General features: G+C 40.7%; 3 protein-coding genes across 10 annotated transcripts; 1 reads left to right on the forward strand and 2 right to left on the reverse strand.

The window, feature by feature from the left end:
* Window positions 1-8,895: 8,895 nt before the first annotated feature.
* CUTC (cutC copper transporter) lies at window positions 8,896-31,679 on the reverse strand. Of its 4 annotated transcripts, none has more exons than XM_033186161.1 (9): window positions 31,477-31,646; window positions 27,009-27,080; window positions 25,831-25,890; window positions 22,151-22,360; window positions 21,447-21,482; window positions 17,840-17,973; window positions 14,543-14,570; window positions 10,378-10,483; window positions 8,896-9,405 (listed from the first exon to the last, which is right to left on the reverse strand). In XM_033186161.1, exons 1-9 carry the CDS (start codon window positions 31,535-31,537, stop codon window positions 9,291-9,293), a joined length of 822 nt encoding a protein of 273 aa, XP_033042052.1. In that variant the 5' UTR covers window positions 31,538-31,646; the 3' UTR covers window positions 8,896-9,290. The 4 variants fall into 4 exon arrangements, with proteins under 4 accessions (XP_033042052.1, XP_033042070.1, XP_033042061.1 ...); XM_033186179.1 differs by having other exon boundaries at window positions 31,324-31,490; XM_033186170.1 differs by having other exon boundaries at window positions 8,898-9,405; window positions 22,166-22,360; window positions 31,477-31,679.
* Window positions 31,680-31,713: 34 nt separating this feature from the next.
* On the forward strand, window positions 31,714-96,245 carry LOC117068653 (cytochrome c oxidase assembly protein COX15 homolog). 4 transcript variants are annotated; one of them, XM_033186129.1, is made up of 9 exons: window positions 31,714-31,926; window positions 34,529-34,710; window positions 36,686-36,808; window positions 37,091-37,277; window positions 40,395-40,562; window positions 43,464-43,545; window positions 46,055-46,209; window positions 48,099-48,212; window positions 96,201-96,245. In XM_033186129.1, the coding sequence occupies exons 1-9, from the start codon at window positions 31,837-31,839 to the stop codon at window positions 96,228-96,230; spliced, it is 1,131 nt and encodes a 376-aa protein (XP_033042020.1). In that variant the 5' UTR covers window positions 31,714-31,836; the 3' UTR covers window positions 96,231-96,245. The 4 variants fall into 4 exon arrangements, with proteins under 4 accessions (XP_033042020.1, XP_033042037.1, XP_033042029.1 ...); XM_033186146.1 differs by lacking the exon at window positions 96,201-96,245 and adding an exon at window positions 70,676-71,097; XM_033186138.1 differs by lacking the exon at window positions 96,201-96,245 and adding an exon at window positions 52,462-54,112.
* Window positions 59,598-113,612, reverse strand: ENTPD7 (ectonucleoside triphosphate diphosphohydrolase 7). Of its 2 annotated transcripts, XM_033186101.1 has the most exons (13): window positions 113,399-113,610; window positions 113,025-113,124; window positions 111,371-111,553; window positions 94,717-94,922; window positions 94,313-94,463; window positions 87,963-88,066; window positions 85,060-85,116; window positions 81,935-82,068; window positions 71,091-71,257; window positions 68,547-68,871; window positions 66,318-66,403; window positions 64,370-64,531; window positions 59,598-62,292 (listed from the first exon to the last, which is right to left on the reverse strand). In XM_033186101.1, exons 2-13 carry the CDS (start codon window positions 113,030-113,032, stop codon window positions 62,061-62,063), a joined length of 1,815 nt encoding a protein of 604 aa, XP_033041992.1. In that variant the 5' UTR covers window positions 113,033-113,124; window positions 113,399-113,610; the 3' UTR covers window positions 59,598-62,060. The 2 variants fall into 2 exon arrangements, with proteins under 2 accessions (XP_033041992.1, XP_033042001.1); XM_033186110.1 differs by lacking the exon at window positions 85,060-85,116 and having other exon boundaries at window positions 113,399-113,612.
* Window positions 113,613-125,538: the final 11,926 nt, after the last annotated feature.

Consider the following 125,538-nt stretch of genomic DNA (forward strand, 5'->3'; position numbering starts at 1 on the left):
TTCAAGTATGAAAAGGTCCAGGCTAATCTAATCTGAAACTTCTTTCTCACATCCATTTTCTAAACAGCTTTATTAAGATGAAATTACATACAATTCAACCACTTGAAGTGTTCAATTCAATGGTTTTTAGCATATTCACAGAGTTTTGCAACCACTGCCACAACCAATTTGGGAACATTTTTATCAAGCACCAAAAATATCAACAACAACAATAACAACATCCAACTTAAAGCTTTCCTCCTTTATTGGCTCAGGGACCAGTTATTTCTAGGGAACAAAGTGTCATTCCTTTTATCATTTTTCCTTGTTACTCAATTCCTCCTTCCCCAATTCCAGGATTTGAGCAGGGAGGTGAGAACCTGGAGAAGGGGTACAAAATAATTTTGCTGGCTCAGGGACCACTGATGAATTTTTCAGTATGTGAGACTTTGAATGCAAAAGCTGGAAAAGTTCCAAGCAAACGAGGATGGCTGGCCACTTACGAATTGGTGCTGTTTGTAATTCACTCTTGCTTGATCAAAGGCTAACCATAAAAGTTTTCAATGGGCTGGGCGCAGTGGCTCACACCTGTAATCCCAGCATTTTGGGAGGCTGAGGCAGGAGGATCACGAGGTAGGAGTTTGAGACCAGCCTGGTCAACATGGTGAAACCCTGTCTCTACTAAAATACAAAAATTAGGTGGGCATGGTGGTGTGCACCTGTAATCCCAGCTACTCCGGAGGCTGAGGCAGGAGAATCATTTAAACCTGGGAGGTGGAGGTTACAGTGAGCCGAGATTGTGCCACTGCACTCCAGTCTGGGCGACAGAGCAAGACTCCGTCTTGGAGGAAAAAAAAAAAAAAGTTTTCAGTGTTTCAGCTGCTTTCCAAGCGGTCCAACCTGAATTGTGTCCTTCAGCAGTATAATTTCCCACTACTAGTAATGTTAAGTTTGATTACTGGGTTAAGGTGAAAACAACCAGATAGTCAATTATGACATTTTCTACTTTTATGACTAGCAAGTAATCTATAGGGTGATATTTTGGCACTGTGGATATTCAGCTGCCATTCAACATTTTATCAAATGATTTTAGCATTGGTAATCTTTGACTGACTTATTTCACTTGGAGCTAATTACAAAATTGTTATTTTCTAATTCTAAGAGATAAAAAATGTTGCTGTGAACATTCATGTACCAACTTTTTGTGAGGACGTATGTTTTCAATTCTCTGGGAGTATATACCTAGGAATGGAATTGCTGGGTCATATGGCAACTCTGTGTTTAACATTTTGAGTAATTCCCAGACTGTTTTACCAAGGAGTGGCACCATTTTACATTCCCATCAGTGGCATATGAAGGTTACAGTTCCTTCATGTTCTATCCAACACTTGATATGGTCAGACTTTTGGATTACAGTAATCCTAGTGGGTATGAAGTGGTAACTCATTGTGGTTTTGATTTGCATTTTCCTAATGACTAATGATGTGCATTTTTTCATGTGCTTGTTGGTTAATTGTATACCTTCTTTGGAGAAATGGTTATCTTTTAATGTTGAATTGTAAGACTTCTTTATATATTCTAGACACAAGACCCCTACTGTATATATGATTCGCAGATTTTCTTCCATTCTGAGGGTTGTCTTTTCACTTTATTGATGCCACTTTGAAGCATAAGAGTTTCCAACTTTGATAAAATCCAATTTATCCAATTTTTTCTTTTGTCACTCATGCTTTTGATGTTATGTCTAAGATGGCTTTGCCTGACCCAAAGGTCACAAAGATTTACTCCTGTTTTCTTCTAAAAGGTTTTTTAGTTCTTAAATTTAGGTTATGATCCTTTGAGTTAATTTTTGCATTTGGTATAAGGTAAGGGTCCAACTTTATTCTTTGTATGTGGATATCCAGTTGTCCTAACACCATTTGTTAAAAAGACCATTCTTCCCCCCACTGAATTGTCTTGTAATCCTAGTCAAAAATCAATGGACTATAATGTAAGTGCTTATTTCTGGACTCTCAATTGTATTCTATTGAGCTATATAATTATCTTTATGCTAGTACCACATTGCCTTAATTACCGTAGCTTTGTGCTAAGTTTTGAAATCAGGAAGTATGTCATCCAATTTTGTTCTTTTTCAAAATTGTTTGGCTATCCTGGGGAATCTGCATTTCCAGATGGATTTTAGGATGAATTTGTCAACTTTTACACAAAAAGGCAGTTCTGCTAGACTCTGTAGATCAATTGAAGAGTGTTGGAATCTTAAAAGTAGTAAGTTTACCAATCTATGAACATGGGATGTCTTTCCATTTATTTCTTCATTGTTAAGTCTTTTAAAATTTCTTTCAACAATGCTTTGTAGTTTTCAGTATACTGTCTTATGTGTTTTTTGTTTTGTTTTGTTTTGTTTTGAGACTGAGCCTCGCTCTGTTGCCTGGGCTGCAATGCAGTGGTGCGATCTTGGTTCACTGCAAACTCTGCCTCCCAGGTTCAAGTGATTCTCCTGTCTTAGCCTCCCAAATAGCTGGGATTACAGGTGCCCACCACCACACCTGGCTACTTTTTCTATTTTTAATAGAGACAGGGTTTCACCATGTTGGCCAGCCTGGTCTGGAACTCCTGACCTCACATGATCCACTCGCCTCAGCCTCCCAAAATGCTCCAGTTACAGGTGTGAGCCACTGCGTCTGGCCTGTCTTAAACTTCTTTGATTAAATTTATTCCCAAGCATTTTATTCTTTTTGATGCTATTATAAACTGAATTTTTATTAACTGCATTTTAGGACTGTTTGTTGTCAGTGTAATGCATTACAATTGGTTTCATATACTGATCTGTGAGTAGGAAAACTCAAGTGTTTTTTCTGTTCTCACAACAATCAACACAGAGCACTTTTTTTTTTAATTTTTTTTTTTATTATACTTTAAGTTCTAGGGTACATGTGCATAATGTGCAGGTTTGTTACATATGTATACTTGTGCCATGTTGGTATGCTGCACCCATTAACTTGTCAGCACCCATTAATTCGTCATTTATATCAGGTATAACTCCCAATGCAATCCCTCCCCCCTACCCCCTCTCCATGATAGGCCCCGGTGTGTGATGTTCCCCTTCCTGAGTCCAAGTGATGTCATTGTTCAGTTCTCACCTATGAGTGAGAACATGTGGTGTTTGGTTTTCTGTTCTTGTGATAGTTTGCTAAGAATGATGGTTTCCAGCTGCATCCATGTCCCTACAAAGGACGCAAACTCATCCTTTTTTATGGCTGCATAATATTCCATGGTGTATATGAGCCAAATTTTCTTAATCCAGTCTGTCACAGATGGACATTTGGGTTGATTCCAAGTCTTTGCTATTGTGAATAGTGCCGCAATAAACATACGTGTGCATGTGTCTTTATAGCAGCATGATTTATAATCCTTTGGGTATATACCCAGTAGTGGGATGGCTGGGTCATATGGTACATCTAGTTCTAGATCCTTGAGGAATCGCCATACTGTTTTCCATAATGGTTGAACTAGTTTACAATCCCACCAACAGTGTAAAAGTGTTCCTATTTCTCCACATCCTCTCCAGCACCTGTTGTTGCCTGACTTTTTAATGATTGCCATTCTAACTGGTGTGAGATGGTATCTCATTGTGGTTTTGATTTGCATTTCTCTGATGGCCAGTGATGATGAGCATTTTTTCATGTGTCTGTTGGCTGTATGAATGTCTTCTTTTGAGAAATGTCTGTTCCTATCCTTTGCCCACTTTTTGATGGGGTTGTTTATTTTCTTCTTGTAAATTTGTTTGAGTTCTTTGTAGATTCTGGATATTAGCCCTTTGTCAGATGAGTAGATTGCAAAAATTTTCTCCCATTCTGTAGGTTGGTAGTTTCTTTTGCTGTGCAGAAGCTCTTTAGTTTAATTAGATCCCATTTGTCAATTTTGGCTTTTGTTGCCGTTGCTTTTGGTGTTTTAGACATGAAGTCCTTGCCCATGCCTATGTCCTGAATGGTATTACCTAGGTTTTCTTCTAGGGTTTTTATGGTATTAGGTCTAACATTTAAGTCTCTAATCCATCTTGAATTAATTTTCGTATAAGGAGTAAGGAAAGGATCCAGTTTCAGCTTTCTACTTATGGCTAGCCAATTTTCCCAGCACCATTTATTAAATAGGGAATCCTTTCCCCATTTCTTGTTTCTCTCAGGTTTGTCAAAGATCAAATGGCTGTAGATGTGTGGTATTATTTCTGAGGCCTCTGTTCTGTTCCATTGGTCTATATCTCTGTTTTGGTACCAGTACCATGCTGTTTTGGTTACTGTAGCCTTGTAGTATAGTTTGAAGTCAGGTAGTGTGATGCCTCCAGCTTTGTTCTTTTGACTTAGGATTGTCTTGGCAATGCGGGCTCTTTTTTGGTTCCACATGAACTTTAAAGCCGTTTTTTTTCCAATTCTGTGAAGAAACTCATTGGTAGCTTGATGGGGATGGCATTGAATCTATAAATTACCTTGGGCAGTATGGCCATTTTCACGATATTGATTCTTCCTATCCATGAGCATGGTATGTTTTTCCATTTGTTAGTGTCCTCTTTTATTTCATTGAGCAGTGGTTTGTAGTTCTCCTTGAAGAGGTCCTTTACATCCCTTGTAAGTTGGATTCCTAGGTATTTTATTCTCTTTGAAGCAATTGTGAATGGAAGTTCATTCATGATTTGTCTCTCTGTTTGTCTGTTACTGGTGTACAAGAATGCTTGTGATTTTTGCACATTAATTTTGTATCCTGAGACTTTGCTGAAGTTTCTTATCAGCTTAAGGAGATTTTGGGCTGAGACGATGGGGTTTTCTAAATATACAATCATGTCATCTGCAAACAGGGACAATTTGACTTCTTCTTTTCCTAACTGGATACCTTGATTTCTTTCTCTTGCCTGATTGCCCTAGCCAGAACTTCCAACACTATGTTGAATAGGAGTGGTGAGAGAGGGCATCCCTGTCTTGTACCAGTTTTCAAAGGGAATTTTTCCAGTTTTTGCCCATTCAGTATGATATTGGCTGTGGGTTTGTCATAAATAGCTCTTATTATTTTGAGGTTCGTTCCATCAATACCGAATTTATTGAGCGTTTTTAGCATGAAGGGCTGTTGAATTTTGTCAAAAGCCTTTTCTGCATCTATTGAGATAATCATGTGTTTCTTGTCTTTGGTTCTGTTTATATGCTGGATTACGTTTATTGATTTGCAAATGTTGAACCAGTCTTGCATCCCAGGGATGAAGCCCACTTGATCATGGTGGATAAGCTTTTTGATGTGCTGCTGAATCCGGTTTGCCAGTATTTTATTTTATTTTATTTTTTATTTTTATTTATTTATTTATTTATTTTGAGACGGAGTCTCGCTCTGTCACCCAGGCTGGAGTACAGTGGCTGGATCGCAGCTCACTGCAAGCTCCGCCTCCCGGGTTCATGCCATTCTCCTGCCTCAGCCTCCCGAGTAGCTGGGACTACAGGCGCCCGCCACCTCGCCCAGCTAGTTTTTTGTATTTTTTAGTAGAGACGGGGTTTCACCATGTTAGCCAGGATGGTCTCGATCTCCTGACCTTATGATCCGCCCATCTCGGCCTCCCAAAGTGCTGGGATTACAGGCTTGAGCCACCGCGCCCGGCCGCCAGTATTTTATTGAGGATTTTTGCATCGATGTTCATCAGGGATATTGGTCTAAAATTTTCTTTTTTTGTTGTATCTCTGCCAGGCTTTGGTATCAGGATGATGTTGGCCTCATAAAATGAGTTAGGGAGGATTCCCTCTTTTTCAATTGATTGGAATAGTTTCAGAAGGAATGGTACCAGCTCCTCCTTGTACCTCTGGTAGAATTCAGCTGTGAATCCATCTGGTCCTGGACTTTTTTTGGTTGGTAGGCTATTAATTATTGCCTCAATTTCAGAGCCTGCTATCAGTCTATTCAGGGATTCAACTTCTTCCTGGTTTAGTCTTGGAAGAGTGTAAGTGTCCAGGAAATTATCCATTTCTTCTAGATTTTCTAGTTGATTTGCGTAGAGGTGTTTATAGTATTCTCTGATGGTAGTTTGTATTTCTGTGGGGTCCGTGGTGATATCCCCTTTATCATTTTTTATTGCGTCTATTTGATTCTTCTCTCTTTTCTTCTTTATTAGTCTTGCTAGCGGTCTGTCAATTTTTTGATTTTTTCAAAAAACCAACTCCTGGATTCATTGATTTTTTTGGAGGGTTTTTTGTGTCTCTCTCTCCTTCAGTTCTGCTCTGATCTTAGTTATTTCTTGCCTTCTGCTAGCTTTTGATGTGTTTGCTCTTGCTTCTCCAGTTCTTTTAATTGTGATGTTAGAGTGTCAATTTTAGATCTTTCCAGCTTTCTCTTGTGGGCATTTAGTGCTATAAATTTCCCTCTACACACTGCTTTAAATGTGTCCCAGAGATTCTGGTATGTTGTATCTTTGTTCTCATTGGTTTCAAAGAACATCTTTATTTCTGCCTTCATTTCGTTATGTACCCAGTAGTCATTCAGGAGCAGGTTGTTCAGTTTCCATGTAGTTGAGCAGTTTTGATTGAGTTTCTTAGTCCTGAGTTCTAGTTTGATTGCACTGTGGTCTGAGAGACAGTTTGTTATAATTTCTGTTCTTTTACATTTGCTAAGGAGTGCTTTACTTCCAATTATGTGGTCAATTTTGGAATAAGTGCGATGTGGTGCTGAGAAGAATGTATATTCTGTTGATTTGGGGTGGAGAGTTCTATATAGATGTCTATTAGGTCCGCTTGGTGCAGAGATGAGTTCACTTCCTGGATATCTTTGTTAACTTTCTGTCTCGTTGATCTGTCTAATGTTGACAGTGGAGTGTTGAAGTCTCCCATTATTATTGTATGGGAGTCTAAGTCTCTTTGTAAGTCTCTAAGGACTTGCTTTATGAATTTGGGTGCTCCAACACAGAGCTCTTTTATAACCAAATGTGGGGAGTGAGGGGTCTCCCCGACACACACCAAGCAAGCAATCACTTCTGCAGCAGACACCAGCTCAGTGTACTCTAATTCAATCTCAACATTATCTTTAAGGATCCTTACACATGGTCCTCTATGAAAAGGATTGTCAACACTATGGAAGAGAACCCTGATAGAACATCATGAAAATCTGAAGGTATTACATTACTGACGATGTCACTATTGTTAACAGAAAAACCCATGAATGTCATCAAGCTCAAAACAAATTCCTGCTACAGAAAACTGTCCAGATGTTGTGCATGACTTCACAAGATTTAACTTAAGTTTTGGGGGAGTCAAAAGTTGTATATAAGTTTTAGACTGTATAAGGGGGTCAATACTCCTAATGCCGTCATTGTTTGGGGATTAGCTGTACTTGCCAGTGCTATGTTGTAATCTTAACTGGTATTTTTCCAAAGACAGAAGAATATATTTCCTCTCTAGGCTTCTTCCACATTTTCCTCTCTCCAGCCACTGTCCTCATTATACCAAAAAAGTCCAAAGATTAATATACATTTAATATAAATAATTATTTGTAAGGCAGGAAAAGATGTAAATACCATCCTATTTAAATATTTGGATTTCTTAAAACACCTGTATTATTTTTGTACTTCTGGATAATGTTCATATGATGTATTCCTTAATATGACACATTTTAAGCAATATAAGTTCACATTAAATCCATCTTATATCACATTTTTACTGCTTTCGCTTTAACTATGACTATGCCTTTAACCATGACTTTCTCTCCTGTCAGTACCTTATCCTAGTTCAATGTTTCTTGACCATTATGTCTAAGGAGATTTTTTGGTCACCCCTTTTCCCTAAACACTCCTCTCTCCTGAAATTTTAATACCATAGATACACTGTATATTTGTTATGGACTGTATGTACATCTGTGCTTTACACATAAAGAGGGGTTTGGATCACAATCCCCAAAGACACAATCCTGAATGCCATAATCCTTAATGTTGAAATCCTGCAAGATCAAAGTCCCTAAAATCTAGGCTGGGTGTGGTGGTTCAAGCCTGTAATCCCAGCACTTTGGGAGGCTGAGCCAGGTAGATCATGAGGCCAGGAATTCCAGACCAACCTGGTCAACATGGCGAAACCCCATCTCTACTAAAAATATAAAAAATTAGTAGCGAGTGGTGGCGCACACCTGTAATCCCAGCTACTCAGGAGGCTGAGGTAGGAGAATCACTTGAATCCGGGAGGCAGACGTTGCAGGGAGCCAAGATTGGGCCACTGCACTCCAACCTGGATGACAGAGTGAGACTCTGTCTCAAAAATAAATAAATAATAAATAAAGGCAAGACTCTTCATATAAACATTCATTAGTACACAATCTGTGCATGTTATTCAAAGGCTTCCTGACCAAGGGGAAGCTCTTTATGCTTCAGTTACACTCCTAAGATAGGAACAACAGTACTATTACCAGTGTGTTGTTCGTGTAAAACGACATTATAAATATGAAAGTGACAGATACAGGTACTGATGAACTTTACCATTTGGACCTGGTCATAGGAAAAATATTTCATCACTAGAATCTATCTCTCCCATCTGTGACTTCAGCAGAAGGAAACTGCTGCTTTGATAACTTTCCTAACCTCACTCTAGTTTTTACTATAGGTCTTTGAAAATTGTCAGTTGGATCTTAGAATTAAGCCATTTCTTTCTGTTTACAGAAGAAGTGACCTGTTGAATGTCAGGGTTCACGTCTGTCTTCGTAAGTCTAGGAACTTTGATATCCTGCTTCCCAAGTCTGGGAATTTTCACACTGCACCATTTTACTTTGTACCCTTAACATCTTGCCCAAAGCAGCATATCCAATCAGTACATAATAAAAAGAGAAAGTGAAGAAAAAAATGAGACAACATTTTTCCTTTCATACTTGTAGGCTACCAACTGTATTTAGTACAAGAATAAGAGACTACACTATAAGAGTGGACATTTTTATTTTACAAATGAAAAAGCAAAATACTGCTATGAATTGACTCTTAAGTCACACTCTGAATTCACACCATGCAGTTAAATTTTTCCAGTTCATCAATTAATTCCACTGAAAACAAGACTAAGCTTCTGTCTGTGGAAGAAGCATAGACCAGCTTTAACCACGATGACAATCGCCGGTAAGACTAAGCAAAGGAAGTGACTGTATCTCTGTTTCAAATTCTTTTTCTTCTTGGGCACGTTCTCCATGGCCATGTGAAACTTAAAACAAAGATTGCAACTGTCCTGGCCAGAGAAGGTGGTTAAAGCTGTGTCACAGAGAATTGCAGATTATACTTCTACCTTCATCCTGTGATATCCATGTCTCTCAGAGAGGTCTGGCTAAACTAGGATATTCTTTGCAATAGCATTCAAAGTCCTTACTTTGGTCACATCTGTTACCTTTAGGGAATATTCCGAGAAAGAAAGTGAGGCTCCCATGGCAACAGATGAATTTCTGTGACAGAAATAATAAAGGAACAGATAATTATATGTTATTACATGAGCCCTCCTACTGCCGCTTCATTTTATAGACTACTTCATGATACAAGGGTAAGTCAAGTATGCTGGACTACTATATTCCATAATTTTCATCAATTAATTACTTGAAATATCCAGCAGCTGAATCCACCAGACAGTATACTTGATTTTATATCAGGAATTGTTAAGTTCTAAGGCTCTTGTTTCTTCTTCTTCTTTTTTTTAATTACAGGTGCGTATCACCACGCTCAGCTAATTTTTTTGTATTTTTAGTAGAGATGGGGTTTCGCCATGCTGGCCAGGCTGGTCTCGAACTCCTGACCTCAAGTGATCCGCCTGCCTTGGCCTCCCAAAGTGCTGAGATCACAGGCCTAAGCCACTTTGCCCAGCCATCTTACTTCTTTTACATTGTGTTTTTCCCAATTTATAAACAGAAACATTCAACTACTATTAAATTGTAAGAGTCCTCTTAAGTATTTAAAAAAACCCACATAATAGTCACAATTTCTTAATGGTAATATAATTTCAAAATAACTGAAAACAGAGAACAAATGTGAGGGAAGACTAAGCACTAAAAGTAGGAGGGAGAAAAATGACTATGACTCTTCCATCCTTATACCATAGTTATTAACTTTGCTACAGGAAATCCTAGGCGAGTGGGCACATGTGCATATCTGACTCATTTGAAGCTCAACTGTGGAATTTGTTTACTATTAACTGGTCAAAGTTCAGCAAGGCAAGGTTCACCTATGTTCAAAGAGCCTGTTTATTTAAGACAGGACATGAACCATTTTAGAAATGTTCTTCAACTACAAAAACAACTATAATACTTATGTAGTAGTCACAACATTCCATTGATTAATCATGCCCCCATCTAAAGTTTTTTTGTTTAGGAGAAAGTAAAAATTAATCTCATCCTTCTTATTTGAATCGTAGAATACATTTTTACCGAAACTTCATTCCTGAGTCTCTAGTAGACCGAGCAGAACAGTGGAATTCTGTAGCACCTGAACCCTCAAGGATCCTTTGTAGATTTCTGTCTGTTATACCACCTCCTGTTGGAAAGAATAAGTAACACATTAAGTAAAATAGAATTTTGCATAAAATTTAAGGAATTAAATTTCTCATTGATGCAAAAATTAGTCTCTCCCTACCAAGCTAGAATGAGATTAGAAAAGTGATAAAAGATACATAGGCTACAGACTCTGGGGAAGTATCATTAAGGTTACAGAACGTGTATGATAGAATCTTATCTGTCCATTGGCTAATACAACAATGCTATCCCTGCTTGCCCCTCAATTAAAGCAAAATCAAATTAAAAAGAAAGGTAAGGATAGGTTTGAGGAAAAAAAATCTACAAAAGCACAACCTCAGAGATGTGCCTGAATGAGAACCTCTAAGGTTCTGTCTCTAGCCCTGGATGTAAAGACTACATTGACTTCATTGGAAACAGGAATAACGCAAAGTATTATACAGGTTATTAGTTACGATATCAGCTTTATACTTCATATCACAGAAGAATCTGATTCTACTTTATTAAAACTGTACCACCAAATGTTTTATGACACTTGTTTTGATGAACAATCTTTTAAATATTTATAAAGAATCACATTCTGAATTGATACCAGTATATCATAAATATGAAATTAGTTTATTCATCTTTATATCCTTATCTCCCTATAGGATGTACTCAATATTTTAAAACTATGTACTTTGTATCTCAAGCCATTAAAGATGTTGAAATAACCTATCTTTACACACTCTTTCAGACTCATTAACTTGTCTTTTTTTCCTTATTGGTACAGTAATATCACTGAGGCTTAAGAAACAGAAAAAAGGCTAGGTGTTGTGGCTCACACCTGTAATCCCAACACTTTGGGAGGCCGAGGCAGGAGGATCACTTGAGTTCAAGAGTTTGAGACTAGCCTGGGCAACATGGTGAAACCCCGTCTCTACAAAAACATACAAAAATTAGCTGGACGTGGTGGTGGGTGCCTGTAGACCCTGCTATTCAAGAGGCTGAGGTAGGAGGATAGCTTGAACCTGGGAGGCGGAGGCTGCAGTAAGCTGAGACTGCACCACTGCACCATAGCCTGGGAGACACAGTGAGACCCTGTCTCAGAAAAAAAAGAAAGAAATAGAAAAAATACAGGCTGAGTAGATTTAGACTGAAATCTTGGCTTTATCACTGTAGCTCTTCACAGCTACGTGATCTTAGACAAATTATTTAAATCCACTGACCTCAACTTTTTTGCCAATAAAAGAGGGATAATACTGCCTACCTCACAAGCTTATTGTAAGGATTAAGAGACAAATATATTATTTCCTTCTATTCCTTCTAACAAATAACAAAACATTTGGCTACTGAAACACATGTTGCTCAGTTATCAGCAACTTGAGTACATAAATAATACATCTTTCCAGACTCAAACTAACACAGCTCTATGGTTAAACAGGATCCCACAGAACTACTTTAATATTCTTCTTTACAGATGAAGAAACCAGGGTCTAAATATATTGTAGGCTTCATTATGAAAGTTCCTAGAGGGCAATTACTTCTTTATATTTCTCAGTGATTAATACTTATTAGGCATTCAGAACGACTTACCTAGGAGTTTTGACTTGCTGGTACTTATTCACATGAATTTGTAATACATTTGTTTATAAGTCTATTCTGTGAGCTCCTCAAGTAGGATTACTTTATTTCTGTTTCCATATCTATCACACAATTAGCATATAATATATATGACTGTCATATAATTAACATTTGCCTGATAAGGTTTGTTAAAGAAATTAATCACAAATATTTTTGTATTTAACATCTTTTGACCTGAGTCAGCTTCTTGAGAAAGTGGTTTCTTGTGTAGCTTTGCATCCCAAGTAATGCCTTGCACATAGCCTATAACAATTGCATATTAAACAAAGGTACTCTTAATGTAAACAACTGTCTAAGTATTAGTTGTCAAGACTATATATATTTAGTGCTAAATGGAAAAGCATCACACTCAGAAAATCTCTTTAACATTCCTTGATTAACCAAAAAGGACCACAAGTTGACAGATAATATTTACTTTCTCTTTGCTCATGTTTCAACGACTTGTTACAGGTCAAAAGCCTTCCTAAATATTTGACAATACTCCTTATATGGCCTTTTTTTTTTTTTTTGACACAGGGTCTCACTCTGTTGCCCAGGCTGGAGTGCAGTGGTGCGATCATAGCTCACTGCAGCCTTGACCTCAGGGCTCAAGAAATCCTCCCACTTCAGCCTCTAGACTAGCTGGGATTTCAGGAGCACGCCACCATGCCCAACTAATTTTTTTACAATTTGGTAAAGATGGTGTCTCACTATATTGCCCAGGTTCACAGCCTCTTTTTAAAAGTTACTCTTTATCTAGGTTAGTCTTGATATCACTATTAGTGAGATGACGAGAGACTGAATACCTTCTGATGTGATGTCATATGATGTAACACGCAGAATCACCCATAAAGTATTCTTACCAAAAATGTTTAAGCACTCTATTCAAGCCTTATGATTTAACTATTAGTTTACAGGATATACAAAGTCATGAGGAACAAGTTAAACAATATCAAGAGGAAATAATCTGATAAATCCAGAAAGCAGGACATTTTACAGGGTAAATGATCCTAACTTTTTACTGTATTTTGAGATGCAGTCTTGCTGTGTCACCCAGGCTGGAATGCAGCGGTGCAATCTCAGCTCACTGCAATCTCCGCCTCCTTGGTTCAAGTGATGCTCATGCCTCAGCCTCCCAAGTAGCTGGGATTACAGGCACATGCCACCATGCCTGGCTAATTTTTGTATTTTTAGTAGAGACAGGATTTCACCATGTTAGCCAGGCTGGTCTCAAACTCTTGACCTCAGGTGATCTGACTGCCTCAGACTCCCAAAGTGCTGAGATTATAGGCGTGAGCCACCGGGCCCAGCCCAAACTTTGTAAAGTTTTTAAAGCAAGAAAAGTAAAAGGAAAAACATCTATATTAAAGACATTTTAAAAGATAATAGAACTGGGAATGGCAGTGTGCAACTGTAGTTCCAGCTACTTGGGTGGCTGAGGCAGGAGGATCGCTTAAGGCTAAGAGTTCAAGTGCAGCCTGGCCAATATAGCAAGACCTCATCTCTAAAAACAAACAAACAAAAGATAACCAAAAATGTAATGCTTGTTCCTTGACTGGATCCTAGTTTGAACATATCAGCTATAAAAACCATTGCGGGGACAACTGGAGAAAGTTGAGTATTAAATGTTTATTGTGATAGGTGTGACAATGGAATTGTCATTATGGTAACATCCCACCCTTTTTAGAGATATGTAACGATAAAATGTCATGATGCTTTCAATTTAACTTTAATAAAATACCTCAGGATAGAAAAAAGATGAGACAAATTTGGCAAAATGTTAAATCTAGGGACTGAGCATATGAGTATTCATTATGCTATTTTCTACTTTTTTTATATGTTTGAGAAACTTAATAAAAAAATTAAGATTGTCTTTACATTGGTCTCACTCTTCTAGGTTGTACATCTAATTCTTTAAAAACTGCTTCAACTGTTCATTTCTAGTTAGCCATTATGAACTTAACTGATCTTATGGTTATCATCAGGATCATATGATTAAATTCTGGTTACAAGAAATAATTTGGCAATCAGAAATTTTCAGGAACTGAGAGAGTATTATATTTTACCTAAGGATGTTGCCTAAACCTTTGCTTAAACCCTGTTCACTAGGACATTTGTCCTAAACAAAATTTGATTAGCATCAAATTTGATGTGCCTCACCAGAGACGAACATCCAAATTCATAGAATTCTATATAATGAGGGAGCAAATATGGAGAAACCTCAATCTCTACCTACTTCCTTATTCGCTCCTCTTTGAGCTAATCCCTATTAGAATATTTTCCTTCTTATCTAAACTTTTAAATTCTAGCACAGATCTCCCAGTCTTAAGCATTTTAATCAAACTATATATTCTTCTCTTTGAAGATCATATACTAATATGCAATGTACTAATACTCTCTCTCACATTTTCCTGCCTCCTTTGCTCTTCCTTCACTACAGTTCAGTGTTATGCTAGTGAATTGATAGATAAATAAATACCTGGCATTACCACAATCCTGCCTTTTGCCTGAAAAAAGAAAAAAAAAAAAAACAAGTAAATTTTAATATCTTTCTCTTGAATGGGATAATAAGGCAGCGAGAATAGAAACATAAGTCAGAATATATTAAATTTTAAAAATTACTATTAATGTTTAATTTTTACTAGATCTTCTCTATTTCTTTGGGATCTTGGATAAGATGTCCAGCATAGTAAATTTGTCTCTAGAAAGTTATCTTTCCAAAAAGTCATTTTTCCCCCCAATAAGTGCCATTTTCTCCCTCCCCTTCACCTATTAAGATGGTATATAAGCCCCCAATTCTGAGTCATATTTCTTTGTGAACTTCTGTATGTACTTACATATATATGTACTTATGTATGTGATAAAATCTGTTTTTACTCCTGCTAATCTGTCTTTAGTCAGTTTAATTTGCAGGCCCCCAAATAACAAATCCTGAGGACAGAAGGAAAGTTTTTCCTCCCTGACATGGTGAGTAAGAGAAAGTTCCTGCTCTCATGGAGCTTACACACTCAAGGAAGACGAGACAATGCACAGGGATATTTATACAATAAAATTCCAGGTAACAATAAGTACAACAAAGAAAAAATAAAGCAAGGTAACAAAAAAGACTGAAAGAGGGGAGTGGCTATTTCATGTAATTTAAAAATTGTTACAGAAATAAATGGAACAAGAATGTTTCATATTCTCAAATGGCCTGAATAAAGCATCCATAAAACAAAACATTGATTATCTAAAAAGCTGAAATCACTTCAGAATGGAGGTCACAGTTGCCTGTTTCTTCCAAATCAAGGCTTTCCAAAACATAGAGAAGTAATATTTTTAAAGAAATGAATTCTAGGCCGGGCGCGGTGGCTCAAGCCTGTAATCCCAGCACTTTGGGAGGCCGAGACGGGCGGATCACGAGGTCAGGAGATCGAGACCATCCTGGCTAACACGGTGAAACCCCGTCTCTACTAAAAATACAAAAAAACTAGCCGGGCGAAGTGGCGGGCGCCTGTAGTCCCAGCTACTCCGGAGGCTGAGGCAGGAGAATGGCGTAAACCCGGGAGGCGGAACTTGCAGTGAGCTGAGATCCGGCCACTGCACTCCAGCCTGGGCGACAGAGCGAGACTCCGTCTCAAAAAAAAAAAAAAAAAAAAAAAAAAAAAAGAAATGAATTCTACCACTTCTTTTTGCCTTCCCCACAAGATTATTTAGAAGTATATGCTTATCTAAGGCTATCAAAGTGGTTTAATAATACAGAGCAATCACTAAGTGTCAGATTTAATCATATAGAACAATTACTAAGTGCTATAACCTGAAGAAATCCCTTACAACCATTCTAGGAGGTAGGTGCTATTATTATTCTAACTTTGCAGAAGAGCAAGCTGAGGTTTAGGATGACTAGGTAATGTATCCATGGTCACTATTAACAAGCATTGAAGCCAGGGTTTAAACACAGACCTGTCTAATCACAAAGCCTATGCTTTAACTAGTATGTTACACTACTAGGTAGTTACTTCAGTAAAGTTAATGTATGAGAATATTTGAGTAGCTCTTCCTACTAACCAATGATTAACATACAAATAACAGATACACACACACACACACATTTTGAAATGCAATACATTACTATGGCGATATCTTATTTTCTACTCCTTAGTGAGTAACCTTTTAAAACTCGAAACCCGATTCATCAACTCTTCTGTTTTAAAACACTTCAGGCCTCCCCGCTGTACCATAAAAATAAAAACTTTAATAAGGTTTTCAAGGCTCTGGATATCATTCTGTCCACATTCAATATTCTGGTCATTCCTCAGTGTTTTAAGTTATGCTTGCTTTTGTTTACAGCCCTTGCTTATACTATTTCTTTTGCATGGAACAATTCCGCCAACACTCCCTTCACCCTCACTCCCACTGCCCCCAACTTTTACACAGATAACTCCCAAACATCCTTCAAATGAGTAAAACACGGCAGTCTGGATGTCTTTTCTTCTGGGAAGCTTCCTCTAATTATTGCTAACCTTCATTTCCCCAAATTTGGGGTTAATTCCTCTCCAATGTACTCCTACAGTACCTTTTAAAAATAGAGCGCTATTAAAATTTCCTGCTCTATTAGAAGTGCCTGTTCTGCACTAAATTGTAAGGACAGTGACTACACACAGACACTTAGCTCTTGGTTACACCCACAGTACAAATGTCCTGCATCTAATATATATTTAATAAATGTTTGTCAAACCATTACATCCCAGAACAGCAAAGTCACATCAGATCTTTAGGAGAAATTTCTGAAAATTATTTTCATGGCTATAGAAAAGTGAAAATAACCAGATGTCTACACAGAAACATTAATATTATTAATAGCAGTACTAATAGAACCTAACATTATTAAGACCTACTGTATGCCAACCACTGTACTAAGCCTCTTACACATCTCATCTTTAGCAATCTTCTGAGAAACTCTAAAATTAGTATTAAACTCATCTCAGTTTCACACAGGGGGAAAGAGAGGCTTAAAGACTAGTAACCTACTCAACATCACATAGCAAGTATCAAACCTGAGTCTCAAATGCTCAACTCTCTCATCCCAAAGTCTGTACTCAGTAACTTATAAAGCCTCTGGACTGATGTCAGAAAAACACAGACACACTATAATTACAAAGTCACCTTCTGAGTGCTCTACAAATGATGCTAGCTCACCAGGATAACTCATAAAATAGAAACATATATTTCCTCCTATACTGGCAGATGAGAAGAAGTAAGATTATAATTTTAGTTTTGGAATTTACCTCCAGATAATAATTTTACATTATCCCCTGAATATACACAGGCTGACAATGAAAAGATGTGGCTTAAAACTGCAATGCTGGCTGGGCGCAGTGGCTCATGCCTGTAATCCCAGCACTCTGGGAGGGCAAGGAGGGCAGATGGCTTGAGCCCAAGAGTTCGAGACCAGCCTGGGCAACAAGCAAGACCTTGTATCTAAACTAAAAAATAAAAATAAAAAATAAAAAAAACTGCAATGCCAATGGCAAAGAAAAGGTAAAATTTGCTGTGTTTATCCAAGTTAGATCAGATCTTTAGACACTATCTATATATAATTTGATCTTGAAAGCCTTGGTTATCAAAAAGACTTGTGTGAAAGAAATAAAAATTATATACATTATTGCCTGCTTGCTCTTTCCTACAGAGTGACCACAAAGTCAGTAACATATAGTCTCACAAATTGGCTAAACAGCAGAATGTCAGGAGTAACCACAACAGAGTCTTAGGGGGAAAAAAGATAAAGTCCATGTACCTGCTCTATGAGTCGCTTTATTAGGGGTAGCCCTTCTAATGCTGAACTGTCACATCCACTGGTCAACACTCGTTCAAATCCCAAGGTTAAGAGGGTCTCCAGAGCTGCTATTGGATCATGAACCATGTCAAAGGCTGAAATAAATAAAATTGATGTGAATTTTGAACAGGTATCTCTAATGCAGCGTTTCCCAAAATGTAGTATACATGCAGTGGCGTGCTGGACCTAGCTTGTACTGGCTTACAAAGGTCAATTATTAAACACTCAAGAACTCTGCAAGTCAGATTGTTAATCCACTGGCAGCCTGAAATTAGTGAAGGTAGGGCCAGGTACAATGGCTCATGCTTATAATCTTGGCATTTTGAGAGGCGGAGGTGGGGAGATCACTTGAGCCCAGGAGTTTGAGACCAGCCTGGGCAATAGCGCAAGACCCCATATGTACAATACAAAAATTAGCTGGGCATGGTGGTGTCCACCTACAGTCCCAGCTACTCGAAAGGTTGAGATGGGAGGATCACCTGAGCCTAAGGGGTCGAGGTTGTAGTGAGCTGATTGCACCACTGTGCCCCAGCCTGGACGACAGAGCAAGACCTTGTCTCAAAAGAAAAATAAAAATTTAATTAATGATAATAAAAAAAATTAGTGAAGGTAGAGTATTTAAATCACAGAAATTTAAAAATGTTACAAATCAGCTCTTTTTTCTAAGAGCCAGTTCATCAGCACACCATAGTCTACATACCACCACTGTGCATAATCATTTTAATAATGGTACACATTTAAATAGTGTATTTACTTAAATGCAGATAAGAAATGAAATGTTTTCCATTTATAGTAGTTATAAGTTTCTATTTAAATTAAATTTACTTAAGTTTTTTTTTTTTAACTGTTTTTTAAGTTCAGGGGTACAAGTGCAGGTTCATTACACAGGTAAACCCATGTCTTAGGAGTTTGTTGTGCAGATGATTTCATCACCAAGGTATTAACCCTAGTACTCATTAGTTTTTTTTCCTAATCCTCTCCGTCCTCCCACCCCCCACCCTCCGAACGGTCCCAGCATGTGTTGTTCCCCTCTATGTGTCTATGTGTTCTCATCATTTAGCTCCCACTTCTAAGTGAGAACATGTGGTATTTGGTTTTCTGTTTTTGTATTAGTTTGCTAAGGATAATGGTCTCCAGCTCCATTCAAGGCTCTGCAAAGGACATGATCTTGTTCTTTTTTATGGGTACATACTTAAGATTTTATTTAAAGAAAATCATTAAATAAATGTGCACAGGTAGCACTCACATATGGTAAAATTTTAAATGTGATAGGCAGGTGAGTCAGATTTGGGAAACTGTTCTAAGGCATCAGAAAAATTGGACTAGGTAGAATGAAACACTATACTCACCAGTTCTAGAAAAGGCTTTGGCTCACATTCTCATTACTGAGTAATATTTTAGACTAATATATTAACCCCACATACTCAAGGTTCATAGCATAAGGATAGTTTTCAACAGACTATATGAAGTTTCACTTCCATCCTACTTTTTTTTTTAAGATGGAGTCTTGCTCTGTCGCCCAGGCTGGAGTGCAGTGGCGTGGTCTCAGTTCACTGCAACCTCCGACTCCCTGGGTTCAAGTGATTCTCCTGCCTCAGCCTCCCGAGTAGCTGGGATTACAGGCACGCACCACCACGCCCAGCTAATTTTTGTATTTTTAGTAGAGACGGGGTTTCACCATGTTGGCCGGGATGGTCTCAATCTCCTAACCTTGTGATCCGCCCGCCCCAGCCTCCCAAAGTGCTGGGATTATAGGGGTGAGCCACTGTGCCTGGCCCCATCCTACTTTCTAAGAAACTTCTCCCCTCCTCAGAGCCCTCAAAGAGTAAAGTGGTATCGGGAAACTGAAAACAGAAAACCTCCTTCTGCTTTGGTTCTCACACTGTTACATGATATTGAAGTTCTCCTGCAGTGGATAAGGTGGTAGTGGTCCTCTGGGACAGGCCCCTTCATTTCACCCTTTAGTGTATGTAGGCAACTAAATCTACCACAGAGGATTTCCTTGTTTTGGTGGCAGCACCTTCTCACCACTATAACAATATTATGCTATCTCATTAAATACATTAGTAGAAAAATGTGGAACCCCAAAACTCTACAAATTTTGAAAATATGAAAATATTTTTGTTAAACCTTTTGGAATAAATAAAAGAACAGAAATTTGAAGTAAAAAAATTGTTTATGACTGTAGACTTCTTTTCACGTGCAATGGTAGTGCTCTCTGAAGGCAAAACAGACACTTGTTCTTCCATTTTACCAAGGTGTAGCCAAAGAGTATAGAAATAACTACCTGATTTTTTGGCCAGGAGTGGTGGCTCACGCCTGTAACCCCAGCACTTTGGGAGGCCAAGGCGGGTGGATCACAAGGTCAGGAGTTCAAGAGTGGCCTGGCCAAGATGGTGAAACCCTGTCTCTACTAAAAATACAAAAATTATCTGGGCATGGTGGCAGATGTCTGTAATCCCAGCAACTTGGGAGGCTGAGGCAGACTGCATGAACTCAGGAGGCAGAGGTTGCAGTGAGCCGAGATCGGCCCACTGTACTCCAGCCTGGGCGACAGAGCGAGATTCCGTCTCAAAAAAAAGAAAACAAAAACTACCTGATTTTTTATAGGATTTTTTTTTTTTTTTTTGAGACGGAGTCTCGCTCTGTCGCCCAGGCTGGAGTGCAGGGGCCAGATCTCGGCTCACTGCAAGCTCCGCCTCCCGGGTTTATGCCATTCTCCTGCCTCAGCCTCCCGAGTAGCTGGGACTACAGGCGCCCGCCACCTTGCCCAGCGACTTTTTTGTATTTTTTAGTAGAGACGGAGTTTCACCGTGTTAGCCAGGATGGTCTCAATCTCCTGACCTTGTGATCCGCCTGCTTCGGCCTCCCAAAGTGCTGGGATTACAGGCTTGAGCCACCGCGCCCGGCTGGAAATATTTCTTTATAAGAAACCATCACATTAAAAAATCATTGTGGTACAGACAAGCTATAATGAAAAATAATTTTGTCCATTATAGTGGACATCTGTTCATTGACTAGATAGTCAACACTAGACAGCATCTGTTCTCCTTTCTCCCTTCCTAATAAGATCCAATTCTTCTCTAGATACTCAACTTTCTCTCCCCTTAGGAAGTCTGTATCTGTGAAACCTCACCTTACTGCTAGCCCCAGGGATGGTTTTGCCTGGCTTAAGATAGACAGTACCTTTCATTTCACCTGCCACAACGACTTATTCTTTTGGGGTTGCACATGACCTAATACAACCTTAGTTAAAATAAGTCTCAGGATTCTTGCTTGGAATGCTGTGTGATAGGTATACACACTTGAAGGCAATACTTACTGTCTCCTTCTCTCTGTTGTATCTCACCACACCAAAATCCACTTTTAACAACTTTTCATACCTAAGGCTTCAAATTTTCTAGAAATTGCACATCTCTACTTTTATAACTTTTAGTCCCAGGATCTAAAAAACCAATTGGTAACCTTGGAACATTACAGAATTGTGTTCCATAAAAAGGTTGTGGCAGTTGTTGAAATCAGAAAACTAACACTGTTCAACAGAACTTCTAAAATGAAAATGACTCACCTCGGTGGAAAGTGACTGGCAGAGGGCGGCAAATAGCTATAAAAAGAGAGTCATATAACAACATGAATGAAGATGTCATCACTGATTACTATATATAGAATTCTTCATGTTAGCTGAAACTTTTTAGTACTTTCTTCGCCTAACAAAACAGTAAACTAACATAATAAAATGGTAGCCTTACAAATTCAAAAGTCGTATCTTTCCACAATTCTCTGATTTTTATATAAAAAACGGTCATGCCTTAGCACCAAATGGAAATCATTTAATCTGACAACTATAAGAGCAGCATTACATCCATTACTTGCCTCTCTGAGGTCATTCGATAAATACTTTGGTCTAGTAATACAGCTAGTTTGCTTCTGTCCTCTTCACATCTTCCAACTTGGTGGTCCATCCTCACCAACTTTAATAGCTTTTGAAGTTCTTGGTGCAGTGATTAAAGGAACCATGGTAAATTTCCCTTAAATTTTTATTCTATGGGAACAGTAGCAGAACCTAATCTATAGCAATTGAGGAGAGTTAAGAAGGTTTTGCCACACATACACCCCACCCCAAACATCTAAGGAACTACTATTTGAAATACTTAGGTTAGTATAAGTGCCTGCAGCTATGACTGCAAAATTGGTTTTGTGGATTTTTTTTATATTGTGAGCAAAAATACAATTATCATTAGAGGCTTTTAGGTCTTAGATACAAATTCTTACCCATAAGGGACATACATAGTTCTTTGTCAATGTGTCCATCTTCAGTCAATGCCCCAAATACCAAACCATCAGCACCATAAAGCTTGGCAAGACGAATGTCAGCCTTCATCACCTCAATTTCACGATCTGAATACAAAAAATCACCTCCACGTGGCCGAATCATCACAAAAACTGGGATCTGAACACTCTGCTTCACTACTTGAAGGACACCTACAAGAAAAGAAAGCAGACTAAAATTTAAATGTGAGCTAAAAGCTCAAGGAAACCAATGATATATTACTGGTCATTTACATCTGCTCTTGTATATTACATCCAAAAGAAAAGGATGGAGTTTAAGGAAACCAGAGAAAGATGGCTCTAAAAGGAAGGAGGACACTGAGAACAAAAATGTATATGTGGTAGAAGGTAAGTAATAGCAACGGGTTAAACAGAACAATTTAGAAAACAGAAGATGCTACAATTTAAAAACACTTATCAGTTGACTCAACAAAAATCCTTATGACTCAGAATCCTTTTACTGGTATGTGACATTTGAAAGTGTAATAACTACCAGGCTCAATGTTCTGCCAGTACATAATTCCCCAAGATCCAATTTCTTCTTTCTAATTCATTACAGCTCTATTTAAAACCTACTAGGGAGATGGTTAAATAGCTTCAAAGTTCATATTCCTTTAATGGGCAAAGACATTTAGCAAAACTTTTTTTTTTTTTTTTAAACGAGATATGTGAAAGGGAGCAAAGTTCTACTTATTTGTGATTTTATGCAGAGATCTATGCATAAAAGTACCTAAATATGCCATAATATGTGGCTAGCTCATAAACCATCAATAGTATAAGGCTGTGACAGGCTCCATGAGTTGTTTACCCAGTATGAATTTCCTTCTTTTTTCTTGCTAAAAGAACCCCAATTTTGCATAGGATAGCAGTTGTCCAATACCAAGCAAGGAATCATAATTGGTGTTACAAAAACAGACTGTACTCAAATTTACAGACATGCTTTAGGGATTTTAGAATGGCCAGGAATGCCCTCTTTTAGTGTGAAGATTCCAAAGGGCTGTTGCATATACAAATCTTTTACACTAAATAATGCTATTATCAACCTCAGAGTAGCATAACTTAGGAGACCACAATTCATATAGGGACTTCTGCTTTTGGCCAAGACAGGGTAACAGTGACTGGATTTATCCTCCCACCTATAATAATAATAATAAAGAAAAAACTAGACAAAATATATGAAACAATGGTTTGCAAGACAATGGACATTAAACAGTGAAGGGCAATGATCCTTGAAAATGGTAAACAATGAAGTTAGTAAGTCAATTCTGATTGACCCAATTTACTGCCTTGAGAGTTTCTAGGCCAAAGCACAGGGATGGGGGACCCACACAGAGCCAAACAATTCCCTGAGTTAAGGAGACAAAGCTGAGAGTTCAGGAAGACTGAAGTAGCTAGAGTTTATAGGAGACAGTACCAGGAGGACAGAAAGATAACACTGGAGTAGCAAAGACTACCACAGTGATATAAAAAAAGGACTTTTAAAAAAAAAGATAGGCTCGGCATGGTGGCTCATGCCTGTAATCGCAGTGCTTTGGGAGGCTGAGACAGGAAGATTGCCTGAGGCAAGGAGTTCAAGACCAGTCTGGGTAAAATGGTGAGACCCCATCTCTACCAAACAAACAAACAAATTTAGCTGGACCTGGTAGCACATGCCTGTAATACTAGCTACTTGAGAGGCTGAGGCAGGATGATTGCTTGAGCCCAGGAGTTTGAGGCTGTAGGGAGTTATGGTCACCCCACTTCAGTCAAGCCTGGAGAACAGGTGAGACCCTGTCAAAAGAAAGAAAAAAAAGAAAGGAAGGAAAGAAAGAAAAGAGAAAGAGAGAAGGAAAGAAAAGAGAAAGAGAGAAGGAAAGAAAAGAAAGGAAGGAACGAAAGAAGAAAGGAAGGAAGACAGATAGATAACTCTGGAGGTCTGCAGAGAACCTCCTTTAATATTCAGCTGAGTACTGACTGGTGCATGCATGCAAAGAAACTACTCAAGGCCTGGGACAGAACCAATAAAAAGGATTAGAAATGATGTGACTGTCATTCATATCAAGCTGTGAATAATGCCTATTCCACCAGCCACAGGAAAATTTCAAAATTCATAGGCACTGGGTAGAATTCACAGAAGAATCCTGACTCGGTAGTAAGGAATAATTAGCTCTGTATTAACACTGCTCCAGACTTGCCCAGCAAATCTTAAAAGCAAGACCCAAAAGGACCAAACTGTTTTGGAACATTTGTACGAATTCAAAAATGGCTAGTAACCAATAAAGTAAAATTCACAATGTCTTGCATCCAATAAAAAATTACCAGGCAGGAAAATAAGATATATTATTAGATGACAAATCAAATGAAACAAACCCAGAACTGATACAGATGTTAGAATTGGCAGACAAGGTCATTATAACAGCTATTGTAACTTTATTCCATATGTTCAAAAAAGTTAAGAGACATCAGAGACATAAAAAGACTCAAATTTCTAGAGATGAAAACTACAACGTATGAGATGAAAACATACTAGGCAAGCCTAATAGCAGATTAGATAGTGCAGAAGAAAAGGTCAGTAAGCTCAAGGACAAAACAATAGGAACCATGCAAAATGAAACACAGAAAGACTTTTTAAAATAGAGAAGTTCATCAGTGACTTTTGGGACAATTTCAAGTAGTCTAATGTAAGCATAGCTGAAGTCTATGAAGGAGGCAGTGGAGAACAAGCTGAAAGCTGCAAGCTGAAAATTTTGCAAATGTAATGAAAAGCATAAATGCACAGGTTGAAGAAACATGAAAAAAACTATACTCAGGTACACCATAAGAAAATTGTTCAAAACCAGTAATAAAGAAAAAATCTGAAAAGTAGGTATAAAAAGAGACATATTACATAGAGAAAAATAAAGATATGGATGATAGATTTTTTGTCAGAAACAATACAAGCAAGACAACAATGGAAAAACATCTTCAAAGAAAAAAACTGTCAATCTAGAATTCTATACCCAGCAAAAATACCTTTCAAAAATAAAATAAAAAGCTATTTTAGACATATAAAAGTTGAAAGAATGCATCACTAGCATACTTTTTAACAAAAAAAGTTAAAGAAAGTACTTCAGGCAGAAAGAAAAAGAAACCAGATAGAAATACGGGATCTACATAAAGGAATGAAGAATACCAGAAATCGTAATTTCATATGGGTAAATATATGATTGTTTTCTTATTATTTACATCTCTTATTTAATAAAAGATAATTGACTCTTCAAACAAAACTAACAACATAGCATGGAGTTTTTGATATGTGTATGAGTAAAATGTATGACAACAATAGTACAAAGACCAGGAGGGGATTTCAATATACTGAGGATGCCAGCATGTAAAGATTTTATAAAAGTCTAATCCTTGATGTTACTGCAGAGCAGCTGAACCAGTATTAACAATTACTTACCTACCCTTCAACTTTCTGATGTGAGAAAGAAATATGTGTGATCAAATCTTTGATTTTGTTTTTTACCACCATAAACATTTCTGATACAACATCCATAGCATAGTTTACATGACATTAGTAGAGGACCCAACGAAACTACTTACCAGTTGCTTCCAGGTTCCATGAACTCCAACCAGAAAATCTGGGAAAAATGGACACTTACCCATGCTGGGTGTAGTCCCCCCCTCTGATAAACCAGAACATAATTCAATCCGATCAGCACCTGTAATATAAACGCATTGCTCAGCACATTTTAAAAAATAAGCTCTTATTAAACAGCAACCTGTTGATATGTATTTTTTTTCCAAATACAGAACAGTCTTAGAAATCATCTCAGAGAAATCAGACTACAAAACTAGAGTAAAACTCTGTTTTTAACTCAGCTATACTCTGCAGCCACATTGTGTTACTCATACTCAAATTGAAGAGTTAACTACAGTTAAGCTAGTTATCTTAAAATTTTGTATTATAGGGTTGCCTCTCTACATACAGGAAACTAACATAAAATAAAGATGTTTCTTAAAACTGACTACAGAGGAATACTGAGTCTTTGTTGATAAGAAAATAACATAATCTTTCCCAAAAGGGTCTTTATTATTGTACACTTTAAAAAACACAAAGCTACTTTTGAGTAGCCAAAACCAAGATAATTTCAAGAATAAGAAAATGCTGAAACCAAAAGAATTATTAGGCTACCAAGGTCACATCAAAAGATCTCAGGAACCAGCTTAAAGAAGCTCTCACTAGCCACAGATAGAACATTTTGTTCATCAATAAGCAGAATAACTACAATGGATTAAAACACATAAAACATATTTAAATCTAGATTCATAATGACAAAACAATTCAAGGGAAGATAGAGAACAAATTCATTATTCTAAGAATTATTATAATAAATAAGGGAAAAGAAGCAAGCATTTATTCTGCCTTTCTTATACAAACTATACTTCAGCATAACCAAACAGATGAGGGGAAAGTTCTTCACAGAAGTATTCTAGTTCATAAGTGAAAAATAATGTCACCATTTTGCAACCACTACTAAAATATGGGTTGCTAAATTTATTAGTGAAAAGCTGACAGAAAACCTTAAGGATAGATTAGGCTGGCAATACCTGAACTCCCTTTAATATCCCAAAAACAGAAAAAACCAACACGTTATGTCCTCCTGATGTGATGCAACTATTTTTTTATAGTCTTACCTTCCTCTCTCAACCTCAGATTACTTTGAAGCAAATCCCAGACATCATGTTATTTTATTTTAAATATTTCAGTGTGTGTCTCTAAAAAATAAGGACTCTTAAAAAGGTAGCCAACTGTCATTCATTCTCTAATTTCTCTTACCTCCTCTTTCTGCATTCACAGCTGACTCCACTGAATCAACACAGACTTCCATGAGAAATCCATTTGCTGCTCCTAAAATACATGGAGAACGGTAAGAGTTCATAAATGCTCTATCCATCCAGACCAATTTACCACAAAGGGTTTACATTTTGCTGCCAAAATGCAAATGTCCAATAATAGGCAAATAAGTAAGTACACTAGGGCCCATGAATGCAATAAAACATCACATTAATTATTGAATTGATGCCTGTAGACTGAAATAGGCTCACTGACAAATGTATAAAAACTTATACTGAGGAAAATGTATATTGAATACCAAATCAATCTTCCTAAAACATAGACCTCATCATCACATTCCAGCTAAGATTCTTACAATGTTTCTCAATGTCTGCAAAATATATTTAAACGTCTTTATAAGGAATATAGGTTTAAAAGCAGAACAGACTTCAAATCCACATCCCACCAACTATTTATTGTGAGATCCTAGATAAGTTACTTAAGTTTCCTATAAAACAACCTACCTCAGAGTAGTGAGGATTAAATGAGATAATTCATGTAAAGTATGTAGTCTCAAGAATCAAAAAGTAGGCCGAGCACGGTGGCTTACGCCTGTAATCCCAGCACTCTGGGAGGCCTAGGACGGTGGATCACGAGGTCGGAAGATCAAGACCATCCTGGCTAACGTGGTGAAACCCCGTCTCTACTGAAAATACAAAAAATTAGCCGGGCACGGTGGCAGGTGCCTGTAGTCCCAGATACTCCAGAGGCTGAGGCAGGAGAATGGCTGAACCCGGGAGGTGGAGCTTGCAAGTGAGCCGAGATTGCACCACTGCACTCCAACCTGGGCGACAGACCAAGACTCCATGTAGTCCCAGCACTTTGGGAGGCCGAGATGGGCGGATCACGAGGTCAGGAGATCGAGACCATCCTGGCTAACACGGTGAAACCCCGTCTCTACTAAAAAATACAAAAAACTAGCCGGGCGAGGTGGCGGGCGCCTGTAGTCCCAGCTACTCCGGAGGCTGAGGCAAGAGAATAGCGTGAACCCGGGAGGCGGAGCTTGCAGTGAGCTGAGATCCGGCCACTGCACTCCAGCCTGGGCGACAGAGCCAGACTCCGTCTCAAAAAAAAAAAAAAAAAAAAAAAAAAGGTCAAAAAGTATTACTTATCTGGCTGGGTGTGGTGGCTCATGCCTGTAATCCCAGCATTTTGGGAGGCCAAGGCGGGTGGATCACATGAGGTCAGGAATTGGAGACCAGCCTGGCCAACATGGTAAAACCCCATCTCTACTAAAAATAGAAAAATTAGCCAGGCATCGTGGCATCCGCCTGTAATCCCGGCTACTTGGGAGGCTGAAGCATGAGAATCGCTTGAATCCGGGAGGTGGAGGTTGCAGTGAGTCAAGATTGCACCACTGCACTCCAGCCTGGGTGACAGAGCGGTACTGTCTCATTCCTTCTTATGCTTCCAGACCTCTCCAGTCCCCACCGCTGGCTCCTCAATGCCTTCTCCGCAACCCAGAGTTCCTTCTGGCTCCATCTTTGAATAAAATTTTCCAAGGAACAGTTCCATGATTTTTTTCTCTGTCCCGAAGTAGAAAATTTTATGTCTCTCTTTTGAACTCATTTAACTCTTCATGAGTTATGAAACCCTAATTGTTCCTTCTTAAAATATGAATTACTTTCTACCTTTTATTATTTATGCAGATAAATATCTGATCACTTTTACTCGACTTAGAGTTCCTAACTTTTTTTTTTTTTTTATACAGAGTCTTGCTCTGTTGCCCAAGCTAGAGTGCAGTGGCGTGATCTCGGCTCACTGCAACTTCCACCTCTGGGCTCAAGCAATTCTTGTGCCTCAGCCTCCTCAGTAGCTAGGACTACAGGTATGTGCCACAACAATCGGTTAATTTTGTATTTTTTGTAGAGAGGGGGTTTTGCCATGTTGCCCATGCTGATCTCAACCTCCTACACTCAAGCGATCTGCCAGCCTCGGCCTCCCAAAGTGCTGGGATTACAGGCATGAGCCACCACGTCTGGGCTAAGTAAGGTCTTCATGTGAGAAATCTTTATCATCACCCACACCAAGCACAGTATCTACCATGGTACACGATAATCAAATATTTACTAAAAACTGAATAATTACAACAAAATTAATGTACTTATATTACAAAGTGTGATGTAAACAGAGTTTTGAGTTTTTTTCCAGGAGCACGTAATTTTAAAAAATGAACAAAACAATGCACACTTCATGCAATGACATTTAATAAATGTTCTTCACATACTGGTAATGGCCACTTCTGGTGGGGCGTGATTTGAAATTATTTTCATTTTCTTTTTACTTTTCTTGCTTTATTTTTTCTACCCAATATTGCTTTTATAATTTAAAAAAGCAATTTTTACTTTGAAAAAGAAATAACACAAAAATCTATCATCTGCTAACATCAGACTGCAACTGCCTTATGCCTTACTTAAGACTATCAGTCCCTGCCGGACGCGGGGGCTCACACCCATAATCCCAGTACTTTGGGAGGCTGAGGCAGGCGGATCACCTGAGGTCAGGATTTCGAGACCAGCCTGGACAACATGGCAAAACCCCATCTCTACTAAAAGTACACAAATTAGCCAGGCGTGGTGGCAGGCGCCTGTAATCCCAGCTACTCAGGAGACTGAGGCAGGAGAACTGCTTGAACCTGGGAGGCGGAGGTTGCAGTGAGCCGAGATCAGGCCACTGCACGCCGACCTGGGCGCCAAGAGCGACTCTGTCTCAAAAAACAAAACAAAACAAAAACAAAAAAGATGATCGGTCTCAAACTCAAAAAGGGTTAAGTGTCAATCTATGCTCTTAACCAACAGCTCTGCATTAACTCTGTGAGTTTCCTGATAGCTCCCAGACCAGGTGTCAGATCAGTGGCACTGGCCGATGCTGATGCTGCCGGGCGACTATTTGCCTCACATAAGAAAGGACCCTAGGCAGGAGAAGATGAAGAGATGTTTAAAAAAGGCTATGACAGAAGGCAGAGCAAGGCAGTTGTCTCAAGCAACAAAGTTATAGAGATCAAAGGAGAAGCAGCAGCAGTTCTCAAAGTGTAGTACTCCAGGTAGCTTTGGGGGCCTCTGAGACTTTTCAGCGTCTGTAGGGTGACAACCATTTTCATAATAATACTAAGACTTTATTCGCCTTTTTCACTTTAATTCTCTCACAAGTGAGAGGCATTTTCTTTTTTGAGACAGAGTCTTACTCTGTCACCGAAGATGGAGTGCATTGGCACAATCTCAGCTCACTGCAAGAGGCTACTTGACATGTTAGACTGAAGAAGCGGGTATGAGAATCCAGCTGTCTTCCATTAAGATATATTGAAGAAACTTGCAAAAATATAAAATATTCCCACTCTTTTTTGATTTTTTTGTTTAGGAACATTTCTTTTTTCATAAAATATGTTACGTCAACATGTAATGGGCTTACTGTGGTTATTTTTTAATCAATCAATCGATCAATATTTTAAATTTTTAATTATTTTTATTTTTATTTTTTGAGATGGAGTCTCGCTGTGTCGCCCAGGCTGGAGTGCAATGGTGCGATCTCGCTTCACTGCAACCTCCGCCTCCTGGGTTCAAGTGATTCTCCTGCCTCAGCCTCCCGAGTAGCTGGGATTACAGGCGCCTGCCACCACGCCCGGCTAATTTTTGTATTTTTAGTAGAGATGGGGTTTCGCCATGGTGGCCAGGCTGGTCTCGAATTCCTGACCTCAGGTGATCTGTCCGCCTTGGCCTCCCAAAGAAAAATTTGTTTTAATTTCTAATACAATCAAAATCGATAGATGTAATCCACATAAAGATCTTTGAGGATCTCAATAACTTTTAGGAAGGTAAAGGAGTCCTGAGGTCATCGTTTGGAGGAACCAAGAGTTCACGGAGGAAGAGGAAGAGGGACTTGCCAAATTCTCTGACACCTGCCATGCCATTCTACCCTGGCACTCAGGAAGAACTCGGGACTTGGAGCAGCCACAAGCTCGGCCACTTGGTAGCTGCGTGGCTTTGGGGACCAAGCCTCGTCCCCGCCGTGGCAGCTACAGGTAACTGCAGGTTAGGAACTGGGCTCCGCGCTCAACAATTAACTAACCCAGCGGAGTACTGGCTGCTGGTGCGGGGGGTACTAGCATCCTCGTTTGGCGACGGAAAAAACGTGAAGCTGAAGTTAACCAACTTGCACAGGGTCGCCCGGCCGTTATGTGGGGACCCCGGGACTCGAACCTTGGCTCCACAGCCGAGCCAATCTCGCTACCTGCCCCTCGTCACGCCCTCCGTTTCCACACCTTTAACGCTTCAAAAATAGAAGATGCCACCCAAGGGGCTGGAAGGAGCTGAGGAAACGACTCCAGAAGAAATCACCACTGACCACGACTCCCGCCGGCCCGCCCCGAGGAGCCGAGTCGGCCGACCGTCCCCTCCCCCGCCACCTTCCGCACCGGCCTTCCCGGACGGAATCCGCGCCCGTTTCCGCTCAGAGGAAGCCCCCTGCCTCTTCATGCTCCACGCGTTCTTCCCTCGTGCGCCTGCAGTTTCCACTTGGAGTTTGGGCTCCTGCGCGCACGAGCAAAGAAGCGCGTCAACAGCTGCGCGCGCCCCTGAGCGCGTCCCCGACGCCTACGCCCCAGCAGCCCCCGCGAAAGCGAAGTCGCAACGCAGGCGCACTTCTGTTCACTCCGGTCCCCAGAGAAGGCGGGGTTCCCGCTGCCCGACCCGGAAGTGCTTCTCTTTTCCGTCGCGGAGAAAGGAGACCACAGAGCTCTGGGTTGTGGAAGCGGTGGCCGTGCACTGTCATCAGTATGCAGCGATTGCTCTTTCCGCCCTTTAGGGCCTTGAAGGGGAGGCAGTGTCTGCAGCTCCTGGCTCCTAGGGCAGCGCCTAGAGCACAGGTATCGCACTGCAGCGGACTCCGAGTCGCGTGAGCAGGGATGGAGTGAAAGGGTCGGGATAAAGATGATGGAGAGCCCCACATCACGTTTCCGGAGCTCCTTACAGTTTACTCACAACGCATTTCCTTGTGTTCAGAGCCCCTAGGTTCAGATCTGGACCATTGACCTGCTGTGTGGTATTGGCCAAGTTAATTAAACTTTCTGTTCATCAATTTCCTTATCTGTAAAATGGGGATAACAATACCTACTTTAAGGTTTGCTATGAGGATTACTTTCTTTAATATACATCAGGCCGGCCGGGCGCGGTGGCTCAAGCCTGTAATCCCAGCACTTTGGGAGGCCGAGACGGGCGGATCACGAGGTCAGGAGATCGAGACCATCCTGGCTAACATGGTGAAACCCCGTCTCTACTAAAAATACAAAAAACTAGCCGGGCGACTTGGCGGGCGCCTGTAGTCCCAGCTACTCGGGAGGCTGAGGCAGGAGAATGGCGTGAACCCAGGAGGCGGAGCTTGCAGTGAGCTGAGATCCGGCCACTGCACTCCAGCCTGGGCGGCAGAGCGAGACTCCGTCTCAAAAAAAAAAAAAAAAAAAAAAAAAAAAAAAAATATATATATATATATATATAATATATATATATATATATATATATATATATACATACATCAGGCCTTTAGCACATGGTAAAAGCCTAGTAATTTTTACCCGTATAGTTTATTTTTGCTTAAAAAGTTCCAAGTAGTCAGGTGAGGAAGTATAACTGCATTCTACAGAGAAGGAAATTGAGGCTTAAAGTTACTTTTCTAAAGGTGACTCAGTTAATCTGAAGTAGGAAACCGAGCATGGATCTTTGGACTCATAGGGGTATAGTCAGAAGAGGGCATGCATTTGCTTAACTAGTAATTATTGAGTGGTTATTATATATTAGGAACTGGAAAAAGATAAATATTATAAGACTCCTACCCTGGAGGAAGTCAGTTTATTCGTTTGTGAAATCCTTATCATGGTCTCATTATATAAAGGAACAGTGTTAGAAACAAAGGTAGCAGAAGGGAGAGAGCAAGACTGACCAGACACTGCTACCCCAAAGCTCATAGTTTAGTGGGAGATACAAACAGATGAACCTGAAGGTAGAGCGATGTGCTGCATAACAACATTTTGGTCAACAGTAGGCCACAGATACAGTCATGGTTCTGTAAGATTATAACAGAGCTGCCTTTCCAAGTGTACCTTTAAAAAAAAAATCTTTTTCTCTAAATTTCTTTTTTAGAGACAGGGTTTTACTTTGTCACCCAGGCTGGAGTGCAGTAGCATGATTATAACTCACTGCAGCCTCCAACTTGGAAATCCTGGGCTCAAGCATTCTCTTGCTTCAGTCACTTAAGTAGCTAAGACTACAAGTGTGTGACACTGTGCCTAATTTTTTAAAAAAATAGAGATGGGGGGTCTTGCTATATTGCCCAGGCTGGTCTCGAACTACTGGCCCAAGTGATCCTCTCACCTTGGCCTCCCAAAGCCATGGGATTGTAGGCATGAGCCTTTGCACCTGGCCCCTTTTAAAAATATTTTATACCATATTTTTACTGTAATTGTTCTATATTTAGATAAACAAATACCATTGTGTTACAGTATTCGGTATGTAACCTGCCATACAGATTTATAGCCTAAGAGCAATAAGTCATACCATATACCTCAGGAGTGTAGTAGGCTGTACCATCTAGATTTCTCTAAGTACTTCTCTTTTTTTTTTTTTGAGAGGTGGAGTCTCGTGTCAACGCATAGGCCGGAGTGCAGTGGTGAGACCTTGGCTCACTGCAACCTCCGCCTCCCAGGTTCAAGTGATTCTGCCATTTCAGCCTCTCAAGTAGCTGGGATTACAAGCGTACACCACCATGCCCAGCTAATTTTTGTATTTTTGGTAGAGATGGGGTTTCACCATTTTGGCCAGGCTGGTCTTAAACTCCTGACCCAAGTGATCTCCCTGCCTTGGCCTCCCAAAGTGCTGGGATTACAGGTGTGAGTCACCACACCCAGCCTTTAGATTTGTGTAAGTACATTCTATGAGGTTCACACAATGATGAAATTGCTTAAGAATGCATTTGGCAGAACATATGCCCCTGTTGTTAAGTGATGCTTGACTATACATTACAGTGTATTAAGGGCTGTCCAGTGTGCTGTGGGAGTGACCTATTGCAGACCTTGAAGAGCATGGGAACAATCCCAGAGGAGGTGACATGTAAGCAGAGATCTGCAGTAGGTATTATTAATCAGGCAAAAGGAAGTGTACAAGCCAGAAAGAAATATTTAAAGACCTAGAGGTGAAAGAAAATATTCCATATCTGTAAGTAGAGTGAAGTCTGAGGGAAGTATTCAGAGATGAGAAAATTCATGTAGTTGGGGATAGATTTGAGTGAGGCTAGATTTGAAACCAATTGGAAAACCAGCTGGAAGGTTGATGCAGTAATCCAGATAAGAGATGATGACTTACCAAGACATAGCTGTGGGGATGCTATGGTACTTCACCCTAATCAGAATGGGGTTGAGTGTGGATAGCAGCCATTCCCTGTTTATCCAGTTCTAATTTGTCTATCTTGATCTTTAGTGTGATTGCATCAGGCGCCCTTTGAGGCCAGGGCAATACAGCACCATCTCTGAAGTAGCTTTGCAATCTGGAAGGGGTACAGTGTCTCTTCCCTCAAAGGCTGCCGAGCGGGTGGTGGGCCGATGGCTCCTGGTCTGCAGTGGAACAGTGGCTGGAGCAGTTATTCTTGGTGGAGTAACTAGGTGAGTAATTTGCTCATAGTGAGTCAGGTATTTTGATCATAAGTAGAAGCACAGGTTGACTGAGGAGAAAGGAATTTTTTTTTTTTTTTTTTTTTTGAGACAGAGTCTCGCTCTGTCGGCCAGGCTGGAGTGCAGTGGTGTGATCTCGGCTGACTGCAACTTCCGCCTCCTGAGTTCAAGCGATTCTCCTGCCTCAGCCTCCCAAGTAGCTGGGACTAGGCGCATGCCACTATATCCGGCTAATTTTTTGTATTTTTAGTAGTGACAGGGTTTTACCATGTTGGCCAGGCTGATCTCGAACTCCTGACCTCAGGTGATCTGCCCACCTTCGCCTCCCAAAGTGCCAGGATTACAGGCATGAGCCACCGCCCCCAGTTGGAGAAAGAAATTTTACAGAGCATCTAGTCTAGCTCCCTTATTGTACAGATGGAGAAACCGAGGCCTTAAAGAAGGAACATGTCTGATGGCTTGCCCTGCTATAGAACATTTAAGTGTTTTATTAGTAGGAGCCTTCTATAAAGACTGGTTTATGTCTTAACTGGTACCTGTGCATTGTTTATGTATCTTTTGTCTTTCAATCAGAGTCCAAGTTTGTCTCAAAACTTTTTTTACAGTTTGTTTGAATTAAACCCAAAGAAGTTCTGTGCATCACAATTGGTTCATGTTTCTTAGGTTTATTTAAATCTTTAAAGAGACTATAGATTTAGATATTCCTCCCTTTCCCCCTCTTTTAGTTGCTGAGGAAACTCGAGTCATTTGTCCTATGGTTATGCACAGTCTAGATTTTGCTGATTGCATAACCATGTGATATTTAACATGTTCCTTTATCCCCTCTATTTCCTGTGAATGAGTAGTTGTTTGATCATTCAAATTGGGGATGAGGGAGCAAAATACTTCAGTAGGTGAATAGAACATTCATGAATATCTGGTGTGTATTATAGATGTTAACAGCCATTAATTACCATCGCCTAGATCCATTGTTTCATTAGCATAGTAAAATTGTAACATTTTATTAGCTCAACTCTAAAAGGCTCTCCCTCATCATCTATCTGGATATCCCAAGGTATAATTTGTATAGGAAAGGCAGGATAAATACTTAATTCTTCTTTCCCTTTATTTACCAATTTTCAAAATAATAAATTGGTCCCCCAAATCCTCCAAAGGCAACAAATAAAGCGTTTGGATTTTTAAGGCTTATTATGAGATCATAGGTTCAAACACACTTGATAATGTTTCAGTTCGTTGTGATGATGGTGTTAGTGATTTGCTCAGATTGTCCCATCTTTAGTCAGTAGGCATCTCCTGAAATTGGCTCTAGTGACTTTTTGGCAGGGCCCTAATTACCTTTGATAGCTTCCTTCCTTTCTAGTATGACAAGATGTTCCAAGCTCATCTTGAACATTTCTTGCCTCGGGCCGAAAATCAGCCTTTTACTTTAGGAATCCTAACTCCTTTTGGTGAAAAAGTTTCTGGTTTTAATCAAATATGTCTTCCTCAGATTCTCTTCACATTCCATGTCCCTTATTTCAAAATACCTTAAGTGTTATATAGGTTGTTATGAGCAAGTGCAACAAATTTGAATTGTATTGTTTTTAAATTCACCCAAGAATCTAAACCGGTATACATGTAACAGATCTCTTTTCCCTGGATAAGGAATGTTGGTTATGCATTTAGAATAGATTGCTTTGGCTGTAGGGGTTGGGTTTGCCTGTCAAGGAATGCTAGTGAAAGAAAGAATTGGGAAAAAAAATAAAAAAGAAAGAAAAGGATTGAGAGAATATAAGGGTAAATAAATTTGTACCTGATGGCAGCTGTTTCTGACAAAATTCTAAGCAGTAAGAGGGAAATGTCTCAAAAGAGGAAACAATTGTGTTTGCCTTTAACGAGGTTAAGTCCAGATCCACTTGTTGCTATAAACCTTTTGTGAGTAATCCAGCCTTACACATACACCCCAACATTTCTTTCCTATCCTAAGGTTGACAGAGTCTGGCCTCTCGATGGTAGATTGGCATTTAATAAAGGAGATGAAGCCACCTACAAGCCAAGAGGAATGGGAAGCAGAATTCCAAAGATACCAGCAATTTCCAGAATTTAAAATGTAAGTATGAGAGAACATTAGGTAAACATCCCAGTAGGCCCATTTGATCTTTTGCACTTAAACCCTTCAGAATGGTTAGATTATTTCATGATCTTTGGTTCAGTTATGTTTAGTCAGCTTCTCTTCTAAGCCTCCAAATCCAAAGTTATCCTGAGGTCGTTGATGAGGAAGAGAGCAGACCTACCAAGTTGCAGGACTGAGAAAAAAGTTTTTGCGTTCCATAAGAAAATAAAAATCAGAAGGATGTTTCCTCCTTCTTTTTTGACTTTCCGTTTCACTCAGCTTGAATCATGACATGACACTGACAGAATTCAAGTTCATCTGGTACATGGAGTACTCACACCGAATGTGGGGTCGCCTTGTAGGCCTTGCGTACATCCTGCCTGCTGCCTACTTTTGGAGAAAGGGCTGGCTCAGCCGTGGCATGAAAGGACGTGTTCTTGCCCTCTGTGGCCTCGTCTGCTTCCAGGTAAGATTTATTCGAGGTTGAGAAACCAAACATGCTCCCAGGAACTTCCTAATTGGCATTTTTATTTTTATTTTTTTTGCGACAGAGTCTCGCTCTGTCGCCCAGGCTGAAGTGCAGCTCTGCCTCCCGGGTTCACGCCATTCTCCTGCCTCAGCCTCCCGGTAGCTGGGACTACAGGCACCCGCCACTACACCTCGCTAATTTTTTGTGTTTTCAGTAGAGACGGGGTTTCACCATGTTAGCCAGGATGGCCTCGATTTCCTGACCTCATGATCTGCCTGCCTTGGCCTCCCAAAGTGCTGAGATTACAGGCGTGAGCCACCACGCCTGGCCCCTAGTTGGCATTATTTTTAAGGAAATAATCTGAGTCACTTTAATAGAGTAGGTAAGAGCATGCGTTTTAGTGTCACAGGCCTAGCTTCAAGCCCCAGCTCTGACACTTAGTAAGGTAAATTACCTAGCCTCTGAAAGCTATGATTTCTTTACCTGTAAATGGGGATAATAACAGTGCCACCATGTACAGTTGTGTAAATTTTTTTTTTTTTTTGAGACACAGTCTCGCTCTGTCGCCCAGGCTGGAGTGCAGTGGCCGGATCTCAGCTCACTGCAAGCTCCGCCTCCTGGGTTTACACCATTCTCCTGCCTCAGCCTCCTGAGTAGCTGGGACTACAGGCGCCCGCCACCCCACCTGGCTAGTTTTTTGTATTTTTTTTTTTTAGTAGAGACGGGGTTTCACTGTGTTAGCCAGGATGGTCTTGAACTCCTGACCTCGTGATCCGCCCATCTTGGCCTCCAAAGTGCTGGGATTACAGGCTTGAGCCACTGCACTTGGCCCAGTTGTGTAAATATTAAATGGGATAATCCATATTTAAAGTACTTAGCTTTGTGCCTGGAATCAGTAAGCACTCAGTAGTATATTTTCATGTGCTGCAAGAAGTAGTTTGTTTCCCATCATGGGTGCCTCCCTAGGTTCTTGTCTCTTCCCTTTTTCTAACTTGTCTGCTGTAAGAAAGTGGGATCCCTGTGCTAGAATGCTACAGAAGCATACAGGAAAATTCCGAAAGAGAGAACCACTTTGTGGGATGAAAGATTATAGAATACCCATGTAGCTGAGAGAGATTCAGATATAAATGGCAATTAAAATCATGTAAGTTGAGCGCCTCTTAAGGAAAGATTCCCACAATTAGCAGGTTAGTACTGCTAGGATGATGAAAAAAAAAAAAAAGTTGGGTGAAACTGAGCCAGGAATTAAGAGAGAAGACACATAGGAGTATTTGGGTCAAGGTATAGAGATCCTAAAGGAGATTATCAGAGCATCAAAGAAACATCATCAAAATTTAATCAGGAGGAAGCTAATTGGTTAATTTAACTCAGAAATGGTAAGAAAGTGAGCCAATTAGAAGGGATTAAGGCCGGGTGCAGTGGCTTACATCTGTAATCCCAACATTTTGGGAAGCTGAGATGGCTAGATCACTTGAGGTCAGGAGTTCCAGACCAGCCTGGTCAACATATTGAAACCCTGTCTCTACCTAAAATACCAAAATTAGCTGGGCATGTTGGTGTGGGCCTGTAGTCCCAGCTACTTGGGAGGCTGAGGCAGGAGAATTGCTTGAACATGGGAGGCGGAGGTTGCACCACTGCACTCCAGCCTGGGCAACAGAGCAAGACTCTGTCTCAAAAAAAAAAGGGGGGGGGATTAAGGAGGGAGATGAGAGAGAAGAAATAGAGGCAGCAGAAACAGGTAATCGTTAAATGTTAATCAAAGTCTAATAGTAACAAGAGAAAGGCAGGTAGAACAAAATGAAAGTTAACATTTTAGAATTACAAAAACAAGCCAACACTGAAAACGGACTATTTGGGAGGCAGAAATTGAAGATGTCAGATGAGGTATGGGAGAAGAAAGTGGGCTAGTGAATCACACTGTGTATGTCTTCATCTTTCAATGTCTCATGCAGATGAAATCAAGGTAATTAGAATATCCAGGGTAATCTTGAAAGGGGAGAGAAATGCCCAAAAAGATTTCCAGAAGAGTATATATTTAGAAGTGGCAGAATCCACCTCTTTGACCTGATTCTACTGAGCTGGGCAAGTGGGGGTGAAAGGGCTGTCGTATCTCATATGATTGGAACTGACAGTTGTTTGGTTAATTGAAAAAGCCAGTTAAAGCAGAGAATCATAGAATATGATACATACCATAAACTTTTAAACTTAAATCTGTACGTTCATTACCAGCGTTTAAAAAATCAAGGCCTTTTCTTTGACTATGCGTCCCCAGATTGGCTTTCAACTGCAGGTTTCTTATATCCCCATAAACTGTGCTTTTGCTTAAAGAGGAGTGGGAACTTAGATATTTGCAAAGCAATCTGCATGCAAAACCTTATTGATTTTTATGATTTTCCCCTGAAACTTTTATAATTGTCTTATTCCAACCTAACTTGATAGTAGATGTTTTTAAGCATTTACCTTAAAGTTTCTCCAGAACATTCAATCTAGTTTTATGAGATATATCCATGGACTTTTTTTTTTTCTTAAAGCTTATCAGCTATTGTTAGTGTTAGTGTATTTATGCATGGCCCAAGACAATTCTTTTTCCAGTGTGGCCCAGGGAAGCCAAAAGATTGGACACTTCAGATCTAAATAGTAGTTAAGTATTAATGGTGATATGTGAAGAATTGTGGGTAAGTCATGAATCCTGGGACACTGCCTATTGGGGAGGGTATGGAAAGAGGAGGGGTGGGTTAGAGAGTACTCCTGATAGCTCACTTCTTCCGTAAAGTTGAACAGATTAGATTAGGCCGGGCGTGGTGGCTCACGCCTGTGAGCGTGGCGGATCACGAGGTCAAGAGATCGACACCATCTGGCCAACATGGTGAAACCCCATCTCTACTAAAAATACAAAAATTAGCTGGGCGTGGTGACAGGCACCTGTAATCCCAGCTACTCAGGAGGCTGAGGCAGGAGAATCCCTTGAACCCGGGAGGCGGAGGTTGCAGTGAGCCGAGATCACACCACTGCACTCCAGCCTGGTGACAGAGCGAGACTCTGTCTCAAAAAAAAAAAAAAGTTGAACAGATCATTTAACCTTGTTTTGTTTGCTCCATCTCTTGGGGGTTCTAGGGTCTCTTGGGATGGTATATGGTGAAAAGCGGACTAGAAGAAAAATCAGACTCCCATGACATCCCTCGGGTCAGTCAGTACCGCCTCGCTGCCCACCTGGGATCAGCCCTGGTTCTTTATTGTGCCAGCTTATGGACCTCGCTCTCACTGCTGCTCCCTCCGCACAAGGTAAGAGTTGTGTGCAAATATGTCTTCAAGACCCTGCTTTCAATTCTTTTGGATATATATCTAGAAGTAGAATTGCTGGATCATATAGGAGCTGAATATTTTGTCAACATTTTCTATTGGGAAAGGTGAAACCAATTGAAAAATAGATTGGGAGGGAGTACCAACAACAAGAAATATCCCAGTCACTTTACGTCTGACTCCCACAGGGGATGGTGGATGGCAAAGTGAGGAAGATCAGAACAGAGGTGTTTCTGAACTTCTGGTGTGGACAAGAGCCATGTTGTATTGTTTGTTAAATGGGGACCTGCCAGTTAAGTCTAATAATATAGTAAACCTTAGTGATTTTGTCTGAAGTATTTTTCTGTCTGCTGATTAAAGGAAAATACTAGCTTTTCATTTCATGCTTTGATTTCAAAGCAAAGTATGACATATTTTTGAGACCTTCATTAATAATAGAGGTCTCAAGACACCACACCCTTATAGGACATTTTTTTTCCCTAGAATTTTTTTTTAAATGAGTCTTGGCCAGGGGCAGTGGCTCCCGCCTGTAATCGCAGCACTTTGGGAGGCAGAAGCAGGCATATCACCTGAGGTCAGGAGTTCGAGACTAGCCTGACCAACATGGAGAAACCCATCTCTACTAAAAATACAAAATTAGCCAGGTGTGGTGGCGCATGCCTGTAATTCCAGCTACTTGAGAGGCTGAGGTAGGAGAATTGCTTGAATCCGGAAGATAGAGGTTGCAGTGAGCCAAGATGGCACCATTGCACTCCAGCCTGGGCAGCAAGAGCGAAACTCCATCTCAAAAAAAAAAAAAAAAGAGTCTTATATTAGGTATTGAAATCATGGGTTGACCTGAGTAAGCTGTTCCTGGAGAAAAGTTTGAGATGACAGCAGGACTCTTGAGTTGAATCATCCGTTAGGTACTTGGAGCCAGTAGCTAGATTCCGGTAAGGACTGGACATGTTGTCTTGGCAGTCATTCCCACAGAGAAGCCAAATTGGGTTGAAATATTGATATAGTAGACAACCACTGAGTAATTCCACATCTGAAAAATAAGGAATTATTTGAAAGTCTCCTGACTTTCAAAGCCAAACTTCTTTTTTTTATTTGTTTCTTTCTTTCTTTATTTGAGATGGAGTCTTGCTGTGTTGCCCAGGCTGGAGTACAGTGGTGTGACCTCAGCTCCTGCAACCTCCACCTCCCGGGTTCAAGCAATTCTCCTGCCTCAGCCTCCTGAGTAACTGGGACTACAGGTGCACACCACCATGCCTGGCTAATTTTTTTGTATTTTTAGTAGAGACGGGGTTTTGCCATGTTGACTGGGCTGCTCTTGAACTCCTGACCTCAGGTGATCCACCCGCCTTAGCTCCCCAAAGTGCTAGCATTACAGGTGTGAGCCACCGTGCCCGTCAAAGCCAAACTTCTAAAATGAATTCATTTTAATTCAAACTTCTAAAATGAATTCATTTTAATGGATTCATTTTGCCTGCATCTATAGCTGTTGCTTCCTGACAATCTATTCCTTCTTTTCAATCCCTGTAATTATCTTCCTCACCCAACCCAATACATACACACTCTCACATTTACCCACACTTACACATAAACCCACACACTCTTGCTGCTGAAATTGTACTCTTAAAGATTACTGATGACTTTATCAATTAATTGTTTTTCTGTTTGTTTAGATTCACCTAATTACAAAAAGGATTTGAGATGCTAGCCAATGAGCCATATAGTGCTATGCTGTCCAACACAGTAGCTACTAACTACATATGGCTATTTAAATTTTAATTAATTAAGGCTGGGCACGGTGGCTCACGCCTGTAATCCCAGCACTTTGGGAGGCTGAGATGGGTGGATCATTTGAGGTCAGGAGTTCGAGACCAGCCTGGCCAACATGGTGAAACCCCGTCTCTACTAAAAGTTAAAAAATTAGCTAGGCAACAGTGGCACGTGCCTGTAATCCGAGTTACTTGGGAGGCTGAGGCAGGCGAATCACTTGAGCCTGGGAGGTGGAAGTTGCAGTGAGCCAAGATTGCACCACTGCACTCCAGTCTGAGTGACAAAGTGAGAAAAAAAAATTTTTAATTAAATAAAATTAACTTTATTTACATAAGCTTTTTGTTTACTTAAACTTTATATTTAAATAAAATTAATTTTTAATTTAATTTTCAGTCATACTAGCCATGTTTCAAGCTCTTCTTAGGTAGATGATAGAACTTTTCCATCATCACAGAAAGTTCTATTGGACAGTGTTGATAATATGTTAGTATGATACCTCTTTTCATATAGTAGAGTGTAAGCCATTTGAGGGTAGCATTCTGACGTAACTTCTTTGTATCTTTATAGTAACCCGTTTATAAAGTTCTTATATTTGATGATTCACTGATTAGTATTAGAAGTTGGTGGTAATAAGAATAAAAACATTTTATCAAAAACACTAAATGCAGGAATCTCTAAGCATTTTATGCAATTCTGATTCTGACTATATTTGCTAAGCACTAATATCACACACATGAAAATCCAGTCCTGATCTTAAGCTACATCCTTTCAACCATGATGAAGCATTGCTTCCTGAATAATGTAAATCATTCAGTTTTTGAACAGATACGTAACGAGTACCTATGTGCCAATCACTAGACTAAGATTGCTGTAGTAACAAAGATGGCAGTTCCTGCCTTCACAGAACTTGTGGGGTAGAAGGGAAAACAGATGGTAATGTGTAATTATAATAAAATACAGTGCATGTTGAAACAGAATATCTGCCAGGAGTACTTAACTTAGTCTAGGGGTCAGAGAAGATCTGATCTTGTCACTTGGGTTTGGCCTTGGAGATCTTTGCTGCCTCTCATTGTTCCTGAAACACAGTTTAACTGAATGATGTTTTTTCTTGTTTAGTTGCCTGAAACCCGTCCACTCCTACAGTTGAGACGATTTGCTCATGGAACAGCAGGTCTGGTGTTCCTTACGGCTCTCTCAGGTAGGACTCTGCTCATCAAAGATGACCTGTTTGCATCGCGCTCTTAAGCTGGGACCTCTTGCCTAATGCTTTGCCTCATCCTCCTGCATCTTTATATTTCCTTTTCACATCTGTTTCTCTCATTCCCACTATCTTCACCCTCTGTTTCCTGTTCTTTTCTCTCTTCCAAAAATTCTACTTTACTGTCAATTGAACAAAAATATTGAACATCTACCTAGATCCAGATGGCTTAGGTTCAAATCCTGGCTTCACTACCTGTGAACTATATGACCTTTGCAAGCTCTGTAACCTCTCTGGGCCTTAGAGACCTTATGTGTAAAATGGAGATTATGACAACAGTATGACTGCTAAATGTGAAATGTGTAGAATAGTTGTTAGCATGTAGCAAAGGCTACATAAGTGTTAGCTGTTACTATTATATAAACATTATTGTTATCATCACATTACATCAAGATGGGTCAGACAAAAGGCTTGCCCTCAGAGATGGTTGCAGGTGGAGAGTTCATTGGCACAGAGAGACCAACACAGGATTTTTTTCATTGTTTTTTTTGAGACCGAGTCTCACTCTGTTGCTCAGGTTGGAGTGCAGTGGCGTGATCTCAGCTCACTGCAACCTCTGCCTCCCGAGTCCAAGCAATTCTCGTGCTTCAGCCTCCCGAGTAGCTGGGATTACAGGTGCACGACACCACGCACAGCTAATTTTTATACTTTCAGTAGAGAGGGGATTTCACCATGTTGACCAGGCTGGCCTCCAACTTCTGACCTCAGATAATCCACCCGCCTTAGTCTCCCAAAGTCCCGGGATTACAAGTGTGAGCTACCACGCCTGGCCTTTTTCGTTCTTTAAACCACACTTCCACCTCTGCTACTCTCATTTGAGAACTGCACTATCCAGTAGAGGAGTCCTCATGTGGATATTGAAACTTAAATTAATTAAGGTTAAATAAAATTTAAAATGTAGTTCTTCAGTCACACTAGCAATATTTCAGATGCTCCACAGGCATATGTGGCTAGGGGCTAGTATATTGGATGGCACAAATGTAGAATACTTCCACTCTCACAGAAAGTTCTATTGACAGCACTGCTCTGGAATAAAAATATACTGATTCAAACCAATGAGCCACTCAACACTTTTATTTTTGGCAAAGAGCATGAATTTTTACTTCATAAGGGACGTTTTACAAAAATATGGAGTGGGTTGAGCATGGTAGCTCACACCTGTAATTCCAGCACTTTGGGATGCCGAGGCAGGTGGATTGCTTGAGTCGGGGAGTTCAAGACCAGCCTGGGGAACATGGTAAAACCTCATCTCTACAAAAAATACAAAAATTAGCCGTGTGTGGTGTTGTGTGCCTGTAGTCTCAGCTACTCAGGGGGCTGAAGCGGGAGGATTGCTTGAGCCCAGGAGGTCGAGGCTGCAGTGAGCCGAGATTGCACTGCTACACTGCAGCCTGGGTGACAGAGCAAGACCTTGACTCTAAAAAAGAAAGAAAGGCCGGGCGCAGTGGCTCATGCCTATAATCCCAGCACTTTGGGAGGCCGAGGCAGCCGGATCACCTGAGGTTGGGAGCTCGAGACCAGCCTGGTCAACGTGGTGAAACCTTGTCTCTACCAAAGGGCGGGCACCTATAGTCCCAGCTACTCAGGAGGCTGAGGCAGGAGAATCGCATGAACCCTGGTGGCAGAGGTTGCAGTGAGCCGAGATCGTGCCACTGCACTCCAGCCTGGGGGACAGAGCCAGACTCCGTCTCAAAAAAAAAAAAAAGAAAGAAAGAGAAAAGGCAGTGTGACCCAAACATTTCTGGATTTTCTTTGATAATAAATAATAGATCAGACATCCATTAATTCATGAATACCCTCTTTATTTGTTTATCTAGGATTTAGTTTATAAGTTTTGGGATTTTTCTCACTTTCATGTTCAGTCAACAAACATTTATTGAGCATTTGGGGAAGACAGATAATGCACAATAGAAACATAATGTGTTAGATGATATTTAGTGCCGTGAAGAAAAATAAATTAGGGTCAGGAGACAGAAAGTGCGCTAGGGGAGTACCATTTTATATAGGATCATCAAGCGAAATCTCTTTGGTAAGGTGACATCTGAGTGGAAGCTGGGGGAGTAAGGGAGTCAGTCATGCAGACATCTGTGGGAGAGCATTTCTAAAATAAATCAGTAGCACTCAGTGGCGGGGTGAAGAGGGCATCAAAATCACTAAGGGAATTTTTCTAAGCTAGTAAGCCTCTCTCCTTCCCCCCACGCCTCTACTGCACTTCTCTAGAGGAAGTAGAATCTTAGTGTGGGAGCAGGTAAGGATGCAGAGATTTGGAGTTCCCATGGTGATTGTGATGTGTCTTCCCTGTTGGAGAACCCCTGTTGTAGATCTTTCTATTGTTCTCTGACTGTTCCCTTAGTTTAACTCAGGGATAACAGACTTTTTCTATGTCAGAACTAGTATTTGGTCTCTTCTTCCTCTCATTTTAATAAATGCCATTTACCTTGGAATACAGGGGCTTTTGTGGCAGGGCTAGATGCTGGGCTTGTTTACAACTCCTTTCCCAAAATGGGAGAATCCTGGATCCCAGAGGACCTCTTTACCTTCTCCCCCGTCCTGAGGAATGTTTTTGAGAATCCCACCACGGTGCAGTTTGATCACCGGATTCTGGTAAGTGTAGCTGGTGGTTACCTGCCAGAGAGCACGGGAGCCTATCATGGGCTTTGGGGTGTCAGTGAAGCACTGATGGCAACACTGACAGGGTAGAGCAGGAACTGTACTTTCTGCTCTCTTTGGGAGAAATTTTAGGACCATTTCTCTAATCTTATGTCTTTGTCCTCATTACTCACCCCTGTCCCCCTGACCCCCTACACCAGCCAAATTCTAGTTTTCAGGACATTGCCAGCTTCTTAAAGTTCGAATGTGCCTTTTGCCACTTGGCAAGTGATAACCTCCCTCAATCCTGCACATACCTAGAAAGTCATTTCAGCAGAAATGTGGTTGAGTAGGGAAGAGAATGCAGAGACCATAGTTGCTAAGCACATAGCTCTCGGAGCTAAACCAGAAACTCAAGGAGCCGGGAGCTTCACTAGTACTTTTCATTCTGTTTAAGCTAATATGTTTTGAGGTTCTGCTATGGGCCATTTAAAGATTGGCTTGGCAGCCTGTGTGTGATGAATTGGAGCGGGGAAAGATGAGCAGTAAGGAGACTGTGAGAAGCATAGTGCTGCTGTGCGATGCCAGGGAGAGTGATGGAGATGGGGCCTACATGGTGGGAGTGGGACTTGAGAAGAATGATGCATTTGAGAGAGAATTTAAAGGAACAGAGGCTGGGCACGGTGGCTCACACCTATAATCCTAGCACTTTGGGCGGTTGAGGCGAGAGGATTGCTTGAGCCCAGGAGTTTGAGACTGCAACGAGCTGTGATCACGTTACTGCACTCTAGCCTGGGAGAGAGTGAGAGCCTGTCTCTTAAACAATTAAATTTAATTTAAAAATAAGAGCAGTGGGCACAGTGGCTCATGCCTGTAATCCCAGCCCTTTGGGAGGCTAAGGCAAGAGGATTGCTTGAGCCCAAGAGTTCAAGACCAGCCTGGGCAACACAGGGAGACCTCATCTCTACAATAAATAAATAAATAAAGGAAGAGAGTTAATAAGATTGGCTGTCAGGAATGAAGGTGAAGAAAGATCAAGTGAAATTCCAAAGTGTCTTCTGTAGCATGCCTAAAATATGACCTATAGGGATGGGGCCATCAGAATGAGTGTGAAGCTAGAGGTGGGAGGATGTCATCAGATGCAGGCATGTTGAGTGTGAGATGAGAGCAGCACATCCAGAGAGAGGGGGCCAGAGGACTCAGTTGTCCAGTAGGGGCTGGGCTGAAGCATGTTACCTGGTGTGGGCTGAGTCCCCACCTGCAAACAGTATCTTAGCATAAGAAAAGCCTGGTTGAAATTGTCATTGTGGACAGCTCTGAAAAGGAAATGATGTGAGATAAATGTAGAAATATGATAGAAAACATTCTGGCTGATACTGTGGGAGAGGAAGGGGACCATTATTGCCAGTCCTGGACCCTTGTTCTGAAGAGATAGGAATGAAAATGAGACTTTAGGTCTTTTTTAGTACCAGCTGGCAGCACCAGCACTTTCTCCACTCACAGTCCAGGAAAATAATAACCCTCATGTGCTGGGGTCAGCCCTGCTTTAAGAATATAGGATTAGAGATACGGTTAGGGATAAGGACGCAAAGAGTGACTTAAAAATGAGAGGACACCCATATTGGAAAGTGGATGAGATCACTGAGAGTGAGGGTGTATGAAGTGGTACATACAACATCTTAGGTGGAGCCCTAGGTGATACCGATGTTTAAGTGGCAAGCAGAAGAGGACGGTGGAAGAGACAGCCTGTGGAGAAGTAATCAGGGTGGGACTGCAGGGAGGTTCTCTGTGACTAGTACAGGAAAGTACTTCATGGTTGCTGAATGGTTCTAGAGGAAATACATGTAAGGTGAGTAGAAACCTGGCACTTCTATCTAATGTGATAGAATCTTTCTTTCCTGCAGGGAATCACTTCAGTCACTGCCATTACAGCGCTCTACTTCCTCTCTCGGAGAATTCCCCTTCCTAGAAGGACCAAGATGGCAGCAGTGACTCTGCTGGCTTTGGCATATACACAGGTATAAACCACTTCTTTTTGTTCTGACAGTATCCCCAATACAAAGTTAAAAAAGGGGCCGGGCACAGTGGCTCATGGCTGTAATCCCAGCACTTTGGGAGGCTAGGTGGGCATATCACTTGAGCCAGGACTTTGAGACCAGCCTGGGCACCATGACAAAACCCCATCTCTACAAAAAAATACAAAAATTAGATGGGCATGGTGGTGCGTGCCTGTAGTCCAAACTACTCGGGAGGCTGAGATGGGAGGATCACCTGAGCCAGGGAGGTTGAGGCTGCAGTGAGTCAAGATCGCACCGTTGCACCCTAGCCTAGACAACAGAGTGAGACCCTGTTCAAAAAAAAAAGAAAGGTGATAGACTAGAAGAAAATATTTTCCATATTTATAATAAATTTAAAAATTAATAACTGGAAAATAAGTAAAGGACGTCAATACACAATTACCACAAAAAGAATGATTAATGGCCAATAAACATGTAAAGCTGTTCAGCTTCACTCATAATCAGAGGAGCAAATTTAAAAAATAAGTACCATTTTGTGCCCATCAAATTGGAAAAAATGAAAAAAAATAATCAGGTATTGCCATGGGCATAGGAAGATGGATACCTTCAGATATTCTTGGTGAGAGCATGAGTTAGTACAGTTTTTTCCAGAGGGCAATTTGGCAATATCTTTTTTTTTTTTTTTTGGAGACAGAGTCTCACTCTGTCACCCAGGCTGGCAATATCTTTTAAAAGTTAAATGGATAATTCTTTGGCCCAGCAAATGGACTTATTAGTGTCTGTCCTAGAAACAGTCCAATGCACAATGCACAAAGACCTTTTATATGAGAAAATTCATCATAGAATTGTGGTAGTGAAAAATTGGAAACAACCTAAACAGTTAAACTATGGGCCGGGCACAGTGGCTCACGCCTGTAATCCCAGCACTTTGGGAAAGGCTGAGGTGGGTAGATTACCTGAGGTCAGGAGTTCGAAACCAGCCTCCTGACATGGCGAAACTCCATCTCAACTAAACAATACAAAAATTAGCTGGGTGTGGTGGCACACATGTGTGATCCTAACTACTCAGGAGGCTGAGGCAGGAGAATTGCTTGAGCCCTGGAGGTGGAGGTTGCAGTGAGCCGAGATCATAGCGTTGCACTCCAGCCTGGCAGACAGAGTGAAACTGTGTCTCAAGACAAAACAAAACAAAACAAAAAAAACTATGGTATATCCATACTATGCGATACTGCACAGCAGTTTAATAAGATCTCAATACATACTGTATATTGCTAAGTGGAAAAAAGCAAGTGACAAAACAATATGTTTTTTAAAAGCATAAAACTATATATTTCTCTATAAATGTATTAAAGTACAAGTGTGCAGAAACTGGTAACAGTGACTACTCTGGGGAACTGGGATGGAATGAATGATAATTAAGGGGAATTTTAGGTTTATCAATTTTGTTCGAATTTCTTTCATTGTAAGCATATTTGCTTGTGAAATTTAAAATGTGTGTATTTTAAGTGCTCTGATAGGAGGATGTGGAGGTTTGTGCATGGTTATCCATGCCTGGTCATTTTCAATGTAGACTTTCAGTTACTGCCTTTCCTATTGCCTTCTTTTCTTTGTGATAGGTGGGCTTGGGCATCAGCACGCTGCTGATGTACGTCCCAACTCCTCTGGCCGCCACTCACCAGTCAGGCTCCTTGGCTTTGCTCACTGGTGCTCTTTGGCTGATGAGTGAACTCCGAAGAGTCCCAAAATGATTCTTAGAGGACCAGCTTCTTGGGACTGTGACTGCTTTTGAGAACTCTTCAGAGATCATGAGAACTTGGGCTTTTCTACGAGATGACCTTGACATACCCAGTGGTTTCCAAATGGTCAACTTACTTAAAAATCTTTTCCTGTTTTGAGATAGTCACTGGATCAAGAATGCATTAAGTGTGGTTACCCTAAAGGTTCCCTTTAAATCTGCTTTTCATGTTGAAAATCGGTGTTAATGTAGAGAAAGAAATGTCTGCCATTTACTGCCTAACAGGCTTTGTGTCAGGTTTTTCAGTGTTGGCAAGCTCTTCGTTCTACATGGATGATTTCTGTCTCCTTGTTCTCCTGAGTCCTTAATTCTGCCTAAATAGAATTTCTTTATGATCTTAAGTTTACTTCCATTAGGTGAAGATTGAAAGGATAGGATGGACATACCCAAAGTAGCCAGCTGGTCTTCAGCAAAAAAAAAAAAAAGCTAATGTCTTCTAATATCCTGATTTTCAGAAATGGGGAAATTGCAGATTTTGACAAGCTTAATGTGTATATGTAGCAAAATGGTTTGTAAGTACTTGGAAAAGGAGGTAATCGCCAAATAGTTCCCTGTTTTTTTTTTTTTCTGAGACAGTTTCACTCTTGTTGCCCAGGCTGGAGTGCGGTGGTGTGATCTCAGCTCACTCTGCAACTTCCGCCTCCCGGGTTCAAGCGATTCTCGTGCCTCAGCCTCCCAAGTAGCTGGGACTACAGGCACAAGTCACTATGCCTGGCTAATTTTGTATTTTTAGTAGAGAAGGGGTTTCACCATGTTGGCCAGGCTGGTCTTAAACTCCTGACCTCAGGTAATCTGCCCATCTCTGTTGCTGGAAGTCAGGGACCCCAAATGGAGGGACCGGCTGAAGCTGCGGCAGAAGAACATAAATTGTGAAGATTTCATGGACGTTTATTAGTTTCCCAAATTAATACTTTTATAATTTCTTACGCCTGTCTTTACTGCAATCTCTGAACATAAATTGTGAAGATTTCGTGGACACTTATCACTTCCCCAATCAATACCTTTGTGATTTCCTATGCCTGTCTTTACTTTAATCTCTTAATCCCATCATCTTCATAAGCTGAGTAGGATGTATATTGCCTCAGGACCCTGTGATGATTGCGTTAACTGCACAAATTGTTTGTAGAGCATGTGTGTTTGAACAGTATGAAATCTGGGCACCTTGAAAAAAAGAACAGGATAACAGCAATGTTCAGGGAACAAGGGAGATAAGACTTTGGACTCTGACTGCCAGTGAGCCGACAGAACAGAGCCATATTTCTCTTCTTTCAAAGGCACATAGGAGAAATATCGCTGAATTCTTTTTCTCAGCAAGGAACATCCCCGAGAAAGAGAATGCGCCCTGAGGGTAGGTCTATAAACAGCCACCTGGGAGGCGGCCGTCTTTTATGGTCAAGGGATGAGATAAGCCCCGGTCTCCTGTAGTCCTCCCAGGCTTATCAGGATGAGGAAATTCCCACCTAATAAATTTTGGTCAGACAGGTTGTCTGCTCTCAAACCCTGTCTCCTGATAAGATTTTATCAATGACAGTGCATGCCGAAACTTCATTAGCAATTTTAATTTCGCCCCATCCTGTGGTCCTGTGATCTCACCCTGCCTCCACTTGCTTTGTGATATTTTATTACCTTGTGAAGCATGTGATCTCTGTGATCCACACCCTATTTGTGCACTCCCTCGCCTTTTGAAAATCGCTAATAAAAACTTGCTGGTTTTTTTTTTTTGAGGCGGAGTCTCGCTCTGCCGCCCAGGCTGGAGTGCTGTGGCCGGATCTCGGCTCACTGCAAGCTCCGCCTCCCGGTTCACGCCATTCTCCTGCCTCAGCCTCCTGAGTAGCTGGGACTACAGGCGCCCGCAACCGCACCCGGCTAATTTTTTTGTATTTTTAGTAGAGACGGGGTTTCACCATGGTCTCGATCTCCTGACCTTGTGATCCGCCCGCCTCGGCCTCCCAAAGTGCTGGGATTACAGGCGTGAGCCACCGCGCCCGGCAGAAAAACTTGCTGGTTTTATGGCGTGGGGAGCATCATGGAACCTGCCGACATGTGATGTCTCCCCCGGACATCCAGCTTTAAAATTTCTCTCTTTTGTACTCTTTCCCTTTATTTCTCAAACCAGCCTAGACACTTAGGGAAATAGAAAAGAACCCGCGTTAACTATCAGGGTGGGTTCCCCTGATACACCTCGGCCTCCCAAAGTGCTGAGATTCCAGGCGTGGGCCACCGCTCCCAGCTAGTTCCTCTTTTGATAAGGATGTTAACATTACAAGGTCAGAGAGAGGAATGGAATTGACAGTATAAATTGGTTCCTGAGAGGGTTTCCTAACAACTTTGTAATAAGAAAAATGTAATAAGAAAAAGATGGCCTTGATGGTGTAGTACATGGACATCTATTCAGATAAACAAATTGTTGACTGCTGAATTAATGTGATTTTGGTCTCTATTGATATTTCATAGGGCTGTGTCTTATTTAACTTTATTTTTAAAATCAGTGATTTGGATGAAGGTATCAGGAACATCTGATTTGAGGATGGAGCAACCCAATATTGCTAATATAATAGATGACAGTGGCAACTGAAAACAGTCCCAGAGTGACGCCATCGAGAAGAAATTAAACAGATTAGAAATATAACATACTCATTCAAATTAAATAAGTTGTAGAAGTTTGGGCTGAAGAAACCTGGCCTTATATCATTTCATATACAAAAGTGTTGAGGATTTCAGTTGTCCTCAGGTTCAATATGAACCAACTAGTATTCATATTGTTATTATATAACACAGAAAAATTAGTGGTACTTCAGGTTTTATCAGTAGAAGTGTCACAGCCATAGCCAGAATACCCCTAACATGTTGCATTTCACTCTGGGTACTAAATTTAAGCAAGATATTGATGGCCACTAAGTGTGTATCCAGAAGAAGAGACCAGAATGGTGATGAGTCCAGAACTCCTATCACACAGGGAATAGTTGAAGGAACTGGGGATATTTAACTGGAGAAGAGAACATCTGGGGAGAGAGCAAGATTCCTGTCCTTGAGAAGTTGAAGCTGTCTCATGCAAAAGAGGGAATGAGCTTCCATTGTGCTGCAGACCTGGCAGCAATGGGTGAAAGTTGCAGGAAGTTAGTTTTAGTTCTGTAGAAGGCAAGAGTAGGGTAGACAAATCAAATGTTCTGGGGTCAGGCTGGTGGAGACAGTAACACTGGTGAGCAGGTGCCCCAGCTCAGACTAAACTACTGAGCTTTGGTCTGTTGCTGCTGCTCTGCAGGTCCAGGGTTGTTAGATTTCTGGGTTTTTGTTGTGCTTTTTGAAATAAGGAAAATAAGTTTATCTTAAATTTAGTTTTCCTTGGATATACCTAGATTCCATACAGTGACAAGATAAATACAAAGGGAGAACATCTGGATTTCATCCTTGACCTCATTTACAAAGCAAAAAGAGATGCTGAATTCAGATATAAATGTTAATTTTACAGTGTTTAAGGTACCAAATATTCTTTTTTTTTTTTTTTTTTTTTTAAAGAAGCCACATATCTATATTTTTCTGTGAAAGTTTTCAATTAAGTGTTGGGAACTAATTTCAAGATTTTAAAAAATGTTATGCAGGCTTAACATGTCTGAGAGCCATAAATGACCTAACGTTTTCCATTTTTAATCTCTGAATTAGGTGATCTCAGTTCTCTTTCAACTGCAGTACTCTGGAAGTTTCTGTGTGACCTGTAGTGTACCATTCTCAGGTAGTGATATGGTTTGAATGTTTTGTCCCCTCCAAATCTCATGTTCAAAGTGTGACATTCAGTGTTAGAGGTGGGCCTAGTGGGAGGTATTTGGTTCATGGGGGCGGACCCCTTATGCATGACTTCATGCCATCCCCATAGTAATGAGTGAGTTCTCACTCTGGTTGTTTACGCAACAGCTGGTTGTTCAAAAGAGCCTGGAACTTCCTTCTCTCTCTCTTGCTGTCTCTCACCATGCGACACACTGGCTCCCCTTCCCCTTCCGCCATGATTGTAAGCTTCCTGAGGGTCTCACCAGAAGCAGATGCCAGCGCCATACTTCCTATACAGTTCTATGCAGAACTGTGAACCAAATAAATCTCTTTTCTTTATAAAAATTGTCAGGGCCGGGCGCGGTGGCTCAAGCCTGTAATCCCAGCACTTTGGGAGGCCGAGACGGGCGGATCACGAGGTCAGGAGATCGAGACCATCCTGGCTAATACGGTGAAACCCCGTCTCTACTAAGAAAAATACAAAAAACTAGCCGGGCAACGAGGCGGGCGCCTGTAGTCCCAGCTACTAGGGAGGCTGAGACAGGAGAATGGCGTGAACCCGGGAGGCGGAGCTGCCGGCCACTGCACTCCAGCCTGGGCGGCAGAGCAAGACTCCGTCTCAAAAAAAAAAAAAAAAAAATTGTCAGGTATTTCCTTATAGCAACGCAAGCAGACTAACACAGGTGATTCTTAGCAAAACAGTTTGCCAATTTTTCATAAATCCTGGACCCTGGGTGGGCTTATGCTATTGCCTAGAAGAAATTCCCAACTTCTCTTATTTGAATCTTAGAAAAATCCCAAAACCCAAGCCTCATCTAAGACCAATTAAGTCACAATCCCTGGAGGCAGTAAAAGGCATATTTTTAAAGTTCCCCAGGTGATTCAAATGTGCAGACAAGTCTAGGGACCACCGGCTTAGGTGCTAATAGCCTAGTTACCTTAGAAAGTTCTTACTAGAAGCCGGGCGCGGTGGCTCAAGCCTGTAATCCCAGCACTTTGGGAGGCCGAGACGGGCGGATCACGAGGTCAGGAGATCAAGACCATCCTGGCTAACACGGTGAAACCCCGTCTCTACTAAAAATACAAAAAATTAGCCGGGCGAGGTGGTGGGCGCCTGTGGTCCCAGCTACTCCGGAGGCAGAGGCAGGAGAATGGCGCGAACCCGGGAGGCGGAGCTTGCAGTGAACTGAGATCCAGCCACTGCACTCCAGCCTGGGCCACAGAGCGAGACTCCGTCTCAGAAAAAAAAAAGAAAGTTCTTACTAGCTTATTCCCATTCCCTTCTAATATCCACCCCACCTTATCATTTGATCTGCTCTGTTGATCCTTAGTATGTTAGTAGGATATGGTGTCTTCTGGATAGAATCCTTCAAAGAAAGGGAACTGTATTTCTGAGGCAAGTTCCCACACTATCCTCTCCTGATCCTCAAACCCAGGTTCTCCTTAGTTAATAACTGAGTCAGCAGAGGGCAGTATGACCCAACCCAAAGAACCATATATTAATGCTTCTACAGTTCCCTCCAAGGAAGTAGCAACTCGTAAGTTAAGGTTTCAGATGTTTTACTTTATTTTTCTTTTATTACAGATGATGAATATATTTGGAAAAACAACTGGTTGCATTTAGCTATATATCTGTATTATGCCACCTATGAGCTTCCCGTGAATGATAATTATCTTAGTTATTTTTTTTGGTTTATGTTATTCCCAGCACTCCCAGTCACATATCAGATATTGAGTTGGTGAATGCATGAATGGAAAATTGATGATTACAGATTGATGTCCCAAATACCTTTTTCAAAAAAAAAGTCATCACGTACCTATAGGATTAAATAGATCTCCCTTAATATTTTCAAAGGTCTCTCTGCACTTATGCCCATTGTTTTTAAAACGTAAAGGAAATTAAAACACATGGCTTTCTTAATCAATCTAGAATTTTTTGTCTATAACTTAGACTGACAAATTCTGTTGTAGCAGGGGTAATGATTAGCAACTCCATAAAGCAATGTTGGTTGCAGAGAACAACACTGATGATCATGATTTTAGGATAACCAATTCATCTACAGCTACCCTTGTGGTCCTGGGATGAATGGTGGGTTATATATCAGCATATGTAACACATATACTCATGTCCCTGCATAAGGGAGAATGCATTACCCCTCTAACATGCATCACACATTTTCCTCAACACTGACTTAAAATGTTTGTCAGTGAGAATTTTAAGAATTCAAAATTCAACAAAATTGTTTAATGTGAAGCAGTAGAAAAACATAGAGTCTTAACAGCTCCCCAAAGCAATGTACTACAGGCAGCCTTTGGTTTTTTAAAGTGTGCAGTGTCTAGTTGTGGATCATAATGAAAAGATGTCTTTCACCACACTCCGCAGAGGCCATTGATCAAGGGAGAAATAAAGGGGGAGACATGGCATGTACTTCAGGACTTCAACTAAAGGGGAACTGTGGAATGAGAATTTCAAATACAACATAGTAACTGAAATACTAGAAACCAAAGTGTGTGTCTGGGATCCCTTCTTGCAGAAGCTAATAAGGGCAGTCTTCACCAGCAGCAAGTGCTCTGTAGGAGGGGCTGCTTAGGAAAGTACCAGGGCTGCCTTGGAGTGGAGAAGGAGTGGGCCACCAGAGGGTATACAGTGGCTGCCCTACTTTAAAAGAAGAGGCTCAGGAGCAGACATGTCTTTATGCTAGCCTGAAGTCATGCATATGTGGCTATACATAGCCTGTGATTCAGAAAATTTTTCAACTTTGGTGTTCATAAAAATGGAAGCAATGATAGATTACATTTTAAAAGTGAAAGCCCTTGTAGTATGAGTAATGATTCAGTTTTATTAATAAAAGGATCTCCTTATTGCTCACATTTTCAGAGAAACAAAATGGTCAGCTGGTGTGTTGTTCCTTCCCTGTCCCTCTAATAACAGTACTGACAAACTGGAAAATCATGAAATATTAGAGCAAAAGAGAAATGTGTACTAACAGAAGAGAAGTCTGTTAGGATATAAGTAAGATAAAGTAGACAGAGTAGGCTTACAATGAAGCTTGAAAACTAGCCGGGCGAGGTGGCGGGCGCCTGTAGTCCTAGCTACTTGGGAGGCTGAGGCAGGAGAATGGCGGGAACCCGGGAGGCGGAGCTTGCAGTGAGCTGAGATCCGGCCACTGCACTCCAGCCTGGGCGACAGAGCAAGACTCCGCCTCCAAAAAAAAAATGAAGCTTGAACAAACCATCTGCAGAAACAGAAAACAGGGTAGATGGGACACCCAAACAGGGTGCCACAGCTTTCCAACTTAGATCCAGGGTTATGAGAGAGTGAGCCAAGAACACAACCTAAAAGTTTTCAATTTGAGGTATATTTACTGCTTGCTATTCTATAGTATTAATCAAAATATTATTGCTAATAATCCTGTTGTTATTAATCACAACTTTTGGTTTTGAGTCGTAGTTTTTAACAGCAATATTTTTTGTAACACCAGCAAAATTCTCACAAGTTTGACAGAGCCTATTGTCCCAGGGGCTGGACTCTGGCGCTAGCATCCCTAAGAGACTAATATGGGAGAATTTGAAACATCTGCTATTTGTACCATAATTCTTATTCCCAATCAACATTACACTACATACCACAGCAAAAAGGACAATTAGATACTAGTTTTGAATTAATTTGAAAAGTTCAAAGACAACAAAAAGAAACAGCCCTCTGTTTCTGTAACAGAGTCTGGAAACTGCCCAAGAATTACAATGAAGTTCTTTAATGAGGCAGATGTAATAGGCATTTAGCCTTCATCTAGGCTGTAGTCATCTAATGAATTGCTTGGATGTTGTAGTAAAAGAAATTGTATAAAATTGTTATAAAAAGATGTATAAAATTTAAAAGTACAAAAAGAAATACAGGAACTAGAATAGACGTAGTGAAAACTTGGCACTATTTCTAACAAAGTGTTTTTTTCAAAGTTGATTCCTAAATGTGAGCAAAGCAGTCATAAATGAATGTCAGAAGCAGTTGTAAAGATTGGGCATGGTTAGTGGTGGCCAGCTGTTTTATAAAGAATAGATTCTGTTTATACTTGCAGAAATATTCTGTTAATGAGCATTTCATTGTAGCTGACAAAGTAGTTGGCGTGTCTGTGTTACACAGAAACCCGGGGCCTAGAAGGCCAGTCACTATGACTTTGCACATATTACAACTGCTCTAGGCCTCAGTTTCATCACCCATATAAATCAAGGGGGTTGACCAGAAGACCTTTAAAATCCCAGCTTTAAAACTCTTCTGAAATTTATTGTGATTGCTATTAGAAACTCCATTCCCACCAACCTTATCATCAGGGGTTATGGATAAAATAGGAGGCTCTTTTGGGCAGCCTGGTCTTCTAAACCAAAGGACAAAATGCTCTTCCCAAAATCAGGATTTTTCTACCTTGTCTTCTGCCTTTAGTTTCTAATCTTGTCTAGCCACTTTGTTTGATAGATGAGAACCAAACCAGAGATGGCAAGTGACTGGCCTGAGGTACCAGAGCTAGTAAATGACAAAGCCAGAACTAGAATCCAGGTCTGCTATTCGTTAAGCCTACTGTTCTTTCCCTTAAGTGATACCACTCACTTGTCTTTCATCCCTGACAAAAAGCAGAACATAAAACTGTGAGAAGCATCTATTTAGATGATACCAGTGAGAAGTATAAATTATTTCAAAAATTTAAATGTGGATGTGATAATAAATGTTAATGTCTAAAAAGACTATTAGCAAGTGCATGGTAGACATTTTTCAGCAATCACGGGCCATGATCTTGAAGTTAAAGGAATCTCTTAGGATGAGGAGGGGGTGGGGTAGGATACTTTGAAAGACATTTGGAGAATAAATAGAAGATTGGTGGAAAGTAATGCAAATTTCCCAGACCAGAATAGACACTGTGGACTAACAGAGCAGGGAGGGAGAGAGGAGGGCACGGGTTGAAGAACTATCTGTTAGGTACTATACTCACCACCTGGTGATGGGATCTGTACCCCAAACGTCAGCATCACTCAACATACTCATGTAACAAACCTGCACTTGTATCCCCTGGATTTGTTCCTTTGTGTGGGAACAAAAGTTTCCCAGATTAAGGAAATTCAAGGAGCTAAAGTACAGAGAGAAAAAATGATATAATTTGGCTTAGAGTTAACTGCAACTTAAGTGAATGAAATGCCACATAAATGGGTATTTTACATATTTTCATTATGTTCTTGTGACAAGAATTTTGGGGAAAGTGATGGATTGTGCTGTCACAAGACTAAAAAGCATCACTACAAGCCACTGACTCCTATTTTGATATTTGTGACCTGTCTCAGTAATAACAAGAGTACGAAAACAGTTCAGGTTCATTGTCTCTGTTGAAACAAGAGTGGTTGGTAAGATTCAAAGGAACCAGTGGAATGTGAATTTTATGACACCATAATTATCTTCATGGGAGAACCACCAAAGTGCAGAAATGCAAATAGAAGAGAAATCTTTAAAAACCAAAGGGTATGGCAAGATAGATTTCTGCTCCTATAAGCAAATTATTTTATTATAAGGAAGCAATATATTTAAGTAATTGGCCCTCAGCAAGGAATAAGTGGCTTTTGTTAGTAGCTATTGAGATTTCATTTAAAATCTATTAATTGGGAGAATAGAAGAAACAAAGGAGCCAATACCAACAGTAACTATTCAGTTCTCTTGAGGGATATGATAAAATTTTCCTTCAGTACTGTGGAACTCCTGGAAGCCTTGCTCATGGTAATAAAGATAAGCCTAGATCCTATAATACTAAAATAATGAACAGGATATAACACATTAAACACTCCAAGACAATAAGAAATACATATATATTGAAAAAGTGATAAATATAGGTATCCTGAGATTCTCAACTATAAAAAGAACAGAGTAATATCAGTTTGAATAATACACATAAAATCCTTAAGAGTGTCTGGTACACAACAAAGGTTTAACAAATAATGGCTATTATTACAGCCAGGATGAAGAATACTAAGAGCTTTCAAATTAGACCAATCACTACTTCCCTGTTTCAAGTTCGTTTTTAGTACGAGTATGATCATTGTTAGCCAGTTAAGTAGCTTCTGATTAGATCATTGATTAGATCTCACAAGAAAACCACAGATAGTATACTGAAACCAAGATTAGGGCAAAAGAAAATGTTACCTGAGTAGGCAACGGCTAGCTAAAACATATTTTGACATTATTAAGCAGTGTTCATAAGGTTCATGGAGCACAGATAATAAAAGAAAACCAAATCAATGTAGAAGTCTTAAAAACCAAAGGAAATTGATATGAAAGAAGCCCTAATGAAAGGTAAGATATTTCCAAAGGAAACAGAGGCCAGGTGCAGTAGCTTATGCCTGTAATCCTAGCACTCTGGGAGGCCGAGGCAGGAGGATTGCTTGAGCCCAAGTGTTTGAGACCAGCCTAGACAACATAGTGAGGCTCCATCTCTAAAAAAAAAAAAAAAAAATTAGCTGAGTGTGGTGGTGCACACCTGTAGTCCCAGCTACTCAGGAGTCTGAGGTGGGAGGACTACTTGAGCCCAGGAGGTTGAGGCTGCAGCGAGCCATGATATTGCACTACTGCACTCCAGCCTGGGTGACAGCGTGAGGCCCTGTCTCTAAGGAAAAAAAAGGAACAGAGTCTTTGCATGTTTAGTTATGTTTATCTAATTTTAAAACTATGTAAGACTGGTTATCTTCTTATCCCAACCAAGGGTCAGTATACTTATTTTTATCTTAGTTTATTTCTAGGATGATCTTAATTTCTTTTTCCCTGTTTTATGCAGCATTTAATTCCTTTGTTCCCAGTATGAAATTTATTTTTGAAGAATTCTACTTTTTTTTCTTCAAAACCAGGGACTTTTTCCCCTATTAATCTAATCTCAGAAATCAAAGGTGACAAAAAAGAAAATGCTCCCACCCCTGGGAGCATATTCGTGGACAGGACATTCAAGGCTACATGTAGGAAAGGGTAAAACATAAGAAAGATTCCATATGGACCCTGATGAAGAGAAATCCTCATGCAATTTAATGGCTAAATGTGGAGGAGAAGCAAAACTCTGGAAGGGTAGTGGGTGAATGGCTTTTCCTCTCGCTTCATTAATGGAAGGGCTGTTTGTGACTGAGCAGTCTCTTAATAGAGGTTCTGAAAGTTGCTAGATGGCTTATTAACAGATGGTCTATTCCAAAGTTTAGAATTTGCTCCCTTTCAGACATTCCAAGAGTCAGAAATTGAGAAAACTTCTATTTCTCAGAAATAATTAATAAGAACTTTGATTTTATTGCCTTTGCCCACTCTCCTGATTCTTCCCCTTTTCTTTAAAAACAACTCAAATACATTCCCCAAACTACATACTGATTTTAGCAGTGAAATAAAAGAACTCTCTTTGTATCTTCCTGTTTAAGGGCTCACAAAAACAGGCCTAGGGAACAGTGACCTAAAATCAGACAAATCCAGGTTCCCAGTCCCCATCACAGTTTCTCCATCCTGCTAACACACTTAAGGATCAAAAAGCAAAATTAATGCCCAAACAGCCTGTGAGGCACATAAAAATGGAAAAATTTTCTATCCTTGTCATACCAGACATCAGATAAGATACTAAAATCTTCCACAGACCATTCATTTAGAAGGGGTTCTAACCTTTAAAATCATGTAAAACATCATCAACACTAGGACAGCGATCTTGGATCACACCCATGATGGCTTCTTTGTCACGTAAGCAAGGAAGTTAATATCATTTTGGTGCCTGGAAATTCCTGTGTGGTCCATTGAACTGCAAAGATCTTGGATCCCTATTCTAGGCTGTGGATCTCCACATAAATGATATCTCTGTTACAGAGAAAGAAGGGGCTGCTGCACTTGCTAGAATGTCTCTGGCTTTGTATCAGATGCTACAAGTTTCATTTCAACCAGGCTTCCAGTGTGCCCAATGCCAAACTTCATGCTTTAGCAAGGGAAGAAAAGGTGAGATTTCAGGAACACACCAGATCTCTCAGAAGAAGGAGTTGAAGCCTGCTTCACTTGGACAAAGCTTGGTCCCCCGTATTAGCACCAATCTCCTGTCATTTAGTTCCTCACAGATTAAATTATAGCTTCTCTCAGAGAAGACCTGGGTACTGAGAAGGAATTATGGTAGAAAGTGAAGTAGAAATTCCAAGGGCAAATATCTACAAGGTCAGGCATCACAGCATCTGAGGCCATATAAGAAAGTGGAGGAATTCAATGAGCAGCAACTTGGGGGTGCTCAAGCTTCTCTAGTCCTGGTCCAGCCTCACGGCCCCACCTGTACTCCCATCATGGGCACCACCTCTTCAAGCCACAGCAAGTCTAATGGAGCTGAGGCTCGTGTTTGTCGGTGGTGAATTCGCCGTAGCCGCAAAAGGTATAGGACGATGGCCAGTAGCACCACCAGGATACAGGCAAAGAAGAGATAGTGGTTGTATACAAAGGAGAGACGGAACCAGCTACCATGGGCTTGTCGGACACCTTCCTGCCGAAGATCCCTAGGGAAGGAATAAGAATTCGTAGGTGGAAAAAAATTAAGTTTCAGAGGGAGACATTTACTCTGATTTGAAAGGCCCAGTAGTGTTATCACGTTTATTCCATCCACATAAACATTTTATGACACCAGCTCCACAGAGCAGGCAAAACTGAAGAACATCCCCTGCCCCAGGAGCCCTTCTGTGTCTTCCTTACCATGGCCTCCAGAAGGGACCTCCAGGCTTACACCCTCCAGAATCTAAGCCAAGATGGGAAGGCCTTTGAAACCAAAGGCCAAAAAATGAACAGAAAGGCTAGATTGGTCACCTGTAATATAAGTCTTAAAATATGGTTATAAATACAGTACTAATGAGAATAGGGGATCCCCTGAATCCAATAAAGAAATCAGAGTGTGTCTAAATCCTTTTTTAAAAGTTGGTATGCAGCCAAGTGCAGTGGCACATGCCTATAGTCAAAGTACTTTGGGAGGCCAGGCCAGGAGAATTGCTTGAAGCCAGGAGTTCAAAACCAGCCTGGTCAACATAACAAGACCCCATTTCTGCAAAAGAAAAATTTAAAAATTAGCTGGGCATGGTGGCGAGCACCTGTACTCCCAGTTCCTCAGAAGGCTGAGGCAGGAGAATCACTTGAGCCCAGGAGTTCAAGGTTGCAATGAGCTATGAACACAGCACTGCCACCACACTCAGCCTGGGCGACAGAGCAAGACCCTGTCTCAAAAAAAAAAAAAAAAAAAAAAAAGGCCGGGCGCGGTGGCTCAAGCCTGTAATCCAGCACTTTGGGAGGCCGAGACGGGCGGATCACGAGGTCAGGAGATCGAGACCATCCTGGCTAACATGGTGAAACCCCGTCTCTACTAAAAATACAAAAAAAATTAGCCGGGCGAGGTGGCGGGCGCCTGTAGTCCCAGCTACTCGGGAGGCTGAGGCAGGAGAATGGCGTGAACCCGGGAGGCGGAGCTTGCAGTGAGCTGAGGTCCGGCCACTGCACTCCAGCCTGGGTGACAGAGCGAGACTCCGCCTCAGAAAAAAAAAAAAAAAAAAAAAATTAAAAATAAAGGGACTATGTTTTCCCTAGGATCTAGGATATATCTAGATAAAGCTGTTACCTGATCAACTGTATGACAAAAATAAGGCAACATGAAAACTAAGTGCAATGGTCCACCTCGCTAGAACAGAATCCACTCTTTAGCGGTCCAGATCCCACATCTAGTTCTGTCTGGTGTGACCTGCAGTGTTCTTCTAGAATGTGAATCTCTAAACTGAAAGACTTCATAAAAAATATGGATTTATGCTTTTTCTGCACAGATGAGAAGTGGCAAATGCTGGGACGGTGCTTGTGCGTGACAGTAACCAGCCTGTTAACCGGGGTACACGCTCCAGTTGTGGGCAACCCCCACCTAGCCCACTTCCCTCACTGCTATCACCTGCCTGGCTTCTGATGGTATTGAGTTTAGAGGAATAGACATCAAAGATATAAAATTCATCTGAGTTTCTCTGAAATAGTCCAGGGTACAGAGTACCTAAAAATTGTCCCAAATATCTTGCAGTACATAAAGGTAAGGCATCAGGCTACCAGTTTGATGAAAGTAGCCCCACTAAAAACATCTCACATCCTTTATTCTAATTCTGACCCACCAAAAAGCCTTCTAAGTCAATGACACAGTGTCTAGAGTGCCTCCCTACGTTATGAAAGATTGCTCTAGACATCCCACCCCTGTTCTTGGGATGTGTTTTCCAGGGTAACCCAAGAATGACATTTTAGCTTGTCAGTTTCTTGGAAGTGATTAGTAAGAGTTCAGTCCTAAAGACTGATTTGTTGTGGGTAAACAAATAGAGCTGGATTTCTGAAACAGCAAAGCTGAGTAACAGACTCCAGACCAGTAATGCTCAACCTTCTTTCTGTTCGAGCACGCCTGGTAGTAATAGTGGCTCACGTGGAAGTAAAGGAGTTTGTTTTTGTGAGGAGGTAGGGAGGAAGGTCATTTAAGACCTATTCTAAGCTGGTTAAAATAAATAAACTGATTCTGAGGCATCAACTGATATCCTCTGAGTTCAAGATACCAGATTAGTGAGTCTTTACCTGAGTGGTAAGAATCGTGTTTTATATAGAATGGCTCCCAGCGTCCACTGAACCTCTCGGTCATACACCAGCTGGGCTGTCCGCAGGTTTGGGTAGTCATAGGGAAAGTGGAATCCTTCATGTAAGACTTGGTACATCCAAGCTGATTTAAAACACTGGTATCTGTGTGACAAAAATAATTAAATTTTAAAAAAAGAGAAAAGAATTCTAATACCTTCCTTTGCAATAAGCCACTGTGTATTCCCACCAGTTATTAAAAGACCTACCTCCTCCCGTTTCACCTTCCTCACCTCTAAGTGGGTTATTTCTTTTTTTTTTTTTTTTTTTTTTTTGAGGCAGAGTCTCGCTCTGTCGCCCGGACTGGAGTGCAGTGGCCAGATCTCAGCTCACTGCAAGCTCCGCCTCCCGGGTTTACACCATTCTCCTGCCTCAGCCTCCCGAGTAGCTGGGACTACAGGCGCCCGCCACCTCGCCCGGCTAGTTTTTGTATTTTTAGTAGAGACGGGGTTTCACCGTGTTAGCCAGGATGGTCTCGATCTCCTGACCTCGTGATCCGCCCGTCTCGGCCTCCCAAAGTGCTGGGATTACAGGCTTGAGCCACCGCGCCCGGCCGTAAGTGGGTTATTTCTAAGTCAGCCTGCTTATCTTGTGTTTACCTCAAAGGCAGTAATGATACTGTGGCTGTGTTCTTCTTTTTCTTTAAGAGTCCCTATCTTCAGAGAGCATATTGAAATATCTACAGATGTAATTATATGATGTTTGGGATTTGCTTCGAAACAACCCAGTTGTAGTAAGAGGGGGATTATGGGTGGGAAAACAGATAAAAACAAAGATAGGCCAGGAGCCGATAACTGTTAGTAGGAAAGCAGGGTGACAGGTTCACAGGAGTTGATTACACTCTTCTAGTTTTGTTTATGTTAAACAATTTTTAGTTTTTATTCTATTATTATTATTTTTTTGAGACAGAGTCTCCCTCTGTCACCCAGGCTGGAGTACAGTGGCATGATCTCGGCTCACTACAACCTCCACCTCCTGAGCTCAAGCAATTCTCCCTGCCTCAGCCTCCCAAGTAGCTGCAATTACAGGCACCTGCCACCATCCCCAGCTAATTTTTGTATTTTTAGAGGAGATGGGGTTTTGCCATGTTGGCCAGGCTGGTCTTGAACTCCTGACCTCAGGTGATCCACCCGCCTCAGCCTCCCAAAGTGCTAGGATTACAGGCATGAACCATGCCCGGCAATGTTAAACAATTTTTAACTAAAATATTTAAAAATGAAAGGACCAATGAACCATACTGGCAAAATGTTATTTGCTGAAGCTCTGTGATAGTTACATGAGGGTTTATGTTGCTATTCTCTCTGCTGTTCTGTATGTTTGATATTATCTATAATACAAAGTTTAAAAAAAATCATCTTTTGGCCAGGCCCGGTGGCTCATGCCTGTAATTCTAGCACTCTGAGAGGGTGAAGCAGGTGGATCACTTGAGCTCAGGAGTTCAAGACCAGCCTGGCAATCCTGCGAAACCCTGTCTCTACAAAAAATACAAAAATTGGCCAAGCATGGTGGCACGTGCCTATAGTCCCAGCTACTTGGGGGGCTGAGGCAGGAGAATCACTGGAACCTAGGAGGTGGAGGTTGCAGTGAGCTAAGATTGTGCCACTGCACTCCAGCCTGGGTGACAAAGTGAGACCCTGTCTCAAAAAAAAAAAAAATCACTTTTGATGTCAAATCACTTGATGAGAACTCTGTTTGGTAAGCACTGATTTCCTCTGGCTTTGCTATAATAGGCTCATTATTTTGGCCCCTATCCCTTGGAAAATCAAATCTGGAATAATCAAATGCTCCCTCAACATGAAATCTAATCTGCATTATTGCTCACTCTCTCTCCATTACAATCTGCCATCTAGATTTTAAGGCCACATCTAAGGAGGAAAGGGAAGTGACTTACTTGAGTCGATGCTCATCTGCATGTGATGAAAAGAGGCCATTCTTGAATCTCTGAGTTAGTACTGACCAAGCCATGCCACAGTAATCCTGGATCAACCACAGAAATAGTTCAACATAAATTTGGAGGCAAACTCTCTACCTTCCCCACAGTCACAGCTGTTCCATTTCTAAAGTTACTTGTGGGCTACTAGCTGACAAAGGAAAACAGAAATGGCATATTCACTCACTAAACACTGTGCCATACCCCTGTTTATTCCATCATCCCATGTCTAGCACCAAGCCAGCCTGATGTGGTTTCTGAGCCTCTTAGGCTTCAGAGGGGATGAGGTTAGGACTAACAAATAGCAACATCAAAAGCCAAAGATAGTTTCATTCTACTCCACATAGGACTGACATGAGCAGGGAGAGCAGATGGAAGAGGATGGTTAGAAACCTGTCATTGGCCTCCCTCAGTGTTGTAATTCTCACCAAAAGAATCATTCCTTTTGGTTTGTTCAGTGAACTAACATTTACTGAATGTCTCCTATGTGCCAGGTGCTGTTCTAGATGTCAGGGAATCATGCAGTAAATAAAACACAAAAATTCCTGTCCTCAGGAAGCTTACATTCTAGTGGTAGGAGACAGACAATAAACACACACACACACACACACACACACACACAGTACGCTGGATAACATAAATGCTCAGGGAAAAATAAAGCAGGAAAGGGCAACAGGTAATATGGGGAGCATTGTCATTTTGGATAGATTTTGGATAGAGTGGTCCCAGAAGGTGGCTCTGGGAAGATAATGTTTGAGTCAAAGTTAAAAAGGTAAGGGAACAGAATCACTCTTTTACCTGGAAAAGATAACATATTAAGCCACTAGCAATGTTGGCAAGCAATAACTTGAGCCTTTTGGTGTTCAAGGGAATAGAATTTGAAGAAGTTTTGAGATAAGAGAGTCAGGCCATGGATAGTTAGGGAGCTCTGGGCTCCAGAAAAAAAGGGAGCATGAAGGTCTTCCTGGAGGCTGGAGAGAAAGGAGCAAATACAAACCAGGTATCCCACAATATTTCTTAAGGACTGTCTTTTGGGAACAGAATGGTACAGATACTGCAGATATTATTCTGCTGGAAGCCTTACACTAAGAGAACCCTAGAGAATTGTAAGAAAGAAAGAAAGGCAGGCAGGGAATAAGGAAGGAAGGGAGGGAGGGAGGGAAATATGAGGAGAGGCTGGGTGCGGTGATTCACGCCTGTAATTTCAGCACTTTGGGAGGCCAAGGTGGGCAGATCACCTGAGGCCAGGGGTTCGAGACCAGCCTGGCCAACATGGCAAAACCCCATCTCTATTAAAAATACAAAAATTAGCCAGGTATGGCGGTGGGCATCTGTAATCCCAGCTATTCAGGAGGCTGAGGCAGGAGAATCACTTGAACCCGGAAGGCAGAGGTTGCAGTGATCTGAGATCGTGCCACTGCACTCCAGCCTGGGCTACAGAGCAAGACTCCATCTCAAGAAAAAAAAAAAGAAATATGAGGACAGATTCTCCCATTAGTTTATCTGATGAAAAACATAGAGATATACAACAATTCAAAGAGATGGCCCTAAATTAAGCAGAAAATGATAGAAAGCTGGCTAAACTTTTATCTGTCCAGGTAACCAATGATTTAAGCTTATACGATGCTTAAGTCCTATATATGCTCAAAGCAAATTTTTACTCCTTCTCTATTTTAAATCTAAACAAACTTCCATCATCATTGCTTTTTACAACATCTGATATTCCCAGGGAACCCATACCACTCTAGCCTCTTAATACCTCAAACCAAAAGAAAGATGGACTTGCCTCTCTGGGTGATAACATCTCCAAAAGCACATTACAACAGAGAATAGCTAGCAAGGGGAAGAATACTGGAGGTGACATTTCTTGGGCATAAACATTAAATAAGATTATTGGAAAGCTGGAAGAAAAGCCATTAGCCAACACAAAAATTTTACACCTGGGTAATAATTTGGGTGATACGACATCCATGGAAACTAAATTTAGTTAATTAGAAGGCAGTACAGCATAGCTAGATCCTTAAGTTCTCTGAGTCCACTTCCTCATCTGTAAAATCAGGGTCAAAGGGCTCCTGCAAAGAACAAGTGAGATTCTGTATTTAAAGCCCTTTGCACAGCACCTGGCACAGAGTGAGGCATTCAATAAATGGCTGCTGCCAGCATAAGCCATGTTTATCATTAATAATTTACCTGAGCAGCCTTGGCAAATGTTGGCCCATGATAGCGGCCACCAATGCGCAACACATCCTCTGTACAGTAAAAAAACTCAGAGAAGCCGTAGAACTCGCTGTTGTTGAAGTCAATTGGCGATTGATAGATGCCATTGAGTGAGGCCTGGCTGGTGTTGGAGCGAGCCAGCAGGGGGCTCAGCATTGCCCCACAAGACACCCAGTCTCCTCTTCCTCGGACATGCAAGACTTGGCTGTTCCTCTCCACCACATCTGTGAGTCCCACCGGCAGGCAGGGATCCAGAAATGGATTGTCGGGACTCAGACCTGTCTTCTGACCCAGCAATCTGCCACAATGACAAAAACAAACAAACAAAAAGTGAGAGGAATATGGTGATCAATTCTGTTCGACGTTTTAGTCAACATGTGTATTTCCTAGTGTGTAGTGAAATTGAAGACGTGAATCTGCTGTTCTCCATCTGGTCTTCATTCCCACACACCTCTTAAAAGTGCAAAGAACCTTATCATGCGGAGTGTGGTTCTAATGTTTAAAAATACAACTGGTAGGGGATGAGGTGGGAAGGGCTGTGGGGAGAGATTCCTGAAGAGCGGACCACGGCAGTGGTCCATCTGCAATGGCTGGCAATGGTGATGGACTCCACACCTGCCTCTGAATGAGCAGTGCTGAAACAGAACAGGCACAGCACCAGCTCCAGGAAGCCACCTGCAGAGCCTGGAGCCTCTGAGTGGGGAGAAGAGTGGAAAGCTTTGATTCCCACCATGGCTGTAACACAGTTCCAGTTATTTCGAGTTTATACTTGCCTAGCAGCCATATTCTCATTCCTCAAAAAGATAAGTATGAAGATCTGTCCAAGGACAGAAATTAAGTTGGGGTCCAAATAACTTTGCCAATTGCAGTTAATTATTCATCAGTTCCTAAACAGATGTTGAAGGGTAGACTTCTTAGAATGAGAATGTACCCACAAGTGTAAAGACTGAGGGTAAGAATGGAATGAAGCAGTACAACAGAACACTTTACAACAACTGGAACCGACTATTTTAAGGATGTGACACCAACTGTAAGGAAAACTCAGAAAATTGTTATTGAGAAGACAAAATGATCATTTTGCCATCTCAGGCAACAGGTTAGTAGACTGGCAGCTATGCAAGATATGCCTTTTACTCATCAATCACCTGAAGTAGGTGACTTAGCTACTTGGCAAGAAAATACCAATGCATGGGAAGAAGAAGATGCAGTCTGGCAAGAAGTAGTACGGAGGCAGCAGAAAACAGCAGACAGAAAAGAAAGCAGTAGAACAATAAAAGAAGAAAATGGAAAAGGAAGCACGGCAGCTAATGAAGAAAAACCAAAACTGGTGTGACACTTTCACAGCAAATGATCTTCAAACATCATAGTGCCAGCAGGAGACATCTGAGCACCTCAACCCAAGCAATGTTTGTATAGATTTAGGAGTACTGTCAGAACACAAACACACCACTTGATTTTAATGCATTTGTCAATCATCCAAGGCACCAGGATTCACCCAAAGCACCTTGAAACTCCTAGAGACTAAGACTTACAAAAACAAAAAAGCCTTATGGGACAATATTTTCTTCAACATGCTGTAAATATAAGATAATTGATTGCTGTGGATAAATTATTACAAACGGGATATACCAGTACCTCTTCAAGCTAGTGTTCCTAGCTAAATGGTTAAGTATACATAGGTAAGTGTGTTGTTTGCTTAGTATCAGCCCTGCCCTTTCACCTGTGGTCCTTCTCTCAGTGATTGGGTTTCTCATCCTTCTGGTTACCTAGGCTAGACCCTCAGCACTGCTGACCATCCTCCCTGCCCTACCTACACCACCACAAACAATCACCCAATTACACCGGTTTTCATTCCAAAATTTTGTGTAAATTTTATCATGGAAAAGAACTCTGCTTTCTCTTATGCTTTCCTTCAATGTGTATAATGATAAAATAAATAATTGTACATACTTAAACAAGAAATCCCACCACATTATGGTCTAACTACTTCATCTGGTACTCAGATGAAGAATCTGTGATCTGTCCAATGCTAAAGGAAAAATTAACTATTCTGAATTTGATGAGAGACCAAATTTTAACTACGCTTGCTTTTTATCTTTTAGACATACTACAGAACTGAACTCCCACTAAAGATGCAACTGCACTGTAATTCAACAAACATGTCTTAAACACTTCCCTGCAGAAGGAACTGCTGGCAGCTACACTATATATTGTACATAATTGGCAATTTAATTCATCTCCCTTTTCCCATGATGTCAGGTCTGAATATGGGAAACAGCAAGAGATCACAATAAGCTACTGTACTTTATTAGTCCTAATAACAAAGATCAGAACGTACCCTCACCCAGAGTGGGACTGCTAATAGAGGTCTTTAAGAGATGCTACCCCATTGGCAGGGGTAGTCAGAAAGAAGGAGGAAGCAGGGACTTACCTATCTTAGGAGGATGTGAATATTTCTCCCTAATATCTGCAGCCTGACATTATATTTCAGAAACTCAGATCCCATGTCAAATGTACCTGTTTTTATTAAGAGTTTCATTCAGAACAAGGTCTTCGTAGCGCTGCCGGGCAAAGTTGCCTCCGAAACCCAGAAAAGTTGTGACGTAAACCCTATACACGTGTTCAGTGTGTTGCACGTCACAGCCCAGGTTGAACTCAGCCAGCAGGATCTTCGCAGCTTCTTCCTATAATACAATACCAAGAGAAAAAAGGGAATTTCAGTTTTGGTTGCCTTCTAGAAAGCTATGACATTGCTAATACACCATTGCTATGAGTACTCTTTAAAACATCTTAAGCATTCTTTCATCTTCAAAGCATTATTTTAAACAAAGACACAAAATGACAAGCCTGCACCAAAAGGTACAAATTAGATACTAAATTAAAAACTAAATAAGAAATTAGAAACCCAAAACACTATCTGTAGTTATATATGGGGTAGAATTACTACAGATATCATTTTCTCACATGTATTTTTCTGTATTTTCTAATTCCCCATAATGGGAATGTGTTGTTTTAATAATTAGGAAAAAATCCTTTAATAAAAATTAATTTAAGGAATTCTGTGGATCATCATAAGATCTATTCTGTGGACTTTTCTTTTTCTTTTCTTTTCTTTTTTTTTTTTTTTGAGACAGAGTCTTGCTGTGTTGCCAGGCTGGAGTGCAGTACCTCGATCTCAGCTCACTGCAACCTCTGCCTCCTGGGTTCAAGCAATTCTCCTGCCTCAGCCTCCTGACTAGCTGGGACTATAGGCATGTGCCACCGTGCCCAGCTAATTTTTGTATTTTTAGTCGAGATGGGTTTCACCATGTTGGCCAGGATGGTCTTGATATTCAAGCAATTCTCCTGCCTCAGCCTCCTGACTAGCTGGGACTATAGGCACGTGCCACTGTGCCCAGCTAATTTTTGTATTTTTAGTCGAGATGGGTTTCACCATGTTGGCCAGGATGGTCTTGATCTCTTGACCTCATGATCCGCCCTCCTCAGCTTCCCAAAGTGCTGGGATTACAGGCGTGAGCCACTGCGCCCGGTTCTGTGGCCTTTTCTAAAATTATCCAAGAAGCCCTAAGGTTCCCTGTGACAGGTTTGGGATTGGGAAAGTTCAATTTTATTGTACCTCCAGTGAAAAGGTCCTATATTTTTTTCTTGAACCTCAAGGGCAGAGGCTGAATTAATCATATTCCCCAGCTCATCCCACGTTATCATGGCAAAGCCTCTCTTTTGCTTTATTTATTTATTCCCTTTTATCTTCATACTTACTGTCATTCCCACTCTCTGCCATGGGCAACCATTCTAATGTGTTATGTATAATTTTTGTATATATGTATTGTTATAAAATGAGGATTCTTCTTGTTTTGAATGTATTGTTTTTAATTTGCGAAAATGCCATTGTGCCTGCAATTTCACTCCAAGGTATATACCAAGAGATCCAAAAATTGGAATGGGCGTGGTGGCTCACGCCTGTAATCCCAACATTTTGGGAGGCCGAGGAGGGTGGATCACTTGAGGTCAGGAGGTTGAGACCAGCCTGGCCAACATGGTGAAGCCCCATCTCTACTAAAAATACAAAAATTAGCCAGGCATGGTGGCAGGTGCCTGTAATCCCAGCTACTCAGGAGGCTGAGGCAGGAGAATCGCTTGAACCTGGGAGGCAGAGGTTGCAGTGAGCCGAGATCATGCCATGGCACTCCAGCCTGAGTGACAAGAGCGAAACCCCATCTCAAAAAACAAACAACAACAACAACAACAAAACCTATGTACATAGAAAAATGTGTACATGTTCACAGCAGCACTGTGCATAATAGCCCAAAAGGGAAAACCACTGAAATGTTCATCAGCTGATAAATGGATAAACAAAATACAGCATGGTTGGTCATACGATGGAATGTTATTCAGCCACAAAAGGGAATGAAATACTCATACCATGAGATGGATGAACCTTGAAAACATTTTGCTAAATAAAAGAAGCCAAACTTAAAACACCACATATTGTATGATTTCATTTATACAAAATGTCCGGAATAGGCAAATCCACTGGAGAGAGGGGATGAATAGTTGTCAGGGGTAGGGAGAGGAGGGAATGAGGAGTGACTGCTAATGGGAAATGAGTAGGGAGTGAATATAAGGTTTCTTTTTAGGGTGATGAAAATGTTCTGGGCCGGGCGCGGTGGCTCAAGCCTGTAATCCCAGCACTTTGGGAGGCCGAGACGGGCGGATCACAAGGTCAGGAGATCGAGACCATCCTGCTAACATGGTGAAAACCGTCTCTACTAAAAATACAAAAAAAAAAAATAGCCGGGCGAGGTGGCGGGCGTCTGTAGTCCCAGCTACTCGGGAGGCTGAGGCAGGAGAATGGCGTAAACCCGGGAGCGGAGCTTGCAGTGAGCTGAGATCTGGCCACTGCACTCCAGTCCGGGCGACAGAGCGAGACTCCGCCTCAAAAAAAAAAAAAAAAAAAAAAAAAAAAAAGAAAATGTTCTGGAATTCAATAGTGGTGGCTACACAACCTTGTGAATGTATATAACTTTGTGAATTGTACAAAAAAAGATATTAGGCATTCAGGATTATTTAAAATGTTTTAAATGCTAGTGCATTGTCTCATAGTTTCTTTCAGTTTTACCAAGTGCTAGGATTCATCTTGAAGAGCCATTATATTGCTATATGTAATTTTTTTTTTCGGTTTTTTTTTTTGAGACAGGGTCTCACTCTGTCACCCAGGCTGGAGTGCAGTGGCATGATCTTGCCTCACTGCAACCTCTGCCTCCCAGGTTCAAGTGATTCTCCTGCCTCAGCCTCCTGAGTAGCTGGGATTACAGGTGCACACCACCATGCCCAGCTAATTTTTGTATTTTTAGTAGAGACAGGGTTTCCCCATGTTGGCCAGGCTGGTCTTAAACTCCTGACCTCAGGTGATCCACCCGCCTCAGCTTCCCAAAGTGCTGGAATTACAGGCATGAGCCACCATGCCTGCCTGCTATATGTAAATCTAATTTGTTGCTTACAAGTATGCATTCTGTACCAGTGTTGCTTTCCGTAACAGTGTTGCTTTCTAAATCTGCACACACACAGAAGTCATTTAAGATTTGAAGCCCCAGTGCCACTTGTCACCTATTTCTTAGTATCAGAACCATGCCTTTGTTTTACCTGTTGAATACATACTGACAAATATAGACTAAAAAGTATCACAACCTAGTTAGTCCCCCACATTTCCAACCCCAGCATGAAATTCTCTGCTGACTGCTAAACTCACATTTCCAATAGTCCTGTGGATATTCTGACACATATGTTTCTTGGGTATCTTAAATTCAACATACCCAAAATCGAAGTCATTAGTTTTACAACTTCTGAACTAGAAGACCAGATAGACGTTCTCATCCAGATCTCTCAGGACAATACTGTTTGCTTAACATCACCCCTGCCTTTACCCCTGTGGCTGTTCTCTCAGTGACTGGGTTCCTCAGTCTTCTGGTTATCTAGGATAGATCCTCAGCACTGCTGGCCATCCTCCCACCCTACTCACATCACACAACCAGTTGCTCAATTACATTGGTTTTTCACTCCAAACTATCCCCTGAAATCTGTCCCCTCCCTTTTGTTTCCACTTACTTTGTCTAACTCACTCAAGGTTCCGTGACCTATATTCTTTCTCCTACTGACACAAAAATTCTTTCACTACAAAAAACAGATCAGATCACAGCCACACAATTAACATCGTCACAAAATTCAGAGCTGGGAAGGACCTTCACATTTAATTATTTTATAAATGATGAAACTGAGGCCCATGTGACTGCCTTACTCAAAAACCTTTGGTGGTTTTCCACTATCTATGGAAATAAAAGCCAGTCCCCCTATGATAGCACTCAATACTGCTCATGATTTAGCTCAATCTTATCTTCCCAGCCTTAACTACTAGCACACCTGAAAATCCTATACTGTAAAAGGCTATTCGTCATTCCCTGGACATTCTGGCCTCTCTGCTGCTTTTTCTGTGCCTTTGTACATAGTGTTCCCACCATGCAGGTGGCCTTCCCTCAGCCTCTACTATGCAAACAAAAAAGCCTACTCTCCTCCAAGGCCCAGGTAAATACTTTACCTTCCATGAAGTCAGAATGGCTCCCATTCAACTTTGCAAACCCAGTTGGCCCTGCCATATTGCCATAGCTCTCTGTTTAAAGCAGATGGTCTCAATGATGGGCAATGTCCACTCTGCCCCACACATCTGGCAATGTCTAATGTCTGGAGACACTTTTGATTGTCACAACTGGAAGAGGGAGGGTGGTTACTAACATCTGGTAGAGGAAAGAGATATCATATGATGCAGGGGATAACCCCTGATGACAAAGAATTATCTGACCCAAAATGTCAAGAGTGTCAAGGATGAGAAGCCCTGGTTTAGATCAAGTTAAGCACTGTTACAGTCTCCCGGATATCACAAGCTGTCTCCACTGACAGATAAATTATAAGTCTTTAGGGACAGTGTAATTAACTTGTCTATTCCTTGTACATAATGTTGTCTATTCCTTGCACAAAATAGGTGCACATAACAGGTGTACATAATGGGTATACAAAAAGTGCCTGTGTAGAATGAAACTTCTCCCTCAAAATACATTTTAAAAAATTTTTTTATTATTATACTTTAAGTTCTAGGGTACATGTGCACAACATGCAGTTTTGTTACATATGTATACATGTGCCATGTTGGTGTGCTGCACCCATTAATCCATCATTTACATTAGGTATATCTCCTAATGCTATCCCTCCCGCCACAACAGACCCCAGTGTGTGATGTTCCCCCATCCTAGTCCAAGTGTTCTCATTGTTCAGTTCCCACCTATGAGTGAGAACATGCAGTGTTTGGTTTTCTGTCCTTGTGATAGTTTGCTCAGGATGATGGTTTCCAGCTTCATCCATGTCCCTACAAAGGACATGAACTCATCCTTTTTTATGACTGCATAGTATTCCATGGTGTATATGAGTCACATTTTCTTAATCCAGTCTATCATTGATAGACATTTGGGTTGGTTCCAAGTCTTTGCTATTGTGAATAGTGCCACAATAAACATACGTGTGCATGTGTCTTTATAGCAGCATGATTTATAATCCTTTGGGTATATACCCAGTAATGGGATGGTGGGGTCAAATGGTATTTCTAGTTCTAGATTCTTGAGGAATTGCCACACTGTCTTCCACAATGGTTGAACTAGTTTACAGTCCCACCAACAGTGTAAAGGTGTTCCTATTTCTCCACATCCTCTCCAGCACCTGTTGTTTCCTGACCTTTTAATGATTGCCATTCTAACTGGTGTGAGATGGTATCTCATTGTGGTTTTGATTTGCATTTCTCTGATGGCCAGTGATGATGAGCATTTTTTCATGTGTCTGTTGGCTGTATAAATGTCTTCTTTTGAGAAATGTCTGTTCATATCCTTTGCCCACTTTTTGATGGGGTTGTTTGATTTTTTCTTGTAAATTTGTTTAAGTTCTTTGTAGATTCTGGATATTAGCCCTTTGTCAGATGGGTAGATTGTAAAAATTTTCTCCCATTCTGTAGGTTGCCTGCTCACTCTGATGGTAGTTTCTTTTGCTGTGCAGAAGCTCTTTAGTTTAATTAGATCCCATTTGTCAATTTTGGCTTTTGTTGCTATTGCTTTTGGTGTTTAGTCATGAAGTCCTTGCCCATGCCTATGTCCTGAATGCTATTGCCTAAGTTTTCTTCTAGGGTTTTTATGGTTTTAGGTCTAACATTTAAGTCTTTAATCCATCTTGAATTAATTTTAGCACAAGGCATAAGGAGGGGATCCAGTTTCAGTTTTCTACATGTGGTTAGCCAGTTTTCCCAGCACCATTTATTAAATGTGCCTTGTAGCACAGTTTGAAGTCAGGTAGCGTGATGCCTCCAGCTTTGTTCTTTTGGCTTAGGATTGTCTTGGCAATGTGGGCTCTTTTTTTGTTCCATATGAACTTTAAAGTAGTTTTTTCCAATTCTGTGAAGAAAGTCATTGGTAGCTTGATGGGGATGGCATTGAATCTATAAATTACCTTGGGCAGTACGGCCATTTTCATGATATAGATTCTTCCTATCCATGAGCATGGAATGTTCTTCCATTTGTTTGTGTCCTCTTTCATTTCATTGAGCAGTGGTTTGTATCTCCTTGAAGAGGTCCTTCACATCCCTTGTAAGTTGGATTCCTAGGTATTTTATTCTCTTTGAAGCAATCGTGAATGGCAGTTCACTCATGATTTGGCTCTCTGTTTGTCTGTTATTGGTGTATAGGAATGCTTGTGATTTTTGAACATTGATGTTGTATCCTGAGACTTTGCTGAAGTTGCTTAACTGCTTAAGGAGGTTTTGGGCTGAGACAATGGGGTTTTCTAAATATACAATCATGTCATCTGCAAACAGGGACAATTTGACTTCCTCTTTTCCTAATCGAATACCCTTTATTTCTTTCGCCTGCCTGATTGCCCTGGCCAGAACTTCCAACACTGTTGAATAGGAGTGGTGAGAGAAGGCATCCCTGTCTTGTGCCAGTTTTCAAAGGGAATGCTTCTGGTTTTGCCCATTCAGTATAATATTGGCTGTGGGTTTGTCATAAATAGCTCTTATTATTTTGAGATACGTCCCATCAATACCTAGTTTACTGAGAGTTTTTAAGATGAAGGGCTGTTGGCCGGGCACGGTGGCTCAAGCCTGTAATCCCAGCACTTTGGGAGGCCGAGACGGGTGGATCACGAGGTCAGGAGATCGAGACCATCCTGGCTAACATGGTGAAACCCCGTCTCTACTAAAAAAATACAAAAAAAACTAGCCGGACAATGTGGCGGGCGCCTGTAGTCCCAGTTACTCTGGAGGCTGAGGCAGGAGAATGGCGTAAACCCAGGAGGCGGAGCTTGCAGTGAGCTGAGATCTGGCCAGTGCACTCCAGCCTGGGTGACAGAGCGAGACTCCATCTCAAAAAAAAAAAAAAAAAAAAAAAAAGATGAAGGCTGTTGAATTTTGTTGAAGGCTTTTTCTGCATCTATTGAGATAATCATGTGGTTTTTGTCTTTGTTTCTGTTTATATGATGGATTACGTTTATTGATTTGCGTATATTGAACCAGTCTTGCATCCCAGGGATGAAGCCCACTTGATCACGGTGGATAAGCCTTTTGACATGCTGCTGGATTCAGTTTGCCAGTATTTTATCAAGGATTTTTGCATCGATGTTCATCAGAGATATTGGTCTAAAATTCTCTTCTTTTGTTCCTGCCAGGCTTTGGTATCAGGATGATGCTGGCCTCATAAAATGAGTTAGGGAGGATTCCCCCCTTTTCTATTGATTTGAATAGTTTCAGAAGGAATGGTACCAGCTCCTCCTTGTGCCCTTGGTAGAATTTGGCTGTGAATCTGTGTGGTCCTGGATTCTTTTTGGTTGGTAGGCTCTTAATTATTGCCTCAATTTCAGAGCTTGTTATTGGTCTATTCAGGGATTCAACTTCTTCCTGGTTTAGTCTTGGGAGGGTGTATGTGTCCAGGAATTTATCGATTTCTTCTAGATTTTCTAGAAGAAATGGATATGCATAGAGGTGTTTATAGTATTCTGTGATGGTAGTTTGTATTTCTGTGCGATCAGTGGTGATATCCCCTTTATGATTTTTTATTATGTCTACTTGATTCTTCTGTCTTTTCTTCTTTATCAGTCTTGCTAGTGGTCTATCAATTTTGTTGATCTTTTCAAAAAATCAGTTCCTGGATTCATTGATTTTTTGAAGGGTTTTTTTTGTGTCTGTATCTCCTTCAGTTCTGCTCGGATCTTAGTTATTTCTCGCCTTCTGCTAGCTTTTGAATGTGTTTGCTCTTGCTTCTCTAGTTCTTTTAATTGTGATGTTAGGGTGTCAATTTTAGATCTTTCCTGCTTTCTCTTGTGGGCATTTAGTGCTATAAACTTCCCTCTACACACTGCTTTAAATGTATTCCAGAGATCCTGGTATGTTTTGTCTTTGTTCTCATTGGTTTCAAAGAACATCTTTATTTCTGCCTTCATTTCATTATGTACCCAGTAGTCATTGAGGAGCAGGTTGTTCAGTTTCCATGTAGTTGAGCGGTTTTGAGTGAGTTTCTTATTCCTGAGTTCTAGTTTGATTGCACTGTGGTCTGAGAGACTGTTTGTTATAATTTCTGTTCTTTTACATTTGCTGAGGAGTGCTTTACTTCCAACTATGTGGTCAATTTTTGAATAAGTGCCATGTGGTGCTGAGAGGAATGTATATTCTGTTGATTTGGGGTGGACAGTTCTGTAGATGTCTATTAGGTCTGCTTGGTGGAGAGCTGAGTTCAATTCCTGGATATCCTTGTTAATTTTCTGACTCGTTGATCTGTCTAATGTTGACAGTGAAGTGTTGAAGTCTTCCATTATTATTGTGTGGGAGTCTAAGTCTCTTTGTAGGTCTCTAAGGACTTGCTTTATGAATCTGGGTGCTCCGGTATTGGGTACATATATATTTAGGATAGTTAGCTCTGCTTGTTGAATTGATCCCTTTACCATTATGTTATGGGCTTCTTTGTCTCTTTTGATCGTTGTTGGTTTAAAGCCTGTTTTATCAGAGACTAGGAGTGCAACCCTTGCTTTTTTTTGTTTTCCATTTGCTTGGTAGATCTTCCTCCATCCCTTTATTTTGAGCCTATGTCTGTCTCTGCCCGTGAGGTGGGTCTCCTGAATATAGCACACTGATGGGTGTTGACTCTTTATCCAATTTGCCAGTCTGTGTCTTTTAACTGGAGCATTTAGCCCATTTACATTTAAGGCTAATATTGTTATGTGTGAATTTGAACCTGTCATTATGATGTTACCTGGTTATTTTGCTTGTTAGTTGATGCAGTTTCTTCCTAGCACTGATGGTCTTTACAATTGGCATGTTTTTGCAGTTACTGGTACTGGTTTTTCCTTTCCATGTTTAGTGCTTCCTTCAGGAGCTCTTGTAAGGCAGACCTGGTGGTGACAAAATCTCTCAGCATTCGGTTGTCTGTAAAGGATTTTATTTCTCCTTCACTTAGGAAGCTTAGGTTGGCTGGATATGAAATTCTGGGTTGAAAATTCTTTTCTTTAAGAATGTTGAATATTGGCCCCCACTCTCTTCTGGCTTGTAGTTTCTGCCGAAAGATCTGCTGTTAGTCTGATGGGCTTCCCTTTGTGGGTAACCAGACCTTTCTCTCTGGCTGCCCTTCATTTCAACTTTGGTGAATCTGACAATTATGTGTCTTGGAGTTGGTCTTCTTGAGGAGTATCTTTGTGGTGTTCTCTGTATTTCCTGGATTTGAATGTTGGCCTGCCTTTCTAGGTTGAGGAAGTTCTCCTGGATAATATCCTGAAGAGTGTTTTGCAACTTGGTTCCATTCTCCCCATCACTTTCAGGTACACCAATCAGATGTAGATTTGGTCTTTTCACATAGTCCCATATTTCTTGTAGGCTTTGTTCATTTCTTTTCACTCTTTTCTCCAAACTTCTCTTCTCACTTCATTTCATTCATTTGATATTCAATCACTGATACCCTCTTTTCCAGTTGATCGAATTGGCTACTGAAGCTTGTGCATGCATCATGTAGTTTTCGTGCCATGGTTTTCAGCTCCATAAGGTCATTTAAGGTCTTCTCTACACTGGCTATTCTAGTTAGCCATTCATCTAATCTTTTTTCAAGGTTCTTAGCTTCTTTGCGATGGGTTTGAACATTCTCCTTTAGCTTGGAGAAGTTTGATCGTTTGAAGCCTTCTTCTCTGAACTCGTCAAAGTCATTCTCCATCCAGCTTTGTTTCATTGCTGGCGAGGAGCTGCGTTCCTTTGGAGAAGAGGCGCTCTGATTTTTAGAATTTTCAGGTTTTCTGCTCTGGTTTCTCCCCATCTTTGTGGTTTTATTAACCTTTGGTCTTTGATGATGGTGACATACAGATGGGGTTTTGGTGTGGATGTCCTTTCTGTTTGTTAGTTTTCCCTCTAATAGTCAGGACCCTCAGCTGCAGGTCTGTTGGAGTTTGCTGGAGGTTCACTCCAGACCCTGTTTGCTTGGGTATCACCAGCGGAGGCTGCAGAACAGCGAATATTGCAGAACAGCAAGTGTTGCTGCCTGATGATTCCTCTAGAAGGTTCGTTTCAGAGGGGCACCCTGCCGTGTGAGGTGTCAGTCAGCCCCTACTGGGAGGTGCCTCCCAGTTAGGCTACTCAGTGGTCAGGGACCCACTTGAGGAGGCAGTCTGTCTGTTCTCAGATCTCAAACTCCGTGCTGGGAGAAGCACTACTCTCTTCAAAGCTCAGCTGGAAATGCAGAAATCACCTGTCTTCTGCGTCACTCACACTGGGAGCTGTAGACTGGAGCTGTTCCTATTCGGCCATCTTAGAACCTCTGAATCTCAAAAGACATTCTTTACATTCTAGTGGGGTAAGGATGATTAGAAGCCCCAGAATGGAATCACCAGTAAGGGGAAAGGGAATAACATTTATTGAACAATGGATATGTATCAAACATTGTGCTCCAGAATATAAATGCATTATCATGTTTATCCTCAGGCAATGGCAGGAGACATCTAGTATAGTTATAATTGTTAAAATGTATCGAACACTTATCATATGCTGGGCAGTTTGCTAAATGCTTTACAAACATGGTATTATTTCATCCTCACAACTTTATGAGGTGGATACTATTATTATCCCTTTTTCACACAGGAGGAAGCTGAGGCTCAGAGAGGTAACCTACTCAAGATAACGCAAGCTAGCAAGTATCTGAACAAATATTTAGAGCCAGGCAGGTTGGTCTAAGTCCAAAGACAGTGTCCTTCCTTCTCAAATATTAGCATTCCTAGCAGCTAAATTTCCCTAAAAACTAAAGTACCTGCTTTGCAGGAAGGACAGAGGTTGAGGTAGGAACTTCATAAGCAATTTGGAGAGAGGCTCCTCCCATATCCAGTATCCCTACTGTCCTTCTCCGTCCTGCTGCCAATTCCTGGGTAGCCTCAGCATCTGATTCTGAAATAAATAAGAGAACAAAAAGGCTCTAGTAATTAAAAAACAAAATTAAGTTGAACCCCCAAAACAGCAATCCCTTAAAAATTTGAAACCACGGCTCACACCTGTAATCCCAGCACTTTGGGAGACCAAGGTGGGAGGATTACGTGAGCCCAGAACTTCAAGACCAGCCTGGGCAATATAGGGAGACATTCCCATAAAAAAAAGTTTTGTTTAGTTTTTTTTTTTTTAATTAGCTGGGCATGGTGATGCACACCTGTAGACCCAGCTACTCCGGAGGCTGAGGCCAGAGGATCATTTGTGCCCAAGAGTTTGAGGCTGCAGTAAGCTATTATCGTGCCACTGAACTCTAGCCTCAGTGACAGAGAACCTGTCTCAAAATAAAAAATAGAAAGCAAACAAGTATACCAACTGAATCAACTGTATATTGCACAAAGAATAATTCTTGCAAATTACTTAACATGACATTTTGACTATGTATCCCTATTGGGATATAGCCTAAGCACAAAAGAAGCAAATATCTTAAGCTATATCCCAGTAGTCTTATTTGTTAACAATATTATTGGTTTTATTATTTAAAAATTATGAAGGGAGGTCGAGACGGGCAGATCACAAGGTCAGGAGTTCAAGACCAGCCTGACCAACATGGTGAAATCTTCTCTACTAAAAATACAAAAATTAGCTGGGCATGGTGCCACATGCCTGTAATCCCAACTACTCGGGAGGCTGAGGCAGAAGAATCTCTTGAACCCAACAGGCAGAGGTTGTAGTGAGCCAAGATCATGCCACTGCACTCCAGCCTAGGCAATAGAGCAAGACTCTGTCTCAAAAAAAAAAAATATATATATATATATATATATATATATGTATGAAATACATTGTGAAATAAAACAAATAAATGTTTATGTCAATATCTTTAGGAACAAAGATTCAGCATAACAGAACAAAAAGGATATAGGTATAAAAATCAGATAATTAATAACACCCTATAATCTTAAATATGAGTCAGAAATATGACTATGAACTCACGATTTATTTTTCTGTTTCTAAAAAATATGTATTTCCTAGCTCTGTTCACTGAAAAGGCCTAGAAGCAATGATATCCCAGGAGTAATGACCACCTGTGGTATCTGGACCAATAATCTCTAAATACCATCTTTTACTAAAAGAAACCAGGGCTCTTTTAAAAACAGGCCAAGGCCGGGCGCGGTGGCTCAAGCCTGTAATCCCAGCACTTTGGGAGGCCGAGACGGGTGGATCACGAGGTCAGGAGATCAAGACCATCCTGGCTAACACGGTGAAACCCCGTCTCTACTAAAAATACAAAAAACTAGCCGGGCAAGGTGGCTGGCGTCTGTAGTCCCAGCTACTCGGGAGGCTGAGGCAGGAGAATGGCGTAAACCTGGAAGGCGGAGTTTGCAGTGAGCTGAGATCCGGCCACTGCACTCCAGCCTAGGCGACAGAGTGAGACTCCGTCTCAAAAAAACAAAAAAAAAAAACAAAAAAAAAAATCAAAAAAAAAAAACAAATAAAAACAGGCCAATGCCAGGTCTAGGGTAGAAAGTATACAAGATGACCGTGGAATACATTGCTGTACCAGATAGCAAGGGGAATATAAAAGAGTACTGGGGTCATATTAAAAGGATACAGGAGCCAACCTAAAGATGCTCCTAAAAATAGTAACAATGTGATGGGCTCTAATGCATCTAATATATTAAAATCCATGAGTTCATAATAATAATTGAAACTTTTTTTCACTGGTTACCTTTGGAAGTTGCTAGACACCAACTCATTATTCAGAAATGTGATAAATAAAAATAATCAAGAATTTATTCTTTCCCATAAGAACTATATGTCAGGGTAACCAAAGAGTGCTTCAAGCAAAGTTCATTACATAAAAATTCTAGCTGTTAAATGCAGAAGGAATGACAGAATTAGAAATATCAACATTTTGCAATCTCTAATGAAAAACATATCTAAGCAATGATCACAATTGGCTATTACAACCATTCCATGAAAGGCAGATAAGGAATTTTAATAATAAATTAGATCAGGTTGATAATACTTGAACCCTCAGTACCTGATCAGTCTGAGCATGACAAAAAGTAAGTTAACCAGACATTACAAAATTCCTGATGTGAGTAGTGGGAAACACACAGCACCTTCTGTGATTTAGATGGAATTGGATCTGAGTCTAATCAAACATCTATATCTGACCTCCAGTTTAAAGAACATGTGAGGGGATAAGAAACATGTTAAAGAAAACATGTTAACCCCACAAAGATGCAGTCAATCAAATCCAGCATGTGGCAAATTCTTTCTACCAGAGGATCCAATTTTTTCTCGGTTTTAAAGGCAGGGGAGTGAGGTGGTAAGATCAAGCATTATAGATGAAAAGAGACTAAAGAGACATATTAACCAGATGCAATGCATGACCCTTGTTCAGATTCTGATTTGAACAAGCCCACTACAAATAAACATTCTTGAGAAAATCAGGAAAATCTTTACCTAGGTAGGGTATTAGATGAGTATTGTATGATATTAGAAATTGTTAATTCTGTTAAGTTTAAAAATGGCATTATGGATATATTTTTTGTTCATTTTGAAACTCGTTATCTGTTGTAGATACACACTGACATACATGAAAATAAAAATTACCTGTCTGAGGTTTGCTTTTTAAAACATCCAATGAGAAAAAAAACCTTTGATACATGGGAGGAGATGGGGGAGAAATGGCAAAACATTAGTAAATATTGAGTCTGGGTAATGGGTCCATGGAGGTTCATTTTATTATTCTACTTTTGTGAATGTTTGAAACTTTCCATATTAAAAAGTTAAAAAGAAATAAAAGAAAGCAAATTAGGACTGGAAAATGAAGCATTTTATGTTTGAAGAAAGAAAACTCAAAAATTGCATTTACATGCTACTGATGGGTTATAACTTAAACCTTCAGCCCTTAGGTAAACTGTCATAAAAAGACATATTACTCACCATCCTCGTGGTCGAATCTTCCCAAAACAAAGTTGATTCCAATCCATGCATAAACCCCTAAGTAAGAAATATAAAAGCCCTCACTTAATTCTCTACTGCTATGCCATGTATACACCTCTCCCTTAGGGCTTCTCTTTCCTCTTTTTCTTGGAAAAAGTAATCATGGTATTTTATTACATACTCTCAATGTAGGAATTTCAAATCTTTCATCTTGTGATTTTTTTTCCCTTTTAAAATTATTTGCATCTTCTAAATTTCCTCAATGAATAGAAATTAATTGTGTAACAAATGTTTAGGAAATACAAATCGTATGAATGTCATGAAGATATTGAAAAAAAAGAAAAAAATGTAAATCTTGGAGTTCTAGTTCTGGGCAATCTTGTTTCCCCACTGAATACAAATATAAACTCTAGATAGAATGCATGGAGTAGCTTTCTGCAAACTCTGAAAGTAAATGATAATGAGGACACTGGGAAAGAGACCAGGGTTTAAACTACTACCAAGCCAGTAGTGAGTGTCCCATTTTTTCCCCCTCAGATATTACCTCATCTAGACTCAAGAGCAGCTTGAAACATGAAAGTAAACACCAGGTGTGAATAGAGGAACTTCAACTCATTGTTGGTCCAAAGAACAGAAAAAGGAATGCCAAAAGTTCAGAGAAAATAGGGGAAATCTCCGCTTTTTTTTTTTCTTTCTTTCTTATTTTGTTCTCTCTAACCTCAAGCAACAGAAGTAGAAGTTGAGCAGGTACCTAAGACTCTGAGGGCTTTGAATTCTTTTCTCTGACCAGAGAAACTGTAGCTTCAAGAGTGTGAGGCAAATCCTATTGTTTATTTTGTCTCCCTCTGTCCTCCCACTACTTGTCCCTGGATGCAGATGCAATCATGAGAAGTGCATGGCAGAGAGTGGGCAAATTAAAGCCCTGGTATTCTGACAGGAGGATCATGAAAGGGAGCTCCAAGGAACCAGAAAATGTCAGGGGGATCACAGATAGTAGGGAGCAAAGTTGTGTATGAACCCCTGGGCTCACCTCCAAGCTACAAACACATGGATCTGACCCTAAACAATATACAAACAGCTCTGAGAACTGAACTACAGGCTAGGTCACTGCCCAGGTTCCAGATTAGCTACTAGCTGACGTATGAGACAAATCCAAATAGCAGTGGCCAAAGCTTTGAAAAATAAACTAACAGGCCAGACGCGGTGGCTCACGCCTGTAATTCCAGCACTTTGGGAGGCTGAGGCGGGTGGGTCATGAGGTCAGGAGATCGAGACCATCCTGGCTAACACGATGAAACTCCATCTCTACTAAAAATATAAAAAATTAGCTGGGCGTGGTGGCACATGCCTGTAGTCCCAGCTACTCAGGAGACAGAGGCAAGAGAATCACTTGAACCAGGGAGGCAGAGGTTGCAGTGAGCCGGACCATGCCACTGCCCTCCAGCCTGGACGACAGAGCGAGACTCTGTCTCAAAAAAAAAAAAAAAAGAAAGAAAAAAAGAAAGAAAAAAAAAAAACAGGAAAAGAAAAGAAAAATGATCTCACGGGCCAGCCACAGTGGCTCACACCTGTTATCCTAGTACTTTGGGAGGCTTAGGCGGGTGGATCACGAGGTCAGGAGTTTGAGACCAGCCTAACCAACATGGTGAAACCCTGTCTCTACTAAAAATACAAAATTAGCTGGACGTGGTGGCACATGCCTATAATCCAAGCTACTTGGGAGGGTGAGGCAGGAGAATCGCTTGAACCCGGGAGGCAGAGAATGTAGTGAGCAGAAGTCACACCATTGCACTCCAGCCTTGGCAACAAGAATGAAACTCTGTCTCAAAAAGAAAAAAGAATCACGGCCCACAGAAAGCAGGTCAGAACTCGAGATCAACTGCCTGCTAAAACAATAAAAAAAAACAATGTTCTCTTTGATTGAAACAGGACCGAGAGTCTCATAATGTAATATTCAAAACGTCCAGGTTAGAATATAAAAATACTTGGCATACAAAGAACCAGGAAAATCTCAACTTACAAGAGAAAAGACAACCAAAAGATGCCAACTCTGAGATGACACATATATTGGAATTATCAAAGATATTAGAGCAACCATATAACCAAGAAATATGAGCAGTCTTACAATGAATGGAAAGATAGAAGGTCTCAGCAAAGAAACAGAAAAGAAAAGAAATAGAATATTAAGAAGATCGAAATAGAAATTTTACAACTGAAAAATGCAATACTGAAATTTTAAAAGGTAAATCTTTTCCCATGTATATGTCTGCAACTAGAAGACATATAAGACCTCCTTCTCGTTTATAAGAAACGGAAATATAATTCATCAAACTGGCCACATTTGGCTACATGAGAACACATATTCACTCTAAAAGTACAAACCCAATAGTGTGAGATTCCAGGGAATTATCAATACTGCATAGTAATTGCAATGAAGGCATAACAAAACAAAAGTAACTCATTCTGATCATCCCTTGAAATTAAAGTTTCTCCTTACTTTAATAATTTACTTTACATTTGACTTTGACAAACTCAATACAACTCCTAGAAAGATATATGTTTTCAAAAGTATAGTTAGCTAACCAAATATCCAGTTGAAATCATTAAATACTAATACATTCTTATAAACACAGGACTAAGTTAAAAAGAGATACACATTTTTGACTTCCAGAACACTAAAACAGATGCCAATGCAAAATATGCAAATAATCGAATCTAAACACTCTAAAACAGATGCCAATGCAAAATATGCAAATAATCGAATCAACTATGTAGCAGAATCAAGAAAATTATTGGCAGAAAAATTAAAATCAGATATATAGAATAATTCTAAACACCCGTTAGAGAGGCTGTGCCGTGGTTGGCTTAGAGGCGAACCAGCTGCACCCCTTAAGGCCCAGTACCTTCCTGCTTCCCAGAGATCACTTCTGCCTGAGACTGTGAAAAGAGGAAGTCAAACTCCAGTGGTAAATCTTTCACTAGGTCAGCCAAGATAGCCAACTGCTTCCTGCAAGAAAGAACAAAAAATCCCAAAGTTAGTCACTAAACTCTCTTCTCATAAACTGCCTCAACTTGTCCTTCTACTTAGCCTTGTCATGACCTCACTGTTCACCTACTTCATCTACTCGTCCAGCCCTGCTTCATTTTGGTATCGCCTTTGATTTTAAAAGTTTAAACTGCTTCGAGGTATATCCTCCTAACTAAAAGGCAACATGGTAATAGTGATACTTTCCCCTTATACGATGTTATTATTCAAAGAGTGTTAAAAGATGAGACTATGAGACTATGGTTCTATGACTCTCACAGGCTGAGTACAAATAAGCCACAGGAAACTGCAGCCAAGTTGCATAACCTATAAAATTGAAGTAATTACATTATTCCTCACCCTGTAAAACAAAGATGTTAAATTAAGGAACACAATCTCATCCTCAAATCTTACACAACACAGAAACAATGCTTCACATTACCACACAAGAGGTACTGTTGGTTCCACAAGTTTTAATATAATTCTTTACATAAGCTAACAATTAACTTTTTTTTTTGAGACGGAGTTTCACTCTTGTTGCCCAGGCTGGAGTACCATGGTGCGATCTTGGCTCACTGCAACCTCTGCCTCCCAGGTTCAAGTGATTCTCCTGCCTCATCCTCCCAAATAGCTGGGGTTACAGGTGTGCACCACCACCCTTGGCGAATTTCGTATTTTTAGTAGAGATGGGGTTTCACCATGTTGGTCAGGCTGGTCTCTAACTCCTGACCTCAGGTGATTCACCTGCCTCGGCCTCCTGAAGTGCTGGGATTATAGCGTGAGCCACCTTGCCCAGCCACAATTAACTTTTTAATCTCCTTTTCCTTATTTCAAGGGTTGATTTTGTTTTCATTGTCAAAATCTTACCATTTGAAAACCCTAGCTCAGGATCAAAATCCAGAGGACATAACAACATTTCCAATTTGGGGAAAACATTTGAAACTTCGTATCTATAGGGTTGTCTTTCCTCTAACATTTTAAGCATGTAATCAGTATTATCAAGCAAAGGAAAGCAAAGAAACAAAGGTAGAAGTAATATGAATCTAGAGAAAATGTTAGTTAAAATAAGATAAATTATCTTGGATTAAAAAATTATTCATTACAAAAATATTCTACTGGCTCAGACAGTTGTCAGTACTACTTGATGAAGACTGTTGTTAGCACTTCAAAGTGAAGATCTATATTTGAAGTAATAATCTTCCAATATAATGTCAAGTATAGTTTCTTTAAAAGTTTATTGTTATACATATTAAATTCTTCCAATAAGAATTTCAAATGGGGACCAAGAATGGGTATTCTTCTGTCCCTACTGGATATGCTTCTAAAATCCTCAAAGAGAGGGTTCGCTGGTTTTGGCAATGATATGGAAGAATGGGCACCAACATATGTTGCCGTTAGCTATGCAAATTACTAGTACAGGCCAGGTGCAGTGGCTCATGCCTGTAATCCCAGCACTTTGGGAGGCTGAGGCAGGTGGATCACCTGAGGTCAGAAGTCTGAGACCAGTCCGGCCAACATGGTGAAACCCTGTCTCTACCAAAAATACAAAAATTAGCCAGGCATGGTGACAGACACGTGTAATCCCACTTGGGAGGCTGAGGCAGCAGAATCGCTTGAATCGGGAGGTGGAGGTTGCAGGGAGCAGAGATCATGCCACTGCACTCTAGCCTGTATGATAGAGGGAGACTCCATCTTCAATAAGTAAATAAATAAATTACTAGTACAACCTTTCTAAAGGGCAATCCAGGACCATGTTTCAAAATGTTTCAATGTGTTTAACCTTTGATCCAGCTGTCATACTTTTAGAAATTAATTCCAAGGAAATCATCAGACAAGAAAATAAGAAAAATACTGCATTATTTATAATGATGAAAATTATTTATAACAATGAAAAACTGGAAATACCATATCATAGGGATTGGTTAAATAACTTATGGCACAGCCATGTAATGTAATGCTATACAAATGTTTAAAAAAATGAAGTCTACTTATATCTACATGTATAGACATGAAAAAATAAAAGATGTCCAATACATTTTACAAAACAGTATGTATAATGTGATTCCATTTATGCTAAAAAAAAACAAAAACCCAAATCATTCTTCATGTATACACAGTGACAGGATAAAGCTTTCATTTTCTAAAATTCAATATAGTTTCTTTATTTAAAATGCTTTTAAAATGGCAAAATGCTGATAATTATTCAAGCTGGGTGGTGGGTAAATGGGGGTTTACTGCACTGTTCTCTTTACTTTTATACACATGTGAAATTTCCTAAAACAAAAATTATTATTTTATTAAACACCACCTTGTATTATATTGTAATTTTTAAGGGATTTTTTTAAAACTGCAAAATAAAAGGGAGGTAGAAAAAATTCTGTTAGTCCAGGCCTTTGGCAAAGAAATAAAACTAAATGCTAATAAATTAAAAATATAGTCTAAGTGATTCAACCCTATTTTGAATCTGCTTACAAATGCTAATAAATTAGCAAAGCATTAATCATACAAAACAGATTTTTGTGCTGATAGTCACATCTATGCCAACAATTAGCTTGGACTTAGAAGCAGCAATTATTTCGTAAGCCCAGAACAGATGTATGTATTATTTAGAGAGGTGACCAGAAAACAAGTAGAAAAAGAAAAAAAAGGCAAATTTCTTTAAAAACTCTTAAGATACAATAAATGTTAATATTCAGAGTTTCCACATTGACAACTAACATCTTAGACAAATAAGGTGAAGCTACACAGTGGGTTTTATTTGGATGGAAACTTCTTTGACAGAGGTAATACTGAACAGTGCCAGGAGGTGAGGCAACAATCTCCTTTGCTCCAAACACACTGAAGGTAGCCAAACTACCAAGTGGGTTCCTCTGCCCAGCTCAGCTGATCAATTCTGCCTTTTTAACCTCCAAGTCAGCTTTTTCTCTGGCCTCCCTCCCCTTTCCTTGGCCTTTCATAGACTTTGTAATGTGGCACCTGCTCTTGTGTCATGTATATTCTTCCCAGGGTTTCTAAAATTTTTGAACAATATATCACCCATGTCACATAAAAATTCTTAATTGCATGCACAGTATGATTGCAACTTTGTGGAAATTACATATATGTGAACAAAGAGGAAGGAAAACAACAAAATGAAACAGTTTTGATAGGGTAGCAGGGTTGTAAGTTGTATTGTTTTGTTTTGTTCATTTTTAAGATTTCCTTTAAGGAGGTAAGGTTGCAGTTACAATATTTAAAGTTTGGTTTTACAAATAAGTAAAAACAAAACAAAAAATTTTTTAAAGACTGAAATGTATGGGGCAATAAGGGAACTAAAAAACCTTTCATGTTGACAAATGGCTATATAAATAATCTGCTTCTCGACAGTAAACCAGTCAGTAAACCAGTAACTGTGAAAAAAAGTCCACTGAAAGAAGCATTGCTGCTATATGTTATGTTGTCTGCAGGTCTGACATAAGCCGTGGAGCCCTACATGTATGGCTGAGGTTTTTGTTGTTTGCTGTTGTTTTAAGGAAAGAAAGCCAACTATAAAATTTAAACGTTGTAAAAAAAAAAAAAAAAAAAAAAAAAACTGCTATTGACCAAGGGAAAATATTTAAGCTAATAAGGAAACACCTGATGCCTATGAGACCATGAACATTCCAGGAGGATGAATTCTAAAGTTAAGGTTGACAATGGTCTCTTTGATATGACAGCAAAAGCACAGGCAATAAAACATCAACAAGTAAGACTATATCAAACTAAAAAGTTCTGTACAGGAAAAGAAACAATCAACAGAGTAAAAAGGCAAGCTACAGAATGGGATAAAATATTTGCGAACTATACATTTGGTAAGGGGTTAATCTTTAAAACATTTAAGAAACTCCTACAACTCAACAGCAAAAACCCTATTAACCCAATGTAAAAATGGGCTAAAGACTTGAGTAGACATTTCTCTATTCACAGAAATGGCCAACAGGAATATGAAAAGTTGCTCAACATCCCTAGTAATCAGGGAAATGCAAATCAAAACCCCGATGATACATCACCTCACACTTGTCAGGATAGCTGTTATCCAAAAAACAAAAGACAAACAAGTGTTGGCAGGGCTGTGGAGAAACTGGAAACTCTGCATACTGTTGGTGGGAATGCAAAATGGTACAGCAACTCTGCAAAACAGTACAGAGGTTCCTCAAAAAATTAAACATAGAGGCCAGGTACAGTGGCTCACACCTGTAATTCAGCACTTTGGGAGGCTGAGACGTGCAGACTGCTTGAGCCCAGGACTTCAAGAACATTCAGGGCAACATGGCAAGACCCCATCTCTACAAAAAAATACAAAAAATTAGCCAGGCGGCCGGGTGCAGTGGCTCAAGCCTGTAATCCCAGCACTTTGGGAGGCCGAGACGGGCGGATCACGAGGTTAAGAGATCGAGACCATCCTGGCTAACCCGGTGAAACCCCGTCTCTACTAAAAAAAATACAAAAAAAAAAAAAAAACTAGCCTGGCGAGGTGGCGGTGCCTGTAGTCCCAGCTACTCGGGAGGCTGAGGCAGGAGAATGGCATAAACCTGGGAGGCGGAGCTTGCAGTGAGCTGAGATCCGGCCACTACACTCCAGCCCGGGCAACAGAGCGAGACTCTGTCTCAAAAAAAAAAAAAAAAAAAAAAAAATTAGCCAGGCATGGTGGCGCATGCCTGTGGTCCCAGATACTCGGGAGGCTGAGGTAGGAGAATCACCTGAGCCTGGGAGGTGGAAGTTGCAGTGAGCCAAGATCATGCCATTGCACTCCAGCTTGGGCAGCAGAGTGAGACCCTGTCTCAAAAAGTAAATAAATAAATAACTAATTAAACTGTCATATGATCCTGCAATCCTACTTCTGGCTAATTATTCCAAAGATTTAAAATCAGGATCTCAAAGAGATATGAGCCCTCCCATGTTCAATGAAGCATTATTTACAATAACCAAGACATGGAAACAACCTAAATATTCACTGACAGATGAGTATGTAACAAAAACATGGTATATACACACAGTGGAATACTATTTAGACTTTTTTAAATAAAAAAGGGCATTCTGCAATATGTGACAAGGCAGATGAACGCTAAGGACAATGCTAAAGGAAATAAATAGGCAAACATTTCAGTTAAGCAAGATGAATAAGCACTGAAGATCCACTGTACAACACTGTACACATAGTCAACAATAATGTATTGCATACTTAAAAATGTGTTGGGCTGGGCATGGTGGCTGACGCTTGTAATCCCAGCATTCTGGGAGGCTGAGGCAAGTGGATCACTTGAACTCAGGAGTTCTAAACCAGCCTGGGCAACATAGTGAAACCCTGGGTCCACAAAAATTAGCCGGGTGTGATGGTCCCCACCTGTAGTCCCAGTTACTTAGGAGGCTGAGGTGGGAGGATCACTTGGACCTGGGAGGCAGAGGTTACAGTGAGCTGTGATCACACCACTGCCCTCCAGCCTGGGCAACAAAGCAGACCCTGTCTCAAAAAAAAAAAAAAAAAAAAAATCTGGTTAGAGGGTAGATCTCATGTTAAGTGTTCTTACCACAATAAAATAAAAAATCATTAAAAAAAAAAGTTCAGGGAGCTCATTCTTACCTCAGGCCTATATAAATATGGACAGATCAAGGTGGTACCAAAGGAGAGAAATCACAAACAAGGAGGAGACTGGCTTAAATACAGACTTCTCTTCCTCTACCTCTAATGCAGGAAGAGGGATCAAGTGGCAAGGTGTCAGGCTGAATTGCCAAGGTCAAGTGGAAATGACGTGACTGGCTGGGGCTGAGAAAACTGGCGTAAGGCAATGGAGACTGAGCTCTGCAGGAGCAGCAAGAGGAGGGACTCCCCAATTATTGCCAGGGTTCTAGGCAGAGTTACAGAGAAAGTAGTGTTCCTATCAGAGATCTCCGATTAGTCCCTAGGTATCAAGGTCATCAGGTGACCCTCCTCCTAATTCATTCTGTAATTATGTTCTCTATGTGCCTAATGATCCAAATCTATTACCATCACCACTACTCCCAACCCTCAATCCAAACTAAGAATCACTATAGTCATCCCAGATAGATATTGATCCCAAAGCAGCAAATGACATGAAGTTGGGAATGAATGACTGTGTCATAATTGGGTTTAGGGATATAGACCAGGGAACCACAGAGGACAGTGCATGAAACTGGCCTTTCATCTCTCGTGCCACCGTTTTCCTGTGTTTTCTGGATGCTGCATCTCACCTCTCAGGGAGAAGCCTCATGCCTGCTGTGCAAAGGATGTAAAGGGGGGTCTCCTTGTGCTTCTTCACGGGCACATGAGCAGCAGCAAAGCTCAGCAGAGGACGAAGGTAATCACTGGCATGTTCTGGAGTGTCTGCCATTGCAGAGATTCCTTAAGTTAAACAAACAAAAAAGTTTCTTTAAAAAGCAGCTCACATAAGACTCAGGAAACTGATACCCTATAAGGTTCTCCTTAAGGTCCTAAACATTTATTTATTTGAGAGGTAGGGGGTGACAATGAATGAGACTTCCCTCCCGTTACCCAGACTCTCAAGAAGAAAAGGGTAGCTTGCTTTCTCCTTCTTTTCTGTCCTCTTTCATGCCTTAAAAGAGATTGACAAAATATATTCTGATGTGATGAGTACCTGGCTTGATTTTTTTAACCACTGGTTGGCTGTTGCGGTCTCTCATCTGTTTGATGTCCAGCAAGTCATGGGGGTTCCCATTATGTCTTGGCCAGAAATAAACAAAAATCCGGGAACCACTGCTGCCACAGTCAACAACAAGTCCATAATTCAGATTTGGGTCTTCAGTGTCAGTAGCTTCAAGGTCCCCTACTCGAGCCAAATACCTAAGTCAGGCAAAAAGAGAAATCAGTGCTAAGCAGTCAGGTCCATGAAAGGCACCCTCACTTACTTCATTTGTTCAGGAATCTTCATTAAGTGCCTACATGTGCCAGGCGCATGGGACTACCAGTCCTAACCAATGAGTGAAGCAATATTGACAGATTTACTGATGTGCCTGAGACAATAGCTGGTTCGCTTGCCTAGAGGCCACTGAAATTAGATGACTACAAGATGTCCCCATGTGTGGGGGCAGCTCTGAAACTGGCTGAGGTAGCAATCTTTTTTCAAGCATTGGAGCTTGTAGGCCTGAATAAATAACTGTTTTTTTGTTATATGCCATTAAGTTGTGGGGTAGCTTGTTACACACACTAGATAACTGAGACAATCTTACTCACTTCTTTTCTTTCTGTATAGATGCATCCAGAATATTGTGGAACGATTTCTCATGTAATGTGTTTCTGGGAGGTGATTTTGTTTTGTTTTGTTTTGTTTTTTTGGTTTTTTGAGAGAGTCTTATTCTGTCACCCAGGCTGGAGTACACTGGCACGATCTCAGCTCACTGCAACCTCTGCCTCCCAAATTCAACCGATTCTCCTCTCTCAGCCTCCCAAAGTGCTGGGATTACAGGCATGAGCCACTGCGCCTGGCCTGAGTGGTGATATTTTTCATTGGACTTTTTGGTTTTGCTTTTTTGCTTTTCGTTTTGTATTTATATTGCTAGAATTTCATTAGCTAAAAATGTAATTCATAAAAACAATAATTATTCTTTTCTACAATCTTATATATATATATATATATTTTTTTTTTTTTTTTTTTTTTTTTTTTTTGAGATGGAGTCTTGCTCTGTCTTCCAGGCTGGAGTACAGTGGCGTGATCTCGGCTCACTGCAAGCTCTGCCTCCTGGGTTCATGCCATTCTCCTGCCTCAGCCTCCCAAGTATCTGGGACTACAGGCGCCCGCCACCACGCCTGGCTAATTTTTTGTATTTTTAGTAGAGACGGGGTTTCACCGTGTTAGCCAGGATGGTCTCGATTTCCTGACCTCATGACCTGCCCACCTCAGCCTCCCAAAGTGCTGGGATTACAGACGTGAGCCACTGCGCCTGGCCTAAATATTTTATAAATATAAAAAGAATGATCATAAAATATGTATAGGGTATAAAGAATAACAATAAAACAAATGCCTGTGTACCTACCACCAAGTTTAAAAAATAAATTACACTTTAAAAACATAATTCTTCCTGGCCCCTAGGACATTAGTATTTTGTGTTGGAATTTTTTCAGATTCTCATTCCAAGATATCTGGCTGGCTGACATAAGGAAGATGAAACAAGTAAAGGTGTTCCATGAAACACATCAAGGTCTGAATCTTAGCTCTATTGCTTTCTATGCTGTGTGACCTTAAGCAAGTTAATAAACTCCTCTCAGACTGTTTTCTCATCTGTAAAACAAGGAGAGTGAAGGGTATCTACCCTCACAGAGATCATACACATAGCAGAACTGTGCTGCCGCTGTTGTTAACAGAATAATCATTGGGAAAGCAAATAGTAGATGACTCTGAGGAAAAAAGCTTAAAAGTTCAGAAAATAAAGAAGACTAAGAGTTGATTAAAATACTTCTGAGCACCTGGCCGGCCGGCATGGTGGCTCACACCTGTTATCCCAGCACTTTGGGAGGCTGAGGTGGGTGGATCTCCTGAGGTCAGGAGTTCAAGACCAGCCTGGCCAACATGGTGAAACCCCATCTCTACAAAAAATACAAAAATTAGCCAGGCATGGTGGCAGGAGCCTGTAATCCCAGCTACTCAGGAGGCTGAGGCAGGAGAATCGCTTAAACCTGGGAGGCACAGGTTTCGGTGAACTGAGATCGCGCCACTGCACTCTCACCTGGGTGACAGAGCGAGACTCCGTCTCAAAAAAAAAAAAAAGTTATCTGCTCTGCTCATCCAACATTGTCTTTAAAGCCAGCTCCTAGATCTGCAAGGCTCTTACACAGAACCCCTCAGAAACAGTTTTTGTGATGTCTGAAGCTAACAAAATTTGGAAAGCCTTCTTTTAAAAACAAGATTCAGCATTACAAATAAAAAAAAAGCCCATGTAAGTGAAGGGCTTTAAGGTATAGGGATATTAGCTTCACAGTAAACCCAGCCCCAATCAGAATAATAAACCATGCATCATGCTCCTGAAACCAATCTAGCCAGTGTTTATTGGTGATTTCACATTGTTAGACAAACCACACAGTTCCTTATTTGGGCAGAAAAGCAAACTTGATAAAAAGAAGAGCATGTAGAAATAATTCTGAAATTAAAAAGTAGAGTACCTTTCCTATACTACAATGCAAAATGCATTTTTTTAAAAAAGAGAAGAGCAGGTAACTAAGCTTCAGTATAATGTTGTTAATTATTACTGAGAGTAGGGGTAGGTAGCTTTTTTCTGGATCTGAAATAGTAGTGAGTTGAGGGAAATGAAGCAGATGGTAAAAATCTGTTACAAAACACAAAGTTTCTAATCCTAAAGATTCCATTTCACCACATATCTTCCCATTCTAATCAAATCACTGGGCTTAACTGGGCTAGAATCCACCAATCAACTAGCAACAGCTCACTTCTATCACACGAGAGCTGGGCAAAAGTCTGGGTTCAAGTCACAGAACTCTTGCAAATACTGACCTCACAAGAGGCCAAAGATAAAAAAGAAACAGGCAAGATAATCCACCCCCATTCCAAAGTGACTTTTCATTTCCAATTACAGCAATCTTTCTACTTCACATGCTTCACAGAATCTTCCTGCTTCCCTTCTCTGAAAACCACCCACTCTGCTTGTCTCTTGCAAGATTCTGAATCCCATCCCCTTCTGCATAATGAATAACTTTTCTCTAGTGCACTGGTTCTCAATTTGGGGGCTTTAGGACTCCTTTATAATCTTAAAGCTTATTGAACCCCAAAGAGCTTTCGTAGATATAGGTTATATCTATATTTACTATATTAGAAAATAAAACATAAAAATGTTAAGTACTTATTTCATTTAAATAAAATAAATTCATTACATATAATATATTTTTATAAAAATAAGCATATCTTCTAAAACAAAAAATAGAAGAGTGGCATTGTTTTATAATTTTGCAAATATCTTTAATAGCCAAACTAACAGAAGACCCTAGATTCTCGCATTTACTTCTGTATTCAATCTGTTACAATATATCAAAACAATATTGAAAATTGAAAATTTTCAATTTTCCCACAAATTGAAGCATTTGTGTGAAAATCCAGCCTCACACAGACACACTGTTGGAAACAGGAGGAGTATAAACAGCCCTTTCAGATCATCCTGAATATTCTTCTTTGATACTATACTAAAATTAAACAAGTAGCGTTTCTTAAAGATTAGTTGCTCACGCAAGAGAAAGAAATAACGGGTATTCAGTTAGGAAAAGAAGAAGTCAAATTGTCCCTGTTTGCAGATGACATGATTGTATATTTAGAAAACCCCATCGTCTCAGCCCAAAATCTCCTTAAGCTGATAAGAAACTTCAGCAAAGTCTCAGGATACAAAATTAATGTGCAAAAATCACAAGCATTCTTATACACCGGTAACAGACAAACAGAAAGCCAAATCATGAATGAACTTCCATTCACAATTGCTTCAAAGAGAATAAAATACCTAGGAATCCAACTTACAAGGGATGTAAATGACCTCTTCAAGGAGAACTACAAACCACTGCTCAGTGAAATAAAAGAGGACACTAACAAATGGAAGAGCATACCATGCTCATGGATAGGAAGACTCAATATCGTGAAAATGGCCATACTGCCCAAGGTAATTTATAGATTCAATGCCATCCCCATCAAGCTACCAATGAGTTTCTTCACAGAATTGGAAGAAACTGCTTTAAAGTTCATATGGAAGCAGGCCGGGCGCGGTGGCTCAAGCCTGTAATCCCAGCACTTTGGGAGGCCGAGACGGGTGGATCACGAGGTCAGGAGATCGAGACCATCCTGGCTAACACGGTGAAACCCCGTCTCTACTAAAAAATACAAAAAATTAGCCGGGCGAGATGGCGAGCGCCTGTAGTCCCAGGTACTCGGGAGGCTGAGGCAGGAGAATGGCGTAAACCCGGGAGGCGGAGCTTGCAGTGAGCCAAGATCGCGCCGCTGCACTCCTGCCTGGGCGACAGAGCCAGACTCCGTCTCAAAAAAAAAAAGAAAAAAAAAAATAAATAAAGTTCATATGGAACCAAAAAAGAGCCCGCATTGCCAAGACAATCCTAAGTCAAAAGAACAAAGCTGGAGGCATCACGCTACCTGACTTCAAACTATACTACAAGGCTACAGTAACCAAAACAGCATGGTACTGGTACGAAAACCAAGATATAGACCAATGGAATAGAATAGAGTCCTCAGAAATAATACCACACATCTACAGCCATCTGATCTTTGACAAACCTGAGAAAAACAAGAAATGGGGAAAGGATTCCCTATTTAATAAATGGTGCTGGGAAAATTGGCTAGCCATAAGTAGAAAGCTGAAACTGGATCCTTTCCTTACTCCTTATACGAAAATTAATTCAAGATGGATTAGAGACTTAAATGTTAGACCTAATACCATAAAAACCCTAGAAGAAAACCTAGGTAATACCATTCAGGACATAGGCATGGGCAAGGACTTCATGTCTAAAACACCAAAAGCAATGGCAGCAAAAGCCAAAATTGACAAATGGGATCTAATTAAACTAAAGAGCTTCTGCACAGCAAAAGAAACTACCATCAGAGTGAACAGGCAACCTACAGAATGGGAGAAAATTTTTGCAATCTACTCATCTGACAAAGGGCTAATATCCAGAATCTACAAAGAACTCAAACAAATTTACAAGAAGAAAACAAACAACCCCATCAAAAAGTGGGCAAAGGATAGGAACAGACATTTCTCAAAAGAAGACATTCATACAGCCAACAGACACATGAAAAAATGCTCATCATCACTGGCCATCAGAGAGATGCAAATCAAAACCACAATGAGATACCATCTCACACCAGTTAGAATGGCAATCATTAAAAAGTCAGGCAACAACAGGTGCTGGAGAGGATGTGGAGAAATAGGAACACTTTTACACTGTTGGTGGGATTGTAAACTAGTTCAACCATTATGGAAAACAGTATGGCGATTCCTCAAGGATCTAGAACTAGATGTACCATATGACCCAGCCATCCCACTACTGGGTATATACCCAAAGGATTATAAATCATGCTGCTATAAAGACACATGCACACGTATGTTTATTGCGGCACTATTCACAATAGCAAAGACTTGGAATCAACCCAAATGTCCATCTGTGACAGACTGGATTAAGAAAATGTGGCACATATACACCATGGAATACTATGCAGCCATAAAAAAGGATGAGTTTGCATCCTTTGTAGGGACATGGATGCAGCTGGAAACCATCATTCTTAGCAAACTATCACAAGAACAGAAAAGCAAACACCGCATGTTCTCACTCATAGGTGGGAACTGAACAATGAGATCACTTGGACTCAGGAAGGGGAACATCACACATCGGGGCCTATCATGGGGAGGGGGGAGGGGGGAGGGATTGCATTGGGAGTTATACCTGATATAAATGACGAACTGATGGGTGCTGAGGAGTTGATGGGTGCAGCACACCAACATGCACAAGTATACATATGTAACAAACCTGCACGTTATGCACATGTACCCTAGAACTTAAAGTATAATAAATTAAAAAAAATTAAATAAAAAAAAATTAAGAAATGTAGTCCCCCCCCCCCCCAAAAAAGGAGGAGATCCTGTCACATGTTACAACACAGATGAATCTTCAGGATATTATGCTAAGTAAATAACCCAGGCACAAAAAGACAAGTACTGTATGATTCCACCTATATGAGGTATCTAAAGTAGAAACAGAAAATTTAATGGTAGTTACCAGCAGCTGGCTGGAAAGAGAGAGAAAAGGAGAATTCATTAATGGGTACACAGTTATGATCTGCAAGATGAAAAAATTCTGGAGATCTGTTTCACAACAATGTAAATATGCTTAATACTACTGACTGTACACTTAAAAATGGTAAATTTTATATGTTTGAACCACAGTTTTAAAAGGCAAAATAATATTTTAGTATTATTATAAAAATAGTTTCACCCTCACAGACTCCCAAATGTGTCTCAGAGACCCTCCAAGGGCCACTAAACACTCTGAGAACTACTGCTCTAATACAACCTTCCTTTTCTCTTTAACATCCATCTGCTTTTCTACCTACTCCTTCCCCTCTCCTGTCTCCTTGGACATGGCTTCTCAGTTCTTAAAAAGCCTCTACTCAACAATGCTGACTGGTAATTTCCACAATGATTTGAAAAGGCCTCTTCCTTCTGTTCTAAAATGTGGACATCAATATTCTCTGTTTATATTTCAGTATAAGCCCCTACGATTTCTTTCATATTTGCTTGCTGTACCTGTTTAGACCATAAATTTCTCAAGAATAGGTACCTTATCTATAGTACCTTGACAGTGTCACAGTGTTTCTCAGGTTTCTCTGCCCAAAACATGTATCAAATAGTATTGATTGGTTTGGTCCTAGAGCTCACAAAATGGAGCTGTTGGTCTGTTAACTCCTCCATGTCTTTGTACAGCTCCACTCAAAATCAACTGGTCTCTTTCTTGGAAAGTTTTAATTGCTTTCCAAACAAAGTATCTTGTTATCCTCTCTGATTCCTGCCAAAATAAGCAACTTTACAGCTCCAGTTTTGGTGCAACTCAACTTTTCTTTCTCTTCCTTTCAAAGTCTCTATGTGTGCTTTGGCTAAAATGTCAGCTGACCTTAGATCACTAGAGAGGAAGATAGGCCTAAATGGCATTTATGCAGTGGAAAGTCTCCATTTTTCTCATTGTGCATACAAATGAGTAACTAAAGAACAGTTTTCCCCTCTGGGCAGTAACCATATTACCTTTTTCTGGAACTCTGACCTCTTATGACCTAATCAGGCTTCTTACACTTTTGACCAACTAGAAGCCTTCCTCTATTTAGGCTCCTAACATGAATGGATCACCAGACCTTTCCTGCATTTTTTCATATATAGTTTTTTTTTTTTTTTTTTTTTTTTTTTTTGTCATATGTAATTTGTAGTCGTGGCCTTAGCCATCATGGTCAATTACTTACATTGCTGAACCCTCCTGTTTTACTGATGCCACACTAGCCAATCTCTAAAGAGGACCAAAAGCCCAAGAGAAAAGTCTCAAAAACCTTCGCATCCCTCACATCCACCTTCCCCAAAGTGGTCTGATTCACCATCACACATACTCACCCCAATACCATACCCACACACACACCCCCTCTGTTTAAGAAACATGATTTCCTTCTAGTCACTGCTGAGTCAATGAAAAGAAAGTTACCCACAAATATATCACCTAAGGTGGAATAGGAAGACAATGGCTTTTCACTGCCATTATCCTGAAAGCATTAACATCATTAGAGCTGTAACTGAGCAAATCATTACCTAGCTTACAAAATCAAAACTAATTACACCACTTTAGAGTTCAAACAGAGCTCAGTGATGGGCCAAAAGTCAATTGAAGTAGCCCCCATGAGTATGGGGCTACTAATTCTTTGCTGAATGTCATCATACTCTTCAACTCTGTTCAAAGTTCAGAACCAAATGTAATGATATTACAGTTAAAGTAGCTGTGCATGACTGATGATAGTAATACATACCCAGAAAAGTATATTGTAAGATTACTACTTACCTCCTAACAAGATTAATCAGAGCAGTCAGGAACATCTATAATTTAAAGTCCTGCACAAAACACTACAAACACCATTAAGATCAAATAAATAGGCTGGGTGTGGTGGCTCACGCCTGTAAGCCAGCACTTTGGGAGGCCAAGGTGGGTGGCTTGCTTGAGCTCAGGAGTTCGAGACCAGCCTGAGGAACATGGCGAAACCCCATCTCTACAAAGAATATAAAAATTAGTTGGGTGCGGTGGTGTTTGCCTTTGGTCTCAGCTGCTAGGGGGACTGAGGTGAGAGGATTTTGCTTAAGCCGGGGAGGTTGAGGCTGCAGTGAGCTATGATCACACCACTGCACTCCAGCTTGGGTGACAAAGGGAGACCCTGTTTCCAAAAAAAAAAAAAAAAGCAAGTAACTGAATAAATGTGGGACAGACACAGTGGCTCATGCCTGTAATCCCAGAACTTTGGGAGGTTGAGGTGGAAGGACGGCTTGAGGTCAGGCGTTCAAGGCCAACCTGGGCAACATAGTGAGACCCCTGTCTCTAAAAAAAAAAAAAAAAAAAAAATTTAGCCAGGCACGGTGGCATGCAGCTATAATCTCAGATACTAGGAAGGCTGAGGCAGGAGGATGGCTTGAGTCACTCTATAAATAATAAAATAAACGTGAATAAATGCTTTCAATTTCACCATTAAAAAATCTCTGAACTGTTCTATTACACATAAGAAACCAATCATTTCATCTGTATATGCTAAAGAGCATTCTAACCAAAAGTAATGCCTCTCTTTGACTTGCTTTAATTAAACAGAATTGAAACACCTATGGATGGCCAGTACCAAGCCAATTGCTGACACAGAACCTCTCATTCAGTTATTTCCAGATGGTAAAGGAACATGAAGGCACCACCTTTCAATAGCTACAAAGGACATTCTTCAGACAACAGTTCAACCAGACAAAATTTTACCCACTAATGAAGATAACAGTGAGGCTACCAAAAAGTGAACAACATTAAACATGAATATGAAAAAGGAAAGGTATTAAACAGAACATTTAAGAACAGTTTACCATAGTGTCTTGTACACTATGTATACATGCTAGAAGTTCCTCTTACACAGTCATGCACTGCATAATGACGTTTCAGATAACAGCAAACCACATGTACAACAGTGGTCCATAAGATTATAATGGAACTGAAAAAATTCCTATTAATGATGTCTTGATGATCCTGACCCTGTGCAGGCTTAGGCTAATGTGTGTGTTTCTGTTTTCATTTCTAACAAAAAAGTTTTAAAAGGAAAACAAATTAAAATTTTTTAAAAATAGAAAAAAGCTTATAGAATAAGAATATTATAAGGAAAATATTTCCCTACAGCTTTACAATATTTTTGTGTTTTAAGTTGTGTTAGTCCAAAACAGTCAAAAAGTTTTTAAAAATTTCAAAGTTTAGAAAGTGGAAAAGTTACAGCAAGTTAAGGTTAATTTATTATTGAAGAAAGAAAAAATTTAAATAACTTTTAAATAAATTTAGTGTAGCCTAAATGTACAGTGTTTATAAAGTCTACAGTAATGTCCCAGGCCTTCACACTCACCATTCACTCACTCTGAGAAACTTCCAGTTCTGTGAGCTCCATTCATGGTAAGTGCCCTATACAGGTGTACAATTTATTTTATTATTATTTTTTGAGACAGGGTCTTGCTCTGTTGCCCAGGATGGAGTACAGCAGAGCAATCATGGCTCACTGAAGCCTTGGCCTCCTGGGCTCAAGTGATCCTCCTGCCTCCGCCACCCAAGTAGCTGGGACTACAGGCATGCACCACTACACCCAGCTAATTTCTAAATTTTCTGTAGAGATGAGGTTTCACTATGTCACCTAGGCTGGTCTGGAACTCCTGGGCTTAGGAGATCTACCCACTTCGGCCTCCCAAAGTACTGGGACTGTAGGCTTGAACCACCATACCAGACCCAATTTATCTTTTATACCATATTTTTACTGTACCTTTTCTATGTTTATATATGTTTAGATACACAAATACTTACCATTGTGTTACAGTTGCCTATAGTATTCAGTGCAGTAACGTGTACAGGTTAGCAGGCTAAGAGCATATACACCACACAGCCTAGGTGTGTAGTAGGCTGTACCATCTAGGTTTGTGTAAGTATTCTATGATGTTTACACAATGATAAAATCACCTAATGATGCATGTATCAGAACATATCTCGATCATTATATAACACATGACTGTCTGAAAAATTAATACATTTTAACAATTACCCAGCATCCACAGCAGAAATTAAAACGTGGCACACTTAGCACTGTCAACAGAACTCTGTGAAATGATGAAAATGTTCTCATCTACACCATCCCATATATCCACATGTGGCCACTGAGCATTTGAAATGTGCCCAGTCCAAGTGAGGAACTGAATTTTGTTTCATTTCATGTTAATTTAAATTTAATTAACCATTTGTGGGTAGTGACTACCCTATTTGATACTACAGTGTAGACACTCAGTAACTGTTGAATAAGTAAACAGATAAATGAATAAATGGATATAAGATATGTATTAAGTCTGAAGAAAATATTGGAGCATGTCTTATGTGGCACATGCCAGAAAAACAGTTGATTAAAACACACATCTCGGCCAGGCGCAGTGGCTCACGCCTGTAATCCCAGCACTTTGGGAGGCCGAGGCGGATGGATCATGAGGTCAGGAGATGAAGACCATCCTGGCTAACATGGTGAAACCCCGTCTCTACTAAAAATACAAAAAATTAGCTGGGTGTGGTGGCGGGCGCCTGTAGTCCCAGCTACTCGGGAGGCTGAGGCAGGAAAATGGCGTGAACCCAGGAGGTGGAGCTCGCAGTGAGCCCAGATCACGCCACTGCACTCCAGCCTGGGCGACAGAGCGAAACTCCGTCTCAAAAAAAAAACAAAAAAACAAAAAAACAAAAAAACAAAACACACATCTAACGCAAGTATTATTCTCAAAAACAACCCTGCTGTGCATGTGTAGGGTCAGGGAATATGTGGTAAATTTCTGCACCTGCAGCTCAAATGAGCTGTAAAACTAAAATGGCTCTAAAAAAAGTTTATTAAAAAAAAAAACACAGTTTTGGATTCTATCCTTACTAACACCCCATCTCTCTAAATTTACTTTTTTTGTATCAAATAAATTCTAGTTCTGATGCAAACCTCCTACTTTCTCTTTCCAGAAGCAATATGGATATGTGTTCACAATAAGGAAAAAAATACAAGTCTACTTGTTTCAATTATTTCAACCCACCAAGTATTTATTGGCACTGACCACCTGGGATACAATGATAGACAAGAATTATCAGATCACTCTGCCTCCCACATACATTTAAAAGCTTTTACCTCTCTCCATCCTCTTGCTGCCACCCAAGTTCAGACCACAATCATCTCTCTGTTGAGGTACAGTCCTTGACTTACAATGGTTCAACTTATGATTTTTCAGCTTTATGATGGTGCAAAAGTGATGCACACTCAGTAGAAAGTATACCATGAGTATCCACACAACCATTCTGTTTTTCACTTTTAGTACAGTATTCAATAAATTACATGAGACATTCAACACTTTATTATAAAATAGGCCTTCTGTTAGGTGGTTTTGCACAACAGCAGGGTAATGTAAATGTTCTGAGCACCTTTAAAGTAGGCTAGGCTAAACTATGACATTTGTTAGGACAGGTGTATTAAATGCATTTTCAACTTACAATATTTCAATTTACATAACCCATCATAAGTCAAGGAGCATCTCTAGTCCAATTACTCTCCCTGCTTTCTTTTTTATTCCTCTCCAATTCATTTTCCACAATCCCACCAAAGTCAGCTTTCTTTAAGAAGCAGTTCCAGCTGGGTACGATGGCTCATGCCTGTAACCCCAGCACTTTGGGAGGCCGAGGCAGGTGGACCACTTGAGGCCAGCGATTCGAAACCAGCCTGGCCAACATGGTGAAACCCCGTCTCTACTAAAAATACAAAAACTAGCTGGGCATAGTGCTACATGACTGTAATCCCAGCTACTTGGGAGGCTGAGGCAGGAGAATTGCTTGAACCTGAGAGGCAGAGGTTGTAGTGAGCCGAGATAGCGCCACTGCACTCCAGGCTGGGTGAGACTCTGTTTCAAAAAAAAAAAATTAAAAAGCAGTTCCAATCTTTTCACTCTTCAAAACCTTTCAAAGCCTTCCTTCTGCCCTGAGGGTAATGTCTAAACCCTCTAAAATAACTTAACAGACTCAGTTTGATCTAGCTCTCCAGCCATACAGCTCACCATTCACTCCCTAATTGTCTTTAGCCATATTAACTAACCTACATGGAATTCCATAATTAGAGCATGTTGTCTTCAAGTGAGAAACTATGTGCAGGTCTGTCAAGAAAATTCCATAAGCATTAAACAAACTCAAATTATGGATTTAGTACATTTCTTAAGGGCAGATTGATTACTATAATCATCCAAACAGTGTTTCCTCTTCTCAAAGGAGGAAGAAGTCGAGGCTGGCATGGTAGCTCACGCCTGCAATCCCAACACTCTGGGAGGCCAAAGCAGGAGGATCACTTGAGCCCAAGTGTTCAAGACCAGCCTGGGCAACATAATGAGACCTCCATCTCTATTTCAGTAACATTTAAAAAGAGAAAAAAAAAAAGAAAAGAAAGCCAAAAATACAAATGAATAGGGCTGCTAGAAGAAGGCAAGGCTGAAAACACAGGTTTCTTGAGAAAATGTGCCAAAGTCTCTGTATCTGGTGTCTGATGCCTATTATCATCTGCACATAGTGGCTGCTGAAATTATTGTTGAATGAATGAATTAATTAATGACCAAAGTGAAAGGGAAATGAGAAAATCTGGGGACAGAATCCAGAAATAAAAAGGAGAGTAGGCATGTGTTCCCAATTCTAACCAAAAAAGATTCCAGGAAATGGTCGTTAGAGGTTTCCGGCAAAGCTCTTCCCCATTCTTAGAAGAGAGTCATGGAAAGCCTTTCTGTCTCCTATGCAACATGAGTGAATGTATATGTTGCCCTGGTTGTTACTTTCTGCTGTTTTTCTTCTTCTTCTTCTTCTTTTTTTTTTTTTTTTTTGAGACAGGGTCTCACTTTGTCACCCAGGCTGGTGTACAATGGCGTGATCCTAGCTCACTGCATTCTCCACCTCCCCAGGCTCCAGTGATCCTCCCTCCTCAGCCTCCTGGGAAGCAAGGACTACAGGTGCATGCTACCATGCCTGGCTAAGTTTTGTATTTTTTTTTTGTAGAGACAGGGTTTTGCCATGTTACACAGGCTGGTCTCGAACTCTTGAGCTTATGCAATCCACCTGCCTCCACATCCCAAAGTGCTGAGATTACAGGCATGAGCCACCATGCCTGGCAGTCTGCTGTTTTTCAACCATTAAGTAAACTGACACTGTGGACAATAGACAGGAGAGACACAGCCTCTCATCCTGTTAGCCAGTGTTGAACTTGTAGTCCCTCTACCCCTGGACTTCCAAGTATGTGAGCATTCTTACTGTTTAAGTCAATGTGGGCTGTTATTTGCAGCCCAAAGCCTCTTAACTAATACATATCTGAGAAGCAATAAAAAGAAAATTTAGGCCGGGCATGGTGGCTCACACCTGTAATCCCAGTACTTTGGGAGGCTGAGGTGGGCAGATCACAAGGTCAGGAGATCAAGACTATCCTGGCTAACACGGTGAAACCCCGTCTCTATTAAAAATACAAAAAATTAGCCAGACATGGTGGCATGTGCCTGTAGTCCAAGCTACTCAGGAGGCTGAGGCAGGAGACTTGAACCGGAAGACAGGATGCAGTAAGCCGAGATAGCACCACTGCACTCCAGCCTGGGCAACAGAGTAAGACTGTCTCAAAAGAAAAAAAAAGAAAGAGAAAACTTAAATATTTTAAAAATAAGTCTAGGCACAGTGGCTCGCATCTGTAATCCCAGCATTTTGAGATGCCAAGGCAGGAGGATTGCTTGAACCCAGGAGTTGAAGGTTATAGTGAGCTATGATCACACCACTGTACTCCAGCCTGGGTGACAGAGTGAGACTGTCTCTAAAGAAAAAAAATTTTTTAATAAGAAAATCATGTTGAAGATGATGAACATAACATGCCATTATTTAACTTTGTAGCTTCATCAAAAACTAATCTCAAAAAAATAGCAAAATGAATCACTGCTATAAAGAAATATAGACCTTCTGTGCAACTGGTATAGCTAAAAGTATATCCAATAATTCAGATGTACTATCTGTGAAAAAAGATGTCAGACTTTCACTGGATGAAACAGTAGATTAAACACTACGGAAAAAAATTACTAACAAGTTTGAAAGCAGCAAAAAAAATCTGAATGAAACAGAGAGAAAAAAGACTGGGAAAAAAAAAAATGAACATCAGTATGCTGTGGGAAAACATCACATGGCTCAATATACATGTAACTGGAGTCCCCAGAGGAAAAGCAGGGAAGAACAAAAAAAAATCTGAAGAAGTAATGGACAAAATGTTTCCAAATTTGATTAAAACTATAAATCCATAGATCCAAGAATCAACAAATCACAAGCACAAGAATCATGTAAGCAGGGCATGGTGGCCCATGCCTGTAATCCCAGCACTTTGGAGGCCGAGGTGGGAGGATAGGTTGAGCTCAGCAGTTTGAGATCAGCCTAAGCAACACTGCGAGACCTCACCTCTACTAAAAATAAAAAAAAATTAGCCAGGTATGATGGCATATGCCTGCAGTCCCATCTACTCGGGAGGCTGAGGCAGGAAGATAGCTTGAACCCAGGAGATTGAGGCTGCAGTGGGCTATGATTTCACTATTGCACTCCAAACTGGGAGATGAGCGAGACAGTCTCAAAAACAAAGAAATAAATAAATAAAATCATGTAGAAAACAACATCAAAGCACATCACAATCAAATTGCTTAAAACCAGTGATAAACAGAAAATTCTAAAAGTATTCAGAGAAAAAAAGACACATTCTATACAGAGAGAACAAAGATTAAAAGGACAGCAAACATCTCAGAAAGAATGCAAGCCAAAAGACAGTGAAGCATCATCTTTAAAGTAATGAAAGGAAAAAAATGATCAACCTAGAGTTCTATACCCAATGAACATTTCTTTCAAAAGGAAAACAAAATAAGGACTTTTTCAGTCATATAAAAGTTGAAAGAATTTATCACCCACATACTTGCTGTACTAGAAATGCTAGAGAATGTTCTTGAGGTAAAAGCAAATATGGAAATATGGGTCCAGATGGAAACATGGATCTACACAAAGGAATGAAGCAGCCCAGAAATGGTAAATATAGACAAAAGTGACTCCATCTTGGATGCTAATCTGCCATGTTAACTTCTGACTAGCCCCAGTCCAGTAAATGCCTCTTGATTCCTGCTTTATTTACTAGTGTAAGAACATGTCAACCTTGGTGTTGGCACACAAATGACAGGATATGGCACATGCAGCATTCTTGCCTGTTCTGGAGGGCTGTCTTTAATTGTCTTGCACAGGGTGCATATCCCGTCTCCCTGTACTATATAAGCCCTGGGTCTCGGGAGTAACAGTATGCAGACCTACCTGTCTTGCAGCTACCCAGGACCACGCTTCTGTCTGCAAGTTCCCTCAATAAATCAATCAATACCAATGAACAATTTGCCTGCCTCCTCCTTTGGTTTCTCAGTCCCTTCAGCATTCAAGGGTCACTTTGCTTATATGACCCTTTCAGGCAACAATATGGTTAAATATATAAGCCTTTTTTTTTCTTATATTGAAAATCTCTTCAAAAGATAATTGACTAACACAAAAATAATAACAATATATTGTGGAGCTTATAACATGTAGAAATAAAATATATGACAAATAGCACAAAGACCAAAAGGAAGGGAGGAATGAATACTGTTGTTAGGCTCTTGTTCTAGATGTGAAGAGGAGTAATATTACTTGAAGGAAGATTGTGATAATTAAAGATGACACTATAAACTTTAACCACTAAAAAAAAGAAAAAGTTATATATAATAAGCCAATGTGAGAGATAAAATGGAACCATAAAAACTGTACTCAACTGAAAAGAAGAGGGAAAAAGAGGAAAAAGAGCAAGAACAAATGTGACAAATGAAAAACAAATAGCAAGATTAAAACTAAACATACTAAATAATCAGATTAAATGTAAATGGCCTGAACACCCCAATTAACTGCAGAGATAGTCAGACTGGATTAAGAAACAAGACTCAACCAAACACTGACTACAAGAAGCCCACTTATATAAAGACACCAATAGGCTAAAACTAAAACTATAGAAGAAATATCTATCATGCTAATGTTAATCAAAAGAAAGCTGGAGTAGCTATAGTAATACCAGACTAGTAGATTTCAGAGCAAAGTATATAATCAAGGATAAAGAGAATCATTTAATAATGATAAAGGGGTCCATTCATAAAGGTATATTACAGTCCTAAATATGTATACACACAATAAGTTTCAGCCCACCAAAACAAGAAAATAGAAAGATGCCTTTCATGCAGTATCAGTATTCCTGTACCAAACTGAACATTGCCAAAATGGGGCTCAAGATCTTCTTTATGTAATAAATGGCATGCAATTTTACTAATAAAAGTACAGTATCACCCAAAAGGGTCAAAGTTAGTAATGTGTTAAACGGCTTATGAAAATATTTATGACTTCAGTGCCAAAATCTAAAGCTGACTCACCTTTCGTATTGCCTATCTCGTGGTAATGAAGCACTCCAATGTCGAAAGTCTATGATTAACATAAGTAAAAGGAGACAGGATATGAAGAAGAGTCCCAGGAATGCTACCCGCTGACGGAGAAATGGACTCACTGTGGGCACAGTGAAGTACCAGGAGGCTGGGCAGAGGTAGGAAAAACTGATCCTGAAATTAGACAAACATTAGTGAGTCTGAAACATTTCTACAATTGAGTGCTTAAAAATCGTTTTAAAATTGGATAAAAGCCCCAAAAATCCATGCCAACAGAAGTCTAAATGTTCTTTTCATCTCTAATTTTGGAAGTTCATGGTGCTTCTACTATATACATCAGAAAAGCCTTATCTGCCTTTTTTCCAAACTGCACTTTTGAGTGCAATTCAAAGACTTAATCTCGTGTTAGTGAAAAGATCACCAGTCTCCCTGGGCAACCTCATAACCTTGGAGAATCTCAGCAACTACAATATTCCCAACCAAGAATGCTGTCAAGAAACAGGATGGCCAGAAAATTTATTTAACTGATTTTTTAAATGTTTTATCAGATTATATATGCACATAGCAAAAGACAAATCAAACAGTTTAAAAGGATATATTGTATAGTGAAAAGTGATTCTTGCCCTGACCCCACAATCTCTCTCTCAGAGGCAACCATTGCTACCCAGTTGCTGTGTAATTTTTTTTTTTTTTTTTTTGAGATGGAGTCTTGCACTGTTGCCCAGGCTGGAGTGTAGTGGTGCAATCTCGGCTCACTGCAACCTCCACCTTCTGGGTTTAAGTGATTCTCCTCCCTCAGCCTCCCCAGTAGCTGGGATTACAGGTGCCCATCACCACGCCCGGCTAATTTTCGTATTTTTAGTTATTTTTAGTAGAGGAGGAGTTTCTACTTGGCCAGGCTGGTCCTGAATTCCTGACCTCAGGTGATCCGCCTGCCTCGGCCTCCCAAAGTGCTGGGATTGCAGGCGTGAGCTACTGCACCCGTGGCCATTGCTGTGTATTTTTCCAGGGATATTCTACAGATACACAAGCATAAATATACACCAATATATTTACAGTAATATATCTGTGTATGTGTGTGTGTGTGTATCCATTCCCTCGGTTTTAAACAAATGGTAGTCCACCATACCTGCTGTTCTACATCTTTCCCCCACTTTATTTGATAACTGTCCCTTATTGGTGCATGTAGATCCATATTAATATTTTTTAAAAGCTTCGGGGTATTATAATGTATGGATAAGTGTATTCATCTGTGAAGTTCACTTTCTATATTGATTCAAAAGGACCTCGGTCTGTCTGCTTTTAAAGTTCATTGCAAACAAAAAACAAAAAACTTCTTTGTTTAACCTCGTCAAGTGGCACCTAGCCTTGCTCGGATGCAAATCTGAATCAATGTTACAACCTTGTACTTTACAGAGCTGAGCAAGCCGACTCACTCCACCACCCCGGGCTACGGGCTAGAAACTATTATTTATCAGCCCTCGCAATAATACAGCTTTGATCATCTCTGCATCCAACTGACCAGGATACAAAGTCCAAGTGCAGCTCCAGGGCAAACCTCACTTGGGACAGCCTCCCAGGGCCCCCCAACCTGCCTGCCATCCTCTGCCGTGCTCCCAGCCGGAGAGAAAGTGTACAGCCTTACCTAGCCATGGGTTCCTTTCGGTGGTCTCAACGCCTGTCACCTTTTTCTTTTGCCCTGAGAAGGTGGCCTCCTTGTCCCAGGCATCTCCTACGTCTGCAGCCTAGAAAGATTTGATTTCAGGCTTCTGTCCGACCGAGCCCACGAGACAAGACCTCCACGGAAATTCCACGGCTCCCACCTCCTCCCCAGGCTCCCACTCCGTCTGCTCTGGTTCCTCAGGCCCACGGGACCCCACCCAGGCATCCTGGGAGCGGGGCGTTCTCGTGGGCCAGCTCTGTCCTCTAGGAACCGGTCGTCCCCAGGTGGCGGGGTGTGGGTCCCGCTTCCTCTCCCCGTCCCTCCGGGTCCCACAGCCCTCTCGCGCCCACACTCACGGGATCAAGCGGCCCGCCGGTTCCTTCGGCACCGCTCGGTTCAGTCCCGAGCTGATCCCCGCGGCCCCTTGCCCAGCCGGAAGGAGGGCCCGGGCCGGCGGCGGCGCCACGTCCCCAAGGAAACCGCAGGGAGCCAATGACTGACAGAAGACCCACAGAGAGGGGCCGGCTCTTCACGAGCCGAACCAGGGGCGAACCAGCTCCGTCAGCAGCACGTCCGTCCGCCAGGGTGGCCAATCCCCTAGACCAGTTGGCCTCTAATGCCCGCCCCGGGACTTTGAGCCGCGCCCAATCGGAAAGGCGTCGTACCGAGGCTCCGCCTGCAGGGCCCGCGGTGAGCTCACAGGTGAGTGGCGCTGGGCGGCCCTGCACTCGCTGCCCTCCCAGGGGCGCGAACTCTCGGCCGGTTGCTTTCTCCACGGCCGCTCCCGGGACAGAGTACCTCCGTTGGGTGGGTTTCGGGGTGTTCGTGACGGAAGCGCATCCCTTGCTCATAACCTATTGTTGGTTTTGTGCCCACTAACCCTCCCTACCAGAATGGCAGTTCTCCCACCTTAAACCTTCCCTATCACCTCCCAAACTGATGCCCCGACCTCATTGTCTTGCTCCGTGAGAAAAACATACATTGAAAACAATGACGTTTACACCAAAGTGCTTATGTCCATTCATTCATTTGTTTACACCAAAGCCTTATGTCCATTCATTCACTGAATGTCTACTAATGCCAAATCATCATGAGTTTCTGTGTCGCCGCCCTCCTTGACCTTACAGTAACACAAAGGAAACGACGCGCGCGCGCGCGTTGAGTGTGTGTGTGTGTTTCTTGCTTGCTTACACCAGCCGTTATCTCATTTCCAGGAGGACGGCATAAAGTCCAAGCTCTTTCCAACGTGGCACTTGCATTGCGCCCCACAATCCGCCCTACCGCGTCCTCTGCCGCTACTTGCCTTCCTTACCACGTTCCAGCAACCCGCCCTGTTTTGCTCATTCTGCCCCTCCACCTGCCTTGAATAACCGTCCCGGCCCTTAGCCAAATCACCTCCACTTAATTCCTTACCACTCCTCTTAAGGGTCACCTTCCCCTAAAAGTCCTGCTTGACCTACTATACCTTCCTTATACATGCCTATTGTTTCACTTAGCACATTGAATTACAATTATATGTATATGTCTGTCTGTCTGTCCCACTAGACAGAATATCCTTGAAGGCAAGGACTATCTGCTTCCACATATTCCCAATACTGGCCACTGTCTGGCAGATAAAACACAACTGATGTATAATTAATAAGCAAATAAATGAATGTGGGGGGATTGGGGAAGACCACCCAAATGCTTTATTTATTCAAAGCTTGCTATGACAAGGGAGTCAGTCACCATCACTTGCATTTGGCAGACTCAAAGCCTGTCAGGACATTAGGAAAACTACTTACTTACTTACTTACCTACAGGGTCTCACTCTGTTGTCATCCAGGCTGGAGTGCAGTGGCATCATCATGGTTCACTGCAGCCTCGACCTCCCGAGCAAGTGATCCTCCTACCTCAACCTCCTGAGTAGCTGGCTCTACAGGCACGTGCCACCGTGCCTGGCTTGTATTTTTTAATTCTTTGTAGAGATGGAGTCTCACTGTGTTGTCCAGGCTGGTCTTGAACTCTGGGCTCAAGCAATCCTCCTGTCTCAGCCTCCCAAAGTGCTGGGATTACAGGGATGAGCAGCTGCACCTGGCCAGGAAAGATTAGCAGTGAACAAAAAGGGAAGGTTTCATGTATGCTCTGACTTGAGGGTATTAGCATCGGAAAGCTGGAGGTGGGCTGACAAAAGCAGTGTCTCTTATGCGATTGGTTTGGGGTAGGTGGCATATTTGGCTGTCTTTAGTGGGTCCTGAGTTGAAGAAAGGAGGAGGCAAAAAACAGGGAAACTGAGTCATTGACCAAGTCCTGATTATTCTGGGCTGGTTGCTGTAGAGATTGTGGGTCAGAGTTCTAATTGTCGTATAAGATCTAGCCATTGTCCAGTTTCTATATTCAGTTCTTATGACTCATTTTTTTTGCTCCACTACTCTCCTAACCTGATTGAACTTCCTAATTTGCCTTTCTTCTTCAATTCTCAGTTCTCAGTTTTTTTTTCTCTGTCCCTCAATTCCCACTCTGCCTCAAGTGTTATATTTTATCTGGACCCCTAGAAATCACATTGAATAGAACAGTTGCATAAAGTTGGGATTAACCACATTATACAGATATTTTTATTTATTACAGATACTAGTTATTTTCATTATTTCAGGACCCAGTTCAGTTCCTAGAACAAAATAAATATGGAAAGAACTAAAATAATGTTTTGGAGTAATTTTTAAAAATTTCTTGAATTTGCCTTCTGTGAGTTCTAAGTCTAATCTATCTATCTATCTATATATTTCGAACTTTAGTGTTCCACAAAATAGGTGTTTTTGAGTGGAAGTATAATTCCTATTTTTTAAATAGTACTTAATTCCCATGGTTTATGAACTATATTAACTTATAATTCAAAAGTTTATTGAAACATCCTCTAATTTAGATTTCATAACTACATCATAAAACAGAAAAGACTGCCGGGCGCGGTGGCTCAAGCCTGTAATCCCAGCACTTTGGGAGGCCGAGACAGGTGGATCACGAGGTCAGGAGATGGAGACCATCCTGGCTAACACGGTGAAACCCTGTCTCTACTAAAAAATACAAAAAACTAGCCGGGCGAGGTGGCGGGCGCCTGTAATCCCAGCTACTCAGGAGGCTGAGGCAGGAGAATGGTGTGAACCTGGGAGGCGGAGTTTGCAGTGAGCTGAGATCTGGCCACTGCACTCCAGCCTGGGCGACAGAGCCAGACTCTGTCTCAAAAAAAAAAAAAAAAAAAAAAAACAGAAAAGACCTACATTTTAATCCCAACATCTTTTCATTATATTTTCTTTGTAAAACTTTCTTTGTCAGTCTGGTTTGGACAATACTTCCTTCAATAAATCCATATGCCCTCAAGCATTTGTCAAGCATAATTCTTTACAAAAACCAGCAATGCTTATCTGGTTAACAGCTCATAGGGCTAAGTTCTGAGGTTTCCAGTCAGCAGGGCAAATTAAAAAGCACTGAGACTATTTCTCTATTTCATTTGCTGTAACTCAACGTGTTGCAACAAATTGTAGAAACCTATGTTTCCAAACAGGTTTTTAACTGCTCTTTAAAGGCTTGCCTTACAGTTACATTTGCAATTTTCTCCAGATGTGCTTGATGCCCAGCCCTGAGCAAAATCAGCCCAACAGTTCCTATATTAGGTGCTAGTTGTTTGCTTTGCTTCATTTCCCCTTGTGGATTCTCCTTGCCTCCACACTCCATTCTACCCTGCCCTCTAAAGGAATTTGAAGGAGTGTCATGTGGTCTACACTCTCCCTTCCAAGTTTACCCATCTCTCTTCACCTGTCTTTCAGGCACCCCATTGTCCCAAATAAACGCATTATCTCTCCACTCTCATCATATCCACCCAAATCTCCTCCATCCATATTCTCCATTTTGACAAAATACCCTGTGATTCACCAGAGCAGGAACCTGTATGGGAATCATCCTAGCATATCTTCTTTCTAAATTTCTTTTTCCTTTTCCATCCAATGAGTCATTAGGGGTGCTTAATTCAAGTGCCTAAAATCCTCTCCAAGATCTTCTAATGAAGCCTTCCAACTGGTGGCCCTGCCTCCAGACCCATGCCCCTCCTGAGTGCCCCTTGATTCTGTTACCATTGGGAAATCTCATCATGCTACTTCCTGATTTTAAATCCTTCACTAATTCCTTATTTATTTATTTATTTTAGCCCATCTTGTGGTCCCATAGTAGTTTCTTATTTTGACGAGATATAGTCCAAATTCCTAAGCATGGTGTGGCAGATCCCACTGACAGCCTATTCCAGAAGTTCCTTATTATTATTATTTTTAGCCCATCCTGTGATCCCATAGTAGTTTCTTATTCCAATGAGATATAGTCCAAATTCCTTAGCATGGTGTGGGAGATCCCACTGATGGCCTATTCCAGAAGTAGGCTCTCTCTTCTACCTTGTTAACTTGACAAGTAACCACACTGAATATGCTTGACCATGTTCTTGAAGGGTGCTAGGCTCCAACCTCAGTCCCAGGAGGTAAACTGCGATTGTCTAAGTCAATCATGGTGGGCCCATACCCTCACAAAATATTGGTTTAAATGGGCATATGATACAATTTTAGCTAATAATATGAAAGGGAAATCAGCTGTTGCAAAGAATGCCCAGGGAGGAGGGAAGACATTTCTAGGCAAAGTTTTCTTCATCTTAAAAAGAGATACATTCATAGCAAAGTTATTGAAAGAAAAAAAAATACAGATATAAGTCAATGAAAATTTTTCATAATGGGGCTGGGTGTAGTGGCATGCAGCTGTAATCCCAGTTACTTAGAAAGCTGACCTAGGAGGATCTCTTGAGGCCAGGAGTTCAAGGTGTTTTTGAGTGGAAGTATAATTCCTATCTATTTTTAAAATAGTACTTAATTCATATGGTTTATAAACTATATTAACTTATAATTCAAAAGTTCATTGAAACATTCTCTGATGTACATTTCATAACTACATCTCAAAACAGAAAAAAATCTACCTTTTTTTTTGAGAAGGGGTCTCGCTTTGTCCCCCAGGCTGGAATGCAGTGGCATCATCTCAGCTCACTGCAACCTCTGCCTCCTGGGTTCAAGTGATTCTCCTGCATCAGCCTCCCGAGTAGCTGGGATTACAGGTGCACACCACCATGCTCAAATAAGATCTACATTTTAATCCCAACATTTTAAAATTCTATTTTCTTTGTAAAATTTTGCCAGTCTGGTTTGGACAATACTTCCTTCAATAAATCCATATGCCCTCAAGCATTTGTCAAGCATGATTCTTTGCGAAAACCTGCAGTGCTTATCTGATTAACAGCTCATAAGGCTGAGTTCTAAGGTTTCCAGTCACCAGGGCAAATTAAAAAGCATTGAGACTATTGCTCTATTTCATTTGCTGTAACTTAACATGTTGAAACAAATTCTAGAAACCTGTATTTCAAAACAAGTTTTTAACTGCTCTTTAAAGACTTGCCTTACAATTATATTTGCAGTTTTCTCCAGATGCGTGTTATGATCGTGTCTATCAGTAGCCACTGCACTCCAGCCTGGGCAATATAGCAAGATCCCATTTCTTTAAAAAAAATTTATATAATGAGAGAGAAAGAAGAGAAGGCCCCCTTTCTACTTCCAGGTGTGATCTTTTTGTTGTTGTTGTTTTTGAGATGGGTCTCACTCTGTTACCCAGGCTGGAATGTGGTGGTGCAACCTCTGCCTCCCAGGCTCAAGCAATCCTCCTGCCTCCTGAGTAACTGGGACTACAGGCAAACACCACCACACCTGGCTAGTTTTTTGTATTTTTGGGAGAGATGGGGTTTTACCATGTTGCCCAGGCTGTCCAGGTGTAATCTTAAGGACATGATGCCTGGAGCTGCTGTAACCATCTTATAATCATGGGGGTACAAGATTGGGGATAACAGAATAGAAATACAGAAGCAAACTGGGTTCTTGATAACATCATCAAGCTGCTAAATTAAGACATTGGAGCAGTCTCACCTTGTGCTTATTATTTGAAATACTAAATTCCTTATTGTTCTTATTTTTAAGTCAGTGAATCAGGGATTTATGTTGCCTGTAGTCTCCTGCATGTGACTTTCAATGCCTGATATGATCTAGCCCCCAACAGCTTCCAAGCTCACTAATAGATGTTATCACCCAGAACCCTTACATATTTAAAGTTCTCAGCATTGATTATAACTTTTCTCAACTCTGAGCCTTTTTACTTGCTGTTACTCTGTGTAACTTTCATTCACTTCTCTACCAAATGAACTCCTACATATCCTTAAAAACTCAGCTCAAATATTACCTCCTCCATGAGCCCCCAAGTCAGCTTACATGCTTCTTATTCTTTGCCCTTATAGTACTTTGCCTATATATACTTCTATTAGGGCAAGCTGGCAGCGGTCTGATTGGACCTGATGCCACTGGGCCTGGTAGGAAGACAGAATATCTGTTTTAGACCTTAACAGATATGTTTGGTCTGAAAAGATGGAATCCCTTGGGTTTAACCCAGATGGGAGATATTTAGACCAAGAAGACTTAAATTACTCTGCAAAGTGAAATACAGTAATTTTGAGCATTCCCTCTAGAGACTGGGTTTGGGGAGCTCTGGCAAGGAAAAAAGAAAAAGATGAAAAAAGAGGAAGGATCAAGGCAAGATGGCAGATAAGACGGAAGAAAACAGCCCATGAGAGACTCACTGTATTACTTATCTGTTGCTACATAGCAAATTACTCCAAAACTTTGTGGCTTAAAATAACAATAAGCATTATTATCTCTCACAGTTTCTGTGGGTCAAGAATTTGGTTGCCTCTAGACTCAGGATCTTCTCATGAGGTTGCAATCAAGATGTCAGCTGGGGTAATAGTCTGCTAAAATCTTAGCTGAAACTAGCGAATATCTTTCCAAGATGGCATGCATGGCTGGCAAGTTGATGCTGGGTATTGGTGGGAGGCCCCAGTTTCTTTTCACATGGTTCTTTCCCAGGGCTGCTTGAGTACCTTCATTCCATGGTAGCTGGCTTCCCCCAGGGTGCTCCTAAAGAGAATGAGCCAGGTAGAAGCTTTATCCTTTGTATGACCTAGCCTCAGAAGTCAAATATCTTCACTTCTGCCACACATTATTTGTTAAAAGTGAGTCACTAACTCCTAGCCCACATTCAAGGTGGGGGGGGGGAATTAGGCTCCACCTTTTGAATAAAGAAGTATCAACTAATTTGTAGACATCCTTTTAAATTACCGCAGTCCTTAAAATGAGTTTGGTCAGGGAACTTTTGGATAATGATAATGACATAATCCATGTTCAATTTTGAGTTTTGTGCTATGTTATAATCCTCTTTGGGACCCCAAACCTTCAGTGAAAGTCTGATAACACCACAGCTTTGTGTTAGGGTACTGTGAGGAATGAAGACAGCACAGCAGGGCGATGACAGTATCTGCAGAAAGTAAATTAACAAGTAGGATGATTGAAAATTTGAAAAATACAGAAAATCAATACCACAGGTCATTCAGAGAAGTAAAAGACCCCTCCTCAGAGAGACCAGGGTGAGGGAGGCTGGGGTGGGAGAACAGTATGGCAAACTCTAAAAGCCCATTGTACTTGAACTATGAGCTTGAACTATGAGGCATTGTGAGAAGGGAACGTAACCCCTTCTCTTGGTATCCATCCAAATTTTACTTGAGTGTGGACGCCCTCCTCATGTATAGCATGTCTTTTGAGGATTCTGACTCCACTCCTGGCCCTGGGAATGGCACATGCAAGCCAGACCTGAGTATTGGAAAAAATCTCATCCCTTGGTCATAGCTACTGTTTCAGGAGTGGGCACATGACCTAATTCTAGATAAAGAGATGTGCTTTCTGGGACAAAAAAAAAAAAAGGAGGGGGCATTTGCTTTTCTTAAAGAGCATACAAGAGAACATTTTTCAACCACCTTCCTCTGTTTTCTCAGGCCCCCCTGCTTTCTCTCACCAGGACCCCTACCTTTCACCTTGTTCCCTTCCACCTCTCCAGTCAGTCCCTATCTGGGTAAGGGGTCTTCCCTTAAGCTCCAGCAGGTGGAACTCAGTGTTTACATTCTCTTCTATCTCTGCCTCCACCCCATGCAGGACTTTGAGGAATCAGAAAAGAACCTGCTGTTGTACCTGGAAAAACAAAAGGAAGCTCTTTATGTACACATAGGATAAGATCACAGAGAAATATTAATAAGTAAAAACTAACAGTGACAAAAAAATCTAACATCACATATAAAAACTAACTTGAAATAGATCATAGTGCTGGATGTAAGAGCTAAAACGATAAAACTTGTAAAAGAAAATAGAGGAGAAAATCTTGGTAGCCTTGAAATTTCTTAGATTCAACAGCAAAAGCAAGACACACACTCACACACCAAAAGAAAACCTTAATAAATCGGTCTCCATTGAAACTAAGATCTAGGCCAGGCATGATGGCTCATGCCTGTAATCTCAGCTCTTTGGGAGGCTGAGGTGGGAGGATTGATTGAGGCCAGGAGTTCACAGCCAGCCTGAGCAACACAATCAGACTCTATCTCTAAAAACAACTTAAAAATAAAAATATATGCCAGGCGTAGTGGCATGGACCTCTCATCCTAGTTACTCAGGAGGCTGAGGTGAGAGAATCATGTGAGCCCAGGAGTTCAAGGCTGCAGTGAGCTATGACTGTGCCACTACACTCCAGCCTGAGTGACAGAGTGAGACCCTACCCACCCCCCCAAAAAAAGCAACTAAGATCTACTCCTCTTCGAAACATACTACTAAGAGAATGAAAAGATAAGCCACACAGTGGATTATCCTTCTGTGGGAGAAAATATTTGCAAATCACATATATAGGACTTGTATCTAGAATATGAAAAGAATTCTCAAAATTAAATAAAAGAAAACAAACAACCCAGGTGCAAATAGATGAATGATTTGTGCACTTCACCAAATAAGATATACAGATGGCAAATTAGCCATCTGTTCAAAAGATGTTCAAAATCATTAGTCATTAGAGAAATGCAAATTAAAACTACAATGAGAAGATGGCTGAGTAAACACAGGTAGTATGTGCCTCTTTTATGGAGAGGAACCAGAGAGTAAGTAGATATATTTTAAAGAGATTGTCTAGTAGAGAATGCTAGGACTCACCAGAGAAGTGATGGGAAGCACCAGAAGTAAGTAAGAAGAGGGTTTGGGGACTGACTGAGAGCTCCGAGAGGCTCCCCGATGCCGGGAAACAATAAGAGAGAAATCCCTAGGGCTCCATACTCCAAAAAGAGCTTTTATGATCTTGGCTATGCAAGAAAACCCCAACCAACTTAGGACCTTGGGCTTGATATATGGAGCTGCCTAAAATTGCACAGAGATGTTGCTCCAGAAAAGAAATCCAGATGGAATCCTACAGGCATCGGAGACTAGAGCAGCCTCAGTCAGGCATTATTTTGATAGTCTAGATACCAGGGATCTACAGACATGGCTGTGGCTGTTGCACTACTCCAAAAAGGGAGAGGGGAGACCAAGTGCTCTCACGCACCTCTGGAAGAGTCCCTACCACCCTTCTGTGGGCTGCCGTTGAGACTGAGACAAGAACCCAGCCAAGGAGGGTCAGGGAAACCAGGCTTTCCTATACATATCTAAGACAATACCACTGCCCTGCAGTGGGCTGCTGTGTGACTGAGATGTGAGTGGATTGCATTTCCCCACAGCTTCTTGCCCACACTGCTTGCCTGGAACGTGCCCTACCCTCTCTGGTCGCAGACCCAAGGCACCATTTTGAGAGTTTAATGTTGGGCTACATCCTGCCCTTAGGCTGAGTTCAGACTGATGCAGCTGCAGCTGCTGCCCAGCCAAGAACAGACAGGGAAACCAGGCTCTCCTACACACACACAGGACAATACCCATTGCCCTGTGGGAGTTCAAAACCAGCCTGGACAACATAGTAAGACCCAATTTCTACAGAAAATTTTTAAAAATTTGCTAGGCATTGTGATGTGCACCTATAGTCCCAGTTACCCAGGAGGCTGAGGCAGAAGGATTGCTTGAGCCCAGGAGGTTGAGTCTGTGGTGAGCTGTGATCGCACCACTGCACTCCAGCCTGGGTGACAGAATGAAACCCTGTCTGAAAAAGAAAGAAAGAAATTAAGATGGAAATTTTTTTAAAAATTTGAAATGAATGAAAATGAAAGCACAACGTACCAAAACCTGTGGGATACAGCAAAAGCAATCCTAAGAGGGAAGTTTATAGCATTAAATATCTACATCCAAAAAGTAGAAAGATTACAAAATAACAACTTAGTGTCACATCTCAAGGAACTAGAACAAGAACAAACCAAACCCAAAGTTAGCAGAAGAAAAGATATAATGAAGATTAGATCATAACTAAATGAAATAGAGACCAAAAAACTCAATGAATGAAAAGTTGCTTATTTGAAAATGTAAACAAAATTGATAAGTCACTAGCTAGACCAAGAAAGAGAGGAGATCCAAATAAACAAATGGATATGAAAAATGAGACATTAAAATGATACCACAGAAATACAAAAGATCATCAGAGGCTATTATGAACAACTATATGCCCACAAACTAGAATACCTAGAGGAAGTGGGTAAATTTCTGGAAACATACAATCTTCTGAGATTCAACTAGAACAGAACTCCTGAACAAACAGAACAATAATGAGTAGTGAGATTGAATCAGTAATAAAAAAATCTATCAACAACAACAGAAAAAGCCCAGAACCATATGGATTCACAGCCAAATTCTGCCAAATATACAAAGAAGAACTATTGCTAATTCTTCTGAAGCTATTTCAAAAAATAGAGGAAGAGTGAAGTCTCCTTAACTCATTCTACAATGTCAGTATCATCCTGATACCAAAACAAGACAAGGACATGACAAAAAATGAAAACTATAGACCAGTATCCCTGATGAACATTGATGCAAAAACCCTTAACAAAATATTAACAAATCAAATCCAACAGCATATCGAAAAGATAATACACCATGATCAGGTAGGATTTATCCCAGGAATACAAGAATGGTTCAATGTATGCAAATCAATAAATGTGATACATCACATAAACAGAATTAAAGACAAAAACCTATATGATCATTTCAATAGATACAGAAAATGCATTCAACAAAATTCAACATCCCTTCATGATAAAAATCCTCAACAAACTAGGCATAGAAGAAACATACCTTAACATAATAAGGTCATATATGACAAACCCACAGCCAACATCACACTTAGTGGAGAAAAATTGAAAGCATTTCCTCTAACTGGAACAGTACAAGAATGCCCACTTGCACCACTCTTATTCAACTTCGTGCTGGTAGTCTTCACCAGGCGAATCAGGCAAGAGAAAAAAATAAAAGGCATCCAAATTGGAAAGAGGAAGTCAAATTATTCCTGTTTGCTGATGATATGATCTTCTATCTAGAAAACCCCAAAGCCTCCTCCAAAAAAGCTTTTAGATTTGATAAATGAATGCAGTAGTTTCAGGATACAAAATTAACTTACAGAAATCAGTAGTGTTTCTATACAACAATAACAATCTAGCTGAGGACCATATCAAGAAGGCAATCCTATTTAGAGTAGCTACAAAAAAAAAAAAAAAACCTAGGAATATGTTTAACCAAGGAAGTGAAAGATCTTTATAAGGAGAACTACAAAACATTCATGAAAGAAATTGTAGATTACACAAATGGAAAAACATCCCATGCTTATGGATTGGAAGAATCAACATTGTTAAAATGACCATAGTCCCCAAAGTAATCTACAGATTCAAAGCAATACCTATCAAATTACCAATGTCATTTTTCACAGAATTATAAAAAACAATCCTAAAATTCATATGTAACCAAAAAAGGGCCTGAATAGCCAGAGCAATCCTAAGCAAAAAGAACAAAGCTCAAGGCATCCATTACTCAGTTTGAATTATACTACAAGGCTATAGTCACCAAAGTAGTAAATTAGTGTGGTACTGGTGTAAGTAAATACACATACATCAATGGAATAGGCTGGGTGCAGTGGTGCGCGCCTGTAATTCCAGCACTTTGGAAGGCAGAGGGTGGATTACTTGAGGCCAGAAGTTGGAGACCAGCCTGGTCAACATGGTGAAACCTTGTCTCTACTACAAAAAAAAAAAAAATCAGCTGGGCATGGTGGCACACACCTGTAATCCCAGCTATTTGCAAGGCTGAGGCATGAGAATTGCTTGAGCCTGGGAGGCTGGGGCTACAGTGAGCCGATGTCACTCCACTGCACTCCAGCCTGGTGACAAAGCGAGACTCTGTCTGAAAAAAAAAAAATAAGAATCAATGGAATAGAATAAAGAACCCAGAAATAAAGCCACATACCTATAACAAACTGATCTTTGACAAGCTCAACAAAAATAAACACTGGGGGAAGGACACCCTATTCAACAAATGGTGCTGGGAAAATTGGATAGCCATATGCAAAAGAATGAAACCACCCATACCTCTCGCCATAAACAAAAATTAAACAAAGATAGATT

The sequence above is a fragment of the Trachypithecus francoisi genome, unplaced genomic scaffold (genome assembly GCF_009764315.1).
Source record: "Trachypithecus francoisi isolate TF-2019V2 unplaced genomic scaffold, Tfra_2.0 Contig01579, whole genome shotgun sequence".
NCBI lineage: Eukaryota > Metazoa > Chordata > Mammalia > Primates > Cercopithecidae > Trachypithecus > Trachypithecus francoisi.

What these genes read in the sequence shown, in the direction of transcription:
- ENTPD7 (XM_033186101.1), bottom strand. An exon ending in CATTTGCCAAGGCTGCTCAG is followed by an intron (nt 66,404 to 68,546) that starts GTAAATTATTAA and finishes TGGTTGATCCAG; the next exon opens with GATTACTGTGGCATGGCTTG. An exon ending in GCAGATGAGCATCGACTCAA is followed by an intron (nt 64,532 to 66,317) that starts GTAAGTCACTTC and finishes TTTGTCACACAG; the next exon opens with ATACCAGTGTTTTAAATCAG.
- LOC117068653 (XM_033186121.1), top strand. Translation starts at nt 31,837, where the DNA reads ATGCAGCGATTGCTCTTTCCGCCCTTTAGGGCCTTGAAGGGGAGGCAG. An exon ending in GGGCAGCGCCTAGAGCACAG is followed by an intron (nt 31,927 to 34,528) that starts GTATCGCACTGC and finishes CTTGATCTTTAG; the next exon opens with TGTGATTGCATCAGGCGCCC. An exon ending in GTTCCTTACGGCTCTCTCAG is followed by an intron (nt 43,546 to 46,054) that starts GTAGGACTCTGC and finishes CTTGGAATACAG; the next exon opens with GGGCTTTTGTGGCAGGGCTA.
- CUTC (XM_033186161.1), bottom strand. Translation starts at nt 31,537, where the DNA reads ATGAAGAGGCAGGGGGCTTCCTCTGAGCGGAAACGGGCGCGGATTCCG. An exon ending in GATTCCGTCCGGGAAGGCCG is followed by an intron (nt 27,081 to 31,476) that starts GTGCGGAAGGTG and finishes CATGTATTTTAG; the next exon opens with GAGCAGCAAATGGATTTCTC. An exon ending in TGTGAATGCAGAAAGAGGAG is followed by an intron (nt 25,891 to 27,008) that starts GTAAGAGAAATT and finishes TTTATATTACAG; the next exon opens with GTGCTGATCGGATTGAATTA.